Source organism: Rana temporaria, chromosome 1, assembly GCF_905171775.1.
Source record: "Rana temporaria chromosome 1, aRanTem1.1, whole genome shotgun sequence".
NCBI lineage: Eukaryota > Metazoa > Chordata > Amphibia > Anura > Ranidae > Rana > Rana temporaria.
Window position 1 is genome coordinate 94,460,459 of NC_053489.1, and position 144,179 is coordinate 94,604,637.

At 43.5% G+C, this 144,179-nt stretch overlaps 1 protein-coding gene across 2 annotated transcripts; it reads right to left on the bottom strand.

Moving 5' to 3' along the window:
* Positions 1-2,659: 2,659 nt before the first annotated feature.
* Positions 2,660-107,013, bottom strand: JMY (junction mediating and regulatory protein, p53 cofactor). 2 transcript variants are annotated; one of them, XM_040340658.1, is made up of 11 exons: positions 106,095-107,013; positions 75,339-75,512; positions 40,970-41,120; positions 39,963-40,132; positions 23,951-24,116; positions 14,653-14,840; positions 12,430-12,513; positions 10,912-11,007; positions 10,202-10,754; positions 7,664-7,977; positions 2,660-4,502 (listed from the first exon to the last, which is right to left on the bottom strand). In XM_040340658.1, the coding sequence occupies exons 1-10, from the start codon at positions 106,683-106,685 to the stop codon at positions 7,670-7,672; spliced, it is 2,481 nt and encodes an 826-aa protein (XP_040196592.1). In that variant the 5' UTR covers positions 106,686-107,013; the 3' UTR covers positions 2,660-4,502; positions 7,664-7,669. The 2 variants fall into 2 exon arrangements, with proteins under 2 accessions (XP_040196592.1, XP_040196581.1); XM_040340647.1 differs by having other exon boundaries at positions 2,660-4,530.
* Between the last annotated feature and the right edge of the window lie 37,166 nt (positions 107,014-144,179).

Here is a 144,179-nt window from a genome sequence, read left to right on the forward strand (position 1 = left end):
AAGGGTTCCTCTTGGGTAAAAAGGTTGAGGAAGGCTGTCCTAGAGACACAAACACTCAAGGCAGCAATTACTAGATACCGATATGAAGTGCATGTATATTTATGCATTTTGTTGTTTTGCGTTTTTTCACTGTAATTCATTTAAAATCAGTTTGCAGAGATCTGTTCTTTTTAAAATCTAAGAGTCTATATCTATTAAATAAGTGTGATAAAGTTAAATAAATTCCACTGTGATTCAATGCTCTATTGGAATAAAACATGAGGACTTTCAAGGTGGAATGGATTTCAGTGCTGGATGTAGATGTTAAAATGATAATGGTCTAGCTCCTTGCTGGCACATCAAGCACAGGTGTAGGCAGAGCAGTTAAGTACATAATGCCTAAAAAAACCTAGTTGGCATACGATGCAGTAATGACTCATAGCATGCGTTGTTTCAGGGTACTGTAAAATAAATACGAATCCTGCATGCATTTTAAAAAAAAGGCACAAATATTCCAACTTCCCCCCCCCCTAAGATTAAGGTGCAAAATAAGCTAAAGAAGAAAAGTAATCTCTCAAAAGTAGAAGTACTTTATTATATATCACTTTTATTCTAACGCGATGAGAACTAAGGTACCCATAATATCTAAAATTTTTACTTTAAAAATTATTATTCCATTAAAAGTAATCCAAAAAGGTATTTTTTATTTTCCACAGTGAAAAATTAGAAAGCTTAAATTGCTTCCAAATGCAGACCAGTTTGTTGTGCTAACTTTAAGAAGTGCAAGTGCTTTGCTGACTCTTTGGCGGAGGAGAAAACTGATCCAGTGCTGTTCTGGTTTTCTGATCTGCCAAAGAAAACTTAAACTGATCATACATATACAATTTTCTTCTTTCATTTCCTTTAGATTTACTTTCAACTATGTAGTGCAAGGGCCTTCCTAACTGCATACAAATTGAAAGTGTTTAGGTTTGACCTCCTATTATAAGGTTTTGATAAATCCAAAAGGAAAAATGTGCAAGAAGATTGTATAAGGAATGGGTGGCTTTAGAAGAATCCAGCCATTTGGGCCACACAACAGCCAACAGAATTGCAACACAATCAAAAGAAGGCCAAGGATCCCTCTAAAAACGTGTGCACCTCAAAGAGTGCATGCATTATCGGAGCAGGTTGACATCGCAAGTGTTCAATCCTTTAATGTTCGTGGCTGCCTTGAAGTGTGTGGCTTTCCAAGCACCACTAAACATATTCACAATTATTGAGCTAGGCAAAAAAATTGTACAGGATGGCTTTATTCTAGTGAAAGATGTTATGATATCCATCGGCTTTATAACAAATGATGTCCTTCCTAAAGCGCGAGTCTAAGAGTGCTTCCTATGAGCCCTTCACAAGGGCCATGCAAAAAAAAAAAAAAAAAAAAAAAAACTTAGACTGGCTAACACAATAGCCCATAAGAATTAATAAGGGTCTACATTTCCATGCTCCAAACATAGGTTTACAGACCACCACAAGTGCTTCACTTCCCACAGCATACACGGTGCCGAGCTACCATTTTGACTCTATAAAATCGTTTCTTGCATAGGTTATGATTTGGAAATATCATGTCAAAAGTTATCTAAGTGAAGAACTAAACTATACAGGTATGACCCCATTATAGACACGCAAAGGAATAAAAAGGCCATTTAGCTACAATGCTTGCATCTACCCAAGGCAAGTATTCTACTACACAATTCTTAAATTCTCAGGTAAACCACCAGAACCTAAATCTAAAAACTGAGGTTGATAAATAACAGTAAAAATTCATAAGGCTTCACTTTTGGGTCATACAAGTGAAAGTGGAACCAAAGCCAACGGCCCACCTGTCCAAATAAAGATTTATATCTTTAACACAAGAAGTTTAAACAAGACGCCGACCACATAAGCAAAAAATATGTTGAAGCAAAGTCACATATGACTACAACACATACTTCATGGTTTGTACATGTATAAAAACTGGAGGAATGAAAAAGGAGAACTGGTTGCTACGTGTAATACAAACCCTGTTCTTTTCTTACAATTTTATTTATGCAAAAAGCTTGGCTGTGTTAGGTGTGGAACCTTCAAATCACATCCAATACTAAATATGGACGCACCCACCCTTGATGTATACAATAGGCAAAACAATATACAATTCGGCAGCTATTTACTCCAGGGCAGGAGCCAGCGGGCAGTATGAAGGGAACCAAGTATGGACTAATATTATATAAACAAGATGATCTTCTGATGAAAGTAACAATTAATCCTGTCACTTGAAGTTGCAAAAGTAGTTCTATTACTGATCAAAGAGGAAATATTGGTAGTAGGGACTTCCTGACCTACCTGAAAATCAAGACAATTGTTTATTGTCTATAAACAGGCAGCTTGTCTATGTTAGTAAATCTGATAATTATGGTTGAACTTAAAGTTTTACTAAACCCACAACAGTAAAATCAGTCTGTATAGACAGTAAGGCATGCTGGTTATACTCACTGTGGAACCTAAGGGGTTAATCCTCCACATTGTATGAAAAGGCTGTTTGATACTGTCTTCTCTGACCCTCCCCTTCTTTCACTGTCCCCAATCCATCTGCTGATAGTTCAGAGCCTTGGAGGCACTTTGCACATGCTCAGTTTAGTGTGTATTGCTAGAGGGTTTTTTTGAGGGTGCATGTGATCAGCGCACAACCAATCAGCACTATGATTGGGGTCAGGGGTCATGCAGACTCATAGGACAGTCAGAGGAGAATGAAAACTCTACAAGCTTTAACCAGACACTGACAGAAGTCATAAGACTGCTATATACTGCTGGTGAGAAAGGGTATTTCATTATGTAATTGCATTTCAATGTTCTGTTTACTGTGGGAGACCAAATATAGTGAGTCCTGGGTTTAGTAACACTTTAAGATCAAAAACAAAAATCAGCCACACAAATGAATCCCAACATGTACAATGTTAATCAGTCACTTAAAGACCATTATGGTATAAAAGCTGAAGACTGAAAGTTCCAATAGTGTATGACCACCGAACAGAGGCAGGGGAACATTCTTCCATCAATACCAAAACATGCAATTGAAAATGGTAGACACTGCTTGCAATTTTGATTACCTGGCTCTTGGGATTGTCCAACCAAGGACAATACAAATATTGCATTATAATAAAGATTTTGGTGTTTTAATAGGACCAATTACCCTGAAACGTAGTGATAAACACAACGGAACATATTGGGTTTTGTACAGTGCAGAGGGAGACCTATAAAAGGTAAACGGTTGGTCCTCATATCACCAATCCAAAACTATACATGCAATGTTCTAAAACAAGACACCTATGCTGAAACTTTTAAAGTATCTCATGCCAGCAAACCAGAATTTCAGCCAATATAAGCAAAACCAGCCTCTTCTATCAAAAATAAGCAGAACGTCGTCTTTTCAGATATATATTTAGGTCAGAATCTACATTTCTAACTTAATGGCCAGACAGACAGTGTAAATAAAAATTAGGAGACTTGCTGGTCCTCTTGTTTGAATAACTTCTCCAAACTAAAAATAACATGCAAAGTTTAAAAGCAACCATAAGAAAAACTATCCACACAGAAAATAATACTACGTTTTCTGATCAATATATAAATATGTTTTGCATTTTCCTTTAGATCGCTGAAAGGAAGTCAAAATGATATTGCATAAAACAATTAAGACAATGAATAAAAGCAATCAAATCATAAAAATGGAATATATATATATATATATAGGAATTTGTAAAATGATGCACTGTCCCCTAATATACATCATGTAGTAAAAAGATTATTATTATAGCAAATGTGAGCAGCTATTGGTTAAAAAGATTGGTAAATCAGACTGATGAGAGGCTGGCAGTCTTGTAGACAATGAACACATGCTATCTGCAGTGGCCAGCTAATTGGAGGTTAAGTGTAAATATCCCATTGAGACACACGGAATGATTTTCCAACTTCTTGAGTTATACTTGACTCTTAACATTGGTTGTCTCTTCAAAGTAATCTTGGATCACTTTAACCTCATAGCTTTCCCTTGAATCCTACATGGCTAGTAAACAGAGGACAGTCTACAGTTGGGCAATACAGTGTCTGATACTGCTGCTGCAAAGAGGTCAGTTCTATTCAATCTCCTTCAAGCCAATCAGATTCAGTGCATCCAGTGATTAGAGTTTCATAGATGTCCTTCGTAAACTCCAACTTCACTAATAAATCAATAGTGTTTGCCACAATAGTAATAATAAAAAAGAAAAAAAAAAATCAAAATTATAACTGGCCACCAAGCTAAATGGAAAAAGTGCCTCTGGAAGCAGCGGAGGGCTCATGAAATCCATCTGGCTTCTAAGCTGTAAAGTGTAACTGGTGGGTTGCTTCAGCGGTAACTATCATTTTCTAAACTGTAGAGATTCCTCAAGTTATATACCAGAAGGATTTGCTTCTTCCTCCTCGTAGGCTTTTCTTCATCTTGTGGCAGCAAAAAAATGATGACCTCCGCTCTGCTGCAATACAGTAATGTCAGCCAAGGACCTATTCAATGCAAACAAAAGATATCACACAATATGTTCAATAAGTTAGGTGTAAGCAGCTTCTATTACCGATGAACACACACTGGCTTAACTATGTTAAAATGCATATTTTTGGGATGGTGATTTCCTTCTCCCCGGTCTTGAAGTCCCACCACTGGTTAGCCGTAAAGGATCGGGTGACATTCTGCCTCACCCACAAATGCATGCAAGGAAATGCGCCTCAATACTTATGCGAGAAAATAAAACACTACACCCCATATCGGGCCCTACGACCAACTAATCAGAACCTCCTCAACATCCCCAAATCCAGCTACAAATCTAAAGGAGAACGAAGATTCGCAGTCCAAGGACCAAGGCTATGGAACGCTCTACCTACAGACATTCCTATGGAAGTGAACCATCGAGCCTTCAGAAAAAAACTTAAAGCGGAGTTCCGACCACAATTTCACTTTTTAAATATAAATACCCCTGTAATACACAAGCTTAATGTATTCTAGTAAAGTTAGTCTGTAAACTAAGGTCCGTTTTGTTAGGTTGTTACAGCATTTAGACACTTTATAAAATAGAAATTGAGCATCATGAAGCCAAACTGTATGACTTCCTGGATTTCAGCCTTGCAGATCGCGCACATGCTCAGTGCTGCACAAGCAGTGTCAGATCAGGTTTCAGCACCTGTGCTGTCCAAGTCACATGATTCTTTGAGACTGGGGAGTGCACAGACTCCTGGAAAGTTACACCCACTACATTCCCAGGAGTCTGTGCGGTGTAGGTTAGGAAGCATTAAGCACCTAGGTGCAGGAAGAGGGAAGATTAACTATTCTGCCTAGCAACAACACTTTGAAGGCATCTAAAAAAAAAAAAAAAATTTCGTAAAGGACTAATGAATTTTTTTTAAAAACTACTGATGTAATGTTATATTTATGGGTGGAACTCCACTTTAAGACACATCTATTCTGAAGCGTGGCTAGACGATGACATTGGATACAGCGCCTTGAGGCGATTTAGTTCGCATTTGTAGCACTATACAAGTTACTCACTCACCTAAAGTGGAACTTTAGTCATAAAATGAGGTTCTGCTAGGTCACTTCTAACTGGCCCTTTTGCAGGTATAGCTATATTAAACCTTAAAAATAAGCGTGTATACCGTTTAACCCATTCCCGACCAGCTGCCACAGTTGTACAGCGGCAGGTTGTCTCCCCTGGGCGAACCGTTGAAGCTGTACATTGGTTCGCCTTTTGACCACTAGGGGGCGAGCCTGGGTCTTACAAGCCGGATCCCAAGTCGCGGCAGTGTGAACCGAACCTATAGCGGAATTAAACCCATTGGTATAACGGTTTCCCAAAACAGTTACTATCAAGGCATGCTGCGAAGGATAACTGTCACAGTTGCTTGTGCCAACAGATGCTAAGATGGCAGCTTCCTTGGCTGTAAAGGATACTGTACTGGTGACCCTAGCATAGGGTAAAAATATTTCCGCAATAGGGAATATAGTCAGTCCCACCCCCCCTTCAGTTAAAACACAGTGAGGGAACATAATTAACCCCTTGATCACCCCCTAGTGTTAACCCCTTCCCTGCCAGTGACATTTTTACAGTAATCAATGCATTTTTATAGCACCGATCGCTATAAAAATGCCAATGGTCCCAAAAATGTGTCCGATGTGTTTGCCATAAGGTCGCAGTACCGATAAAAATCGCAGATCGCCGGCATTACTAGTAAAAAAAAAAATTATTAATAAAAATGCTATAAAACTATCCCCTATTTTGTAGACGCTATAACTTTTGCGCAAACCAATCAATAAATGCTTATTGCGATTTTTTTCCCCCGTAAAATATGTAGAAGAATACGTATTGGCCTAAACTGAGGGAATTTTTTATTTTTTTTTTATATATTTTTGGGGGATATTTATTATAGCAAAAAGTTAAAAATATTCATTTTTTTCAAAGTTGTCGCTCTATTTTTGTTTATAGCGCAAAAAAATAAAAAAATAAAAACTGCAGAGGTGATCAAATACCACCAAAAGAAAGCTCTATTTGTGGGAAAAAAAGGACATCAATTTTGTTTGGGAGCCACGTAGCATGACCTCGCAATTGTCAGTTAAATCGACGCAGTGCCGAATCGCAAAAAATGGCCCGGTCATTGACCAGCAAAATGGTACGGGGCTGAAGTGGTTAAACTGCGTAGAGGGTTCTTTACTGTAAGAGCAGTAAGGATGTTGAATTCTCTTCCACAAGCAGTGGTTTCAGCAGGAAGCATTGATTATTTTAAAAAAAAATAAACTATTAGATGAACACCTTAATGACCACAACATTCAGGGTTCTACAATGTACTATTAACATATAAACACACACACAGGTTGGACTGGATGAACGTGCGTTATTTTCCAACCTCACCAAATACGAAACTATGTGTTCTGCTTTAAGTCGACCTCAGGCAAAAGAAGTACCGTATTTTCCGGCGTATAAGACGACCTTTTACACCGGAATTACACAGCCAAAAACCGGGGGTCGTCTTATACGCCGGGTTAAGCAGCTGCTCGCTCGATATCAACCCGCCAGGCGCTCTGTAACGCTGTATGTGATCTGTATTCTGCGCCGCTCAGCCAATCCCGATGCGCTGTGTTGATGACAGAGCATGCTAAGCCTGCTCGGATTGGCAGAGGTCATTACTCCAATCCGAGCAGGCTTAGCATGCTCTGTCATCAACAGAGTGCATTGGGATTGGTTGAGTGGCGCATATACAGACTACATACAACCTTACAGAGCACCCAGCGGCATTTTCATTTTTTAAAAAGGCATTACATACAGCCTTACAAAGCACCCGGCGGTGGCCTCCTCCTCTTCGTTTTAAAAGGCATTACTACCGCAGAAGGGGGTCGTCTAATACGGTGAGTAGACCACAAAACCACCGTTTTCAGCAGTATATTAGGGGGTCGTCTTATACGCCGGCAAATACGGTAAAGCTAAACTGACATTTTTAATGTTCTATTTACTGTAAATATTCCACAGTCAGAAAACCATTCTTAGATGTAAAATTTTTGTCTAAATTATCTCTTGAAATCTAAAGCCACCAGTGTCATGAATCATTAAAATGTATTAGTGATACCCAAATAAATATTAGAAGAACACATTACCACCAGCTAATTTTCCCAGTCTGTGCAAGGCAAACTCTCGTCTTCATCCTCCGATTCAGGTGAAGCCTCTTTAATTCGTCTAAGTGCCTCATGAATGCTGCGTGTCAGCGGGTCTGCATCATTTAAAAGTGAGAAAGATTCTCTTAAATCATCTTTCTGCACCTTCTTCAGTTTCACCCCCTTCCTGATTTGTGCCAATATATTATTGCTGTCGTCCTCATCGGGGAAAGGTGCCAGCGTCCTTTGGTCCACTTTTTTCAGATGAAAACTTCCACGTTTTAGGGAAGCCAAAACTTCATCCATTGGTGAGCTCACTAGAAAAGACACGTAAATCAATACCAATAGTAATGTCGCTGTACACTGTCATTTTCAAGGCTTTATCTTGAAACATTTTTGGTTTGAATGAACTGAAATCAGTAGTGCAAAAGAAAATAACCCCACTTTAATGCAGGCCATACGTGAGTCGAATTCCGAACAAATTTTCTTAATGCATTTAGTGATTTGATGATGCCACGCACGGTTTCTAAATTCGACCAACCAAGCCTTCAATTTCACCTTCTGTTGCTACAAAAAACATTTTTAGTGCCCGGAAATCTTCTTTTCAGTTTACAGTTCATGAGCATTTTTTTTCCCACGCATGATTCCCCCATTTTTGATTAGAAATTTGTTTTTCAAAAAATTTATACCGCACCCGATCAATCAAATTTGATGGCTGCACAACAATCGGCCATTGCTGCTGCCCCACTTATGGTGTGCAATTCGAACTAATATTCTTAGTTACGATTTTTGAAAAAAAAAATCTTTCAGAATTCGATCCATGTATGGCCAGCTTACATCATTTCATGTGCTATAGTTTCTAGCTAAGCTATTATACCTGGATGTAGATTATAATAAGGGTTGGGTACCTCTGCCTTACTGTATGATACAAAGGATGAATGACTTCAGGCCTTAAAGGGGTTGTAAAGGTTAGTTTTTATTTTCTAAATAGGTTCCTTTAAAGGGTTTGTAAAGGTAAAAGTTTTTTTACCTTAATGCATCCTATGCATTAAGGTAAAAAAACATCTGACAGCATAGCCCCCCACCCCCCCGTTTTACTTACCTCACCCCTCGAAAGCCCTGGGCGCGTTCTCGTCATTCTGTTCGGTTCCCAGCCTGGCCGTTGATTGGCTAGGCTGGGCGAATTGATAGCAGCGCAGCCATTGGCTGGCGCGGCTGTCAATCACAGCAAATGACGCGGCGGGGGCGGGGCGGAGTGATACAGTCGGCGGCTATGGCCGCCGCTGTATCAAGGGAGCGCGCTCGCAAAAGCTTTACACCATGCGAGGGAGCTCGCATGAAGGTGGAAAGCTTTTGCGAGGAGGAGCAGCAGAGACAGCCGCCGAGGGACCCCAGAAGACACGGATCGGGGCCACTCTGTGCAAAACGAACTGCACAGCGGAGGTAAGTATAACATGTTTGTTATTTTTAAACAAAAAAAATCTTGCCTTTAGTGTTCCTTTAAGCTAGTGCATTGTTGGTTCACTTTAAAGCACATACACCCCACTGACTTGAGAGCACTGACTCCGACTCATTAACGCCTCTCAAACACCTGCTCTTAATGCCAGTGTGAACTCAGCCCAAGTTGGAAGATAAAAGGGCACATAAGAGCAGTATGCCCCCTCAACTCCCAATTTTACTTACCTCAATCGGACGCTGTGCCCGTCTGTAGTGGCTCTCCCCGCTTTGCTGAGGTGGTGGGAGCCACTTGCTCCTGCTGCTGTCAGGCACATCCTGTTAAAAGAAGAAGGAATGCTGGCGGGGGACCCGAAAAGAGGAGCCTTGGGGCTGCTCTGTGCAATCCAATTGTACGGACATGGTAAATCTAAACCGGTTTGTGATTTACAAAAAAAAAATTTTGTAAACAATCACTTAAAGTCATAACATTATGACAGCCAGGGAAGCAAAATTCCCAAAGGAAAGGTCAGCAAAGGATCCCATGCCCCATCCTCTGCATGCTTCTCTGATTCAGGGTTAGTTTTTGATTTATCATGTGTTTGTCCGATTACTCTTTATGTTATGTATTTATCTGATCGGTTCCTATAAAAAGTGTACCACTAAATCCGGACGTTGGTGTGAATCCTGAGGGAATAATGTGATTGCAAAACGCGTTGATAATCAAGTCACCATATGTTTACAATAAAGTATATATTTTTTTGTTTACAGTGGGCGATGGTTTTAGCACATTTATGCCTTTGGCTTTTTAACTTTTGCAATAAAAATCATTCTATTTTATTTCACAAGCGATTGCTAGCTCAAGTTTGTACAATTAGTGTACTATTTTCCCCCCTCCTTCTCTTGGGATTATCTAGGGGTTTCTAGCAGATATATTTGAGCAGGGATGGTAACAACTGAGAAAGTTGTATATGGAATGAACCCGCTCTGCATATTTTTGAGTAATGGCAGCCTTCATGACAGAGTCACATTTAACTAGCTCTTGATTTCAGTTAGCGATAAAGACAACACAACAACCAAATCAGTATTCTGGAAATAAAACACTACCTCTTCTTTGCTGCAGGCCTTCAAGAGCTCCAGTTTTCTTCAACTTTTTCCTGGCACTGACAAGTTGAGTGCTGTCAAATATTTGGGATAAGGGGGTGCCTGCGGGTGTTGGAGGTGCAGAGTCCTCGGGCTCCTTCTTGACGTGTATAACTCTGACATCTAAAGGTTCTGTCTCCTCTTTTAAAGAAGGTGGCGGTGGAGGTGGTGGCGGTGGAGGGGGAGGTGGAGCAGAGAACACAGGCAGAGACTGGGGTTGTACAGTATCAAGTTTTTCACCACTGAAAGTGGGAAGCGAAGCTGTTTCAGGAAGTTGAGAGCTAGCTGCGTCAGGAGGTAAGGAATTCTCATCAAGCTGTGGTTGTTTATAGATTGTATGAACATCCAATGGCTGTAACACTTCTAGCGTTTCCACATCTGGTATTCCTTGCGTCTGAATACTGACAGAGAGGGATTGCGGTTCATCAAGGCTTGGGGTCGTTCTTGCTGTGGGTTTCCTTCTGCCTGGAGTCAAACGAAATCTTGTTGACTTCAATATTACTTGCCCAGGATGACGCTATGTATAAAAAATAAAAAAAGTGATCAGTGAGGTCAATGGTAAGAAAACCCTTCCATAAATTGCATCAAACTGATTTTACGCCAAACTTGCACAAACGTACCAGTGCTGCAGGTAATATAACGCTACCACAGCACTGTCCTGATTTGCCACCAACCTGTTTAAATGTGCGGAGTCTATCCAAGGTCTTTTGTCGCTCCTGAGTAACCCAAGTGTTCTTTTGTTCTTCCTCATCTTGCTGTTTGTCACGTTTCTGAAACACACAATGCAAACATAATTATCAAAACTGACCGTATGAATAGTCATTAAAATCCAGGCATGACAACATTTAGGAGAAAGAAGACTACATGCAAAGCTCCATGGCAAATCTAATCTTATTTTACCAAGCAATTTGATGCAGTATTAAACCTGAAAACAATATTTTATTATATTGCCAATTCATAGACATGGTGACTGCATTTCTTTCCTTTTTAGGCTTTTTTCCCCCCATTATTTTCACCTAGTGATCTGGCCAGGAGGTCTGTTAATTTTTAACTTCTATTGCCAGACCAAGCTGTCCAGCAAAAGTGGAAGTTAGAAGTTGACACAAACTAAAGCTATTGCAGTTCCATTCGGCAGGGAGTGGTATGATGTTCATTTTATTGCATCGCACAGCTTTTTTTATGTGAAATGTACCAAGTGACACTTCATTCAAGTTATTGTACAGCAGCACAGTGAGCTGCGTTTGCTGTGCGGTGACATGCACGGTCAACAACTGAATTGTGGTATTATGCCAACATGTTGGTATATGAATATTTATTATGATTCAGGATTTATAAAGTGCCAACAGTTTACTTAGCGCTTTAAAACATGGGGGCAGACAGCAGAGTTACAATACAAATATATACAGGAGGAATCGGAGGGCCCTGTTAATTAGAGCTTACAATCTAGAAGGGATAGCTCCGGAACACAGAGAAAAACTATTGTTTTCTGTGTGTCATTGCAGATTTCCCTCGCCACAGGCTGACAACGATGCTATCCAAAAGGTGTCTCCACGATTCAGAATAGAGATGCCCTAAGACAAGAAGTGTGTTACTGCTAGATCAAAAAAAAAAAAAAGGAACCAAGGAAACAAATGTAGCCAACAGGTACCTGAAAACCGTGCTCAAGTCGTTAAAGTCGTTTTAGTTGCGCTTCTCAGCTGCTAGCAGGGTGCTCTTAACCCCCGCTAGCGGCCGAATGGCAGGGGCAATTTAAGAGCCGTGTATTCACCGCTCCTGCACCAGCCCAAAGATGCTCCAGTGTGAAAGCGATTTCACACTGGGGTGGCAGGGGAGGCGTTTTTTCAGGCGATTTACAGGCGCTATTTTTAGCCCTTTAGTGCCTGAAAAACGCCTCAGTGTGAAAGTAGTCACACGCAATTTATGTTTTCATATCCGTTTTCTCTTTAGGTCATCAACTGAGCCTCTAATGTTTGCTTTTGTAGTTCTCACCTACACAGCAACATTTCTGCAAGTGGTTGATACAGTAATACCAAATCAACACTTGCAAATATAAAATGGTAAATGGTCATCTAAAAAGTTTGTTTCATTGTTTTGTGGTGGCGATATCCAGTATATATTTCTTTGTATGCAAAAATAACCAAGTCTGTAGAAACCAAATGCCTGGATGTGAAATAAATAGAGTTTAAACATACTAGCTGTGCAGCATGTTCTCCATATTCATCGTCACTATGAAATTGCTGCTGTCTCTTCTCTGTATGCTTGGCAATACAGATCTCCTGAAAAAATAAAGACAGGAAATAAAAAATATGCTAATAAAGGCCAAACGGGTAGTTATTTTGGGCACACCAACAGTTTCTTTAACTCTGACACCAGTCAGAAAACGATATCGGGCTCTATAGGTCACACAAGGAGTAAACAATTTGTAATAAAATCTTACAATTTATTAATAACAAAGATTAAAATAATTCATACAATGTGAATATTATTTGTCAAAAAAAATACTAGTGCTGATAGAATTAATTGTGTATATATAAATACACCAAGAGACAATGCTGATAAATTAGGTCCTCATATGCCCATGCGTTTCGTCAGACTTTTCTTCATCCGGCGCCTATGAAGACAATACAGCACTCTTCCTCCATGCTCCTGCGCCCGCCCGGGCAGTGATGGTGCTGGTGTCTCCATGTGCCCGAGGTGGGTGCCATGTAGTGATTACATGAACGTATTGAATATTGATATATACCAATACTTAATAATAGGTTATTGCCTCTTTGTACATGAGTGCTGTATTGTCTTCATAGGCCCTAATGAAGCAGAGTCTGGTGCATCGCATTGGCATATGAGGACTTATCCAGCATTGTCTCTTGTTGTATGAATATACACAATGAATTCTATCAGCACTAGTATTGTTTTTGACAAATATTAAATTTTATGAATTATTTTAATCTTTATTAACCACTAGCCGACCAGCTGCCGCAGTTATACGGCGGCAGGTTGGCTCGGCTGCGCGAAATCACGTAGGTATACGTAATTTCGCATTTCAGCCATCAGGTGCGCGTGCGCACCCCTGGAGGCGCACACGCGCGCCCCCTGGTGCCGACGTGGGCACCCGCGATCGCTCGTTATAGAGCGAGAACCGGGAGCTGTGTGTGTAAACACACAGCTCCCGGTCCTGTCAGGGAGAGAAATGACTGTTCGTCTGTTCATACAAATTTATGAACAGCGATCTGTCATTTGCCCTAGTCAGTCCCACCCCCTCTTCAGTTAGAACACACCCAGGGAACATGATTAACCCGTTCCTCGCCCCCTAGTGTTAACCCCTTCCCTACCAGTGGCATTTTTACAGTAAATCAATGCATTTTTTTTAGCACTGATCGCTATAAAAACGCCAATGGTCCCAAAAATGTGTCAAAAGTGTCCGAAGTGTCCGCCATAAGGTCGCAGTACCGATAAAAATCGCTAATCGCCGCCGTTATTAGTAAAAAAATATATATTAATAAAAATGCCATAAAACTATCCCTTATTTTGTAGACGCTATAACTTTTGCGCAAACCAATCAAACGCCTATTGCGATTTTTTTTACGAAAAATATGTAGAAGAATAAGTATCGGCCTAAACTAAGGAAAACATATTTTTTTTTTTTTTAATATATTTTTGGGGTATATTTATTACAGCAAAACGTAAAAAATATATTTTTTTTTTCAAAATTGTCGCTCTATTTTTTGTTTATAGCGCAAAAAATAAAAACCGCAGAGGTGATCAAATACCACCAAAAGAAAGCTCTATTTGTGGGGGGGGGGAAAGGACGCCAACTTTGTTTGGGAGCCACCTCGCACGACCGCGCAATTGTCAGTTAAAGCGACGCAGTGCTGAATCGCAAAAAGTGGCCCGGTCATTGACAAGCAAAATGGTCCGGGGGTTAAGTGGTTAATACATTTCATAATTTTATTACAAATGGTTTACTCCTTGTGTTGCTTGTACGGTCTGATATCGTTCTCTGCCTGGTTTCCCAACTTTACACTACCAATGATGGCCATGAGTGGCACTTAGACAGTTCTTTAATTCTGCTCTCCAATATATTCCCAGCATATACTTACCTTTCCTGTGTTCTCCATGCCCATATATTAAACTTCCTGGGCCAAGCGGCACGGTCACATGAAGGTAGCCTTGTGTAATCTATGATTCTAATAACTCACACGGGACATGTGTTCGGTCCCAGAAACTGAAATAAGCAGCAGGGAGTATGACGGGAAAGGCTACATTAAAGTGAACCTGTTGCCATGAACCACAGGCTCGCGTGTTAGTAAAAAGGTCTTCATTTTTTTTTTGGTAATATTCTGCTGCTGATAATGTCATTTACAGAAAGATTACACGAGAAAGGCAAGAAGGAGAATGGCATATTTTAGTAGCAGCACCTTTTTGTTTCTGAGGTAGGCTTTCTTGGCTGAAATTCGGCCACGTTTTGCTTCAAGCTGCCGAACTTTCTGCTGAAGTTTAAGAAGTTCTTCTCTTTGTAAATGGATAGAAGCCACCATGTCTTCAGTTGCAAGCATTGCCTCCATGCTTTCATATGTATCATAATAGACAACTTCATCTCTTTTCTCTGCGGAAACAAAGACAATGAAAATGGAGGGGGTTTATTTTTGCAAACCGCGCTTTTCTTTTCGTTTTCATAGTAGCTAAAAGTTATTGACAACTAAATTATTGATAACTATCATCCTTTATAAATGTATACTAGGGCTGCAATGATATTGCTTTTTTCTTTACCGACGAGTACTGATACTTTCGGTCAAGTACTCACCAATACCGAGTACTGATACCTTTGTGGTGTGATTTAAGCTCATACAAAATGAATGGGCTCAAATTATACTGCAAAGAATCGCAAGCAATTTGAACAGGAATTCAGTACAATTCCTAAGTCGCATTCGATTTTTCTCACTGCTCCTGTGTAAACCCAGTATAGAAAGCAACATCTAGTGCAGCAATGGGCAGTTTATTAAAAATGTTATAACTCACATTAAAGTACATATCTCTTTAAATCCAAATCTGTATAGTGTCCCTGTCACGCCGATAATAGAAAACTACGGCCACTAGAGGTGCGCACAGGGATAGAGAAGAAGTACCTGGGCCCCAGTGGGTATAGGGTGGAAGTGATGTCAGATTGGGGGCGGACCGCCTATACATCTCTAAATCTGCAAGCACCTCTAGTGGCCGTGGTTTTCTATTATGGGCGGGACGGACACTATGCAACTTTGTATTTGACGAGCTATGCACTTTATAACCCATTTAATAAACTGCCGTTGCTGCACTAGATGGCGCTTCCCTTTCTACACTGGAGCGGTGGGGAAAACTGCATGCGATTTGGACAGGAATCGCACCACATTTTGGGGATTCTTTGCAGTGTGATTTTAGCCCATGTATGGGCTCAAATTGAACCGCAACAGGTATTGCTTTCGAGAAACGGGAGCATTTGCACAAGTACTGGCTGGAAAAGGTACAACCCAACAACCCTCCCTCCAGTAAAGCTCAGGCAGGAGACTTCTGCCACAACCAACGAGGAATTATAGAAAGGACAAAAAAAAGAAGGATGAAACCTTTCCTGATTTGTGTACTTTAGGAAAAGACCTTGTTTCAGTGCTGTAGCAAACTGGACAAACAAGGAAAAATAATCAGTGTACATTCCCTTGAAACACAATGTTGCAAATTTTTTTTTTCCAACTGTATTACTTCGTAAATGTGGTGCAAGTATTAAATTGAGCAGATTTATATAAATATAAGCAACACCAAGGCTAAGCATAGATGTTTAATTTTCTTTTGGTCTGCATGTAAACACTTGGATGGAGAAATTTCCCCTGCAAGCTGTCCACACAGCCACTACATCTGTGCATATCTGAATACCCAAACAGCCACAGGATCTGATAGGATGCATTACTATTCAGCTGAATATTTCCCACCAGGCTTTTTTAATTTTTCATTGCGAACTTGTTGGTGCACTACAGTTCAGATTTAGGCAGATTAAGGATTAGGACAAAATTCGAGCAGAGCATGCAAAGCTTTACAGTTTTAAGGCCAAATTTTCTGGAACAGCAAGTATGACACCCGGAACTGCAGAGATAAAAATGTACTGCCTTTATTAACTGCTTATGGACCTCCCCACAAAGATATACTGTGGTAGGGTGGCCCTCCTGTGTGAAATCACAGTGACCCCCACACCCGCTGTGTTTGGACACAGCGGGACCCACCGATCATTCTCTGGAGAGGCAGAACGGTGGTCTGCCTATGTAAACAAGGCAGACCGCCGTTCTGTGAGAGAGGAAGATGGAGGACATCAGTTTTATTTAGGTAAAGCATTGCACGACCACACAGTTGTCAAAGTAACGCCTGGTCATGAAGGGGGTAAACCTTCTGGGCTGAAGTGGTTAAATACTTAATTTGATACCATGTGTGTCCTTTTGTTCCTCGGGGAAGGGTTATCATCCAACCCAAATTTGATTTGGTATTTACAGCAACCCTGTAGTCTAATTTTTTCCAGGCTAAGATGAGGATACCAGCTGTATAGGCGCTACAACCTTCCCACATAAAAGCTCCACCCGATGCTCAGACCTTGAGGCTGTTGACACCTCCAACATATCAGAGTAAGGAAAGGGATGGTCGGCACTCAGGATGACCTCCAAAAAAATTGGATTTTTGTACTCAGCGTAGAAACCTTTTCTCTGAAGTCCATGAACAGACACAGCTTCCTTATACTCTTGACTGCAGGGTTATGCTCCGTCTATTAGGAGAGGACTAGTCCTCTCCTAATAGACGGAACATAACCCTACAGTCAAGAGTATAAGGAAGCCGTGTCCGTCCATGGAAATAAGAGAAATAGTATTTCTTTATTAAACATGTACAATGCTCTAAAATAGCCTACGTGTTTTGGACGTTAGTCCTTAGTCATGGCTATGGACTAACGTCAGAAAAGCGTATGTCAATTTACAGCATTGTACAGGTTTACTTAAGAAAAATACTTTTTTGAAGGTCATCCTGAGTGCCGACCATCCCTTTCCTTACTAAGATAAGGATAATACTGAGAATGAATGGACTATTATAAGCTGAAAAGACAGGCAACAGATTTATACGTAATATTAACATTTGACAACCATGTTTCTTTAGATACTATATGAATATATGATACATCTCTAATAGCTCTATCTACACATAAAACAAGAAGCACTCTTCATTTACATTGCAATCCAGAAAACAAAGTCAAAGAGCTGGCTCACACAAAATGTACGGTTTTATCTGACCTTTATGATAACAATAAAAACTTGCACAACATATCTGTTAAAACACTGGAATGCTGTAGCTGTATGCGTTCATTTAACCACTTGGCAATTGCCAAAGTACGTCCTGTTTTTAAAGATGGATATCTCGGTAACGGCAGCAGCTGCTGCCACAACCGAGGTATCCATCTTTAGTGCCAACGGTCCTGTAAACGATAACGGCGGTCTCCGTGGCGGATTCGCCACGAGATCGCCGTTATCGGTGGTGGGAGAGGGCCCCCCCCTCCAGCCGCTCTCCCGCGCCCTCCGCCGCTTACCGGAGCCGTCGGTAGCGGCGGAGGAGATCGGGTCCGTTCGGCACCTGTGTGGGGATGCGACTGAGGGAAAAATCGCCCCCACCCGTCCCCATATCTCTGCTGGGCGGAAGTGACGTCAAAACGTCAGTCCCGCCCAGCGTCTTAAAGCAACATTTTTTTTTTCTGTCATTTGAAAAAATGACAGTTTAATTTTTTTTTCTTTTTTTGCATTTAAGCCTAAATATGAGATCTGAGGTCTTTTTGACCCCAGATCTCATATTTAAGAGGACCTGTCATGCTTTTTTCTACTACAAGGGATGTTTACATTCCTTGTAATAGGAATAAAAGTGATATTTTTTTTTTTTTATTTCAGTGTAAAAAATTATAAAAATAAATAAAAATAAATAAGAAAACAAAAAAATATGTTTTTAAAAACGCCCCGTCCCGACGAGCTCGCGCACAGAAGCGAACGCATACGCGAGTAGCGCCCGCATATGAAAACGGTGTTCAAACCACACAAGTGAGGTATCGCCGCGATCGTTAGAGCGAGAGCAATAATTCTAGCCCTAGACCTACTCTGTAGCTCAAAAGATGCAACCTGTAGAATTTTTTAAACGTCGCCTATCGAGATTTTTAAGGGTAAAAGTTTGACGCCATGCCACGAGCGGGCGCAATTTTTAAGCGTGTCATGTTGGGTATCATTTTACTCGGCGCAACATTATCTTTCACAATATATAAAAAAATTGGGCAAAAATTATTGTTGTCTTATTTTTTAATTCAAAAAAATTATTTTTTCCCAAAAAAAGTGCGCTTGTAAGACCGCTGCGCAAATACGGTGTGACAAAAAGTATTGCAATGACTGCCATTTTATTCCCTAGGATGTCTGCTAAAAAAAAATATATATATAATGTTTGGGGGTTCTGATTAATTTTCTAGCAAAAAAATTGTGATTTTTACATGAAGGAGAGAAGTGCCAAAATAGGCCCGGTTGTCAAGTGGTTAAATAGAAGCCATGACTCATTCTTACTGTAAGGCTAGGCTGTCATTAACAAGGATTCTGAAATGCAGGGTGATATAATTAGACACAAGGGAGTCACGCTAATCAAATAACTGACACCCCGTTTTATCTTCCTTGTTTGATATTTTATAGACTGATAACAGAGGATGATCATCAGCAACAATAGCTGTATTCTGCCAGTAAAGTTCAATGTATATAGCAACGTTTCATTTTTTTCCTCATTCAAAAAGATGCTTCTAGCAAAAGGTCAACCATCATTTAACTGAAAAAATAAATAAAAAACCCTCCTTTCATATAAAGCACAGGTGTCAAACACAAGGCCCGCGGGCTGAATCCGGCCCTCCAGGCCATTTCATGTGGCCCTGCAGGAGAGCTCCAGATCCTTACTTTCTGCTTTCAAGCAATGTATCCAGCTTCATCCTAGCAGCAGCATAAGGAAAGGGGGGTGCACTGTGATGTAAAGAAGATTGGGGGACTCACCTGCTGATGGTGGGGTGGCTCTTGACATCTAATATATGGGGAAGGGATGTGCTGGACATCTAATCTTACAGATACAACTGGCCCTTTTGGGGAATCATAATGCTGATGCGGCCAACCATGAATTGGAGTTTGACACCCCTGATATAAAGCCAAGGAAGTGGCCATCTTAGCCTCTGCTTGATCTGTAGTTGCCATGATGCTGCACATGTGATCAAATACAACACCAAGCATTTATTGGCTTAAACAGTTGAGAGCGACTGTAGTGGGCATGCCTTGAATGTAACCATACTTTTCTTCTGGATCACATGTAGCAGAGAGGAGGGGGGAATTTTAATTTGAGGGTGGAGATTCGCAAACTAATTTTATATTATATAAAATTAGTTTGCGAATCTCCACCCTCAAATACACATATATATATATATATATATATATGTGTGTATATATATATATACACACACACATATATATATATATATATATACACACATCTATACACACACACACATAATTTTTTATATACACTAGTTTTCTTCATTTTTTTATTTAATAAATTTGCATGGATTTCAAATAAACTTCTTTCATGTTCTAATTATGGGGTATTGTTTGTAAAATGTTTAGAAAGATAATGAATTTAAATCTATTTTGGAATAAAGGCTGTAACATAACAAAATAGGGAAAAAGAGAAACCTTGTGTAAACTTTCCGGACGCACTGTATTTCACCTGTGAGGCCAGTCACTTCACTGGGTATTTGTAAGGGTTTACAACCACTTTAAGGTTAGGAGCAATAAAAGAGAAAGAAAGCTATATAAAACACGACAAAATATATAACCCACTTCACTGTATCCAAAACTAAAATAAGAATAATAAAAAAGTCTTGCCTAGAGAACCAACACGGCTAATTGTACGAAAAATACTGCTTTCAAGCAATCATACAATAATCGAATCGTTAGTACAGAGGTTTCGAGACCCGATCACGACAGTTCATCCAATATTATTCGATCGGAAAAAAATTCTCGTACGATTTTCGGTTAATCTGTACAATTGTTGTCCGTAAATAGAATACAAATACACTACAACACAGGACATGACTTCCAAATTTTTATTCTGTCGTACGAGAATTTATGTATGTTTAGTAAACTCATGTTCGATATGCGACTAGCATGCAAAAAATGCAGGCGATCTGTCGTTTGCTTTTCGGATAGTGTGTACGAGGCTTAAGGTAGACCAACAGCAGCCATGGCTGTTCACAATTCATTGTAAAGTCTTTTAAAATCGTTAAGAAAGGCTTCCAGATATTAATGGAAGCATCTACCATTTGTTGCTATTACACGCACTACAGAATGCCCGCTATCCTATAATTAGGAGATGTAAGCAGGTGTTTTGTCGCTAAAATAGAAGGTTTAATCCTCCCAAGTCTTGAAACATTACCTGACCTTTGAACTAACATTTAACATTTGCCTCAAAGTTGTACATGGAAATTGTTGTATAATGCCGCCTTTGAACACATTACAGCTAAAAACCTATGCTTTTCAATTCAAAAAGGTGGAGCCTGACCTGCTGTGCTTACAATGCAAACACATCTCAAAAGAACATGCCATGTTCAAAGGAATGAAACGTAAAGAAAGTCAAAAACTGTCATCCAGATGGTCACCATTGAAGTAAATGTGCATTTCAAACACAGAACAATTGATCTGCTTAAACAAATCCTTAGGATTCATTTACACCAGCAAGTTGCGGTAACAGATATTTAAAGAGCATGATGGGACAAGTTCTTGTTATGTTTCCCAAATCAACTCTCCTTGTGACTGAGCGCTCGGTTCACACTGCCATAACCTGAAAGTCGTGCGACTTATGGTGCAACTTTGCTGGCGACTTGAGTACTACTAGATGCAGCTTTGAAGCAACTTTCAGGTAATGTCTTGGTAATCTTGTAATATCGGATCCAAATCACATCAATATAAGGATGCGACTTGGAGACTTCTATTAAAGTCTATAGGCACAAGTAGGTTAGAAGTCGCCTTGAAGCAGTACAGGAACCTTTTCAAACATGAGCGACTTCAGTAGTGCCAATTAAGACAGTTCTCATCAATTAACATGGGATTTCAAATGTCATACTACTTGAAGTCGGATCCCAAGTCAAGGCAGTATGAACCGAGCCTAATGGACCGTACACACGATCCGAAAATCGGACGACAGATCGTCCGACTTTTTTCGCTTAATAGTCGCAAGTAGAAATTAAATTTGAATAGGTTACTAAAGGCATGAAAATTCTCGTATGACTGAAAAAATAAAAATAAAATCGGAAGTGATGTCATGTGTTGTAATGTATTTGTATTGTATTTTCGGATGACAACTATACTGACTAAATGAAATTTGTACGATCTGATATTTTGGAAAATTTTTGTGCTTGTCCAAACGAATAATAAATCGGATGAATTGTGTCGTTATCGGCTCTCGAGAGCTCTGTACCAACGATCCGATTATCGTACGATTCTTCCTCGGACGACGGTTTTCATACAACATTTTTATCGTGTGTACAGGCCATTAGGCCCCTTTCACACAGGCCATCTGATCAGGTCCACTTGCCAGTATTTTGGGTGGCTCCTATCAGATGGTCCATGCATTCCTATGAACAGAGGCCTTATGAGATTGATGATGATGGGGGGGGGGGGGGTTTGAGGCTGGACTGAAGGGACAGTGAAATTGACCAGAGCCAGAGAACACTGATCGGCAGCTGAGATTTCTCCGATGACCCATGTGCCATGAACGGATAGGTTAGTGTCTATTCTCGGAATCTTTCAGACCACTGGGAAAAAGGTCTTCTCTAATTTTAGCACCCAATTGAAAATTCCCTGTTTCAGGACTGCATTGAAGGAGACCCACTATCTAGCCAACAACCTCATGCAGAAGAAAACTAAAGGGGCGAGTCATGAAATACACATCCTGTGCCTTCGACTGAAGGGTCATAAACTTTTTCTACAGACAAATATTGCATCTTAGGGCTATGTCCAAGTTTATGACCAGATATTCCAAGTGGCGCATCAGATCCACAGCTGAAGTTTGGACCTTCAGGATCTAGCCAAAGCTCTGCGGAGTTTGCATCATCGTCTGGACATTGACTGACAGACTGTCAATTGCCAAAGCAGGTCATCCGGATATCCAAAAAAGGAGATCCCCTTAACGTAAAAAAAGGCCAGTATCTTGATTAAAAAAAGAAAAAAAACTGTGGTGCTGTAGCTAAGCCAAAGGGCAGAGCCACAAACTGAAACTGGTATTCTAACACAATATGCAGTTTTTGAAAAAATAAATAAAATGCAGATAGCACTGGTTTGGTTGGAAAATAGGAATGTGTAAGTAGGCATCCTTGATGTTCACCAAGGCCAAGAAGCCCATGATGAAGGGACGCAATCATTAACAGGCAGATTCAATATGGAACTTTTGTAAACATAGAAATTTACTTAGGTGTTTGTGGCCCAGGATGGGGGGCTATTTTCCACTCAGTTTGAGAACAGAGAACAGGTTGTAATTATACAGTAGTCATGGCTGCCTTTTTGTAGAAAGCAGAAGGTATACTGGGCAGCATAAAGAAATGGAGGAGACAAGGCACAAAGTCCTACTGACCCAGCTCAATTCTTCACCTCCAGTCCTGGTCAGACTAACCCCTGCAGGGGTCTTCAGGGTCTGGGCTCCCCTGCAGTGGACCATGGTCCTGGACCTGTATAGCACTCTACAAGCTCTCTCCAGCTGCTGCAGTAATGTGCTTCCTGTGGGGTCCAGTGCTAGCTAGAAGCATTACAGGTCTTCTCTGCTATCCTGTAGGGTCTAGGTACAGTCCCCCAAAGCACTGTGAGCCGGACAGTAATGGGTCCAAATAAATACTGCTGTGAAAAGAGCCTTCAGTTTAAGCAGCAGGACACCAGAAAGAATTGGTAAAAGATCAATTTCAGTGGTAAAGGAAAAAAAAAAAAAATTCAGAGCAGAGAAAGATCCATCCATCTACCAAAGACACTAGCAAAAAAAATGAAGGCATGCTGGAAGGAGGAGGGGTCGTGTAGGGCTGAGTTTTAGGTTTTCTATTTGCCAGTGTCCAATCACCTGCAAGTGAAGAAATGCCCAAACAGTTAGTGCAGAGAGGGAGAGAGGTCTGTGCCTAGGATGCGTATTATAACCTGAAACATGATTTCTGATTTTTACAAAATATGATTACTTTAAAGCAGGGATATGCAATTAGCGGACCTCCAGCTGTTGCAGAACTACAAGTCCCATGAGGCATAGCAAGACTGACAGCCACAAGCATGACACCCAGAGGAAAAGGCATGATGGGACTTGTAGTTTTGCAACAGCTGGAGGTCCGCTAATTGCATATCTCTGATGTATATGATAAGCCAAGCTAAGGTCCACTTGCTCTTTCCAATCATGTCCATCTTTGTCTGGTTGTCCTCTGGATACCGAAATTTGGACATCTTCACCAACAGGCTCAGGATGATGTAAATTCCACACATGCCCACGGGATGTAATTCACCCAACACCCTAAGCAATATTTGATTCACACACTATAGTTCCACTTTAACTGTGAATCAATTTACATTTTCAAATATAAATAAACAGGGTTTCAAAGATTTCAGTGAAGTATGCAATGTAAAGGAAATTTACCTGACATCTGACGTTTGATGCTCTCTAGCTGAGCTGTAAGTAGTAGCTCCTCACATTTGAGAATCTCAAACTGGACTTCATATAGCTGAAGCTGATGAGTATAATAATCTGCTTCCAACTCATCTAATACAGCTATCGCTTCTTCTCCGCCATGTAAACTCTGCATCTAAAATGGTAAAAAAAAAGGGCAAGATTAGCTCATAGGACTGCATTAAACAGAACCTAGCCTAATAAGGGTAACTTTGTTATATTATTTTTTGTCTTATGTGCTTCACTGGAAACTGAATTAAAATAAACATACAACAGACTGGAATAAGAAAGCCTAAAAGAAAAACAGGTTACTGGCATGGAAAAAGATGCCAATGCTCCAAGAACAGCATTTAAAGTATTTGTGCACACATTGCTCCAAAAAGCCATTATAATACAGTCTACATAATGCATATCTCCATTCACCTTTATTTCCGCAAGATAAATAAATGTGTTCAACCTTTTTTATGAGGCTGGCATGTAATGGAATAGCCCTATCAGTCCTTCTCAACTACGGCAGAGGGTGTGTGTCTTGAAGGGACAGGGTTAATTACAGACACAGTGGAGAAGTTCCCCCGTCTTACAACGCCACACACACACACACACACACACACACACACAGCTATCAGAGGTAGAGCACAAAAGCGCTTAGTAGGGAAACTAACCCATTCAATTATCACTGGGCTGTTGAGAGACCAAAATCTTAAAGTAGCAGAGACCAACCTCCTAAAGTAAATATAGTTTTAAGGTGCAATTGGAGAGACAAAAATAGATAACCCATTAGATACCCAACACTGTAGAAACAAATTCAATTTTTATAGCCTAAAGCTGGCCATAGATTAATTGAAATTCATCCAGTATGGCAGGAATCAGCGGAATTTTGATCCATCAATGGCTGTTCCTGCTCAACAGAAGTCCAACTAGCGATTGACTTAATAAAACAGAATGTTGGAAATGTTTCATTCAATCGGCTGCAATGCCAATCAGTGTATTCTGACACTGAAGAAGTCAGAATACAACACAGCAGGGAGGATTCCGCAATCTACCTCATTTGTGTGGAGGGATAAGCCATTCTATTTTTATTTATTTTTTGCCTGAATGACTAAATGAAAAAAAAAAATAAAAAAAAAAAAAATCTATCTATCTATGGCCAGCAAGTATACAAAAATACAGATCTTGGTGTTTTGAATGCTTTTAAGGGCGGAGGAGGGATTAGGGGTTTTATAGATTCCAGATTCCTCCATAAAGAGTACCTGTCACATGCCAATTGCGGTCACAAAGGATGTCTACATTCCTTGTGACCGCAATAAAAGTGTACATTTTTTTTTGATTAAAGCAACAATGTAAAAAATAAAAAATACAATAAATGTAATAATTAAAAAAAAATACCCTGTCCCCCTGTGCTAGAGCGCAAAGGCGAACGCAAGCATTGGTCCTGCACGCACACAAACAAAGATCGTCCCACAGATGTGTGGTATCGCCACGAACGTCAGATCATAGGCAGTAATTCTAGCACTAGTATAAAAACGGGGGGGAACTAATGCGCAAAACCAACCTAAACAAGGGCACAACAAAGCTAAAATATGAAAATCAAACTAATAATGCAGCTGCCACGACTAATAGTGTTCACACACTTAAAGCAATGAATGACAAGGGGGGGTGTAATGGCGCTTGCAACAGGATCTAATTAAAACTAAATACCAATAACGATTTCCATAATGTGAATAAGTTGTCACTAGACCTTCTCTGTAAATCTAAAGTGGTAACCTGTAAAGGCTTTCAAAGCGTTGCCTATGGATAGTAACACTTATGTAGTTTGTCGCTGTTGCACGGACATGCGCAATTTTAAAGCATGACACTTTATATCCATTAACTTGGCAGAACATGTTTTATATGTACAAAAAATTTACTTATGTATTGTGCTTTTTTTGCATTAAGAAATTAACAAAAGTGTATCCCACCCCCCCAAAAATAGCATTTAAAAACCTCAGCGCAAATACCGTGTGACATAAAAAAAAATTGCAACACCCACAGATTTATTCTCTAGGGTTTCTGCTTTAAAAAATATATAATATTTGCGTTTTCTAACTATACTTCTACCAAGAAAAAAAAAAAGAAAAAAACATGTAAATAAGAAATTGTCAAAAAAGGCCTGGAGCTGAAGTGGTTAAATTACGGTAGATTTTCAAGGAGTTTTCACAGTCATAATCAAAGAATGGGATTTTTATTTTATTTTTTAAACAGAGGAATGTAATATATTGCAAATGAGATGAGACATAAATGTCATGGGTGGGAATGCAAGTAGTTTTTTTTTTTTTTTTTATGGAGGCGTGAGAAACAAGTTAAAGCTGACGTTTAGTATAATTTTTTTTTTTTTTTTTTTGATAAAGCACCATACACGATATTGTATTTGTGGAGCCGTGGGTGGTAGAGTTTGAATGACAGGACTGAACCACCCATTTGCAGAACATGATGCACATGGGATTGTAGTAAGATAAATTCTATCAATATAGGAGAGAGCAGATGTGTATGTAAAAAAAAATAAAAAAATAGGATTTTTGTACTCACCGTAAAATCCTTTTCTCTAAAGTCCATGGACGGACACAGCTTCCTTGTACTCTTGACTGTATGGTTATGTTCCGTCTATTATGAGAGGACTAGGTAGACATGTTAATGGTTAAAACATGTAAACTTTAGCAAAGCTGAAACAGCCCCACCCAGGGGGCAGTCCCTCTGGTCATAACCCCTCACACTGCCCTGAGCAGCTCAGTTCGTCAAAAAGTAGTACAAATTTAAAAAAAGGAGGAGTTGGTGCTGTGTCCGTCTATGGACTTCAGAGAAAAGGATTTTAACAGCCACGCCGTTAAAGCCAGCGACTGTAAAGCAGGATGAAGAATGGGACCTTGCGAGAGAAGGTCCTCCCGCATTGGCAGCCGCCAAGGAACATCCACCGCCAGGCATATTAGGTCGGCGTACCAAGGACGCCAAGGCCAATCTGGGGCAATTAGGATCATTGGGATCCCTTCGGATTCCGCTCTGTGGAGCAGACGAGGAAGCAGTTTCAGTGGGGGAAATGCATATATCAGCCGATACTGTACCCATGGGGCCCCCAACGCATCTGTCTCGTCTGCCCAAGGATCTTTAGACCTGGTCACGAACCTCAACACCTTTCGATTGAGTCGAGAAGCCAGGAGATCCACGTCTGGCTCGCCCCATTTTAGGCAAAGGAGGCGGAACACATTCCGGGTGCAGTGACCATTCTCCTTGGTCCAGCGTCTGGCGACTTAGGTAGTCCGCTTGCCAGTTTTCTACACCCGGAATGTACACGGCCGATAGAGCCGGCACGCTTCGTTCTGCCCACCTTAGGATGTGAGCGACCTCCAATGCTGCAGCCGAGCTTCTTGTTCCTCCCTGATGGTTGACAAATGCCACCGCCGTGGCGTTGTCCGACTGGATGCCCCTGCAGGCTCAGGCACAGCCTGATCGCTCAGGGTTCCAGAATATTGATCGGCAGGCAAGATTCTTCCTGTGTCAAGCGACCCTGTGTCAATTGAACACCCCAGACTCCCCCCCCCCCCCCCCGGTCAGGCTGGCGTCCGTCGTGATCACCGTCCAAACAGGGCGTCCCGATGAGCCGGAAGGAGAGGAAGGTTTGAGGGAAAAATCGGTTTGGTGTATGAGAAAGAAACTATCTTGTACCCTGATGAAACCACTTCGCAGATCCACTGGTCGGAAATCAGGGAGGTCCACCGAGCCGCAAACTCGTAGAGACGTCCCCCCCACCCGAGAGTTGGGCGGGGGCAAACCTTCATGCTGTCGCAGATTCGTTCGCAGGCTTGTTTGGCTTGCGAACCCAGGGATGTTTATGTCTCCCAGCAAGCCCTTTGTCGGTCTGAGGATGCTTACACCTGTGGGACCTAACTGACGAAAATACCGCATTTGCGCAGAAAAAGAGGGTCCCGGCATGCGGCGTGGCTCTTTTCCTTTTCTGGACTGGGGGAGGAGCATGCTCTTACCCCCCATGGCATCCTTTATAATGTCGTCCAGGAAGGCACAAAATAGCCTCCCGCGACGGAAATGCAAATCTGCCAGAGCCTTCTTGGAAGTCTGGACTGCAGACCAGACCTTAAGCCAAATCAGGCGTCGCAGAACCACCACAGATACCGAGGCTCTGGAGATCAAGGGAGCTGCATCCAGGGCTGCATCGCAGGACATACTTGAGGCCATGCATGAACTGGTCAGCCAGTTCCACACAACCTGGACGAGCATGATGCTCTTCCAACTCCCGGTGCAATAGTCATTGCCCATTCAGTAAGTGTCTGTGACACCAGTGCCGTAGCCAAAATAGGCTACAAAGCTGAACCCAGCATAGAGAAAATGGACCGACCTACTGCTTCTGACCTCCTGTCAGCAGGGTTCTCTCAACCAAAATCACTGCTGCCTTGTTCAACCTGTATACTGGGGGGTCCACAACCGGGGGAGATGCCCACTTTTTTAAAAGGCTCTCCTCAAAGGGGCAACGGACCGCCATATGCTTAGGAAATGCAAATGTCCTCTGCGGTCGTTCCCATTCCTTGTCTATGAACTTATCAAAAAAGGTCACATAAGGAAACACTTTAGCAGTGCGGGCCTGCTTGTGGGACACAAAAGGGACCGACCCCTCATCAGATGTCTGGGCAGTATCCTCTAGCTTAAGAGTGTCCCGCACTGCGGTGATAAGAGCTCCAACAAGTGCCTTGTCTTGCGCTGACCTGGACCTGGAGTCCTCCTCACTGTCCGAAAGGTCCTGGTCCGCATCCTCTGATACCTCAGAACCAGGGCCCTGGGCCGCAGCCGGGCCCAAGTCAGAGTCAGAGCTATCCCCAGGAGATGGTGGGGGGAGGGGGCATTTTTACCACCCTTTCAATCACTCCGCTTCCACACTAGCAACAAATGATTTCAGGACTGCCGACCAAGTGTCCACAGGGACCGCAGGTGCAGGGGCACCGGTTGTCACCACTGGAATGTCTGGGGAAGAAGCACCAGCTTCTGACGCTATGCCGACCTGCTCACCTAACAGCCCTCAGGGACTAATGTCAAGGTACAAGTGCAAAAAAAAAAAGAGCCCCACCCTCCTTACTGTACTGACCAAAAGGGGTATCCCAGGGGACTCACCACCCTGACATGAAAGCTGCACAGCGCTGCGGTCCGCTCGCCATTACACTATGTGTGTCTGAGTGTCTCTGAGGTAAAACTGCTCTGTTTGCGCCGTTCAGAAAGTCCCCCCAGCACTAAAGGGCAAAACCTGTATAAAACCACAGCCAAGATGGCCACCTCAGAAAAAAAAGAGCGCAAGCTTCTAGAAAATGGCCGCCCGCTGTAACTGCCTGCACCACAGAGCGGCTACAAGAAAATGGCCGCCAGCCGCAATTCTATAGCAGCAGCACGGCCACAAGAAAATGACGCAGATTTAAAGAAAGACGGCGCCGAGGACACCTAGGTGGATGAGAAGGCCGGAAAAACAAAGTGGTCCCCGAGCGAAGGACACCCCATGGCAGACCACCCACACAGAGAGTGGGTCCAGAACACCCCGCAACCCCCAGCCAGGATAGAAAAAAACAACTTCTCAGGTACTTCCCAGGTCAGTCACAGCATAAAGGAGGAGGAAAGGGAGGAGAGAAAAGGGAGGACACGAGACCCCCTAATCGACCCCCCCTCTAGGAAAGCCTAGCTGTTCCATCCTGCCAAGACAGTAGGAAAAGTACTTACCCGTCCCTGCGAGGACTGCTGGCACGTTCCTGACAGACCCACTTCTGAGCAGTACGGAGTAGCTGCCGGCCACGGCCCACTGTGACACAGACAGCTAGCAGCCTGGTCATATGTGAGCCCCAGAGCAAAAAGCTCACCGGCCACCCCTGGAGCAATGGGGTATGTCGTGGCAGACCCATCTCGTAGCCAAGGCCTGCTCACGCTCGATGACTGGACTGGGGGGACTACTATTATCCAGCCTGTCACACAGCCGGCAGTTGATAGAAGATCTCAGGCTCAAGAAAACATAAAATAAAAAATAAAATAAATTTAAATCTTTAAAAAGAAAAGGTTCTTCAGGACCAAGGGCCCATAAGGGAGCCAGGTCCTTCTCTACTAGGCAGAAAAAAACTGAGCTGCTCAGGGCAGTGTGAGGGGTTATGAACAGAGTTTTAACCATTAACATGCCTGCCTAGTCCTCTCCTAATAGACTGAACATAACCCTACAGTCAAGAGTATAAGGAAATTGTGTCCGTCCATGGACAAAAGAGAAAAATAATTATACTAAACGTCAGCTTTGAGAAGACGCCTGAACACATTTGGCCCTGGCAGCGTAGTAGGGGTGGAGGAGGTCCGCTTTTAGAGATCTGATGAACCTCTGACTCAAGAAAAACTTTGTAAAAAGACAAAGAAGCGATTCAGTTCGCATGCGCCGCGCTTTATACGTTTTTCATTCATTCACAACATTTGAAATGACTTTGAAGGTGACCCAATTTGAAAGTTGACAATGATACGAGATGTGATCCACACCAAGGTGTATGTTTAGAAATGTGAGAAGCTGCAATAGTGACTACCATGGCTTATCTCCACTGAGCAGCAGTCTATGAAGCTGGGATGGGGAGTGGAAATTATGTTCTCCACGTCTTATCGCAGCTCATTGAGAAGCTGTCAGTTACAGCAATACAAAGGGCCAGTTTATTATGATGTGATGAAAGCACCTCACCTGACCTTTTCTCCCTCCCCACTTCTCCAATTGAGTTGGCAATAGCGAAAAGAGAAGAGGGAAATTACCACAATGTGAGGAACCAGGGGGATTATGTCCCCTGCTTCCTCTGTCACTGCTCGGCAGCCCCTATAAGATTTGAATCTCAGCTGGTTTAGCAGGAACTGGCTGAGATTCAAACAGTTAATGGGCACACTGAATGTACCAAGTTGATCAACTTGGGTTTAACCAGTCCGCCAGGCTCTCTTATGATTTTTGCTAGCAGCTGTTCTATAGCCGCTAGCAATAAATCACAGACTGCTCCCAGCGGGGGCTCCACCCCACTAGCCCCCGACGGGAGCAGACAATAGCTTGGAAGGAGGGATTCCCCTGTCAGCACCATCTGTGTTGATGGGGGAATCGTGCAAATTTCTTTCCTGCAATCCATGGTTATACACAGGGCTTTTTTTTCCCCTCAGAGAATGGGTGCAGGAACTCCACCCTTCCGAGTCACCCCTTGATTCTGCCCCCTAACCACCTCCAAGCAACCATCCCTTTGTCCATCCCTTACCCTTTTAAAGGATACAAAACCAAGTATAAATGTTGTGGTCCCAAGTATTCTGTATGGAATTTGTTAACAAGAAAGACCGTAAATAAATCTAGCAACAATGAAAACCCCAGCGACAATAGATCCACCCTAGCAACAGTGGGCTCCCAAAAGCCAGCATCAATAGACCCACCCAACAGCCATGAACATTAGACCCTAACCTCAACAGTAGATCCCTCCCAGCACCGATTGACCCCTGCAACATAAGACCCACTCCAGCAACAATAGATCCTTCACCAGCAACAATAGACCCCACGGCAAAAATAGATCACCTCCAGCAACGATAGACTCCAGCAGCCAGCATCAATAGACCCTCAAGCAGTCAGCAAACAAAGACCCCTCCCTCAACAGTAGATCCCTCCCCGCAAAGGGAAAAGTGAAAGGCCAAAGAGAAGCGAGAGCGAGGCGAAAGAAAAGCGAAAGAAAAGAGACATGCCAAAGAGAAGCGAAAGAGAAAACAAAAGAAAACAAAAAAAAGACAGAAGCGAGCGAAAGGAAAAACAAAAAAAGAGAAGCGAAAGGAAAAAAAAAAAGAGAAGCGAAAGGAAAAACAAAAAAAAGAGAAGCAAAAGGAAAAACAAAAGAGAAAGAGAGCGGTTCATATATTGGCTCTTCTCTGAACTTTTTACACAGTCAAAGGCCACGTTGTGTATGGGGTTTCATAAATGTACACCTTATGCCTCGTACACACGATCGGAATTTCCGATGAAAAAAGTCCGACTGACTTTTTCCATCGGAAATTCAGACCGTGTGTGAGCCCATCGGAATTTTTCCATCAGATATTCCGAGTAATTCCATCTCGGAGTTTACATAGAGAACATGTTCGCTTTTCCTCCGATGGAATTCCTATGCGAGTTTCGTCGAGCAAAAGCCTGATCGTGTGTACGAGGTATAAGAGTTTTGGTCACTGCCGTATTTAAAAAAAGTGACTCTCAGCATCAGATCAGAGTAAGAGGATAACCGTGATCATAAGAAAATCACAACATTGGTAATGCAGCTCTCAGACCACCAATATCTGAGCAGAAAAGTGCAGGAATTAAATGATAGTCTATGTGAAGGTAGATCAAGTTCTAAAAAAAACAAACACCTTTCTTGGTGGATAGTCTGACCATGCAGATTTAGTTCCTGCCACTAAGGGCTTTTGTTTGCTTAATGCAGGTTGTGCATTCCTACACAAATGGGAATGAAAAACCCACTTGGTCAAATACAGGTCAGGAAGAGGTTAAATGCATGTCAATGAATTCTGAATGCATGTCAAACTGATGCCACCGACACAAGCCCAAAGGCAGACCCCAACCTTCCTGGACACAAGTCTGCATGCAAAATTCTGAACTTGGTAGTCTACAATGCTTGAGAAAATTCAAGCTGAAAGAATTGAAGGCGCGCCATGTATCATACAGCAGCAATTAACTAAAAGAAGCAACATGCAATTCAACATCAATACCCAGCTTATATGAAACTCATGTGCCTCAATCTCACAAAGGGAACAAAACACGCCAGCCACATATTTGACCAGGCACCACATCAAAACTTAAAAACAACACTGAAAAGTGAAGTATAAGGACATCATGTTCTGAGGCAGACCAGACCAGTAATAATAGTACAGTATGATCGAAAACAGAACACGCTAACTGAACAGGAAGACTCCTAAACCCTCAAGTCAAGATCTAAAAGTTCGTATTTCAAGTTCTAAAAAGCTTGTGGATAAACAGTGAACTAAACTCCAAACACCAGGAACTCAATTAAAGACCGAACACCAAAGACAAACATTTACAAATAAAAACTTTATACATAAACTAAAGAAGGCAAAAGAGCAGACAGGTGATTAAAAGGAAATTGTGCTACTAAAATCACCAGCACTTAATCGTTTGTAGTAGCAATAGATTGCCATTCATTTCAAACAAATGACCTCTATAAGAGGCACACAAACAGCCTGTAGTAGTGATCGCTAATCATTCACGCAATGTTCCAAATGTGTGTTATTGCTATTGAATGTTACCGCTAGTGATTAATTGCCAAAATTTTAGTAGCGATATCATACTACTAAGCATCGCCTTTGTGTGAGCCTTACTATGTAGCCTAATGGTGCTCAAAAAGAGAAGATGCCCAGGAAGTACACACAACTATGTATGTATTCTTTTTGTCTTTTTCTATACACTTCACAATCAGGTATTCACTTAGGATAACACACAATTTGTTCTGATATATACCTACAGTTGTCAAAGAAGCAAAACACCCATCAACTCCAAAGAGTACCAAGTTCTAAAGATTTTTAGCTATTTTGACCTTCTTTAAAAATTGCTTAAATTTCCCCATTGCCGTTGACACCGATTGTAACCATTCGCCCTCTGGAAGATTTACCACCCTTCATGACCAGGCCACTTTTTGCGATACCACACTGCGTTACTTTAAATGCGCAATTGCGTGGTCATGCAACGCTGTACCCAAATATCCCCCCCCCCCCCAATTTTTTTTTAGCTTTTGTGGTATTTGATCACCACTGTGTTATATATATATATATATATATATATATATATATATATATATATATATATATATAAAAAACTGTTATATATTTATGGGATTTTTATTTTAGATTTTTAATGGCCGCGATCTGCAAGATTGCAGGTTAAAATCGGAGACTGACACTTGACACTTTGCGGGAAACTGACACCAATACAGTAAACAATGCTAAAAAATATGCACTGCCACTGCACTAATGGCACTGGCTGGGAAGGGGTTAAACATCTAGGGCGAGACCAGTTTCAGTGGACATGTTCGGTCGTGTGTACAAGGCCTCAGAGTCTAAGGCCTCAGAGTCTAAGGCCTCAGAGTCTAAGGCCTCAGAGTCTAAGGCCTCAGAGTCTAAGGCCTCAGAGTCTAAGGCCTCAGAGTCTAAGGCCTCAGAGTCTAAGGCCTAATTCACAAAGCTTTAAAAATGTCTAAGGTCTCGGTAAGACAGGATCTTGGTGCCAACTGCAAGTTCCTGTAGCTGGATTCATGGGTACCTGCTGATAGTTGCAGCCTCTCAGCCTGTACAAAGCAAAAGGAGAGCTTATGGCACCCATGTAATTGCGCATGCAGTGATTACCCGAGGATTAGGTACAGATGATCTCTATTGGATGCAAGCTGTGGAAAGCTGCGGTCGGCGTTAGCCTGTCACTGCTTTGCACATGCTGAGTGGCTTCAACATTCTGTATCCACCTGTAAAATCACCCACAGGAATTCACTGGATTCTGCCCGCAGCTGGCACTACAATTCTGTGCGAATGAGGCCTAATGCACTCATTGTCAGACATGGAACTGTAATTTTTTTAAATGTTTTCTCAAAAGATTGTATTAAGATTTGTTCAAATAAAGAATGTACAAATAATGAAATTCATTAAGTATTACAGCAAGGGTACAATATCCAATTGAATCACAAGAATTTTGCAATGAATTATCGGATTATTTCATTAACAAAATGGAAAAAATCTGTGAAATTATTCAGCAAAATAGAATCTCTACCGACTCCCCCTTAAATCAAAGACAAGATTCTCACAAATATGCCACAATCAATGAAATTTACGCTAAAATCTATCTCCATCGACACCACCAAAAATATCACCGGTACCCTGCGAGACAGCACAGCGCCTAATGATATCATCCCCACTAAACTGTTGAAAGAATGTGCCGATATTCTGGCACCGTCTATCACGCACCTCATGAATCAATCATTCAAGGAAGGCATGGTGCCGATCCCCCTGAAACAAGGCATAATTAAACCCATTCTAAAAAAAAACACCCTTGACCCCAAAGACCCAGACCCAAAACATCGCCGACCGATAACAGGCCTAAACAGCTGCTCCAAGGTGATGGAGAAAGTGGTAGTGCAACAGCTACAACTCCATTTAGACACCCACAAACTACTGGATCCACTTCAATCAGGTTTTCGTCCTGGTCATGGGACAGAAACAGCACTTCTCAAAATATGGGATGACACTCTCGAAGCAGCAGATGAAGGAGAATCTTGTCTTCTGATACTCTTGGACCTGAGTGCAGCGTTTGATACAGTAGACCACAAATTGTTGCTGACCCGCCTAGGGGAAGTAGCAAGAGTGGCAGACTCGGATCTACCCTGGTTCTCCTCCTTTCTGGAAAACCGATCACAGATAGTGAAACTAGGTCCTTTCACTTCTGAAAAACGCACACAGTGTCATGCGGAGTCCCTCAGGTGTCTCCCTTGTCGCCCATACTATTCAATATCTATCTCCGCCCTCTCCTCAAAATCATCAGTAATCAGAATTTACTCTACCATTCCTATGCGGATGACACCCAACTTTACTTTCGTATCAGCAATAAAAAAAGGATCATTATCTCGGACTAGAGAAATGCCTCACTCTGAAAGAAAATTGGATGACGGAGAGTTATCTTAAACCCAATGGATCGAAAACAGAACTTCTTCTGTTTCACACCAACCGCAAGAGGCTGGCTACGACAACATGGACACCCCCGGGCCATTTTGGGACAAACCATCACACCCAGCACCAAAGTCAAATGTCTCGGAGTCACCTTTGACTCCGACATGACAATGGATGCACAAATAAGTTCAGTAGTCAGCGGATCCCACCATCTGCTGCGCCTACTACGTAGACTCGTTCCCTTCCTCCCAAAAGAAGACATAGCAGTCGTGATGGGACCAATAATTAACTCCAGACCTGACTATGCAAACGCCCTTTACCTCGGACTCCCAAAATACCAAATTGCTCGTCTACAAGTTGTCCAGAATATGGCGGCACGACTTGTAACAGGAGAAAAAACCCTGGGAATCAATCTCTCTGTCCCTCAGGGCCCTCCACTGGTTGCCCGTAAAAGACAGAATTGCGTTTAAGGCACTATGCGTGACACACAAATGTGTTCAAGGAAATGCCCCCCCCAATATCTATGTTGTTTAAAATTAAAATGTCACAACCCCAATCGCGTTCTCAGATCCACCGACCAAAATCTACTCCAGATACCCAAAGCAAGTCCAAAGGAGAACGAAGATTTGCAGTCCAAGGACCTAGACTATGGAACGCCCTACCAACCAGTATCCGAACGGAAGTGAATCACCTGGCCTTCAGAAAAAAACCCTCAAAACCCATCTATTCTGAAGGCAAAATACAGTAGGAAATGGATACCAAGCGCCCTGAGGCAATTCAGTTTGCATGTGTAGCGCTATACAAGTTTCTCACTCACTCAATAGTTTGTATATTAAAAAAAAAAATAATAATAATAAGGAAGGAAGGTTAAATTTAATTTTTGAAGCAATTTCAACTTGGAAACAGTTCTGGAACCGTCAATTTGATATTTAGTCAATGGATTTCTCAAATACAGTAATTGAACCTCATCATTTGATATGACTGAAAGATGTTCATTAATCAAAATCCAAGACTAGATTAATCTAGCCTTTAGGATGTCAAAGGGTAGGATTATTGTTTTCCAAGATCTGGCTATAGTAATTTTTGCCGCTATAAATATATAATTTATCAATCTTCTGAAGTGTTTAGGGATCTTCTCCATTTGGCTGCAAAGTAGTGCTTGTTTCAGGGTTTTGTTAAATCAATATTAGTGAGAAGAAATAGGAGCATAAACAGTATTCCAAAAAAAAAAGGTTTTACTTTTGAGGCATAGCCACCATATTGCTGCGTACAGACTATCGGACATTCCGACAACAAAACCGTGGATTTTTTTCCAACGGATGTTGGCTCAAATTTGTCTTGCATACACACGGTCGCACAAATGTTGTCGGAAAATCCGATCGCAAAGAATGCGATCTAGTACAACGGCACTATAAAAAGGGAAGTTCAATAACAAGTGCACCACTCTTTGGACTCCTTCTGCTAATCTCGTGTTAGTAGAAGTTCGGCGAGAGACGATTTGCGCTTATATGTCATCTGCTGCTGTTCCCGATCTCTCGGAGTCGCTGAGAAATCAGTTTGTCAGAACTGTGTGTGAATATCAGCAGCATAACAACTTCATCATTCTAGCATTATAAAGAAGAGAATGCGCTGCATTAAAAGATTAAAACATTTGCAGCATGACCAATGTGCTATCTCCATTACGAACGCTAGTTTTACCAGACCGAGCGCTTCCATCTCGTACTTGATTCATGCATGCATGGAATTCTGTGCGTCAGAATTGTGTACACACGCTTGAAATTTACGGGAACAGATTTTGTGGTCGGAAAATTTGAGAACCAGTTCTCAAATTTTTGTTGTCGGAAATTCTGACAGCAAATGTCTGATGAAGTCTACACACGGTCGGAATTTGCAAATTCCGATTGTGTGTACGCGGCATAAGTGAAACATTGTCCCTGCATGTCCACAATCTCTAAAACGCAATGGAGAAGCTCCTGTGACATAAGAAGCTATCATTTTCGGGACCAGATACCACCTTAGCAAAAAACTTTGTAGTTAGCTTCTATGGTAGAAGTATTAATCAGGGATTTTGAGGCATTATGCTCCAACATATACCAATCTTTCAGTTCTAGAGTTTCATTCAAACCCCCCTCCCATCTTTCCATATAACCTAGTTTCGAAAGGAATAGATGTTAAGATGGAATATATTATTGAAATGTGTCCTTTAAGCTTGTCAACATTTTTTAAATAAAGATTACATAGATATTATATCTAGATTACATGTTAAAGTAGTAATACAATGTACTATCTGATAGTATCGAGAGAATTCCGACTTTAGTAACAGGTATTTTTCAATGAGGAATTTTGTTAATATTCCATCATGACCAAAAAAAGTCAGCCATTTGAAAAAGTTCCTTATTGATCCACCAATTAAAGGTTTGAGGAGCAAATCCCAGAGTTTTCAGCTCTCTTATCTCTGTTAAGCAGACCATTTCCATTTTAGCTGCAAATTTGGAGACCTGGGAGAGGGGAAGGGGAGGGGGGAAGTGTATTGAGGTGAATGAGAGAAATCCTGAAGAGAAATGAACACATCTGCGAATCAGATGCGTGCCCATAGGAGATAATGGGCCTGAATTCGCACCTGAGCCACACCGCAAAGCGTAGAAAAGGCACACGTTTTTCCGGCAATGCGCAGTGCGAATGCATCGCACATATGTGAACCAGCCTCATTGAAATTAACCACTTCCTTACTGGGCACTTAAACCCCCTTCCTGCCCAGAGGACTTTTTGCGATTCGGCACTGCGTTGCTTTAACTGACAATTGCGCGGTCGTGCGACGTGGCTCCCAAACAAAATTGACGTCCTTTTTTCCCCACAAATAGAGCTTTCTTTTGGTGGTATTTGATCACCTCTGCGGTTTTTATTTTTTGCGCTATAAACAAAAATAGAGCGACAATTTAGAAAAAAAAACATTTTTTTTTACTTGTTGCTATAATAAATAGCTCATTTTTTTTTTTTTTATCCTCAGTCTAGGCTGATACGTATTCTACATATTTTTAGTAAAAAAAAAAAAAAAGAGACTGGTTTGCGCAAAAGTTATAGCGCCTACAAAATAAGGGACAGAATTATTATTATTATTATTATTTTTTTACTAGTAATGGCGGCGATCTGCGACATTATGGCAGACACATCGGACACTTTTGACACCATTCACATTTATACTGCAATCAGTGCTATAAATATGCACTAATTACTGTATAAATGTGACTGGCAGGGAAGGGTTAACACTAGGGGGTGAGGAAGGGGTTAAATGTTTTCCCTATATAGTGTTCTAACTGTGTGGGGGGAGTGACCGATCTGTGTCTCTATGTACAAGAGACACAGATCGGTCTCCTCTCTCCCTGACAGCACCGCTGTCTGTGAGAGCCGGCAATGAGAAATGATCTCATATGTAAACATATGAGATCATCTCTCATTGGCCGCACAGATCGCCTGGCAAACGGCCACTCCGATTGGCCGTTCACGGCGATCTGTGATTGGCTGTGTCCAAGGGACACGGCGAGCACAGAAGTTCCCTGCTCGGGAGAGCGTGTGCAGGGAACGCGGAAAGGGGCGGAGGGCAATTGACGGCGCCCCAGAGAAGAAGAACCACCCTGCGGCCGTCAATAGTCGTACGGCCGTCGGGAAGTGGTTAAAGTATTTTATAATGTTATGTGAATTGGATGCGGTTTAAGCCGCAACCAATTCGCATAGGTGTGAACCCAGACTTAAATGGTAGCCACATCAGTTGAGAGATCGATTTAGATGGGCAGGAACATGTTTCAGTCTGCATCCATAGAGATGGAGACAATTTTGTGTGAAATCTAATCAGTTGAACAATTTGGGCAGCATAAAAATATTTCATCAGATCTGGGATTTCCAATCCTCAGTTTCAGGGACAAATAGTATACTTTTATTCACCCTAGGTAATTTTTCAAATCTCATTGGCCTAACTAGCAAAAAATAAATAAAAATAACTTTGACAAATAAGTATCCTTATCCTGGTGTGTTAACCTGTGAATTGAGACTAAAATCTTTTATTAAAGTTTCCTATTTTTAATTTTCTACAAGTGGAAGCTTTGTTTTAAGTCCATTACCAACAAGGAAAACAGTCGACTTTGTGCAGAAAATTAACACCCCTAAAAATATATCTTAAATATTAAAATATCATTCATCAAGAAAATTACAAATCTTAAAAAAAAATAAAGATACTGGCACGGTTATAAAAATATACCAACACCAGAAACATTACCTCTTCTTTCAGTGCATGTTTCTTTTGTTCTAGACAGATTTCTTTTGCTCGCATCAGTTGTAAAGTCTCCTTGGAAACCCCATACTGAAGCTTTTCCATGCGCTCCACAGCAGCTGCCCAGGCTGTCTTCCCAAACTTCTTTTGGTCAGCTCTCATGCGATCATACACAGCTTTAATCACAAAGAATTATTTTATACATTCATTATCTACCGAAACAAAATTTATAGAGCACAGAAATAAAAAAATAAAAAAAGTTCTTAAATCAGGAAAATCAGTCAGTCTGAAATTATCTCCAACTATTCCAGTATTGAAAGATAATATTAAGAATGTCACCACCATCATCAAGGGTATAAACTAATGTGGCAGTTGCAGTTTTGTTAGGCTCCTTTCACACTAGCGGAGTCTGCCAGAGGATGACAGGTCCGTGACCACTCCGCTGATGCAGAGAGCACACAGCCCACTGTCTTTAAGCTGTCAGATGGAAACAAACCGTCGATCCGTTTACCTTCGGCGGTCTTCCGATCCGACAGGTAGATGGGGTCAGATCCCCATCCTTCTGTTTTTAGTGGACCGGATGGGATGTCGGCACATGTCAACAGACACATGTCCCTTGGCATCCATCGCTCCATAGAGAGCAATAGATGGTCCGATCAGTTCCGTCTGAAAAAACAGACAGGCGGAGCCGATCGATCCATCAGTGTGAAAAGGGCCTCAAGTCACACTTGTTACCCTAGTTCTGAGGTTTAGTGCTAATAAAAGATTTCTTGGCTTCAGGTTTATCAAGAACCAAAATGGCAGCATGTAGAGTGACTACAACCAGAAACACGACAGATTCCCTTTATAATTTTGAGGGGCAATGGAAACAAAAATGTGACAAGTTGGAGCCCCAAGCATGCTAGTCATTAGAACCTGGCAAATGTGGATACACAACTTCTATATGCAGATATGCAAGTACAACAAACAGAGCATACACACGAAACAACAGAAAGGAAATGGTAGATGGTTACCCTTTTGGGCCTTTGCTGTGATTTCAAAATATTTAACCGTTAGGTCCTGAATAGAAAGCACGGCCATGTGAGCCTTCTTTTGCCAGTCCGCATCTTCTTTCTTCAGGCTCTCAATTCTTCTAGGGCCCAAATAATCATTCTCTAGGGAAATCTATAAAACAAAGCACATATTGGAATTAAACAACTGAAAATTGCAAGGATGTCAAGAGTAAGAAGTCCGCTTACTCTGCACACAATCTAGATTCTTTGCTCATTTACAGCATCTTGACCAATGATTATGGCACATTGTGCACTGTTAACCATACGCTTACATTTTTACAGTTAAATGCAAAGTTCAAATATTTAGTGCTCAGTGCAACAATCTGTAATTTACCAATTGAGAAACAGTTCAACTAGTATATTGTGTGGATATAGAGGAAATTCATTTTGACTAAAACAGTCTATTCAATGCAGAAAAAAAACAAAATCAAATGAATTGCATGGAATTCTATCCTAGAACAGCTCTCTTCTCTCCATGTTATTTACCACCCCACAATCATTTGGCCTTGCCTCCCCCTGGCTCCTCCAATGTGTTATCAATATACACTGCTCAAAAAAACAAAAAAAAAGGTACATTTTGAAAACACATCAGATCTCAAAAATATCATGCTGAATATCTATACTGATATGGACTGGGTAAAGTGTTCAGAACGAAAAGGATGAAACTAGGGCCGAAACAACCAATTGATTAATCGACAACTAATCGATTATGAAATTAATCGATTACAATTTTCATAATCCATTAATCGGCCAGTAACATAATGGGGTTAAAAAAACTAAAATTAGTACAAAAGAGCAAATCGCTACTGTAAATATCACTTTCACTGTCCCGCAGTAAAAAAAATGAACCCCTTACAGTAGCGATTATTTGCTCTTTTTGTACTTATTAAGTTTTTGTAACCCCATTATGTTACTAAACATCTTAGGCCTGGGTTCACACCTCTGTTTTTTGGTGCTTTTTGCAGAAACACATTACAGTTCATTTACATGGTTTCCTATGGGACACGTTCACATCCATGATTTTTTTTCAGCTGCTGCGTATTTGGAAAGGGCAAAAACGTTTTAACGCAAAATGGTGCCATTTTGTTTTTTTGGTTCAATATGGAGAAGCTGCAGAAAAGCATGTAATGTGTTTTTTGCGGCAATTTGTGTTTTGTAATCTGCCCAACAACAAATTGGCCCAAAAAAAAAAAAATTTAAATGCTATTGTGGAATCGAAACAATAACCGGCCAACTAATCGATTATGAAAATAATCGTTAGTTGCAGCCCTAGATGCAACATCGTTTGATGCGAATGAAAATTATCAACCTACAGAGGGCCGATTTGAAAGACACCCCAAAAAAAAAAAAAAAAGATACAGCAGGCTAGTCCATTTTGCTGAAATTTCTTTGTAGCAACTCAAAAAGGTCCTTAGTAGTTTGTATGGCCCTCACATGCTTGTATGCATGCCTGACATCAGGGCATTCTCCCAATGAGACAACGGATGGTGTCCTGGGGTATTTCCTTCCAGATCTGCACCAGAGCATCACTGAGCTTCTGAACAGACTGAGGTACAACCTTCTGGCGCCGGATGGACTGAAAAAATGTCCCCGAGGTGTTCTATTGGTTTTGGGTCAGGTGAGCGTGGGCAGTATATAATTGAATGCAGCATAGCTACTAATCGCCGGCAGTAACTGCATGCAAAAAATCAGACAGACTGGTTGTACCGATGGGCTTCAGCTACTAATCAACCACTTTCTTCTATCCTTGGCTCATTTTTTAGTCTCCAATATGCCCAGTGCTTCTCTACATCTATTACACAGTATGCAAAATGTTATCTATATTCTCCTGTGCTGCACCTACTCTAATCTATAAAAAACAATAGACTACACAGATAGTCCACCTAATGAAGCAAATTACAAATGAAATAATACATGCAGCACTTTTTAACATACCCCAAAAATATAAATCATGTGCTCAATATGTATGCATATACTCCTTAAGTGTCCACATTTCAAAATAAAATTGTGCAAGTCCAGTATCCCAAACACAATCTTTTGTGTACCACTCCACCCAAAACTAAAAATTCACCGCTGTGCGCCACCGTAGTAAAGCTGCACTCTCCAAAAAACACCAATTGTGCTCTCACCTTGTAATTTGGACTTAAAGTATACAAAAAAAAAGGCAAAACTTTTTTTTTTATTATTATTGTTCAACAGAGTGGAGATAGCCCCCGTTAGGAAGATTCACCCTCTATATTTGCCCTGTTTACCATTATCATTGAAAGTAAAAGAAAATATAAACTTTTGGGTTGTCCCCAGAAAAGAAATAGAGGGGATATCTTCCACTGGGAATACTAGTTCTGGTGAGCCGAAGAAGTTCCCTTTATTTGCAGGGATTTTCTCTCACTTCCTGTTAGACAAATGGGACAGGAAGTGAAGGGAAATCTCTGCATTGGGACAAAGAAAGGAAAAAAAAACACGCGACAGGGGTTATAACCCTTTTTTGCTCTATCCAAAATGAAAAAAAAGGTTTTGCCTAGATTCCTACTTTAATGGTTTTGTAGGTCCAAATATCCCTTTTACTCACCAGGAGTTCATCACGACAGTTTGCCCAGGTCAAGATAATCCATCATTCCAAGAGAATGCATATATTATCTCCAAAACTGAACCATGCACTCAAAAGAAACAAATGGTAGAAATAGCTTATAGTGCTTACTGTACTAAAATACCTTTATTTAACCATCAATTATAACACTCTCATGATTAAAATCCATATTGCGCTTTGCAACATTCTTTGTTACTCTATGACTGAGATCCCTCACCCATTCTGCACTGCTGGTTAAAAAATCTCTCTGCACTGGATCTAGTGCAGGCAAAAATACACCGTTTGCGATCTGTACTTGGGGTGTCCTTAGGATTATGGACACCTGCAGCAGATCACACACCCAATTCATTTTGAATGTGGTGCAGGAAACACTTACGGAACAAGGGTTTCCCACACTGCATTCTGCTGTGAACGGGCCCTAATCCTTTTTACTCTTCCCTTCCTGAACACCATTACATTTACCTTACTTTTGTATTGACTATAACATTAAAAAAGGGAAACTTCAGTCTCTTTAGCACGGACTATGTTTAATCCTTATGCTGCCAGCATTAATAGATTGAAAAGAATATTAGATTTACTGTTTTTTTTACACTTCAGTTCCTTTCTGGTTGCCAGTCCTATGCAAAAAATTTCATAGATTCCAGGAGTCTTCAGGAGGGGAGGAGGGGTTTCTCAGATAACCACACCCTTCTGTCTGCATGCCTCAGCTAGGGGGAAATAGATTCCAGGAAGTAAATTCAACAGAATCATCTGCCCTTACTCAAGATGGCCACAACCAGAAATGCTAGGAGGTGTTTTTCAAAGTGATTTCTAAGCAAAATAAAACATGGAAATATGGATGGCCGGGGGAGTTTGCTTAGAATAATATATATATATATATATTTTTTTATTAAATAGCGTTTTTGGTTTGTGGTGCTCGGATACAGTGTGGTTCCGCTTTAATGATCTGATCTACAAATTACCCAATACAAACAAAATAACCAACTACCAAATAAAATACTAAAATGTTAATATTCATTAAACACATTGAATAGCAAACCAATACTTAAGATTTCAAACATTATTAATAATAACTATTATATAAAAAGTAGTATATGTCCAACTTCACATTAAGACCTTTTGGTTGCATGGTGTCCAATTGATAGATCCACTTTGTTTAATTTTTTGATATGAAGAGCATTGTAATGCTTGAAACTGTACATTTGCTTGAGTTATTTAGATTTTGTATGAAGATGGACTTGTGAAGTAAAAATAATTGCATTATACAGAGATCTTTAATTTTTCTCAGGAGCCCACTGTTGATGTGATCTCGGAGCGGTAATAAACTTACAGCATGGCAGGAATGACTTACTCTTGTGTAAAATACATACATACATACATACTAAAACCTTGGATTGCAAGCATAATTCGTTTAGGGAAGAGGCTTGTAATCCAAAGCACTTGTATAGCTAAACAAATATACCCATAAGAAACAATGGAAAAATCTGACGATTCGTTCCACAACCATTTATCCATAAGTCCTTCAGTCTACAGTCCATATAAAAAGATAGGTTGTGTAACCATGAAATTTCCCATCCACAAATGGCAGTCTCCACAAGGGGAATAGAAGCAAAATCCAGCGGAAGCTACAGAGTATAAAAGAGAAGAGAGGAGCCTCTACGTGTAGCAATATGGTTACATTTATCCACTTCCATACCAGGCCTATTCTGGCACTCCTCTCCTATATGTAAAAATCATCTTTCTTTGCTAAAAAAAAATAACTCAGAACCCCCAAACATTATGTTTTTTTTAGCAGACAAAATGACAGTTGTTGCAACTTTTTATGTCACATGGTATTTGCGCAACAATTTTTCAAACATTTTATGAATTAAAAAAAACAGTAAAGTTAGCCCGTTTTTTTTGTATAAATGTGAAAGATGTTCCGCCGAGTAGACAGTCAACATGCCACGCTTTAAAATTGCGCACACTCGGGGAATGGCGCCAAACTTCGGTACTTAAAAATCTCCATAGGAGACGCCTTACATTTTTTTTTTTTACAGGTTACATGTTTAGAATTATAGAGGAAGTCTAGCTAGAATTGTTGCTCTCCCTCTAAATGCACGTGTCAATACTTCACGTGTGGTTTAAAGGAGTTTACATATGCATACTTACGTGTGCATTCGCTTCTGTGCGCGAGAGCACGGGGACTCTTGAATTTTTTTCTATTTTTACACGTTAAAAAAAAAAAACACAACATGATCAAAGGTCCTCTTTAGGCTATTGTGCACAGGCGCCATCCACAGCCGATCGTAAACTCAGCCATTCGGCGACTCCGTTCTGTGCATGTGCTGCGTAGTTCCGTTCGGGCATTTCTCGACAGGACACCGGCTCTCATCGCTGTAAGTCTGCAATCGTGACCGGGAAGACTACCCTGCAGTGGAGAGATCTTAAAGCGAGGCTTGATGCGCTCATGGAGCGCAGCGTGGAAGGGATGCGGTTGATGGCGGTGTGGAGGATGATCTAGGTGGACAGCTTTATCCTGGATGCCTGCATAAATTATATATACACATACACATACACACTGAAGAAATTACACTACTACAATGAAAATTGGTCAGTGTACAGCTTGTATAACAGTGTACATTTGCTGCCCCCTTAAAATAACACACAGCCATTAATGTCTAAACCACTGGCAACAAAAGGAAGTACATCCCTAAGTAAAAATGTTCAAATTGGGCCCAATTATCCATTTTCCCTCCCCAGTGTCACATGACTCGTTAGTGTTACAAGATCTCAAGATGTGAAATGGGAAACAGGTGTGTTAAATTTGGTGTTTTTGCTCTCACTCGCTCATACTGGTCACTGGAAGTTCAACATGGCACCTCATGGCAAAGAACTGAGGATCTGAAAAAAAGTTGTTCCTCTACATAAAAATGGCCTAGGCTATAAGAAGATTGCCAAGACCCTGAAACTGAACTGTAGCACAGTGGCCAAGATCACAGGCCTCGCCATGGTCGACCAAAGAAGTGGAGTGTACGTGCTCAGCATCATAACCAGAGGTTCACTTTGGGAAGTAGACGTGTGAGCCTGTCAGTGCTCAGACCATACGAAGCACACTGCATCAAATTGGTCTGCATGGCTGTCATCCCAGAAGGAAGCCTCTTCTAAAGATGATAGCACAAGAAAGCCACTAAACAGTTTGCTGAAGACAAGCAGACCAAGGACATGGATTACTAGAACCATGCCTGTGGTCTGGTGAGACCAAGATAAACTTATTTGGTTCAGATGGTGTCAAGCGTGTGTGGTGACAACCAGGTGAGGAGTACAAAGACAAGTGTTTCTTGTCTACAGTCAAGCATGCTGGTGGGAGTGTCATGGTCTGGGGCTGCAAGAGTGCGGTCAGCACTGGGGAGCTACAGTTCATTGAGGGAACCATGAATGCCAACATGTACGGTGACATACTGAAGCCGAGCATGATCCCCCTCCTTTATACAAGCTGTACACTCACTACTTTACATTGTAGCAAAGTGTCATTTCTTCAGTGTTCACATGAAAAGATATAAAATATTTACAATAATGTGAGGGGTGTACTCACTTGTGAGATACTGTACACACACACACACACAAATAAATAAAAATGTATATATTATATATATATATATACATATATATATATATATATATATATATATATATATACACACACACACACACACACACACACACACACACACACACACACACACACACATAATAATGTGCAAAAGGTTTAGGCAGGTGTAAAAATATGCTGCAGTAGTTTGTTTTCATCAATTAAAATGAAAAGTAAATGAACAGAAGAGAAATCAAAATCAAAATTTGGTGTGACCTCCCTTTGCCTTCAAAACACCACCAATGCTTCCAGATACACTTGCACACAGTTTTCAAAGAAACTCAGTGATAGGGAGTAGTTCCAAACATCTCCAAGAACTAACCACATGTTCTCTGTGGATGTAGGCTGCCTCAAATGCTTCTGTAATCCCAGACAGACTTGATGATGTTGAGACCAGGGCTCTGTGGGGGCAAAACCATCACTTTCGAGACTCCTTGTTTTTCTTTACACTGAAGATAGTTCCTAATGACATTGGCTGTATGTTTGGGTCATTGTCCTGCTGCAGAATAAATATAGGGCCAGTCACACACCTCCCTGATGGTAGGGCATGATGAATAAGTATCTGCCTGTATTTCTCAGCAATGAGGACACATTGATCATGATCAAAACTCCAACTGCAGAAATGCAGCCCCAAACTTGCTGGGAACATTTACCATACTTCACGGATGCCTGCAGACGCTCATTATCGTACTGTTCTCTTGTCCTTCAGTGAACAAACTACCCCCTGCTACAGCCAAATACCGTATAACACAAACCCAAATTTCTAAAGCTACACTCCGGAGGAGGAGGAGTGGAAGGAGGAAAGCAGCCAGAAAAAACTGAGCTATTGAGGCATTTAAAAGCGGTTTTACAATGACAATGACACAGGAGAAGCAGTGTAGGGACAAGGGGCTGGCAAGGGATTTTTTTCTCAACTTTAGACTATGCAGATAGCGATGTCCCAGAGCCAGGAGAGGCAGGGCGGCCATGATGTGTGCCTCCTGGGGCAGACCCCCCCCCTGGTAAAAACACAATATCGGCGTATAATACGCAGGCACCGTTTACCCTCTATTTTCAGTGGAAAATGTGTGTGTTATACGCCGATAAATACAGCATTTCAAATTTTGACCATCGGTCCAGGGCACCTGCTGCCATTTTTCTGCTCCAGAGTTCCTATGTTTTTGAGCATAATTGAGTCACTTAGCCTTGTTGCCACATCCGATGTTTTGGGCTGCAAATATTCCATGAAGACCACTTCTGGCCAGACTTTTCCAGGCAGTAGCTGGGTGTACCTGGGTCCCACAGGTTTTCTCAAGTTCTGTGCTGATGGTTCTCTTCGACATCGGAAGATGTCCAGCCAACTATGGTATGTTTTTTATCTGCTGCATTAGGTTTCCTTGTCTACGGTCCCCAACGTTGCCCGTTTCTTTGTGCTTCTTCAAAAGAGCTTGACCAGGATATCTTGAAACCCCAGTCGGCCTTGAAAGCTTTGCCTGGGAGAGACCTTGCTGATGTCTTGTAGCTGTATGACCTATGACATGAAACTGCCTTCCAAAACCTCACCTTAGTAGCAGACTGACTGTTCCTCACCCAATTTTTTTGCCTCCTACACAGCAGTTTCAGTTAATGACCGTTTCAACCTACATATGAAATTGATGATCATTAGCACCTGCTTGGTATAATCATACACCTGACTCTAATCCGACAAAATCCCTGACTTGGTGCAAGAGAGTAAGAATTATTGCTGATCAGGAGCCAAAGAGTAGTCACATCAAAAATTGATTGGATTTCGATTTTTCTTCTGCATTTTGTTAATTGCCAAAACAAACAATTGAAATACTGTATTTATTGGCATACAACACTCACTTTTTAACCCAGCAAATCGGTTGCAAATAGTGTGTGCATGTTATACACCGAGACTGCAATTTGGGCTGCCTCGGGGAGAACTGGGAGGGGGGTGTGACGAGCACCATCAGATTACATAAAGCGGGAGAATGTCCTGTTTACTCAGCGGCCTTTGTAATAGGAAGTCCGGTCTCCAGGGCTGGCATTGGACCAGTGTTCTGTCTACCATAGAAGCTGGTCCAGGAGGTGGGACTTTGTATTAAAGAGGCCGCTGGGTAAACAGGAGATTCTCGCTGTATGTAATGTGATGGCACTTATGCCACCCCCTCCCTGAGATGGGCATTGATCAGGCTGCATTCATCAATGAGGAGGCTGCAGATGGGCATTATGCTGCATTGATGGGCAATTGTGAGGCTGCAGATGGGCAATGATCCTTATTTTGCTTCAAAGTTCTTTAAAAAAAAAAAAAATCCCTGAAACTAAGTTTCGAAACGCGTCGGACATACATGGATGCAAGATGTTCATACAGATGACTATGTTTTTTATATCGTTTTACTCCTAGATTCTCATTATACCATCAAGCCCCTCCAGTGGTTCATGTTGTGCACGATATGCCAAGTACCATGGCGTCAATATGTATATGTAATTTGTAGCATGTTTATGCGATTTTGCGGATGCAATTTTTTTGTCATTCAGTATTCTGTACATGATCTCACAAGGCATGATAAAATGCTCTTTGCCAAGACTGCTTTTTGGTATACATCTCCCATTCAAAGTCCCCAACTAATTCCCCCTTTTCGTGTTGGAACCCAATTAAGCAATACTGTATATCCCACATGCTTACGCTACATAGTGATTGGCCTCATTTAAAGTCCCCCCGACCAAACTCTCTCCTTTTTCATGTTATACACCTGTGCGTGTTAAATACGATCTATATTTTTCTTCACAACTGCCTAAAACTGTGTATGTGTATATGTATGTATGTATGTATGTATGTGTGTGTGTGTGTATGTGTGTGTGTGTGTATATGTGTGTGTGTGTAAGTAAATTTGTTTTTATGCATTTGTCAGTGATCACAGCCAAGAGACATAATGCAACATATCCAGATTACCAACTGCTTCAATGCACGTTAGCAGCTGTGTTTACATGTGCAAATCGAAGCTATATATAACCTTACCAATTTGCATAAATATAAAATATGCTTGGCTTTGGAATACAAAAGCAAAAACGGCCTTAGATAACTATTCCAGAACGTTACATGTGAAGATCAGAGAAATGCTGTAATTGTTAAGGGAACAGAATTGTGAAGCTTCATGAAAAGCCACCAAATGCACAGGGAATGACATCATGGAGATTGTCCAGCAACATGAACTGACAAGATCAGTGAGCGGGAAGAAGCAGCACACAAAATGACAGCATTATTAATTACACTTTTTGGGTGGCAGAGAAAACACACAGCTGAGCTCTTTGTCAGCCCAGCATGATGAAGACAAGACAATGATTTAAATAGGGTTAAACCTATTCACTCATCATCTATGTCAAAGGCTGCTTACCTGAAACTGCTCCTTCCTAAAGAGTTTTCAGAATTTTTTTTTTCCTATGGTGCCCTGACCTCAAGGTGGTAGCAATCAGGCCATTTGGGATCCGGTGGAGCTTCTGCATAGGATGATTTATCAAGTTGTTTTGGGCCTGACCCCTAAACAGCCATCATGAATATCTGCTTTTTATTTGTTGAACGTTTCACATAAATACATGCCTTTGTAGCCACAAAATGTTTATATATACACATATATATATATATATACACACACACACACACACACACATACACACATACACACACACACACACACACACACACACACACACACACACACACACACACCTACAATATATTTTTTTCAAATTATTTAGAAAAAATAAAAAAGTGTAAGCGGAAGACTAAAGGCTAAACCCACAACGTTTCATGTTAGAACCATATTTAAGGCTGAACACGGCACAACCACCACTACAGATGGACTTGTAGTTATCAATTAAAACACAAGTGCGCCGATTTCTGCACGCGTCGTCCTTGGACATTTCCTCCAGCTCTTAAACTTAAAACCTGTAACTACTTGTGTACCAGCCCTAAACTTCAGTACCACTCGGTATACCCCCCAGCAGCTTTCAGCCTTGCAGATATTTGCAGGCTGCTTGCAGTCTCATGCACAGGGAGCCAACGTCTAGTGTGCATGAAGACTTAGTCAGCCCATGGTGCAAATTTATTTCCTGCAATCAAAGATCTTCGCACTGGTGAGCAGTCAAGTTAGAACAGGAGGCGGCCATCCCCAAACTCTTACCCACAAAGTTGGGAGCATTAAATTGTCCAATTGTCTTGGTATGCCAACGCCTTCAGAGTTCGCTCCACTGGAACTAAGGGGCCAAGCCCAACCTCATAAACACAACCCCCCACCATAATCCCCCCTCCACCAAATGATTTGGACCAGTGCACAAAGAAAGGTCCATAAAGACATGGATGAGAAAGTTTGGGGTGGAGGAACTTGACTGGCCTGCACAGAGTCCTGACCTCAACCCGATAGAACGCCTTAAGAATGAATTAGAGCAGAGACTGCGAACCAGGCCTTCTTGTCCAACATCAGTGCCTGACCTCATAAATGCACTTCTGGAAGAATGGTCAAACATCCCCATAGACACCCTCCTAAACCTTGTGGGCAGCATTCCCAGAAGAGCTGAAGCTGGTAAAGCTGCAAAGGGTGGGCCAACTCAATATTGAACCCTACAGACTAAGACTGGGAAGCCATTAAAGTTCAAGTGCGTGTAAAGTCAAGTGTCCCAATACTATTGGAAATATAGTGTATGTGGGAAATTAACCTTCAAAGTGATATGAAAGTTTTTTTATTTTAAATACCAAACATGTTATACTTACCTGCTCTGTGTAGTGGTTTTGCACAGCGCAGTAGAGATCCTCCTCTTCTTGGGTCCCTCCCTTTTGCTGAGAGTCCCCACAGCAAGCAGCTTGCTATGGAGGCACCTGAGCCACTGCTCTGTGAGTCCATTCAGACAGCCGTGGGTTTGAGTTTAGTTGACAGCAGCAGGCGCCATTGGCTCAGCCAATCAGGAGTGATAGTCATAAACAGCTGAGGCTCATGTGCAACATCGCTAGATCAAGATGGGGCTTGGGTAAGTATTAGGAGGGGGCTGCTGCATGCCGAAGGTTTTTTATCTTAATGCATAAAATGTATTGAGATGAAAAACCATCTGACTTTAGAACTACTTTAATTGCCATTTGAAGGTGTGTCTCTACCAAAGCCAAACATTCCAGGGCATGTAAACTTTTGATCAGGGCCATTTGGGTGATTTCAGTTACGATATAAAAAGAAGCCAAAACTATGTGATAATAAATGGCTTCATATGATCACTAGCCTTAAAGGGGTTGTAAAGGTACAATTTTTTTCCCTAAATAGCTTCCTTTACCTTAGTGCAGTGCTCCTTCACTTACCTCATCCTTCCATTTTGTTTTTAAATGTCCTTATTTCTTCTGAGAAATCCTCACTTCCTGTTCTTCTGTCTGTAACTACACACTGTAATGCGAGGCTTTCTCCCTGGTGTGGAGTGTCATGCTCGCCCCCTCCCCTGGAATACAGGAGAGTCAGGATGCTCTCTACGTTGCAGATAGAGATAGAAGCTGGGTGTTTGGACTACATGAGAGTCAGGACGCCCACTAACACCCAGCTTCTATCACTATCTGCAACGTAGAGAGCATCCTGACTCTCCTGTATTCCAGGGGAGGGGGCGAGCAGGACACTCCACACCACGGAGAAAGCCTTGCATTACTGTGTGGAGTTACATACAGAAGAACAGGAAGTGAGGATTTCTCAGACGAACTAGGGACATTTAACCGCTTATGCACATATACGTCGACAGAATGGCACGGCTGGGCACAAGCACGTCCTCTTTAAGTGCCCAGCCGTGGGTCGCGGGAGCGCGCCCATGGCGCACGCTCTTGACCCGGTCCGAAGCTCCGTGACCCAATCGCCGCTGGAGTCCTGCGATCAGTCTCCGGAGCAGAAGAACGGGGAGAGCTGTGTGTAAACACAGCTTCCCCGTTTTTCACTGTGGCGCCGTCATCGATCGTGTGTTCCCTTTTATAGGGTAACACAATCAATGACGTCACACCTACAGCCACACCCCCCTACAGTTAGAAACACAAATGAGGTTACACTTAACCCCCTGCAGCGCCCCCTAGTGGTTAACTCCCAAACTGCAATTTTTAATGCATTTTTTGCTGTGAAAAGGACAATGGTCCCAAAAATGTGTCAAAATTGTCCAAAGTGTCCGCCATAATGTCGCAGTCACGAAATAAAAAATAAAATAAAAACAAAAATCGCTGATCGCTGCCATTAGTAGTAAAAAAAATAATTATTAAAATGCAATAAAACTATCCCCTATTTTGTAAACGCAAACCAATCAATAAACGCCTATTGCGATTTTTTTTACCAAAAATAGGTAGAATAATACGTATCGGCCTAAACTGAGGAAAACATTTTTTTTTTATATGTTTTTGGGGGATATTTATTATAGCAAAAAGTAAAAAATATTGATTTTTTTTCAAAATTGTCGCTCTATTTTTGTTTATAGCGCAAAAAATAAAAACCGCAGAGGTGATCAAATACCACCAAAAGAAAGCTCTATTTGTGGAGAAAAAAGGACGCCAATTTTGTTTGGGAGCCACGTCGCACGACCGCGGAATTGTCAGTAAAAGCAACGCAGTGCCGAATCGCAAAAACTGGCCAGGTCCTTTAGCTGCCTAAAGGTCAGGGTTAAAAGCAAAATGGAAGGATGAGGTAAGTGAAGGAGGACTGCACTAAGGTAAAGGAAGCCATTTAGGAAAAAAAAAAAATTCTACCTTTTTGGCACGATCAGTCATATTTTCAATATCAAAATTTCACGATTTCTGCCAACTTTTGAGCAGCACACCAACACTTATTTTTGCATACATTTCGAGTCTGAATGAAGAAAGGTAAAAATTGTTAGGAGATTTCTAAATGATATCCAACATTAACAGAACTCCAGTAAATCCTCGGAATGTCCCGATTTCAGCTATTAGCCAACACAACTCTAATGCCGCGTACACACCATCACTTTATGTGATGAAAAAAAATTACGTTTTTAAAAACGTCACTTTAAATGACCGTGTGTGGGGGATAACGTTGTTTATGTCTTCTGAAAAACGACCAAAAAAAATTGAAGCATGCTTCAATTTTATGTGTTGTTTTTCACTTCACAGAAATTGACCGTGTGTAGCAAAAAAACGTTGTTTAAAACAACGTTTTTACACCCGCGCATGCCCAGAAGCTAGCTATGAAGCGAGTTTCAATGGAAAAACGTGGTGAACGTAACCTCGCTTTGCTAGAACATTGTGAGAAAAACAATGGTGTGTAGGCAACTTCGTCTTTGAAAATTGAAGTTTCAAAAACGTTGTTTTTTACTTCACAGAAAATGTCGTTTTTTTTCATCACATAAAGTGATGGTGTGTATGCGGCATAAGGCCGTCTACCAATCACAGTAAGAAGAAATGAGCTTGTCACATCCAAGACTTATAGAGTTAATTAAATGTGCGCATCGACATTGAAAGCCTCCATTACATGTTAGAACTTCCTTCCAACGCTGAACACCTATAATGATACGCTTATTTTTTAGGCTTTCTTCTTCTAAGATGTAAAAGAATTTTAATTCAATATGCCATTCTGAAAAATCTTGCTTGTGTTGTCAACCTGAATCCAAAAGAGATGAGGAAATGAGACATCAAAGGCAATAACTACTTGACACAACTAGGACAATCCTAGTAAGGCCCATATTTCTTACATAATGAGATTACAATATGTATCTTAGGGGAGACAAAATCAAACGCTGCTAGATATTGTGCGAAAATAAACAAAATCAGTCTTTGATGAAAATGCCATGAAAAAAAAATGATGTCAGCCGACAGATAGAAGAAACAGACGTGTGATATCAATATAGAAAGCCCCACTCAACATTCTGATGATAAGAATCTCTCTTACTTCTTTTAACTGTGACATACAAAAACAATCCCACTTTAACCACTTCAGCCCCGGAAGAATTTACCCCCTTCCTGACCAGAGCACTTTTTGCGATACAACAGTGCGTATTTTTAACTGACAATTGCGCGGACGTGTGACATGGCACCCAAACAATATTTACGTCCCTTTTTTTGGTGGAATTTGATCATCTCTGCTATTTTCATGTTTTGCGCTATAAACAAAAGAAGAGCCACAATTAAAAAAAAAAAAGCAATATTTTTTACTTTTTGCTATAATATACCCCAAAAATATATATAAAAAAAAATTCTAAGTTTAGGCCGATATGTATTCTACATTTTTATTTACTATATATATATTATATATATATATATATATATATATATATATATATATATATATATATATATATATATATATATATATATATATATATTGATTGGTTTGCACAAAAGTTATCGCATCTACAAAATAGGGGATAGATTTATGGCATTTTTTTTTTTTAATAGTAATGGCAGCGATCTGTGATTTTTATCGTGACTGCGACATTATGGAAAACACGTCAGACAATTGACACTATTTTGGGACCACTGTCATTTATACAGCGATCAGTGCTTTAAAAATGCACGGATTACTGTGTAAATGACACTGGCAGGGAAGGGGTTAAAAGCCAGGAGGGCGATCAATGGGTTAAGTGTGTCCTAGGGAGTGATTCTAACTGTGGGGGGCGGGTGGGCTACCACTGACATGACAGCGATCACTGCACCCGATGACAGGGAGCAGTAGATCCCTGTCATGTCACTAGGCAGAACAGGGAAATGCCTTGTTTACATAGGCATTTTCCCCATTCTGCAGCTCTGTGTCACGATCGCGGGACACCGGCGGACATAGGGTCCGCGGGACCCGTGGGCACGGTTACGGAGTGCGTGGTGGGCTCGCCCCCCGCCGGCGACACGTGCCCACTAAGCCACGTTTTTTTTTTCTTTTATGTGACCATATACAGACATTTAGAGAAGAAAAAACAAATATTAAATAAGCTGCTCCCTATTTTATCACATCCCACTCCCCCCCCCCCCCCCATCCCTTCCCCTGCTACCTCCACGTTGCTACACTTGCACCCTTTCAATATTGTTCCTTCTTACCCTGGCCCCTATTCAAGTCTTAATCCTTAGGTTTTCCGCATAGCTCCAGGTTTTCTTGAATTCCTTCCATTTTTGCCATTTCTCTTTATATCCTGTTTTTCCCTCCTCTATGCTGTTCTTTAGTCCTTCCATACTATACGTTTCTTCTACCGAGTCGATCCACTCCCCAATAAATGGACACTCCACCTCCTGCCATTTCTTTGGAATCAGCCTTTTGGCCGCATTTAATGATGTGGTATCAGGGATTCTTTGTAGGGTTTCACCGCTTCCTTACCTCCATGGAATAATACTATCCAAGCCGCGATTTAAAGGGGACGTACCTGTGTGCCCATTTGCGCAGCCGTGCTATTGTTCCAACATACATCGTCGTAGGCTGGTCAGCAAGCGGTTAAAAGTGGTTGTAAACGCTTACATACATCCAGCGAAGTGACTGGCCTCAGGTGGTACACAGAGATTAAACAGATCCTCCGTTGTACCTGTTTATCTGCAGTATTCTCTACACCCAGTCAAAGTGAAGAATTTATAAAGCTTGTCTGAGCTGTCAGAAAACAGGGGGCGTAGAGCTAAAAATACACTCTGCAGAGCTCAGTAAGAAGAGGTCTCAGAGCTGATTGGAAGGACAGGACAGTCCCTCATTATAGAGCACACGGGAACAGAGCTGTTTTGATGTCAATCAGCTCTTAACTGAGACACCTACACACTATAGAGGGATATGTTCTGTTCACATTTCATGTCTGAAGTTTACAACCACTTTTAGCAAGTCTGCCACTGCAATATAGTTTGTGCACTGTACCTGCAAGTACCTTGCTTTGTATTAAAATTTATAAGGGTTAATGCACACTGCAGCTCAAAAGAAACTCAACAAAGCTGCCCCTACAGGCTTTTGAGCTCTTAGGCTGCATTCACACCCAAGCGTTTCAAAGTCACGTGTTTTTACAGCGATTTTGTACAGGTCACCAATGTAAAAAGCTAAAAAAAAAAAAAAAAAAAAAAAAAAAAAATCTGTAATCTGGCCAAAAGAAGCTCATGTTCTTTTTGAGCTTAAGGCGTTTTTCAGGCATTTTGCTTCAGGTGACAAAATGCTCAGGATGTGAACAGGTGCCATTGAAATGAATGGGATTTTGCTTGTGCGTTTTTCAGGCAATTTGAGCGTTTTAGGAGCTGAAAACGCTCAGGTGTGAATGCAGCCTAATTTTTTCTACCTGGAAACTCCCCTCCATGTTAGCCAATGTGTCCATGCACACTAGGACTTTTTCAGGAGTTTACAGGCATATGCTCTTAGGCTGCATTCACACCTTTGCATAGGCGATTTGCTGCGTTTTGTACCAAGATTTGCTGCGACAAATTGGGGCGTTTTGTACCGCGATTTGCCCCGACAAAACGCGACGCTTTTAACCGCGGTTTTGTATAGGTCATTGTCGGCTATGGAAAACGCCGAAGCCGCCCGATACGCGCAACAAAAAAAGGGTCCGGGACTTGCTTCAGGCATTCGGCGTGGAGATGTGAACCATCTCCATAGACAATGTTATTTTTCCCCTCCAGCGTATTGTAGCGTCGCGCTTCAGGCGACAAAACGCCTAGGTGTGAATGCAGCCTTAAACCCCATGTACACTGCTGCTGCTAAACGGACGTTCAGAGGCTCAGCAGCTGCTATGACAGTGGAAGTGAACACACATGGTTGCATGTCAGGAGGAGAGTATAGTTGAGTGGGATACCTTAAAAATAACCAGGGCCGTCTTTAATATTGATTGGACCCTGGGCAAAAATTTTCTTGGGGCCTCCCAATTTCACTCTCCACCTGCACATGAGACATACAATAAACAGCATCTAGACTCAAATCAGTTTACTGTATCAGATCAGGCAGCAATTGGATGCCAGAGGTTACACCATATCATTACCGTTTACTGACTACTGGTTTCTAGAGATTACAGCACACATTACGGCTCACTAATTAGTTGCTAGAGGTTACAGCAGATCATCTCTTCACTCCCTTTACACCATGGCCTGGGGAGGTGAGCGGACACATCAATAGACAGAAAACTCCTAGGGATCCAGCAGCATTCAGTGTAGGTGATGGTGGGTATGACCTTTAGGGGGCATGTTATACAGATCAATGCCACCGGATGCCGCTATTTACATATGAATTCCGGTTATTTACATGTAAACACAGGGTCTGCAGGCGAGTCATCCGTACACAAAAATAGGGCAGAGTCGGGCAGCATTAGTAACGGAACTTCACACTGAGATATCGGGACACAGCAAAGAACTAAAACTTTAAGGGACAAGGGAATTCAAACCAGGATAGTTGGAAAGTATGAGGCAGCTTCTTTGGGCCCAACAATGACAGGGCCCAGGGCAGCTTCCCCTTTTGCCCTGCCTTAACTGCTTGCCGACCAGCCGCCAAAGTTCTACGGCGGCAGGTAGGCTCTGCTGGGCGAGAGCATGTAGCTATACGTCACCTCGCCCAGCAGCCAATAGGGGCGCCCGCCCCCGACTCCCGTGCCTGACGGGCGCGATCGCTGCCGGGTACACGCGATCGCTCGTTACAGAGCGAGGACCGGGAACTGTGTGTGTTAACACACAGCTCCCGGTCCGGGAGAGAAATGCTGATCTTCTGTTCATACAATGTATGAACAGAAGATCCGACATTTCCCCATGTCAGTCCACCCCCCCTACAGTTAGAACACACCCAGGGAACATACTTAACCCCTTCCCCGCCCCCTAGTGTTAACCCCTTCACTGCCAGTGGCATTTTTATAGTAATCCAATGCATTTTTATAGCACTGATCGCTATAAAAATGCCAATGGTCCCAAAAATGTGTCAAAAGTTTCCGCCATAATGTCGCAGTACCAAAAAAAAAAAAAAAAAGCTGATCGCCGCCATTACTAGTAAAAAAAAAAAAAATATTAATAAAAATGCCATAAAAGTACCCCTATTTTGTAAACGCTATAACTTTTGCGCAAACCAATCAATAAACGTTTATTGCGTTTTTTTTTTAAACGAAAAATATGTAGAAGACTACGTATCGGCCTAAACTGAGGAACATTTTTTTTTATATGTTTTTGGGGGATATTTATTATAGCAAAAAGTAAAAAATATAATTTTTTTCCAAAATTGTCGCTCTATTTTTGTTTATAGTGCAAAAACTAAAAACCGCAGAGGTGATCAAATACCACCAAAAGAAAGCTCTATTTGTGGTGAAAAAGGACGCCAATTTTGTTTGGGAGCCACGTCGCACGACCGCGCAATTGTCAGTAAAATCGACGCAGTGCCGAATCGCAAAAAGTGCTCTGGTCTTTGACCAGCAATATGGTCCGGGGGTTAAGTGGTTAAAGACGGCCCTGAAAATAACTATGTATATAGTTACATACACTATATTACCAAAATTTTGGGGCACCTGCCTGTACACACGCACATGAAATTTAATGGCATCCCAGTCTTAGTTAGTAGGGTTCAATATTAAGTTGGCCCACCCTTGGCAGCTATAACAGCTTCAACTCTTCTGGGAAGGCTGTCCACAAGGTTTAGGAGTGTGTCTACGGGAATGTTTGACTATTCTTCTAGAAGCACATTGGTGAGGTTAGGCACGGATGTTGAACAAGAAGGCCTGGCTCACAGTCTCCGCTCTAAATCATCCCAAAGGTGTTCTATCGGGTTGAAGTCAGGACTCTGTGCAGTCAAAGTCTTCCACTCCAAACTCGGTCATCCATGTCTTTATGAAACTTTTCTGCACTCTGCCTCCTAGCTTGAAGTAAGACATCAGCTACATGTAAAACATGCATTGTTACCATTGGGTCAGTAGTTTTTTTTTTATATATTATTATATATATATCATTGGGTTATCATGGTTATCATTGGGTCAGCAGATCCAAAGACTTGCATTGAAAAAAGAACATGTACAGCCCTGCAAGGACTAGAAATGCAAGGACAGAAGTATGCAGTAACAATGGCTAAACTTATTTACATATAAAAATGAACATAGGGACCAATTTCTTGAAAACATGAAGGGCTTGTTTACACTTGTGGTCGGGGCGGTAAAAATAGGCAGTTGAGCTGTGGTTTTACTGCTGCCCAACCACCCACCTCAAAATAACACAGTGGGCAGATAAAACTGTACACATGTGAAAATTATACCTCCTGCCACATACAGCAGCCAGTACTCCCACCAACTGCGATCCATTCAAGGGAAATACTAGGTCCATGGTTGCACCGCTGTATCCCAATTAACCACAAATACAGCTTGTTTTGGTGGCATATCCTAAAAAAAAAAAAAAAAAAAAAAATCTTACTTGATTTATGGGAGTTTCTCCTCCCATCCATTGTTTTTCTACTAGTGTATACTCAGGATCTGGATATGAGGTGTGTACCTAGAACTGGTTAATCACAATCTAGTTATCAATACAATGATCAGTGCTAAAAAAATATGCACTGTCACTGTACTGACACTAGCTGGGAAGGTGTTAAACAGCTAGGACGATCAAAAGGGTTAAAAGGTGTGCCTAGCCAGTGTTTGTGTACTGTGTGTGGTGCTTTTACTAAAGGGAAGTGATTGATTTTATTCCCTGCTTTCCAGGGACACAAAATCCAGCACTTCCCCTGTCTTTTTTACATAGGGCAGAGCTCCATTCTGTGTTTTCTCCCGACGATCGGTGGGCGCTGGTGGATATCCATTGGTCGCCACCCACTGATCGGCTTCTGCTGCAACAAGTCACAGCAGAAGCCGTGTACGCCCCCTAGGCGGAAGTGCAGAATCACATACACGCGCACATGTCCACGATTCTGCACAGAACGTTCGCCTTGAAGCATTAAATCTGATATGGGGTGGTCGGCAAGTGGTTAAGAAAAACCTGGCTAACAAAAAAAAAAAAAAATAGTAATTCAGAGGGTGTCACCACTCCTGTACAGCCATCAGAAAAGCAATCTACCGCAGATCCCTTCGTAGAACTCATGCAAATGTAAACGAGCCCCAACACACAGTGATAAGATTACTTCTAAACTTCACAAGTATTCAAAAAAAATAGCACTCTATACAGAACAGAAGTGGAAAAGAAGCGCTGCTCAGAACAAATGTATCAAATTCCTGTTAGATTTTCCAGCTTTAACAATTTCAGACACCATAATAAATGAAGTAGCAGTGAAGCACTGACCCAGAAGCATGTCACATTTGCGACCTGGGGTATCCTGTGTCTCCGTGCGCACCCCCCCCCCCCCCCCCCCCCGCCACGATCGCGTTGGGCCATGCCGGCCGGTAATTGAGGCCGTGGCTTTGTGGCTTTCTGCAGTCCTATGCTTCCTTCTGGAACCTGGCGCCCTCTTGTGGTGGCCGTTGGTATGACAAGACAACCAGCAATGCTAATGGAGCCCATCTCCTTTTTCCCTTTACTTAGAATAAAAAATATATATAATTGTTTAGGGGTTCTAACACCCTAGATCAGGGATATGCAATTAGTGGACCTCCAGCTGTTACAAAACTACAACTCCCATCATGCCTCTGCCTTTGGGTGTCATTCTTGTGGCTGTCAGAGTCTTGCTATGCCTCATGGGACTTGTAGTTCTGCAACAGCTGGAGGTCCGCTAATTGCATATCCCCGCCCTAGATAATAAAATGGCGGTCGGTGCAATACTTTCTATCACACCGTATTTGAGCAACGGTCTTACAAGCGCACTTTTTTGGAAAATACACTTTTTTTTTATAAAAAAATAAGACAACAGTAAAGGTAGCCCCATTTTTTTACCCAACATGTCACGCTTCAAAATTGCGTACGCTCGTGGAATGGTGACAAATTTTTACCCTTTAAAATCTCAATAGGCAATGTTTACAATTTTTTTTTTTACGGGTTGCATGTTTTGAGTTACAGAGGAGGTCTAGGGCTAGAATTATTGTTCTCGCTCTACCAATCGCGGCGATACCTCACATGTGTGGTTTGAACACCGCTTTCATATGCGGGCGCTACTCACGTATGCGTTTGCTTCTGCGAGCGAGATCGGCGGGACGGTGCGCGTTCCTGGCTCCTAACTTTTTTAGCTGGCTCCTAGATTTTGAGCAAATTTGTCAAGCCCTGACTTATGGCATCAGTAACTCAAGATCACTAAAGCCACAGACAGGAAACAAACCAGCATTTTCAGAAAGAGAGACGACCTAACAAAAGCAACCCTTCCAAAAAAATTTACACAAATTTTACACGGAAATGGAAACGTATTGAAAATGTTGTAAATAGAAAAAGAAATGGTCCCCATCGTATTATCAAATAAATAAAGATATGTTCTTTATTAAAAAAATAAATAAAATACTATAATATCACAAAAAATAATAGAAAAAAACAATACAATAGAAAAACAAATAATGAATCACCACCATGGACTTGCTGTATAAAAACTGAGCAATGTTGTTCCAGACAACCACACATATACACCATAGCACTGACTGCTTAAAGAGGAGTTCCACCCAAAAATGGAACTTCCGCTTTTCGGAACCCCCGCCATGGTGTCACATTTGGCACCTATCAGGGGGAAGCAGATACCTGTCTGACACAGGCATTTGCTCCCACTTCCGGACATAGATCGCCGCTGTAACCGTGGTGATCTACGTCAGGTCCCAGAAGACAGCAAAGACCAGTGAGATAGCGCAACGCAACTAGTGCATGCGCAGTAGGGAACCAGGAAGTAAAGCCACAAGGCTTCACTTTCTGATTCCCTTACCGAAATTAGCAGCGCCTCCACCTGAGAGCCAGATCGGCTTCGGGTGCTGACATTGCGGGCGCCCTGGACAGGCAAGTGTCCAAATATTAAAAGTCAGCAGATGCAGAATTTGTAGCTGCTAACATTTCATATTTTTTTTTTTGGTGGAACTCCGCTTTAATATACTAGATCCATATATATGCGAGGAAGTCTCAGCGCTGAACACCGGCAATATAATAATATTCTTCAGTGTCCACACTATTTGTATCTTTTTTCACAGAATGTATGAAAGTTCTCGTTTTATATTAGTCCCTTTACATGGGTAGAACAATGTATAAATTGTGATCCAGACAGAACAGAATTTTACTATTAAATGGGGTGTTCATCTTAATCAGATACACAGGCTGAGATCACTAAAGCAGATCTCGCAGCATTGCCCATATTGGGTATACTAATGAAGAGGCAAAAGTCTTCTAAAGTACTACTCCTCAGGCTCAGTTCACGTGTCTGGCCGCAGTTTAACTGCAATTTCATTCACTGGTTCAGGTGGGAATTTTTACTTGAAATCTACTGGCGGCTTGTAGTTCTGAATGGACTGCGAGGGACGCTGATGAGCACTCTTTATAGTTCATTCACAAACCCTGCAACTTTCAAACAGTCAGCATGTATGAAAGTAGAGGCAGAAATCTGCAGGGCTTGTCTGCAGAAGCCTGACATTGCCCCCCTCCTCCACTGATCACAAGTGCAATGCTTGCCAGGCTGCTGCAGGAAAAAATGCTCTGCAAAAATATGTGTTTATTTTTTTCTGAAAAAGTGAACTAGTCCTTTAAATACAGAGGGATTCTTATCGGAGTTTCACGTCTTGATGAAACCAGTCAGTGGTTTGCCTGTACATCTGTAACACATGCCATTTGTAGTTAACCGCTAATACTAAATGTACTGAAATTGCCTGAAAGGTTATTGTACAGCTATTGGAGTCTAGCACTGATTGATTACATTCCTTGGAAAGCGAGTCTGTTTTCTGGGGATGGCCATGTGGAGAGGAGATGATAAACTAGAGGAATGAACTACACTGCTCAGAAATCCACAGGCTGCACAACTAGTGCATGGAAACACACAGACATGGAGCATGCATACTTCTAGAAGTCTGTGGTAGGTTAATATGATTTGTTTTCAATTTGATCAGTTTTTCTATAATGGTTTGATATCGCATAATAAAAAAGTGTTATTTAATAAAAATGTTTCTATTTTTAATAACACAGTGGGAACCTTCTCTCTTCCTAGTTCTAATATTTTCATAAAGAGACCAGCAATGAGAGCCTACAGAATACTTAGAGGAGTTCCACCCAAATTTGGAACTTCCTCTTAACCCACTCCTCTCCCCCTTACATGCCACATTTGGCATGTAATTTTTTTGGGGGGGAGTGGGGGCTTCAGCAAGAGTGGGACTTCCTGTCCCACTTCCTCCTTCCTGTAGGCGACTAAGCTTAATCGCCTTCAGGAAGGGGCTGCTGTAGGCGATCGCCTAGGACACGTCACAGGTCCTAGGCGATCTCCTGGCCAATTACACGGCGCGGCGCCAGGCCGTGCCGCTCGCGCATGCGCAGTGGGTGCCCGGCCCTGAAGCCGAAAGCTGTCACGGCCGGGTGCCCACACTGAGAATGAAGACGCCGGCCGGGGAGGGGGGGGGAGAGGAGCGGAGCCCCGTCCGGCACGTCGCTGGAGCAGGTAAGTGTCTGTTTATTAAAAGCCAGCAGCTACACTTTTTGTTGCTGCTGACTTTTAATAAACATACAAATGGCTGGAACTCCCCTTTAAAATAAAGACACGCTAAGCCCAGGTTCACACTATTGCAAGCACAGACATCGCACTGCTGTGCCGATCACTTGCGATGTCTGTGCAATGCGAGTTCAGCCACACAGTTGTATGGCTGAACTTGCATTAGATTCACATAAAACAAAACGTGCAGGGCCTTTTTTTCCCCCCGCACTGCAATCGGATTGCATGGGTGTTCCTGTCTGAATCGACAGCCTGGGGGTATCATTAACATTGTATTGACACCCGCATCGGTTCGCAGAGGGCAGTGTAAACTGCCTGCGGGAGGCGGGAACCGGCGCTGGCATTGCACTGGTTGTCACATCACTATAGTGTGAAGCCAGGTTAAAAGCGATGACCCGCTGGGGAAAAAAACAAGAACAAAAAACCTTCAAGATAAATACTAGCACACTATGAAATACCTTAGAACGAAGCCCCCCGCAGCGGTGCCTGGTCACTGCTGAAGGGGCTGCCATGTTCCCCTGGCATCTGATGCGCATGTGCACGGGAGACCTTGGTTCCGGCATGATACGCTGAACCTTCAGAGCACATGTGCTGCTGACGTCATGCATGCAGGTTGAATGACCCCTAAATGGTGCACGTTTAGGAGATATTCATTTTATCTACAGGTAAGCCTTATTATAGACTTACCTCTAGGTAAAAATCACAAATCGGGGTATACAACCACTTTAAACAGTGCCCTGTTGCATACAGCTATACCTCAAATAAAAATGCCTTATACAGGTACGCCATAAATCTCTTTCTACAAAAAAAAAAAAAAAAATATATCTTAATTGTTACAACTTAAATTGACTTGTCTATCTTCATTTAGCATACTATATTATTTAGGCTGCATTCACACCTGAACGTGGCGTATGTTACCGCGATTTGCCGCGACAAATTGCGGCCTTTTGTCCCGCGATTTGCCGCGTCAAAACGTGTCGTTTTTTAAGCCCAACATACGCCGGAGGGGTGATCAACATTGTCGGCTATGCCGAAAGCCGCCTGAAAAAAAGGTCCGGGACTTGTTTTGAGCTTCAGGCGTACGGCGTTTCGGCGTGGAGATGTGAACCGTCTCCATAGCCGACAATGTTAAATCACCCCATAGCGTCGCGCTACAGGCGACAATACGCCTAGGTGTGAATGGAGCCTTAGAGTATACCAGTTTTACAAAAAAAATTAATAAAAAAAACACAGACACGCGGTACAATAAAAAGGTGCCAGGCACTCACCTTAGGCCCTTCCAGAGAACACCACATGACTGAAAGCGTGTATCCAATTTCCAAAAGCTGTTCATCCAGCTCGGATACCTTTTTTCCATTGGATTTTGAACACCTTCCCTTTTCCCTCACACCCATACTAATGCCCAGGCCCAGAGAAAGGCACCTTACAGCACTGTGGGATGCAATCAGAGGCTTACCTATGCTTCCATTACCACAAAGTTAATAAAATTCAGAGGTACTCTGGAGAAATTAAAGAGAAGCTATAGCACTTGGTGGTGCCTGTATACCTTCTGTGTATGGGGCAATATGTCCCTGTTAGCATTTGGCATGTACAAGAGTACCACTCGGATGCGGGTACAGTCAAATCATATTTCTGCCTGTTGCTGATTTGGACAGGCTGCTGGCAGTGGACTGTACACACCATCTGTACAACATCAGGTCTAAAATGTGTTTGTTTTCAACTATAGCTTCAATTTAGTATAAAGATGTCAAATGTGTTAAAACACCCAGCAAGTCTATAGTTGCAGAACAAAAAATAAATATAAAAGCGTTTTCTCTTCCACATTCCCATCCCTCATTGTTACTTGTAATGCGGCTGCTAAGTCTGCCAGCATTCCTCGAGCAGAGGGCACACCCCAGCCTGGCTGCAACCAAGCAGCTCATGATACCAAACAATGTAAACTGTGGCATTCAAGTATCTTCATTGGAATTAGACTATAAAACAGCAGCTAACTACAACCTACATAACTAATAATAATATACATCACACAGGATGTCACATTCCCATATGTAATTGTATTCTAATAAAAGAACATAAAATATATTTCTAGGGTATGTGTTACCATATACATCAGGCTTCATCCACGCAGCTGCACAGCAAACAGAGCCTGCATCCTGACAGTACCGGGCACCAAAGCCGCTAAGTACAGCCACCCATTGAAATGCATTAGAAGATACTATGTAAAAAAAAAAGCGTCCTATCAAATCAAAATGATATGCACTTCATAAAATTTCAATCATTTTTGGCTCATGTCCAAAATGGGGGTGGGAGTAACACAGCCCCAAATCCACAATGGCTCAAAAGGGATATGGTCCAGAAATATTTAGACAGAATAAAGGTGGATAAAGCACCTGGACCAGATGGCATCCACCCACGGATCCTAAATAAATTGAGCTCTGTAATTTCAAAGCCACTGTATCTAATATTTAGGGACTCATTAATGACAGGAATAGTACCACTGGATTGGCGTAGAGCCAATGTGGTGCCTATATTTAAAAAGGGAACAAAGTCTTTGCCAAGTAACTATAGACCGGTTAGTCTAACTTCTATAGTTGGGAAGATACTGGAACGTTTAATAAAAGACCACATGGATGAGTTCTTGCAGGAAAAAAACGATTTAAGCAGCAGACAACATGGATTCATGAAAGACAGAAGTTGTCAGACAAACCTGATTTCCTTTTATGAAGAGGTAAGTAAAACATTGGACAGAGGAGTGGCTGTGGACGTGATATACTTGGATTTTGCAAAAGCGCTCGATACAGTTCCGCACACACGGCTCATGTGTAAGGTAAGGTCTACAGGATTGGATATATCAGTTTGTAAATGGATAGAAAACTGGCTGAAAGACAGAATTCAGAGAGTCGTGGTCAATGATTCTTACTCTGAATGGTCCAATGTTATCAGTGGTGTACCCCAAGGTTCAGTGCTGGGACCCTTACTTTTTAATATATTTATAAATGATATTGGGTCTGAGATCAAAAGTAACATTTCTGTCTTTGCAGATGACACCAAGCTATGCAGTGGAAGAACGTCTTTACAGGATGTCGCCAATTTACAAGCCAACCTCAATGCTCTGTCTAATTGGGCGACTAAGTGGCAGATGAGGTTTAATGTAGATAAATGTAAAGTTATGCACTTGGGGGCTAAGAATATGCATGCATCATACATACTAGGGGGAGTACAACTGGGGGGATCTGTAGTGGAGAAGGATCTGGGGGTCTTGGTAGATCATAAGCTCAATAATAACATGCAATGCCAAGCTGCGATTTCCAAAGCGAGCAAAGTCCTTTCTTGTATTAAGAGAGGTATGGACTCCAGAGAGAGATATAATTTTGCCCCTGTACAAATCATTAGTAGGACCTCATCTGGAATATGCAGTTCAGTTTTGGGCCCCAGTTCTCAAAAAGGATATCTGGGAACTGGAGAAAGTGCAGAGAAGGGCAACCAAACTGATAAGAGGCATGGAGGAGCTCAGCTATGAGGAAAGATTAGAGGAACTGAATTTATTCGCTCTTGAGAAGAGGAGAATAAGGGGGGATATGATCAACATGTACAAATATATAAGGGGTCCATATAGTGAACTTGGTCTTGAGTTATTCAATTTACGGTCAACCCTAAGGACAAGGGGGCACTCTCTAAGTCTAGAGGAAAAGAGACTTCACCTCCAAATACAGAAAGGTTTCTTCACAGCAAGAGCTGTGAAAATGTGGAACAGACTCCCTCCAGAGGTGGTTCTGGCCAGCTCAGTAGATTGCTTTAAGAAAGGCCTGGATACTTTCCTAAATGTACAGAATATAACTGAGTACTAACATTTTATCGGTAAAGTTGATCCAGGGTAAATCAGATTGCCTCTCAGGGGGATCAGGAAGGAATTTTTTCCCCTGCTGCAGCAAATTGGATCATGCTCTGCTGGGGTTTTTTGCCTTCCTCTGGATCAACTGTGGGTATGGAGTTGGGTGTATGGGATTGCATTGTGTTTATTTTGTTTGTTTGTTTTTTTTTGTGTGGTTGAACTGGATGGACTTGTGTCTTTTTTCAACCTGACTAACTATGTAACTATGTAAACCGACATGATTCAGTTCTCATAATTCATACAAACTAAATAAAACATGATCCATACAAAAAAAAAGTTAAAAACTCAAGTGTCCAGTTTAAATTATATGGAACATAATTATAATATGTAGTCAATCTCAGATCATATGTGAATAAATTGCTCCATGCGCATAAACATCAGTAGAAAAAGTGCTCCAGTAAAAAAAGTGCTCCAGTGCTAAAAGTGCTTCTTAACCACTTCCCGACCCTGATATATATGCCATTCTGCACTTCCGCAGGCCGCTTCTGCCGCGATTACTCACAGCAGAAGACGTTCTGCGAATGCTGGGTAATGGCTGTCAGCCGTCACCCGCCACTCGTCATGCAGAGACACAAGAGAGGGAAAGTGATGGATTTCGTGTCCATGCAAGGCAAGCAATAAATGCCATCACTTTCCTTAGTAAAAGCAGACTTTGATCGCCCGAGATGTTTAACTCTTTTCCAGTCAGTGTCATTAGTACAGTGACAGTGCATATTTTTTAGCACGGATCACTCGCTCCAAAGTGTCAGTGTCCAATTGTCTGCCGCAATATCGCAGTGCCACTACAAGTTGCTGATCACCACCATTACTAGTATTAAGGCAAAAAAAAATCCAGTATATACATACATAGTTTGTAAAAGCTAACTTTTGCGCAAACCAATATACGCTCATTGGAATCTTTTTTTTTTTTACAAAAAAAATTGTAGCAGAATATATAGTGGCCTAAATTTATGAAGAATTTTTTTTTTTTTAAATTGGATATGATTTTATGTAAAACAATAGTTTTTTTTTTGGACAAATCAAAATTTGGCAGTCTTTTTTGTTTATAGTGCAAAAAAATAAATAAAAAAAAATGCGGTGGTAATCAAATACCACCAAAAGAAAGCTTTGTGAAAAAATAAATAAATAAATAAATATTTGGGTTCTGTGTTGCATGACCGTGCAATTGTCAGTTAATGCAGTGCTGTATCACAAAAAAATGGCCCGGTCATGAAGGGGGGGGGGGGGTAAACCTTACGCAAGCCCCGCAACCACTCCCGACATCTGGCCTCAACCAATGAGGTATTTCAGCGCAGACTCCTGGGGGGGTCGTGGCACTGAAGGGGGAATGGTTGTGGGTGGTTATGGCACTGAAGGGGACACAATTGTGGTGGTTTGATGACACAGTCGTGAGGGGGGATGTGATGGCACTGAGGATAACACAAATGTGCAGCGGGGGTCTCCCATGGGAACACAAATGTGCGGGGCTCTATAGGAGACACCAATTTACAGAGATGGGGGACACAAATGTGTGGGGGTTACAATGAGGATACCAATTAGCAGGGAAACGCTGATGAGTGATAGGGACATAAATATGCAGGGAGACTGATGGGGACAGTCTTTAATGCACACTGAAATTTTAACCAGCTGCAAGAGGCTACAGCATTTAGCTGCAAGAGGAGGATACAGGTGCACCATCTAGCCCCGCGTCCAGCAGCCTGGCAAATTCTATTCTATTCTGCTGCGGATTTATTTATAAAGAATTTGTTTTGGCCTGCGAGTATGTGTAAAAATATACGATGTGGCCCTCGAAATGAAAAGTTTGAAGAACCCTGCTTTAGAGCATAAACAGGGAGAAGAAGCCTCATGGTACAGTACGTTAAAATCAACTTTTTATTTTTTTTTAAATGTATTGCACTTACATTGAGATGAAACACACCCCCCCCTCCAAAAAACACAACTTGTTCGTATGGCTGCATAAACCAGCTAACACACCAGTACACAATGACATCACGCGCTAACTCCATCCGATGCATTTCTCCACAAGTTGTGTCTTCTGGGATTGGAGAGTCTGACAGTGAGAGTGCCGACCTTTTCTTTGGGACACAAAAGTGCATTTGACATGTGTAACTAAATATCACGTCAGTTTGTTAAAGAGGAAGTAAACCCTCTGGGGGAAGTTACACCTACAGGTAAGCCTAGATTAAGGCGTACCTGTAGGTGTTTGCAATATCTCCTTAACCTACACGGTTTAGGAGATATTTCCCAAAAAGAATGCACCGATGTCTACAGCGCATGCATGCCGTAGACAATGGCGCAGGCGCACTGAGAATGCCAGGTTTTGTGAATGGCTAATGCCGGCTTTGATGGCTCCCGCGGAGTGACGTCTTCGCCGTTCCGACCAATCACAGCGCCGGGGCGGCGATACCCGGAAGTAACCTTCCGGAGAGATGTCTGCGGCCGAAGGGGGGAGACGAGGACGGCTTCGATCTGAGGTAAGTAATTCATAACGACTAGTATACTAGCTTATTATGTCTTTGTCTTGCAGGTTTTTATTTTAGTTTACAACCGCTTTAAGAGGCCCTACGGATGTTTATGAGCACGGCGCACTTTATTCACATATGGTCCGTTATGGACTATAAGAAATTTACATAGAATTAAACTGGACACTTGGGTTTTTAACTGTGGTTTTTGTATGGATCATAATAATAAAGGAGAGTCCGCGCTTAGGATGTAAATTGATGCTGCTGCCTCCCTCAGGAACCTCAGTAATGAGATCAATAAAGATGTAGAAAAGTTGGGATGGTGGCGCTGCAAATTGGATCACCCTTAGGTGTTCACAGTTCCTGTATAATCACAGGTGTTGGGTAATCTGTTAACAGGAAAAATCCAATCCAGTGGACCTTCCTATAGGAAACACAATCCTTCAGATACCCTATTTAATGGTGCCAATGATATAGCTGTCTCAGAGAGGGTTAATATGGGAGTGTCCTGTGCAGGATCTATTAGTCTAGTGCCTGTAACTATAGAGTGTCAGGTAACGACCTGATTACTATGTATTAACAGTATAGATGCAATATATTTCTGATTACCCAAAAAACAAATATAAAAAGACAGAAAAATATGTGATCTTCAAAACGGTGTGAGCAATGATTTCTGTAGGCAGTTGATAATCTCAAGTGATTAGCTGGGAGTGCTTAAACATACAAAAATGATAAACTAAAAAAGATAAATCTAAATAATTAGTAGCCCCTGTGTAGTGACGGGGTATCTGAGGGGCACTAGGCACCCTGATTAGTGCGTATAATAGAAGTGATATTCTTAGTTTAAGTGTCTATTATCATGAAAAGTAATAGAATGCAACTTGTAGAAAAAAATTAAAAATTAAAAGTATCACTATATTGTAAATAGTAAGTACAAAATTGGTGTGAATAGTGCAACAATGTTGCGATGTGTTTAGGGTTGATAGGGAGCCTCCCAAAATGAACACAGTGAAATGTATATACTTTGTGACATCTAAGTAAAAATAATAAAAAAGTTCATATATGCACACATGTTCTTGCGACTCAGGAAAATAGAAAAAGTGAAAAAATTGGATTAATATGAGGGCTGGTATGCCACACACTTGAACCAAAACAAGATAGTCCTATGTTAACGTTCTTTCATGCGAGTTAACCCTCAATTAACCGGTGACTGGAAGTGCCATTAACGTGCATTGAAGTATCGGTGACAGCTGTGCTCCCCCACATGGGTCCCCACTCACCAGATGTCGTCACAACCCAGGGGGCAAAAAGTGGGTGGTGGTGGTACCTCGGTGTCTGCAAGGTGATGGTCTCCTACGATCAGTCCTCGGGTGTCTCCTTTATCCAGGGATCAGGGGATGCTTGAAATGATTTTACAGGTGTCCGCGTTGGGTCATTCGTTAGACAAAAAATAAAAAGAAAGAACGCATAGCATAATACGTCTTTATATTGTTAGGGTATACCCAACAAATTGATTTATTAAAAAGGGGAAAATTGATTGGTTGGAGTAAATACTCCACGTGAGTCCCTGCGCAGAGGGAGTTCCAACGACCAATGTATTTAAAAACAGTAACAAAATTAAAAATAAACCTTAAAAAGAAAAAAGCACCAAGCTGCACTAGCCCACTGTCTGCTGCTGCTAGTTGTTGCTTCACTGCTGGGATAGCCAACTTGAAATCCTCCCTTGGCGTCCGCGTGCACTAGCGCAGTGATCAGCTGAGACAGGTAGCGTGCTGGCTGGTAGCGTGTGAACAAGCGTATGAGCGTCTGTCTGGGTCACCTGACGCGTTTCGTCATGTGACGTTCTCAAAGGCGATGACAGGCTTCATACGTTCAAGGTTAATATAGCTGCTTCAGATGTGTCCTGCCCCCTGATTGTGGGAGGATTAATTTGGATGGGTGTTTCCAAACAACTCTCCTTGTTTGGAAACACCCACCCACTCACGTGGAGTATTTACTCCAATCAATTTTCCCCTTTTTAATAAATCAATTTGTTGGGTATACCCTAACAATATAAAGACGTATTATGCTATGCGCTCTTTCTTTTTATTTTTTGTCTAACGAATGACCCAACGCGGACACCTGTAAAATCATTTCAAGCATCCCCTGATCCCTGGATAAAGGAGACACCCGAGGACTGATCGTAGGAGACCATCACCTTGCAGACACCGAGGTACCACCACCACCCGCTTTTTGCCCCCTGGGTTGTGACGACATCTGGTGAGTGGGGACCCATGTGGGGGAGCACAGCTGTCACCGATACTTCAATGCACGTTAATGGCACTTCCAGTCACCGGTTAATTGAGGGTTAACTCGCATGAAAGAACGTTAACATAGGACTATCTTGTTTTGGTTCAACAAGTGTGTGGCATACCAGCCCTCATATTAATCCAATTTTTTCACTTTTTCTATTTTCCTGAGTCGCAAGAACATGTGTGCATATATGAACTTTTTTATTATTTTTACTTAGATGTCACAAAGTATATACATTTCACTGTGTTCATTTTGGGAGGCTCCCTATCAACCCTAAACACATCGCAACATTGTTGCACTATTCACACCAATTTTGTACTTACTATTTACAATATAGTGATACTTTTAATTTTTTATTTTTTTCTACAAGTTGCATTCTATTACTTTTCATGATAATAGACACTTAAACTAAGAATATCACTTCTATTATACGCACTAATCAGGGTGCCTAGTGCCCCTCAGATACCCTGTCACTACACAGGGGCTACTAATTATTTAGATTTATCTTTTTTAGTTTATCATTTTTGTATGTTTAAGCACTCCCAGCTAATCACTTGAGATTATCAACTGCCTACAGAAATCATTGCTCACACCGTTTTAAAGATCACATATTTTTCTGTCTTTTTATATTTGTTTTTTGGGTAATCAGAAATATATTGCATCTATACTGTTAATACATAGTAATCAGGTCGTTACCTGACACTCTATAGTTACAGGCACTAGACTAATAGATCCTGCACAGGACACTCCCATATTAACCCTCTCTGAGACAGCTATATCATTGGCACCATTAAATAGGGTATCTGAAGGATTGTGTTTCCTATAGGAAGGTCCACTGGATTGGATTTTTCCTGTTAACAGATTACCCAACACCTGTGATTATACAGGAACTGTGAACACCTAAAGGGTGATCCAATTTGCAGCGCCACCATCCCAACTTTTCTACATTTGTATGGATCATGTTCTATTTAGTTTGAATAAATTATGAGCACTGAATCACGTCTGATTGAATTTTTATGATTTGTAAATCATTTTAATAAAAAAAAAAAAAAAAAATGGGACCGAAGACTTGAATTGGATGCAGCAGTTGCAGCAGTCTTGAGATTATCATCTACTAAGGGCAAGGGTCTGTTTTATTGTTTCATTAGAAGAGTTGGCTGTATATGATCGTGATTTGGGGTTTGTGCAAACAACCATATGAACACTGATTCGTGCACAGATAATGTGTGTTTGGAGAATATGTCAGTGCACACCGACACACAGCCATATACAGTACAGTGGCTTCTTCCAATATATCTCAATGGGGGGCTGTACATGGTGGCAGGTCTCCGGAAGGTCAGTATGCAGGCTCTGCACACTTTACAGCCATGTGCATGAAGCCTTAGACAGTAGGGATGAGTGTCAGACTCTCAAATAAGGCAAAATTGGCAAACTGCATATTTTTGATTTTTATTTATACGTTTTTGCACACTATGTCGTCTGTTGGCAAAGTATGGTGGCATCTACATTGGCTCCTCTGCTATTGTATCAGCTGTTTCAGTTTGTTGCAATTATATCCATCAACTAATCCAATTAGTAGGTGGAGTCTTTGTGATCTTAGCCACTATATATTTCAAAGTTTTGAATGTGTTATAGTTATGATTAAAGCGGTGTATGCTGAAAGGCGTCACCTGCATTTGCATAGTGTACACTGTGGTTTCCTGAATAAAAGCAAGATATTAGAGCATAAAACAGTTGTGCGGATCATCTTTGTGGAATATTTTTGGTTTTGCCTGGACAAATCATGGCAGACGATATACTGTATCTATTGCATCAGAAAGATCTGCTTTTAAAAATTCAGGTAAAATCAAATCTACATTTCAGTGTAACATGGGCACAAATAAAAAAACATCAGATTGCCTCCCTTGACCATGTATAAAACACCATCTCCCCAAGTGGTACTGAAATCACAAGTCCGAATTGTACAGGGATTACTCCGATTACCTTAATTTGTTGCCTTCGTAACATTGCCAGCTCTCTCATATCTCGGAATGGCTGTAAAAGATATTGATAAAATTCTGTAGTGGCTTCTACGACAGCATTGTACGCCTCATCTTCCATCTGATACAAATGCAGTAGGTCAACCATGCTTTCTGTCACTTTGTGCTTTTCCAGCAGCTGTAAAAATAAAAAACAAGATTTGCATGACTATACAATTTTGAGCTAAAAAAAAAAAAAAAAAAAAAAAAAAAAGGTACAACACTCAAGTGTTCATTTGCATTATATCAGTCATTAGAGGTAAGCTCAGGCATTCTCCAAACTCATCTTTAGCTGAGCTCTTAACCCCCCCCCAATATTTACTCCAATGGGCTGCAGAGCGAGATATTCTTGTCCGTTTACTTGAAGTAGGCTGTGGCCTTTGTAATGAGGGTCCACTAAGGAGGGTAAGCGGCTATGTGATTGGGTGCCGATGATGGTTTCCTCCAGCATTTACCCTCTGCTAACCATTTTGCGAACCGTGTTGAATATCGTCCCTTGGATTTATTTTCTATGGACTTTTTATACAAGCGCTGCATCTCATTTATACAGGCGTTTCTATACCCTGGCAGAATTTATGATGTATTGCCCATTTTTTTTTAAGATAATATGAATGATACCACAAAAACTTTTTTCACTCATGGTTAGTGTTCGGCTGAAGCCATTTATTGTCAATCGACTGTGTTTACTCTTTTTAAATCATAATGGCAACAAAAACCACCTAAATGACCCTGATCAAAAGATTACATACCCCAGATCTTAATACTGTGTATTGCCCCCTTTTAACATCAACGACAACTTGAAGTCTTTTGTGGTATTTGTGGATGAGGTTCTTTATCTGCTTGCAGACCAGCGCACAACTATATACGTCAACAGCATGGCACAGACTGACAGAAGGACGTATATATACGCCCCCTTTAAGATTGCAGCATTGTGGACGAGCGCGCCCTCCGCAAACTCCGTGACTCCGACCGCGGGTCCCGCGGACTCTATGTCCATTGGCATACCCACGATGGTGTCACGGTGAGGAAGAAGGGGGAAATTCTAATTTAAACAAACATTTCCCTAGTCTTCCTAGTGACAGGACAGTGTACCCAGCTTCCTATAATCGGAAGCTGTGATCACTGTCTTGTCACACATAGCCCATCCCCCTACGATTAGAACACATCCCTAGGCACACTTAACCCCTTCAGCGCCATCTAGTGGTTATCCCCTTCACTGCCAGTGTAATTTTACAGTAATAAGTGCATTTTTATAGCACTGAGTCAAAAGTGTTCGATGTGTCCGCCATAATGTCGCAGCCATGATACAAAAAAAAAAAAAAAAAAAAAACCACACACCGCAGATTGCCGCCATTACTAGTAAAAAAGAAAATCATAATAAAAATGGCATAATTCTATCCCCTATTTTGTAGACGCTACAACTTTTGCGCAAACCAATCAATATACGCTTACTGCGTTTTTTTTTTTTTTTTTTAAACAAAAATATGTAGAAAAATATGCATCAGCCTAAACTGAGAAAGAAAAAAAATGTTTTTTTTTTATATATATTTTTGGGGGATATTTTTTTATAGCAAAAAGTAAAAAAAAAATTGCAATTTTTTTCAAAAGTGTCACTATTTTTGTTTATAGAGCAAAAAAAAAAAAAAACGCAGAGATGATCAAACACCACCAAAAGAAAGCTCTATTTGTGGGGAAAAAAGGACGTCAATTTTATTTGGGAGCCACGTCGCACGACCGTGCAATTGTCAGTTAAAACTGCGCAGTGCCGAATCACAAAAAGCGGCTTGGTCTTTGACCAGCAAAATGGTCCGGGGCTTAAGTGGTTAAAGAACGGTTTAAAAATAAAAAAGCAAATGCATATGTGAGCAGCGCCCGCATATGAAAGCGGTGTTCAGACCACACATCATTAGAGTGAGAGCAATAATTCTAGCCTTAGACCTCCTTCTGTAACTCAAAACATGCAACCTGTCGAATTTTTTAAAATGTTGCCTATGGAGATCAAGGGTAAAAGTTTGTTGCCATTCCATGAGCGGGCTCAATTTTGAAGAGTGACATGTTGGGTATAAATTTAATCGGCGTAACATTATCTTTCAATATATATATATATATATATATATATATATATATATATATATATATATATATATATATATATATATATATATATATATATATATATATATATATATTTTTTTTTTTTATTAAAAAAAAAAAAAAAAAGGGGGGCCAACTTTACTGTTCTTATTTTTTTAAAATTCCAAAAAGTGATTTTTTTCCACAAAAAAAAAAAGTGCGCTTGTAAGACCGCTGCGCAAATATGGTGTGACAAAAAATTATATACAGCAAAAAAAAATAATAATGATTTTAACACGTAAACAAGTTTGAAAAATAGGCCCAGTCCTTAAAGTGGAGTTTCCATCCCCAAATTTTGTTTTCATTATGGTGCTCATTAGACCTAAAAAAGATAAAAAATTCATTTTTTTACTCATCTGGAAATGCCTGTTGCTATGCAGTCCCACGAAATCTGCCTTTGAAACCACCTAGGATTCTGACATCATCTCCCTCTAATGCTCCTGGGAAATGTGTGTCATCATTTCCCAGGATGCAGTGCGCTGTCCAATTATCACTCCCCATCCAAGACTTCCAGGCAGTAAGTGCTTGTGGGCTTCACAATGCCCACAAGCAAAATGACAACGGCGTGGACATAGTTTTATAAACTATCTTTTTTGAATAACTATGCGGAGCGGCGGCGGATTGTAAAATAGTAAGTGACCGGATTTATATTATAAAAACGCAGGATGAAAGGACATACATTTAAAAAATGCTAATTGTGGTTGGAACCCCGCTTTAAGTGGTTAATTGGATAAAAACCTCAAAGAAAGTTTGAAATATAATTAAGTTAAATATGTAAAGTTTAAAAAAAAAATTATTCTTAAATATCTATATCCAGTGGCAAATATAAATAACCAGCTATATGGTTAAGGAACAAACCATCTAATCCACTCTGAGAATAACAGGAAGAAGAAATATATACTATTAGAAGATGAATCCGTTATCTATCAGACTCAGAGAGATCAAAATTTCTATTTAAAAGAAAAAACAATTCAAAATGATCTAAAATGCCGTTTTGCAGATTTTCAAATATGATTGGAGTACTATGCATGAAAGACTCTTATCATAGGCAATGAGCCTGGGACAAGCTTGCTGTCACTTATGCTGGCCATACACTAACCAAAGTTTTAATTTTAAGAACGTTCATTTTAATTTATAATCATTAGTGGGGTCAAATCAATAGTTCTCCACCACCAACGGGAACACTTGAAAGCGCAGAGTAGAAAACCTCTCTTAATCCAACACATTTTTGGACAGTGTACAGTTGTGAAAAAAAATATTTGATCCCCTGCAGATTTTGTATGTTTTCCCACTTACAAAGAAAGGAAGGATCTATATCCGTGTATTTTAAAATGATAGACAGGATATCAAACCAAAAATCCAGAAAAAGCACATGATACAAAATGTTATAAAATGGAGCTGCGGTTCAGTGAGTAAAATAAGCTTTGATCCCCAAGCAAAAACATGACTTGGTACAGCTGTACAATTAATCGTTAAAAATAAATAAAATAAAAATCATGATCTCGATTTAACGATCTCTATGCAGAATTTCCCTGATTCATTCATGTAACAAGCATAGAGTTCTCTGCTCACGAAGCTGTCGAAAAGAACAAACATGCTGTTAGATAACTATAAAAACATTGTAACTTTTTGTTCTTAGATCAGAAGGAATGAACTTCTGTCTGTAAAAACATACATACATACACACACACAAATATATATATATATTACACATATATATATATACACACACACAAACATATATATATATTACACATATATATATATATATATACACACACACAAACTTTTTTCCAGCAGGAACTAGGGGGAACTCAGTTCCACCACCTCTGGCTCAGGTCTTCTACTCCCTGCTCACCACTAAGAGGGGGGGGGGGGGGCAACACAAAAGTCCAGCTTCTGCATTTACAAGTGATAGCTTATTTCTCAGTAGCTCCCACAGGTCAGATCTTCTGAGGACAGGGACAAAGGAGATACAGAACAGGTGCCCAGCGTTCAGTGCAGTGAATGAATGAAAAACTTATAAAGCGCGGCGCATGCGAACTGAATCGCTTCTGGGCGCTAGTTGTTCGTGTCTCATGACATCAGAAGAGCAGAGTTTTGATCTGTCTTCTGAAAGTCAGGTGGTTTTCCTCCAACCGAATGCTGGTTGGTAAAGCGGACCTTGAAAAGCAAACCTTCTTTCTCCTTTGGACTTGTATTTGGTCCCCTACCGCCCAGTCATGGGCGGTAGGGGACGCATGGTAGGCTTCACCCTCTGTTGTCTCCATTTTTTCCCTGGTGACCAGTTGTTGATGCTCCTACTGCATGATCTCCCTTGTAAGTGTCTGTAGTATAGTCTATTAAGTAGAGGTCGACCGATATGGGTATTTCTCTGGCCAATGCCGATATTTTAGGCCGATTTTTGCGGCCGATATCCTTTTTTTTCTTCTTCATTTTAGCAAATCTAGGGTTTAGAGGTGGGGAGGTTGTTATTGTTTAGGGTGGAGCGGTGGTGTGCAGCCTATTAGTGCCCACCAGTTCAGCCTGTCAGTGCCCACCAGTGCAGCCCATCAGTGCCACCTCATTAATGCCCACGTGCAAACCATCATTGCCCACCAGTGCATCTCACCAGTGTGAAGCTGTGTCAGGGGTCCAATGACTTGTATCTAATTTGTATTATATATAATCTTTTATGTTCCTGTTACCCCATGGGAAGAATTCTCTGCACTTCCTGTCTATTAAACACAAGAAGAAGAAATGAGGAATTCTCTGCAGAATCAGATTAGGTTACACAGAATCGCTGCTCCTCTGAAAACTCGACTTATTTTCTCCATCAGCCCATCCCACGCTGTCGTTAGTTTTTATATCACTTCCCCCCCCCCCCCCCCCTCTTAGATTGACTTTTATAATTAAACTGATTGTAAAGTCAGAAGGTTTTTTTTTATCTTAAAGTGTAAGTTCACCTTTACAGAAAAATCCATGCACCTTTTTCATAGCCAATAGATTGGGCTTTGCGGCTGCTGATTGGTGTGATGTCGCTGACCAATTAAAATGCTCAGAAACGTCCCTCCTGACAAGGTACATTTAGCTGAGGGGGATTTCTTAGCCCCGGCTTTCTGACGTGGATATACCGGGGCTCAGAATGGGAGATTGCCGCGGTCCAGGTCAGCAAAGATGGGATTGTGTGTAATTTCACCTTACAGATTTTTCTGTAATGAGGAACTTACCCTTTTAAAGCGTAGTTCTACCCAAAAGTGGAACTTCCACTTTGAGGATTTCTTACCCCCCGACATGTGATTGGACACGGCTGATTACATGGTAAAGAGCCTCTTTACCAAGATCGGTGTGTCAGACTGACACGCCACACACACCGATCACCGCACTACGCCAGTTATCCTGCTGGACATCATATGACCCCCAGTCAGGATAACTGAACCACTGCCCGGCCGTCGTTCTGCTATAGGCTGAACGGGAAGTGTGTTTTTTTTTACAAATACAGGGGCGGGCTTCACAGTGACTGATCACTGGGGTAGCCAATTAGAGGCTACCACAGCAATTAGGTTACCGGGAATCATGTAATACAGGGCCTGGATCTCTCGAGGAGACCCCGTTCTCTGTGCTGGGAGGGCGCCACACAAGGGAGAACCACATATGTGCAGCCCCACATAAAAAAGCAAGTGCAGTGAGGCCGCATATATGTGTTGCGTCACCATGAAGGGGTTAAGGTAAAAAATTATTCATTGTATCACTCCCCTCACCCCGCTTACACTTACTTGAGCCTGATCTTGATATAGCTCTGTGCCTGTCTGCAGCGGCTCTCTTCCTTCTTCTCGCTCTCATAGGCTTGGCAGAGAGCTGTGGGAGTGAAGCACTGCTGCAAGTCAAATCCTGTGGCGAGGGGGCGGTACCGAACCTCTCTTTCTGTGCCTATAGCAGGCAGTGTGGCTCGGGAGCGAGCCCACAGGTTTGCCATAATAGGAAATGGCTTCCAATGGTGGTGCACCAAGAAGAGGAGTTGCCAGGAATGCTGGCAAGGGGAGAATCTGGACCATTCCCAATACAATTGAACAGAGCAGTTAAGTGTACCTTTGAAAACATTTAGTACAGTCCAGACCCCTTCAGCTGCCATGGCCATTTGTAGGAGAATGGTACAATGGCAGAAAACAACCTTTTAGCCACCCTGGCTCTCTGTGCTTCACTAACTAAATTAAACGTTTCTTAAAGCTTACCTCTCTGGGGAGCAGCAAGCCTGAACCCTGCTGCCTCCAAATGCTGCAGAATCTTCACATCAAGTTACCGGCCCGCGCTACATTCTGGGGTTTGTAGGCAGAGGCAGGGCGCGCAGCACGTCAGGGGATGTTTTTTTTCAGAGTGGAGGATGTCGGCAGCGGCCGATTGTCTGTTACAGGCCCGCTGACTGCCGCGCTGGGTGTACTAAGATGGCTGCGGCTCCGGAGCTAGGCCGAAGCTGCGGCCTTTCCTGATGCTGTGACCGCAATCCGCGGATTGCCGCCACGGTCACAGCATCAGGAAAGGCCTAGCGCCGGTGCCGTGGCACCGCTAGCGGCCATGTTAAATATCCGCCTAATTTGGGGGGAAAAAAATCGGCCGATGCCGATTTCTCCAAAACGGACAAATATCGGCTGATATATCGGTCAACCTCTACTATTAAGCTGGGAGGTACTACAGCCGGATGGGTGCTTCAGCTTAATATTGCAACAAAGTTAAGACACGTGGCAAATGGTAAAGCTTTTAAGAAGGGGGTTGAAGATAAGGGCAGTGGAGGGAAGAGCTACTATTTGATGCCATTTGGCGTGTGTGTGTGTGTGTGTGTGGTGGGCATGGTTGAGTTCCTGCACCTATTCTCTGAGAAAAAAAAAGCTGTGTGTGTGTGTGTGTGTGTGTGTGTGTGTGTGTGTGTGTGTGTGTGTGTGTGTGTGTGTGTGTGTATGTATGTATGTATGTATGTATGTATTATATATATATATATATATATATATATATATATATATATATATATATATATATACACACACACACACACACACACACACATACACACATACACACATACACACGGGTCAAGTCCTGGGGAAAAAAGTGTGGGAACTCCCACCCAAGAAAAAAAAATATGATACGCTCATATGCATAATTACTAAACCGCATGTTTTTTTTTTTTTTTTTGATCCACTGTACCTTAGTAATCCTTTATTTTACTGGCCAAGTTCTTTCTAAATCCCGCGATAACTCGCGGCAGACCTCCGCAATGTCTCCTGGGAACAATGATAAAAGCTCCCAGGAGACATTGCGGCATCGAGGAAGTGACGGAATACCCGCACACTACCCAATGAATCAATATACAGGAAGCGGCCAGTAACAAAGGATTACTAAGGTTTGCCTGCCCCTGACTCGAGCTGGGCATCGCCGCTTAGTGAAGGATTGGCTCGGGCGGCTCTAGTCCTGCAAAGAGAACTGCGTTCCTGCTGTGAAAAAAGGAAGAGGGGGGGGGGGAGCATCATGGGAAATGTAGTTCCAAAACATCTGGGGTGCCAAGGTTCGCCATCACTGCCCTAGGGAATAAAATGGCGATTGCTGCAATATTTTATGTCACACTGTATTTGCGCAGCGGTCTTTCAAAACGCAATTTAAAAAAAAAAAATACACTTCAATGAATAAAAAAACGAAACGGTAAAAGTTAGCCCAACTTTTTGGCATAATGTGAAAGATGTTACGTCGCGAGAATCATGATCTTTATTCTAAGCAAACAAATTGTGATTTTTATTTTAGCTAGAATCGTGCAGCACTAGTACTTGGTGGAGAAAACTTTGTTAGCCAGTACAGTACAGAGGTAAGAGGTTTCTTATAGTTGGTTACCAGGTCTGCACCCATCTCAGGAGGGATTTTGGTCCACTCTTTACAGATCTTCTCAAAATCCTAGGGGTTTGTTAGCGGTCACTTGACAACTCGAAGTTTCAGCTCCCTCCATACATTTTTTATAGGGTTAAGGTCTGAAGACTGGCTAGGCTACTCCGTGACCTTAATGTGCTTCTTCTTGAGCCCCTCTTTTGTTGCCTTGGTGATAGGTTTTGGGCCATTGTCATGCTAGAGGACCTATCCATGACCCATCTTGAATCTTCTGGCTGAGGGAAGAAGATTCTCATCCAAGATTTTACAATACAAGGTCCCATCCATTGGTCCCTCAGTGTGGCAAAGTCAGTCTGTCCCTTTAGCAGAGAAACAGCCCCCAAAGCATAACATTTCCATCTTCATGCTTGACTGTAGGAATGGTGTTCTCAGGGTCATAGTCAGCATTTTTCTTCCTCCAAACACAGCGAGTTAATGTCAAAGAGCTAAATTTTGGCCTAATTTGACCACAGCACTTTCTCCCAATCCTTCTCTGAATCATTTAGATGTTCATTGGCAAATGTCAGACTGGCCTGTAAATGTGCCATCTTGAGATGGGGGACCTTGCGGGTCCCCTTCTGTAGGATTTCAGTCCATGGCTGTGTATTGTGTTACCAATGGTTTGTTTGGTGTCTGTGGTCCCAACTGGTGCAAGATCATTCACAAGCTCCTCCTGTGTAGTTCTGGGCTAATCCCTCACTTTTCTCATGATCAACCTTACCTCATGAGGCAAAATCTCACATGGAGCTCCAGACTGAGGGCGATTGATTGTTATTTTGTATTTCTTCCATTTGAGAGATTATATATATATATATATATATATATATATATATATAAAATTTTCTATAAGGGTTGTCCCGATACCGAGCATTTGTGCGAGTACTTGTACTCGAGCAAATGCTCCCGATGCCTGACCCGATACTTTTTTTTCCCCCAGAGCTGGTGGAGAGGGGCGGAGCAGAGTCGCCCTCGTATGGAGGAGAGGAGAGCTGCTGCTGCTGCTGCCGCCGCCGCCTAGTCCCCTACGACAAAGCCAAGTCCCCCCCCGCCGCCATCTAGTTAATTTGCGCTGGGGGAACAAAACAGCTTTCATTTGAATAGCTGTGTGATCCCCGCCGCGCCTCGTCATGTATAGACACTTTCCCTTGCCCAGAAACTTTGATAGACATATCACCCGTCCCAGGATTGGACGGGTGATATGTCTATCAAAGTGCCCGGGCAAGGGGGAGTGTCTATACATGACGAGGCGCGGCGGAGAACACATAGCTATTCAAATGAAGGCCGTTTTGTTCCCCCAGCGCAAATTAACTAGATGGCGGCGGGGGGGGACTTGGCTTTCTCTTAGGGGGGACACATGGCTGCATTAGGGACTTGGCTTTCTCTTAGGGGGACACATGGCTGCATTAGGGACATGGCTGAATTAGGGACATGGCTGAATTTGGGGACACATGGCGGCATTTAAAAAAAAGTATCAGTAATCGGTATCGGCGAGTACATGAAAAAAAAAAAAGTATCGGTACTTGTACTCGGTCCTAAAAAAAGTGGTTACACACACACACACAGTACAGACCAAAAGTTTGGACACACCTTCTCATTCAAAGAGTTTTCTTTATTTTCATGACTATGAAAATTGTAGATTCACACTGAAGGCATCAAAACTATGAATTAACACATGTGGAATTATACATAACAAAAAAGTGTGAAACAACTGAAAATATATTTCATATTCTAGGTTCTTCAAAGTAGCCACCTTTTGCAGCAGACACATCTCTAGAACTGTTTAGAGGAGACTGTGTGAATCCGGCCTTCATGGTAGAATATCTGCTAGGAAACCACTGCTAAAGAAAGGCAACAAGCAGAAGAGACTTGTTTGGGCTAAAGAACACAAGGAATGGACATTAGACCAGTGGAAATCTGTGCTTTAGTCTGATGAGTCCAAACTTGAGATCTTTGGGCCAGATTCACAGTGAGAGTACGCCGGCGTATCTACTGATACACCGGCGTACTTTCAAATTTGCCGCGTCGTATCTTTAGTTTGAATCCTCAAACCAAGATACGACGGCTTCTGGCTTCGATCCGACAGGCGTACGGCTTCGGATCGTAGGTGCAATACTTCGGCGTCCGCTGGGTGGAGTTCGCGTTTTCCGCGTCGGGTATGCCAATTAGCCTTTTCCGTCGATCCACGAAGATACGCGCGGCCGTCACATTCTCTTACGTCGTCGCTAGTCGGCTTTACCCGGCGTATAGTTAAAGCTGCTATTTCGTGGCGTATAGATAGACTTTCCATGTTAAAGTATGGCCGTCGTTCCCGCGTCAAATTTTTTTTTTTTTTTTTGCGCAAGTCATCCGTGAATAGGAAAGGACGTAACTCACGTCTACGTTCAAAAAAAAGACATCGGTGCGACGTCATTTTCGCGCAAAGCTCGGCGGGAAATTTCAAAACGGAGCATGCGCATTTCAATCGGCGCGGAGACGCGATTCATTTAAATTAATCACGCCCCCTACCCGCCCAATTTAAAATACGCGCCAAGAAATACACTACACCGCCGTAACTTACGACGCAAAATCTTCCTGGATTCGAAATTCCGCCAGGTAAGAAACGGTGGCGTAGCGTATCTCTGATACGCTGCGCCAGGGCAATTCTTTGTGAATCTGGCCCTTTGGTTCCAACCCCCGTGTCTTTGTGCGACGCAGAAAAGGTGAACGGATGGACTCTACATGCCTGGTTCCCACTGTGAAGCATGGAGGAGGAGGTGTGATGGTGTGGGGGTGCTTTGCTGGTGACACTGTTAGGGATTTAATCAAAATTGAAGGCATACTGAACCAGCATGGCTCATGTAGGCTCATGGCTCATGCTCACAGCATCTTGCAGCGGCATGCTATTCCATCCAGTTTGCGTTTAGTTGGACCATCATTTATTTTTCAACAGGACAATGACCCCAAACACACCTCCAGGCTGTGTAAGGGCTATTTGACCAAGAAGGAGAGTGATGGGGTGCTGCGCCAGGTGACTACCTCTTGAAGCTCATCAAGAGAATGCCAAGAGTGTGCCAAGCAGTAATCAAAGCAAAAGGTGGCTACTTTGAAGAACCTAGAATATGAAATATATTTTATTTATTTTTATAATTTAGTTTTAATGCCTTCAGTTTGAATCTACAATTTTCATAGTCATGAAAATAAAGAAAACTCTTTGAATGAGAAGGTGTGTCCAAACTTTTGGTCTGTAATATATATATATATATATACATACACATATACACACATACATACACACACACACACACACACACACACACACACTTTGAATATTTTTTGTTTAAAAGCGCAAAAAATAAAAACTGCAGAGGTTTTTACCACCAAAAGAAAGCTTTTTTTGTGGAAAAAAAAAAAGAGGACGCCAATTTTGTTTGGGGAAAGTGTTGCATGACCGCGCAATAGTCAGTTAATGTGACGCAGTGGCGTATCGCAAAAAATGGCCTGGTCGTTAAGGGAGTTAAATCTTACGGGAGTTAAGTGGTTAAAGAAAAAAAGTAAAGCCAGCTTCTCCTTCCTTGTTCCCTGTGCCAGCCCACTGATGACATCTGTGCCTGATCTCACCCATGTGCAATACATAAACTGATCTACAAGTTAACAAAATCTCTTGGGAATTTCAATAATGAAAGCATAGCTCTGAATCTGCCTCCTTTCCCCATGTGACACTAGACATCATCCAAAATGCCTTTGCCAGGAGATAATCACGCAATATCACAAGATCTCGATCCCGATTTTTACTGTGGGGGGATAAAAGGGGATAAAAGGTTAAAAAAAAAAATAACACAAAAAAACAAAGGATCAAGCCAAGTGAAAATCCACTATGAACATACATGACAAAGTGATGTATTAATCTCTGTTGAATAAATTACACACGACAAAAAAACTGAAAGAGCAGCAATTACGTCTATGAGGTCACTTCATTAATGCAGGGAAATATGACCATAATAAATGTGCCATTGATATGAACTTAGAGACTTGTCAACAGTGGATGCAAATCCAGAACAATTCCAGTGTGTTCAGTGCAGCAAGCTGAAATCGATGACAGTCGGCTCTCTGTTCATATCTTCGCACCAACTATAGGAAAAAACAAATGCCAGTGGAAATCATGCCGCAACAAAAAATTGGCACTGAGAAGAGGAGCTTCAACACTAATTATACAACCAACTCCAGTCTCTATATTTTTCCAGACATGCTTGTAAACAGCCAGTCTACCCAATGAACTTTGGAACTTACCAGCAAACAAACAGCTATAAATTTTGTAATTTATTAAACTGACCGGAAAGTTAAAAAAAACAGTGATGGCTTTTCTATGAAATTCCTGTTAGATAACATCAGAATAGAGTGTGCGAGGAGGAAGTGTGGGTAGAAAGTCAGGCCATCATAAACATCCACACTGCATGGAAATCAATAGAGCACGTTATCATCAAAGCATACTGATCGGCCATTATTATCATCGATGACCAACCCATGCGCAACACCACACTGGCTCCTAGGATGATATAGAAGCTACCAAGCCACGCAAAGGCCGAAGCAGTGAGAAGTGTTAGGATAATACTTCCCCTGTGATCAGTCAAACTTCAAGTGTTACCAGAAGTAAAGTAATTTATTTCAAATGTACCGGTACAGATGGAGGAGACCTTCATGCTGAGAAGAAAGCAGAAGTCACATACAGACACAAGATGTGTGACCTTTTTATAGAGTCAACAGGAGGAATTCTATTGGCTAAAAGTTCACTGGTGGCTCATGACGCAAAACAGCTTTATTGCCAATCACAGGTGTCTTTTTACAATTCGTAGCAAAGCTTGATTTTAAAGGAAGTAACTTCAAACAATAGAAAAATACAAGTTAGAAGCAACGTGTCTTTAGAAGCCATTTCAGAAATCGGAATCCATTTTAAATTCCTATAAATAGTCACACAAAAAAACTTTTCCAACAGAAGACACCAAGTGTCAGATCAGATGTCTACAGTATTAAAGTGGTTGTAAACCCTCACATATTTCCACTTAAAGGAGTTCTCTGAGCTAAAACTTTTAACCCCCGCTGTGCCCGGGCTGTAAAACTATACAAAATAAACCTTCACTTAGCTGCCTACGATCATCCCCCGTTGTTCCGATATCGCCGTCCCGTTCTCCGGTCCCTTCCACTTCCTGGGGGTCGGTGACTCACAGTGCGCTCAGCCTATCAGCGGCCGCGACAGGACATTGCTGCGGCCGCTGATAGGCTGAGCGCACTGTGAGTCACCGACCCCCAGGAAGTGGAAGAGACCGGGACGGCGATATCGGAACAATGGGGGATCGTAGGCAGGTAAGTGAAGGTTTATTTTGTATAGTTTTACAGCCCGGGCACAGCGGGGGTTAAAAGTTTTAGCTCAGAGAACTCCTTTAAGTGAACAGCCTCAGATGATACACAGATAAACAAGTAAAACCCATGTAGGAGGATTTGTTTTATCTGCAGTCTCTTCTTTACACCCCTTCAAAATGTGCAGATCATGTTAAAAATCCTTTCTTCATCTGTCAGGAGCACAGAGGAGGGGGCGGAGATACTGCAGTTACAGGGTGTAAGAGCCGATTGGAGGAAAGGCACACACATCCCCCTCCACAAAAGCAGAAAACCTGTGTTGTGAATAGTTTTAAGCTCTCCCACACAAAATTTATCTCACATGTCAAGAAAACTTATCAGCTCGAGTCACTTCTGAGAACAGAGGAACAAAGCACCAGAGAGAAACCACACTTAGAGCTTTGGAGAGAGATACGTTAACACACTACAGATATATGTGCTTTGCTCAGGATTTTCAAAAACGTAATTTAAAAATGATCGTGTGTGGGCTTCACATCATTTTTCAGGTTCTGAAAAATGACAAAAAAAAAAATTTGAACATGCTGCATTTTTTAACGATGTTGTTTTTCGGGCTATAAAAAATGATCGTGTGGGCTAAAAACGAAAAAAAAAAAAAAACACGCATGCTCAGAAGCAAGTTATGAGACGGGAGTGCTCGTTCTGGTAAAACTACCGTTTATAATGGAGTAAGCACATTTATCACGCTGTAACAGACAGAAAATCGTGAATCGTCTTTTACCGTCACGGAATCAGCTAAAGCAGCCCAAAGGTGAATGGAACTTCCCCTTTAAAGTGCCGTCGTACGTCACCGCAGTTTGCTAGATCATTTTTTAAAAATGATGGTGTGTAGGCAACATCGTTTTAATGATGAAGTTGGGAAAACGTCATTTTTTAGACATGCTGAAAAATGATTGTGTGTACGCGCCATGAGGTTTACAACCACTTTAATGCGAGAAGCAGCAATTTCATTACAATTGCATGGCAGGCTCTTTATGCAGTAGATTGTATAAGCCATGGGGTATCCAACCTGTGGTCCAAGACGTCCATGAATGCACCCCAACACAAAATTGTAAAACTTACCATGATTTTTATTTTTTGTGGGGTGGGAGATTTTTGTAAAAATGCATTTACACTTAGCGAACACGTGGCCTAAGTAAAGTTTGACAGCGTCTCTTTACTGGACTTTAACAAGTGTTATTTTCCCAAAGAAAACTCACTCTTCACAATCACGCTAGGTAATCCGTTTTGGGTAGCACCTACAGTGTCTTGCAAAAGTATTCACCCCCTTGGCTTTTTACCCATTGTGTTACATTACAGCCTTACAGCCTTTAGTTCAATATTTTTTTTTAATCTGAATTCTATGTGATGGATCAGAACACAATAGGAAAACAAATAGTGGTGTGCTCAGTGAAAGGCTCAAACATTCAAGATTACGAGGAGCAGCAATAGGATCTTTTACGATATCCGATCATGCGCCAACCAATTGCAGTATAGAATGGGGAGAAAGGGGGCCACGAGAATGGAATTGGAGAGTTAATGAGACACTCTTAAAAGATCCGGATTATGAGAAGCAGATAGCTAGGGAATTAGACAATTTCTTCTCTATTAACAACTCAGATGAAACACTGCCTATGAATATCTGGGAAACACATAAATGCTACCTAAGAGGGGTACTAATCTCATTAGGGGCACATAGAAAACGTAATCTGAGTGCTAAACTGGATAGTCTGCTGGGGGAAATCCAACTTCTGGAAACAGCACATAAGAAATTACAGACACATCAGATAGGGGAAAAGTTGGCGGGCTTGCGGGAAAAATTAAATCTTATGCTAACGGACAAAGCAAAAGCCAAATTGAGCAGGTGTAAAAGAACTTTTTACGAATTCGGGAATAAACCCAGCAGGTTACTGGCGAACGCACTCAGAGATACGAGATCCCGCAACCAGATCGAAAAAATTAGAACGCAGGGGAATGTACTGGTGAGCTCAACACAGCAAATAGCTGAAGCATTTAGAGTCTATTATTTAAACTTATATAATTTGGAGAGGCAGGGTGGAAGAATTAATACTGCAGAAAGGGAGGAAAGGGCCAAGGAATATCTATTGTCTTCAAAGATGCCAAAGATACCTACAGAAGAAGCAGAAATGATAGATGGCCCGATTACAGTTGAAGAATTTCTGGGAGCCTTAGGAGCATTAAAAGCGGGAAAGGCGCCGGGTCCTGATGGTTATACCTTGCGGTATTACAAAATTTTTGCGGAAAAACTGGCACCTAGGTTCGTTGCGGCTTTTAATTCGATCCGCGAAGGACAGAGGATGCCAGCGGAAACCTTAATGGCCGAGATTGTGGTGATTCCCAAGGATGGGAAAGATCCCGCCGAGTGTTCAAGTTATCGGCCAATATCCTTGCTAGATGTCGATTTAAAAATCCTGGCGAAGATACTGGCAGATAGACTGTTGCCGTATATCCCCGCTCTGATACACCCAGATCAAGTGGGTTTCACCCCGGGCAGAGAAGGGAGAGAGAATACCCAAAGGATAATAAGTACAATATATTTAGCACAACAACGCCACCAGTCCGTAGTTTTGATATCCGCTGATGCGGAAAAAGCCTTTGACAGGGTGGAATGGGGATATCTAAAAGTCATGCTATCACATATTGGTTTGGGGAAGGGCTTACTGAACTGGATCACAAGCCTATACTCCTGCCCATCGGCAAGAGTGAGGATTAATGAGAAAAAATCAGATCCCTTCCCTATCCATAATGGAACCCGACAGGGATGCCCCCTATCCCCAATTATATTTATTCTTTCCCTGGAGCCCTTTTTAAGAACTATTAGAGCAAACAGCGATATAAGGGGTATACGGGTTGGGGAAGACGACTATAAGGTGGCAGCGTATGCTGATGATCTACTGTTCACATTAACGTCCCCGATAACATCGCTCCCCTGCTTATTAGCAGAGATAAAAAGATATGGAAAAATTTCCAATTTTAAAGTCAACTACAACAAATCGGAAGCAATGGGAATTGAGGTGAACAGTGGATTACGGCATCAGTTGGCCGGTAGTTTCTCTTTCAGATGGACAGATTCCCATGTGGAATATTTAGGGACGAAGATACCGAGGAAATTGGGCAGGATCTTTGAATTAAACTTTATACCCCTGATAAAACAAATAAAGCTAGATTTACAAAAATGGGATAAAGAAACATTCTCATGGTTTGGCCGAATAAATATAATAAAAATGAACACGATGCCAAGGCTAATCTATCTTCTGCAGACCCTTCCCATAACATTGCCGATGGGATTCCTGAGAGACATACGAGCAAAGTTTATGAAGTTCATTTGGGCTGGAAAACCGGCCAGAGTCCGGAGAAATATACTGACTCTACCCAAAGATAAAGGAGGAGTGGGCCTCCCAGATCCAATGGGGTACTATGAAGCCTCTCATCTAGCACGAGTAGTGGATTGGTGCACACAACAGGCTGACAAACCCTGGGTCAATCTGGAACAAGAAGCCAGTAGTATCCCTATAGAAGGTCTGGCGTGGTTGGGGGAGAATAAGATACCTCAGAGCGCAAAGAAACACCCGATGATAAAGGCTACACTTAGAGTTACCAGGCGGGCGTGTAAGAATACGAATCTGGTGAAATGTATCGGCCCTATGACACCTATCCTAGGAAACCCGAGCTTTGGGCCAGGGTTAAAAGACCGTTATTTCAATAACTTGAGACGGAAGGGAGCCTGCAGGCTGATACATTTCATGAGAGAGAACCACGTAATGCAGAACGAAGATTTAGAACTGGTATATGGGGAAGACTTAGATATATGGAGACGTAATCAGTTGAGAACGTTTTTAGGATCTCTGAAGACCCACGAGGCAGAAATAGGGACTCCGTCCAAATTTGAGGAAATCTGTTTAAAAAAAGAACCATCGAGACATATGCTATCATATATGTATACCTTATTGATCGAATCAAAGGCGCCACGAGAGCTTGTCTTCATACAGGCATGGGAAAGGGAGCTGGGCGTTAAGTTTTCAGATACTCAGAAAAATAAGATCTTTGCATTTATACATAAAGCCTCAATCGCATCTAGGTACCAGGAGGGGGGATATAAAGTTATGACAAGGTGGTACAGGACACCAACAATACTAAATCGTTTTTTTCCCACTACGTCAAAAATTTGCTGGAGATGTCAGAAAGAGGAGGGCACCATGGTACACATATTCTGGGAATGTCTGGTGATAAGAGAATTCTGGAGGATGGTCTCGGAGACAATCCGGGAAATTACCGGGATAAACTTAGGAGACAGACCTGCGGCGTTCTTGTTACTCGACATTCCCATATCAATGGAAAACTATAAACAATCTCTAATCCGTCACTTGATAACAGCCGCAAAGGCGTGTATACCTATCCTATGGAAGAGTACCGCCTCCCCAACAAAACTGCAATGGCTTAGCAGAATAAATGAGATACAGATGATGGAAAACCTCACAATGGGAATACAGGAACGAGAGGAGACCTATTGGAGGACCTGGACTCCATTCATTGAATATAGGGAGCGGAGCTTATAGGGGGGGGGGAGGGGGGAGAGACGGGGGAGAGACCGGGGACAGATGCATTTCTTCTTTTTTTTTTTTTTTTTTTTTGGGGGGGGAGGGGGGGAGGATTTTTGGGTGGACGATTAACATTTCCTCGGGCTTAGAACACCCCCTTGGAGGATAGCAGACGAAAATAGCGGGTTCACCAAGGATAGGGGACCTGGGCCAGTACAGATGAGATTAGAAATGTAATAGGAGGCGGAAATATAGAGTATATGAGATGCTAAGGTGAAGATTACAAGGAATGTTATAAGGCTGTAAAATAGAGTTTATGAGATGTTAAGGTGAAGATCTCAATGAATGTTATAATGATGTAGAGACTGTAAAAGCTGTACCTATTGTGTCATGTCTGTGGAAGGAACAGAGGAAAAGAGAAAAAAAGATATACAAAATAAAGAATTATAAAAAAAAAAAAAAGGCTCAAACATATATGAATGATCTCAAAGAAAATAAATGTGAGAAATGGCAAATGCTCCAATTAACATAAATGCATTCTAGTGATTAAACCTTACTAGGGCCGAAACAACTAATCGATTAATCGACAACTAATCGATTATGAAATGAATCGATTACAATTTTCATAATCGATCGGCCAGTAACATAATGGGGTTAAAACAACTAAAATTAGCCCTTTATTGTACAAAAAAGCAAATCGCTACTGTAAATATTACTTTCACTGTCCCACAGTAAAAAAAAAAAAATGAACCCCTTACAGTAGCAATTATTTGCTCTTTTTGTACTTTTGTTTTTTTTAACCCCTTTGTTACTTAACATCTCAGGCCTGGGTTCACACCTTTTTTGGTGCCTTTTGCAGAAACACACTACAGTTCAATCACATGTTTTCCTATGGAACACATTCACATCCATGATTTTTTTTCAGCTGCTGCGTATTTGGAAAGGGCAAGGACTTTAACGCAAAACGGTGCTATTTTTATTTATTTTTTTCAATATACTTCAATGGAGAAGCTGCAGAAAAGCATGCGATGTGTTTTTTGCAGTAAATTGTGTTTTGTAATCTGCCCAACAACAAATTGGCACAAAATTTTTTTTTTTTTAAGGCTATTATTCGATTAATCGAAACAATAATCAGCCAACTAATCGATTATGAAAATAATCGTTAGTTGCAGCCCTAAACCTTATAGAGAATAATAATCTGTGTGTACAACAATTAAATGTCCATTTTAGGCCAATATGTGAGAAAAATAATAAACTGAAAGTTCAAAACTTCATGCTGACATCCAAACAGTGAACACAAATAAAATGACTAAAGTGAAGGAAACCACCACTGACAGGATGAAGCCTTACCGGAAGGTTTGAACCTAAAAGAACACGTGTTCTATAGGTCAAACAAACCTGTTTTAAACAGAATGGAATCTTGAAATCTCCAAATGACTGGACCAGGGTCACCTGACTATCCGCGGGATGGCAATTTCTTGCATGATGATTTCACAGGCGGACGATGGTCAAGATTTAATGGATGTAGTGAGAATGTTGGAGAAGGGAGAACAAAAAAAAATAAAGGCCACATAGCAAAATTCCGTATGCAGTGGGAAAAAAAAAAAGTTTATTGAAGCTATAACACTTACATTTGGTAAATCAAACAAGTGCTATAAATTATCATGTATGTAGCGGCAGTGGAGTCTGGCGGTCTTTCAAATGAAAATTTTTTGAGGACAAAATACACTTCAATGAATAATACAAAAAATTAAACAGTAAAGTTAGCCCAATTTTTTGGGGGTTTTAATGTGAAAGATGTTACGCCACGAGAATCACGAGAGATCGTGATCTATCTTCTAAGCAAAAAAATTGTGATTCTCATTTTAGCCAGAATCGTGCAGCTCTACTGCATACGGAATTACGCTATGTGGCTATTTTTTTTTGTTCTCCCTTGTCCAACATCCTCACTACATCCATGAAATCTTGACCATCGTCCCCCTATGAAATGATAGTCGGGTGACCCCGGTCCAATCATTTGGAGATTTCAAGTTGTCATTCGGTTGTTTAAACAAGTTTGTTTGACCTATAGAACACACGTTCTTTTAGGTTCAAACCTTCATCCTTTTGGTGGTGGTTCCCTTCACTTCAATCATTTGTGTTCACCGTTTAAATGTCAGCATGAAGATTTGAACTTTCAGTTTATTCTTTTTCTCACATATTGGCCTAAAATGGACATTTAATTGTTGTACACACAGATTATTAATCTCTATAAGGTTTAATCACTAGAATGCATTTAGAGCATTTGCCATCACATTTATTTCCTTTAAGATCATTCATATATGTTTGAACCTTTCACTGAGCACTACACTATTTGTTTTCGCCATTATCTACTTGCAGTGTTATCGGCTACATTTAAGAGCAGCACGGAATTACTTTTTACATTATTTTGATCTGAACACAATAGTGTAAGTTGGTGAAGTAAATTTGAAAAATACATAAAACCATTTTTCAGAAATAAAAAAATGATAATTGGCATGTGCGCATGTATTCACCCCTTTGTTATGAAGCCCATAGAAAGCTCTGGTGCAACCAATTACCTTCAGAAGTCACATAATTAGTGAAATGATGTCCACCTGTGTCACATGATCTGTCATTACATATACACACCTTTTTGCAAGGCCCCAGAGGCTGCAACACCTAAGCAAGAGGCACCGCTAACCAAACACTGCCATGAAGACCAAGGAACCAAAACAAGTAAGGGACAATGTTGTTGAGAAGTACAAGTCAGGGTTAGGTTATAAAAAAAAATATCAAAATCTTTGATGATCCCTAGGAGCTCCATCAAATCTATTATAACCAAATGGAAAGATGGCACAACAACAAACCTGCCAAGAGACAGCCGCACACCAAAACTCACGGGCCGGGCAAGGAGGGCATTAATCAGAGAGGCAGCACAGAGACCTAAGGTAACCCTGGAGGAGCTGCAGAATTCCACAGCAGAGACTGGAGTATCTGTACATAGGACAACAATAAGCAGAACGCTCCATAGAGTTGGGCTTTATGGCAGAGTGGCCAGAAGAAAGCCATTACTTTCAGCAAAAAACAAAATAGCATGGGAGACTCCCAAAATGTATGGAGGAAGGTGCTCTGGTCTGATGAGACTAAAATTAAACTTTTTGGCCATCAAAGAAAATGCTATGTCTGGTGCAAACCCAACACATCATCCAATGAACACTATCCCCACAGGGAAACATGGTGGCAGCATCATGATGTGGAGATGTTTTTCAGCAGTCGGGACTGGGAAACTAGTCAGGGTTGAGGGATGGATGGTGCTAAATACAGAGATATTCTTGAGCAAAACCTGTACCACTCTGTGTGTGATCTGAGGCAAGGATGGAGGTTCACCTTCCAGCAGGACAATGACCCCAAACACACTGCTAACACTTGTGTGGTTTAAGGGGAAACATGTAAATGTGTTGGAATGACCTAGTCAAAGCCCAGACCTCAATCCAATAGAAAATCTGCACTCAGACTTAAAGATTTCTGTTCACAAGTGCAAACCCTCCAACTCGAAGGAGCTGGAGCAGTTTTGCAAGGAGGAATGGGCAAAAATCTCAGTGGTAAGATGTGGCAAGCTCATAGAGACTTATCCAAAGCGACTTGGAGCTGCGATAGCTGCAAAAGGTGGCTCTACAAACAAAGTATTGACCTTTTCTGTTATTTTGTCCCATTTGTTGTTTCACAATAAAAAATAAATAATAATAAAAAAAAATCTTCAAAAGATTCTGTAAATTAAATGATGCAAATCCTAAAACATGGGTCTTCAAACTACGGCCCTCCAGTTGTTCAGGAACTACAATTCCCATCATGCCTAGTATTGTCTTTGAATGTCAGTGTGTTACAATGCCTTATGGGATATGTAGTTCTACAACAGCTGTAGGGCCGTAGTTTGAGGATCCCAGGCAATAAAACAGGAAAAATGCCAAGGGGGGGTAAATACTTTTGTAAGGTACTGTATATTTGTGAGCAACTATTTTCAAGGATGAAGCTCACAATGAGCAAAAACGGAACCAAAATATCTGGGGAGCACCTTGAAAATTGCTACTATATCCATCAAACCAGATATGCATTAGTTTATCAAAAACCGTGTCAAATTTTGCACTAGTTTTATGTTCCCTCTTTAAAGAGGAACTGCAGTTTGCTCACATCATTTGTAATAATAACATATTTGCCATTCTAAAGCTTCACTCCAACCACTCTGTATATTATTTTATATATACTGCGATTCTGTACTTGCCAAATATGCTGCAGAAATCAGGTATTTGCACTCACTTCCGGCCACAGTCGGCGGGCAAATACGCAGCGTAACTCGCGCATGCGTTGTAGGGAACCGGGCAGTGAAGCCGGAGCGCTTCACTTCCTGGTTCCCTCACCGAGGATGGCGCGGGGGGGGGGGGGGGGGGGGGGCAGCAGAGTGACGAGCGATCGCTCGTGCTGTGGATGGCACTGGACTCCAGGACAGGCAAGTGTGCCGTTATTAAAAGTCAGCAGCTGCAGTATTTGTAGCTGCTGACTTTTAATATTTTTTTTTTCAGCGGACATCCGCTTTAATAGATGGAAAGATGAAAAAATTACTGAAGATCCACTTTAACTTGTGTAATAAATATTACAGAATAAAAAAAAGTTTTATCACTCACATATGTACATTATCTATGTCTGCCTGAATTGTTCTGCTATTCAGCTATCCTTATTGTTAATGCAGGGCTCATCAAACCCAAGGTGACAGTTTTGACCTGGTGCCTGGGCTGCCGACAAAATGCTCCGCGCAGCCGGGTTCAGCTTGCCCATCTGCAGGCCCAGGACCGGTGGGAGGGGGGGTAGAGAAAAGAGCGGACACACGTCTGCTCTTCTCCCCTTCTAGTTGTTGACCCGGAAATTATGTGCAATGTCATTTCCGGGTCTCTGTTGATAGTTTCCCCAGGAAAGAATGTAACGGAGTGCGATGTGCATTGCATTCAATGCAGCACAGTGGAGACATGCAGAGTCCACATATATATACAAACGTAAACGCATGTGGCTACGCCTGAAAACTTTAAGTTGCAATACACATCACATCAGGGCTCGACAAAGTCCGGGCACCAGGTCGCAATTGCGACTAGAATTACGACCTAGCGCCTGGGGAAGGAAGCATAGGCCTGCAGAAGGCCACAAAGCTGCGGCCTCAATTACGGGGGTGGAGGTTGGGAAGCACAGAGACGCCATCCTGTGTCTCCGTGCACCCCCACCTCCCCCAGCGCGCGATCGCCTCGGGCTGCGCCGGCCGGTAATTGAGGGCGCGGCTTTTGCTTCCTTCTGTGATCTGGCGCCATCTTGTGGTGGCCGTTGGCATGACAAGGTTAATGGAGCTTTCCCTGTGTTTTTACTGCCGTCTCCTTCCCTCTAATTAGAAACCCCAAACGTACGTGTGTGTGTGTGTGTGTGTGTGTGTGTGTGTGTGTGTGTGTGTGTGTGTGTGTGTGTGTGTGTGTGTGTGTGTGTATATATATATATATATATATATACACACACACACACCCTAGAGAATAAAATGGCGGCCGTTGCAATACTTTGTCACACCGTATTTGCGCAGCGGTCTTACAAGCGCACTTTTTTGGGAAAAAATACACTTTTGTTTAATTAAAAAATAAGACAACAGTAAAGTTAGCACAATTTTTTTTTAATATCGTGAAAGATAATGTTACGCCAAGTAAATTGATACCCAACATGTCACGCTTCAAAATTGCGTCCGCTCGTGGAATGGCGACAAACTTTTACCCTTTAAAATCTCCATAGGTGACGTTTACAAAATTATACAGGTTGCATGTTTTGAGTTACATAGGGCTAGAATTATTTCTCTAGCTCTACCAATCGCGGCGATACCTCATCTGTGGTTTGAACACAGCTTTCATATTCCGGCGCTACTCACGTATGCGTTCGCTTCTGCGTGCGAGCTAGACGGGGCGCGTATCTGGCTCCTAACTTTTTTAGCTGGCTCCTAGATTCCAGGCAAATTTGTTAAACACTGCATTACATATCACCAGCACGCCAGAATGAGAGCAATAATTCTAGCACCAGACCTCCTTTGTAATGCTAAACTTGATGACTTATAAGGGGCTTTTAAAGCTTTGTCTATGTAAAATATAGGGTACCGACATGTTTGGTATCTATTTACTCGGTGCAACCTTGGGGGCTTTTACATTTTACCAAAATAATTTAGTAATATATTGGCTTCGGCCGATTATTATCAAAATTAGGCCGATATTTTACACTGACCGCCTTTCCTCCTCCCTTCTCCACACTCAGCGGGTTTGGCTAAAGCGTCGCGCTGAATGTGTGAAACTGACAACAGAGAGAGAGTAGCTGTCAGCCCGATGTCAGGGGTGGGCGGGACCAAGCAGCTATATTGCACAAGCCAATGGGATGGTATCTGGGCGGACCGCTATGTGTATGTGTCCCCGCCCCCTTTCTAAAGCAGCCCAATCTTGGGCTGGTGTAATTTAGCTGCTGGGTCCCGCCCACATCGAGCTCAATTCTGACAGCTCTCTCTCTCCTCTCTGTTGTCAGTTTCACACAGTTACAGTCAACAGTGTGAAACCTGCCAGTGCCACCAGCTAGTGCCATCTGTCAGTGCCACCGCCAACCACCACCGCCAGTGCCAACCACTGCCAGCCAGTGTCATCTGCCACTACCAGCCAGTGTCACCCGCCACTGACACCTGCCAGTGCCAACCAGTTCCAATTGCCAGTGCCACCTGTCCCAAACTAGTGCCACCTGTCAGTTCCAAACCAGTGTCACCTGCTAGTGCCAGCTGCCAGTGCCAACTGTCAGTTCCAAACCAGTGCCATCTGTACTGAGGACATCAAATGTGTGTTAGAGTGACAGGAGTAAGCAGGAAGGAGTGGATGAGTTTTTTTTTTTTTTTTTTTAAATCGGCCTAAAATATCAGCCACAAAAATCGGCAATCATATATCGGAAATCGGCCGCCCCAATTTCTAAATATCGGCATCGGGCAGAGAAAAACCCATATCGGTCGACCTCTAATTTATTGTGTTTTTGTGCCCCCCAAAATGTACTTTTAATGTGTTTTGCATTTCCTTTGCGGTAATATCATGTGACATAAAAAAAAAAAAAAAATTAGAACTACCACTATTTTATTCTTTAGGGTGTCCGCTTTCAGAATATATATACTGTGTAATCTTCAGGCCTTTTTTTTTTTTTTTTTTTTTAACGTGTGCAAAGACACAAATTCCTTGTTACTGCGATCAGGTGCCAGCTTGCGTTTGGTGCTCTTGCAATCAGAAAGTGGAACGTCAATTTGTTAGGAACACTTATTTAAAGGGTGAGAACTGGCGTTTGTCCTTCCTTTACTACCTGGTAAGTCCCTGACCTGGAACAAGGGAGAGCAGATCAGGTGTTGGGACACGTCATACATACACATACTTGTCTCAGGTCATGGGCTGTCCAAACTGTACAGAATAGGGATGCAGGTCACTTTAAAAAAAGAAAATTAACCTGTCAAATCCTGGACAATGTAAAAGGAGCATATGAGGAAATAAACCGAGGCAAAGGAATCGGCAGATTCCGAGGAATCAGACTTTGTATGCAAATTAGGGTTGTCCCGATACCGAGCATTTGTGTGAGTACTTGTACTGGCGCAAATGCTCCCAATGCCTTTACCGATACCTGGGATGGGTGGAGTCAGGGGGCGGAGAGTGGAGAGCAGAGCGAGTCCTCGGCGTGTAAATAAACTTTAGTAAAGCAAACGTCTTTCTCATCATCCAGAAAACAGCAGCATGTGTTCTGCAGCACTGAGAACGGCCCAGGGGAGAGGAGAGCTGGGAGTGGGGGAACCTGCCTTTCTCAGGTGAATATTAAAGGAACTAAAAAGGTCAAAGGTCAGAAGGCGGGTCCCCAGAGGTCAAAGGTCACACGGCGTGGCTGATCCACCTCACCAAAGTGTACCGCCTACCCCAACTAAGTCGGGGAATGAACAAGTACTAAAAAGGAAAAAAAAATTTGCGTAAAAATAACAAAAATTTTATACTTACCTCCACTGTGCAGCTCGTTTTGCACAGGGTGTCCCCGAACCCGATCTTCTGGGGTCCCTCGGCGGCTGTCTCTGCTCCTCCTCGCAAGAGCTTTCCACCTTTATGAGAGCTCTCTCGCATGGTGGAAAGCTCTTGCGAGCGCGCTCCCGTGATACAGTGGTGGCCATAGCCGCTCACTGTATCACTCCGCCCCCCGGCGCGTTGGGTCATTGGATGTGATTGACCAGCCAATGGCTGCGCTGCTATCAATCCATCCAACCTAGCCAATCAACGGCCACAGACTGAGAACCGAGGAGGATGACGGGGGCGAGCATGGGACTTTCGAGGCTCAGGTAAGTAAAGCGGGGGGTGGGGGGCATAGGATGCATTAAGGTGAAATAACATTTACCTTTACAACCCCTTTAAGAACTGTAGGAGGGCAGGATGTGAGCTTAGAGCAGGGGTGCCCAACCTTTTGAAGCACGAGGGAAACTTAAGCGACTTGGTAACCGGTCGTGGGCCACAATAAACAGGTGGCGGATGGCAGGTCCATGTCTGCTCTGTATATGCAGAGCGGACACAGCCCACTATACTCTTTTTTTTAGCGGATTGGATTGGAGGTAGGACACAAGTCGGTTTACATCTGCCACTCCTCGGTCGGACTGACCGTGTAAAAGGGGCCCACTGATGTGCTGTGATTTACCAACGCAGTGTACCTTTGGCTTTCCTGAACTTTGCAATAGACTATTATATTCTGCATGTTTGGTGCATTTTCAGAATGTGCATGGCTCAGTGCATGTAACCCACAGGTGCGCTGCTCTGCATCTTTGGGTCTGTTTGAAAGCAGTCCAGTAACCACTGCAGAACAGATATGCCAGGGCTCAACAAATCCCGGGCGCCAGGTCGCCATGACGACTAGAAATGGTGTCCTGGCGACTTGGCTTGGAAGGTGGGCAAAAAAAAATATATATATTTTTTTTTGTGAGCTGGCGCCATCTGGTGGTGAGCCGTTAGTATTACAAGTTATTACCACCAGATGTGTGAGCTGGCGCCATCTGGTGGTGGCCGTTGGTATTACAAGTTAAGCATTACAAGTTAAACAGCAATTCTAATGTCATTTTTCACTGCCATCTTCTTCCCTCTAATTAGAACCCCCAAACATTATATATATTTTTTATCCTAACACCCTAGAGAATAAAATGGCGATCGTTGCAATACTTTCTGTCACGCCGTATTTGCGCAACGGTCTTACAAGCGCACTTTTTTGGGAAAAAATTACACTTTTTTTTGTTAAAAAATAAGACAACAGTAAAGTTATCCCCATTTTTTTAATATTATGAAAGATAATGTCACGGCGAGTAAATTCATACCCAACATGTCACGCTTCAAAATTGCGTCCGCTCATGGAATGCCGACAAACTTTTACCCTTTAAAATCTTCATAGGCGAGGTTTAAAAAATCTACAGGTTGCATGTTTTGAGTTACAGAGGAGGTCTAGGGCTAGAATTATTGCTCTCGCTCTACCAATCGCGGCGATACCTCACATGTGTGGTTTGAACACCGTTTACATATGCGGGCGCTGCTCACGTATGTGTTCGCTTCTGCGCGCAAGCTCGTCGGGACGGGGTGCGTTTTCTGGCTCCTAACTTTTTTAGCTGGCTCCTAGATTCCAAGCAAATTTGTCAAACCCTGAGATATGCCCATATATACGCTGGCCCGGATTCAGGTAGATTTGCCCCTTATTTGCGGAGGCGCAGGGCAGCGTTTTTGCCCTGCGCCCCCGCAAATTTACTGCGCTACCCGCGATTCACGGAGCAGTAGCTCCGTAAATTGTGTGTGCGCTGTGTAAACTTGCCCTGCGTAAGGGCGCCTAATGTAAATGATCCCGTAGGGGGCGGGAATCATTTAAATTAGGCGCGCTCCCGCACCGAGCGCATGCTCCGTCGGGAAACTTTCCCGACGTGCATTGCAGGAAATGACGTCGCAAGGACGTCATTTGCTTCAAAGTGAACGTGAATGGCGTCCAGCGCCATTCACGAATCACTTACGCAAATTACGTAAAATTCGAACGTCGCGACGCGGGAACGACGGGTATACTTTAGCATTGGCTGCCTCTGCTATTAGAAGGGGCAGCCTTACGCTAAACACGCCGTACGGAAACAACGTAAATTGCGTACGCAGGGCTCGCGCAACATTGTGAATCGGTGTTAGTATGCAATTTGCATACTATACACTGAGCACAATGGGAGCGCCCCCTAGCGGTCATCGCTAGAATGCAGCCTAAGATATGCGTGGCATAAGAGCCTTATGCCACGCAGATTTTAGGCTGCAGTCGGCGTTACGATGTTCCTGAATCAGGAGCATTCGTAACGCCGGGGCAAGTAAGCAATTGCGCTGTGTAACCTATGGTTACACAGGCGCAATTGCTACTTGAATCCGGGCCACTGTGATTGTAGTAACAAACTGACCTTTAATAACAGTATTCTATTCCATCCCAGAGCAGGAGTTCGCGGGCTACATCAAAGTGCCTTGTGGGCCACATGTGGCCCCGGGGCCACTGGTTGGGTACCCCTGGCTTAGAGAGAGTGCAATATCGCCTTATCGCCTGAACTGCAGTGCCACCCGGTGACAGCTCTTCTGTATTGCAAGTAGTGTACTACAGTGCTTATGCTTAATAATCAGTAATCCAGTCTTTTTAACCAAGTTAATGTGAAAAATGAGAGGTTGTCGGGGGTTTCTTCAGCAGTGATCAATGTTTCCATTTTCAACTCACAGATAATAAAATAGTGCCCCCAATTAATGTATTCGCCATCTGTAAGGCAGGCATTCTTCCCACTGACCACCAACGTAAGGGGCATTCTTCCCACTGACCACCAACGTAAGGGGCATTCTTCCCACCAACGTAAGGGGCATTCTTCCCACTGACCACCAACGTAAGGGGCATTCTTCCCCCTGGCCACCAACGTAAGGGGCATTCTTCCCACTGACCACCAACGTAAGGGGCATTCTTCCCACCAATGTAAGGGGCATTCTTCCCACTGACCACCAACGTAAGGGGCATTCTTCCCACTGGCCACCAACGTAAGGGGCATTCTTCCCCCTGGCCACCAACGTAAGGGGCATTCTTCCCCCTGGCCACCAACGTAAGGGGCATTCTTCCCCCTGGCCACCAACGTAAGGGGCATTCTTCCCACTGGCCACCAATGTATTTAAAAAAAAAAGTATCGTTATCGGCGAGTACCTGAAAGAAAGTATCGGTACTTGTACTCGGTCTTAAAAAAGTGCCATCGGGACAACCCTAATGCAAATCCTATATTTGTATAACAGCTGAAATTGCTCTGCCCCCTCATATGTGGAGCCTTACTTTATTAACCAGTTCCCACCCAAGACAATTCTGACATTTCTCTCCTACATTGGGATCTTTTCTCCACAGTGGAGATGGCCGGGACCCCTCTGGTCCCCCAGTCAGACAATGAAGGCATATCAATCCCTCTGGGGAAACCTCAGGCATTTTATAAAGGCAGAGTGATCCCTGTGGCCCTCCAGTCTGTCATCCCTCTGAAGTCCCCCTGGCAGTCACTTCATAAAGGCCAAGCAATCCCTGTGGGGCCTCTGTGGCCCTCCAGCCAGTCATCCCCTAAAGGCCCAGTAATCCCTCTGGGGTCCCCCTATTAGTCGTCCTTCAAAGGTCCAGTGATGCCCCCTGTACCCACAGTCAGTCATTAAAGTGATCCATGTGGTGCCCCTGTAGCCTACCAGATATTCTTCTGGGTCCCCCTGGAAGTCATTGTGTAAGAGCGATCCCTGTGATCCCTAAATGCCCAGTGATCCCTGCAGGGCCCCTTTAAAGGCCCATAGATCCCCCTGGTCAGTTTCGCTATTATGGCCCATGGATCACCTCCTGGCCCTCTCCAAGCTGTTACCCTATAAAGGAAGGCCCAGTGATCCCCAGCAGGCTGTGGCCCCCTATACAGGCCCAGTGATCCCCAGCAGGCTGTGGCCCCCTATACAGGCCCAGTGATCCCCAGCAGGCTGTGGCCCCCTATACAGGCCCAGTGATCCCCAGCAGGCTGTGGCCCCCTATACAGGCCCAGTGATCCCCAGCAGGCTGTGGCCCCCTATACAGGCCCAGTGATCCCCAGCAGGCTGTGGCCCCCTATACAGGCCCAGTGATCCCCAGCAGGCTGTGGCCCCCTATACAGGCCCAGTGATCCCCAGCAGGCTGTGGCCCCCTATACAGGCCCAGTGATCCCCAGCAGGCTGTGGCCCCCTATACAGGCCCAGTGATCCCCAGCAGGCTGTGGCCCCCTATACAGGCCCAGTGATCCCCAGCAGGCTGTGGCCCCCTATACAGGCCCAGTGATCCCCAGCAGGCTGTGGCCCCCTATACAGGCCCAGTGATCCCCAGCAGGCTGTGGCCCCCTATACAGGCCCAGTGATCCCCAGCAAGCTGTGGCCCCCTATACAGGCCCAGTGATCCCCAGCAGGCTGTGGCCCCTATACAGGCCCAGTGATCCCCAGCATTCTGGGGCCCCCTATACAGGCCCAGTGATCCCCAGCATGCTGTGGCCCCCTATGCAGGCCCAGTGATCCCCAGCAAGCTGTGGCCCCCTATGCAGGCCCAGTGATCCCCAGCAGGCTGTGGCCCCCTATACAGGCCCAGTGATCCCCAGCAAGCTGTGGCCCCCTATACAGGCCCAGTGATCCCCAGCATGCTGTGGCCCTCACCTGGTGTAACCCCCGGCGCGCCCGGCTCAGCACCTCCTCGTATCCGCTATGGCGGAGCTGGCTGAGGCTCTCGTAGTACTCCTCGGGGTCGTCGCTCTCGGTGAAGAGGATCTGGGAGAGGATCCTCCATCCACACGTGTCCAGGGAATGACCCAGGTAGAGCTGCAGGCGGCGGCACAGATCCTCCACATCATCCTCGCTGAGCTCCGGGGCCCCGAAGAGCACGGACCAGACAGCGGACGGCTCCTCGGGAAAGGCGGGCAGACACGGCTCCAGCTCCCCACTGACGGAGCACAGCTGCTGGTGGACGGCCCGGAGGTCCTGGAAGGAGAAGAGTCCGGCCCAGCTACACCCATCCTCGTCCGGCTCCTCCCGGGGCTCCTGCTTCTTCGGGCTCCCCCGGGGACTGCGGCTCGGCTCGGTGTTCCTCTGGCGCTGGGCCGTCCGGTTGTGACAGGTGATGGCGAACTTGCCCTCCACCTCGTTCCAGGCCACGATAAAGACGAACTTGTGCCGCTCCTTCTCCTCGAACACATTGGGCCTCACGGCCACCCAGTCCGCCTCCAGCGTGTCCTCCAGGGTGAACGACATGTCGCTCGGTGCGGTGCTCTACTCTCCTCGGTGGACCGATCTCTCCCCGCTTGGCCCCTCTCTATTGTTACTGTCATCAGCGGCCTCGCGCGGCAGTCACGTGACGCGCTTTGTTGACAGTCACCGGGCAGCCGAGCCGCTTCACCCCCCACGTGACCCCTCCGCCGGCCCGCACCATCACCCGCCGCTTCTCCGTCTCTGTGCGGGTCCACGGACAATGCTCTCCGGTCAGTGGCCTATCCACAGCTTCGGACTTTCCGTGGGAGACAACAAAGCTGTCAGGCCAGCGCTGACGTCACGGCCCGAGAATGAAACGTAAACATGCGCACGTGTCAAGGGAGCGCGCCTATGCGCGGGGCCGAGCTTGGAGGCGCGCGACCTGGCTGCAGCATTGAGCTCTCTGTTATGATCGTCTGTTGTGTCCACAATGGCAGAGTTCTTACCACTTCTAGCCTATTTCTGACACTTGTTTACAAGTCAAAATCTTTATTTTATGCTAGAACCTCCAAATAGTATATATATGTTTTAGCAAAGACTCTGGAGAATAAAATGGTGGTCATTGCAATATTTTATGTGTATACATATATATCTATTTGAACCAAATCCAGAAATAAACAAATAATACTTCTGTCAAATAAAATGAACGTGACAATATTTAAAGTGGAGTTCCACCCATTTAAAATTCGGCAGTTACCTTCTGTTAAAAAAAAATCAGCAACTACAAAAAGTGTAGCTGCCGACATTTAATAATAAGACACTCACCTGTCCCACGGTCCAGCGATGTAGGCGCAGGAAGCCCTGCTCCTCTCCGCGGCGCCGGCATTCTAACTGTGGGCGCACAGCCGAGCATCCACTGCAAATGCGTGAGTCGCACTGCGTATGCGCGAGTCACGCTGTGTGCTGTGATTGGCCAGGCAATTTTCTGGGACCTGTGACGTGTCCCAGAAGATTGCAGGGAGGGAGGGGGAGAGGTGATCTTCCTTACGGTGCCGTGGGAGCTGGGTGCCTGTAAAAACAGGGGGCCAGATTCAGATCCATTTACGTTACACCGCCGCAGGTTTACAGTGTAAGTGCCTGATTCACAAAGCTCTTACCTGTAAACTTGCGGCGGTGTAACGTAAATTCGCTCGGCGCAAGCCCGCCTAATTCAAATGAGGCGGGCACCATTTAAATTAGGCGCGTTCCCGCACCGAACCTACTGCGCATGCTCCGTCGGGAAAATTACCCGATGTGCATTGCGCTAAATGATGTCGCACGGACGTCATTTGTTTAGACGTTAACGTAAATGGCGTCCAGCGCCATTCACGGACGACTTACGCAAACGACGTGATTTTTTAAATTTCGACGCGGGAACGACGGCCATACTTAACATTGGTTAGTCGACCTAGAGGGCAGCCCTAATTTTACGACGTGTATCTCGACGGAAACAACGTAAAGTTAGAGCGACGGGTAATGCGGACGTTCGTGGATCGCCGTAACTAGTCATTTGCATATTCTACGCCGACCGCAATGGCCTCGCCACCTAGCGGCCGGCATAGAATTGCATCCTAAGATCCGACAGGGTAAGTCAATTACACCTGTCGGATCTTAGGGCTATCTATGCGTAACTGATTCTATTGGGCCAGATTCACAAAGAGATACGACGGTGTATCTCCTGATACACCATCGTATCTCTGACTTACACTGGTCCTATCTATGCGCCTGATTCATAGAATCAGATACACATAGATAGGGCTAGATTCGACAGTGTTACACTGTGTTACACTGTCGGATCTTTTTTTCCATTTAAAAATGGCGCCGGGGGCGTTCCCGCTGATTTACGATAAATAATATGTAAATCAGCGAGATACGCAAATTCACGAACGTACGCGGACCCGTCGCAGTGTTCTTACGTCGTTTCCGTAGCGGTTTTCCGTCGTATACTTACCCATTCTTTTATCATGCGCAGCCAGTGTTAAGTATAGCCGGCGTTCCCGCGTCAAATTTTCCAACGTCGTTTGCGTACGCCGATTCACGAACACGCGCGTCGCAAGTCCGGCTCACGTCGCAACCACTGACGTCCTAGTAAAGTCAGTGGGAGCAATGCACGCCGGGAAATTCCCCGGACGGCGCATGCGCATTTAAATCGGCGCGGGAACGCGCCTGATTTAAATAGTACACTCCCCTAGCCGCGGAATTTGAATTCCGCCGGGGGATTTAGGATCCGCCTTCGCAAGTTTGGAGGTAAGTGGTTTGTGAATTAGCCACTTGCCTCCTAAACTTGCGGGAACGGATCTTAATTCACGTAGATCGAGCGGATCTATAGATCCGCTGAGCTACGTGAATCTGGCCCTATGAATCAGCCGCATAGTTAGGACGGGCGGATCACAGAGATACGACGGCGTATCAGGAGATACGCCGTTGTATCTCTTTTGTGAATCTGGCCCATGGTACCCGCTCCTCCCCCAGAAAAATGACATGCCAAATGTCACCAGCACTTAAAGCGGAAGTTCCATTTTTGGGTGTAACTCCGCTTTAAAGTGAATATAATGTGCTGAATAGCCACCACGTCTCCCACACAAGCAGGGACGATTTTTCATATGGTGACGCCAGTTCTGTCATATAAAATATAAACAACAAATATTCAACGCAGAAAAAAAAGGATATTTAGAAAAATAGAATAGAAAATAAAGGAATAGGATAAAACAGAATATAAAAGAAAATAAAGGAATATAATAGAATAGAAAAAATAAATAGAATAAAACATAATGCATTAGAAAATAATAGAATAGAAAATAAAGGAATAGAATAAAACTGAATAGAAAAGAACATACTGTAAATCAAGTTGCAGTTCAGTGAGTAAAATAAGTGTTTGATTCCCAAGCAAAACATGACTTAGTACTTGGTGGAGAAACCCTTGTTGGCATGCACAGAGGTAAGACGTTTATGGTAGTTGGTTACCAGGTTTGCACACATCTCAGGAGGGATTTTGGTCCACTCTTTTTTACAGACCTTCTCTTAATCCTTAAAGGGGTTGTAAAGGTTCGTTTTTTATTTTCTAAATAGGTTCCTTTAAAGGAGTTCTCTGACCTAAAACTTTTAACCCCCGCTGTGCCCGGGCTGTAAAAATATACAAAATAAACTGTCACTTACCTGCCTACGATCCCCCGTTGTTCCGATATCGCCGTCCCGTTCTCCGGTCCCGGGCCCCTTCCGCTTCCTGGGGGTCGGTGACTCATAGTGCGCTCAGCCTATCAGCGGCCGCAGCAATGTCCCGTCGCGGCCGCTGATAGGCTGAGCGCACTATGAGTCACCGACACACAGGAAGCGGAAGAGACCGGGACCGGAGAACGGGACGGCGATATCGGAACAACGGGGGATCGTAGGCAGGTAAGTGACAGTTTATTTTGTATATTTTTACAGCCCGGGCACAGCGGGGGTTAAAAGTTTTAGGTCATAGAACTCCTTTAAGCTAGTGCATTTTTGGTTCACTTACCTTTTCCTTCAATTTCCCTTCTAAATGTTTTTTTTTCTTTGTCTGAATTTCTCACTTCCTGTTTCTCCTCAGTAAGCTTGCCCCCATCATCTGAGCCGTTCTGGCTGGGGGTTAGTCAGCCAGAACAGCTTACTGAGGAGGAACAGGAAGTGAGAAATTCAGACAAAGAAAAAAAACATTTAGAAGGGACATGGAAGGAAAAGGTAAGTGAACCAACAATGCACTAGCTTAAAGGAACCTATTTAGAAAATAAAAAACAAACCTTTACAACCCCTTTAAGGCTTCTTGGCTGTCGCTTGGCAACTCAAAGTTTCAGCTCCCTCCATAAATTGTCTATGGCCCAGATTCTCGTATCTGGGCGTAAAACTGTGCGGGCGTAACGTATCTGGTTTACGTTACGCCGCCGCAAGTTTTACAGGCAAGTGCTTTATTCACAAAGAACTTGCCTGTAAAGTTGCGGCGGCGTAGCGTAAATCACCCGGCGCAAGCCCGCCTAATTTAAATTAGGCGGGTAGGGGGCGTATTGCATTTAAATTAGGCGCGTTCCCGCGCCGAACGTAATGCGCATTCGCCATCCATAAAATTTCCCGACGTGCATTGTGTTAAATGACGTCGCAAGGACGTCATTGGTTTAGACGTGAACGTAAATGGCGTCCAGCCCCATTCACGGACGACTTACGCAAACAACGTAAATTTTTAAATTTCAGCGCGGGAACGACGGCCATACTTAACATTGGTTGCCCCTCATATAGCAGGGGAAACTTTACGCGTCGCAAATCTAATGTAAACGTCGTAACTTCACTGCGTCGACCGCGCGTACCTTCGGGAATTTGCGTATTTTGCTAATTTGCATACTCGACGGGGAAAACGACGGAGGCGACACCTAGCGGCAAAAAAAAAAAATTGCATTTAAGATCCGACGGCGTAAGAGACTTACGCCTGTCGGATCTAATGGTTATCTATGCGTAACTGATTCTAAGAATCAGTCGCATAGATACGACGGCCCAGATTAGGATTTACGACGGCGTACATTGCGTTAAGGTCTGGAGACTGGCTATGCCACTCCATGACCTTAATGTGCTTCTTCTTTAGCCATTACTTTGTTTCCTTGTCGGTATGTTTTGGGTCATTGTCATGCTGGAAGACCTCTCCATGACCCTCTTCTGTGTTCTGGCAATGTATTGTAAAATCTTGGATGAGAACCTTCTTCCCTCAGCCAGAACAATGAAGATGGGTCGTGGATAGGTCTTCCAGTATGGTCATGGATGGGTCCCCCCCAACAAGCAAGCAGCTTGTTATGGGGACACCTGAGCCGAGCTGCAGCTCCGTGTATCCATTCAGGCATGGTCCCATCCCCTTTCTCTCCTCATTGGCTGACTATGATTGTAAGCCAATGGCGCTTCACTGCTGACTGACTGACCACCAATGAGCAGGGGAGTCCCGGGCAGCCGAGACAATCCTACAACATCTGTGGATAGAGATGGGCTTAGGTAAGTATTAGGAGAGGGCTGCTGCACACAGATGGCTTTTTATCTTAATGCATTAAAATAAAATAAAACTTCTGCCTTTACAATCACTTTAATCCCATAGAAAATTTATGGAGGGAGCCGAAACCTGCGAGTTGCCAAGCAACAGTCAAGAAACCTTAAAGGCTAAGTTCACCTTTCTTTTTTTTCTTTTCTAACTTCCAGCTCCCCGATATACCAATATTAATATACTTTTTTTGCAAAAATAAAACAGCTTTCCATTAATTATACAAAGGATTATCTCACTCTCTTCATAGCTGTTTAAACACACTGCTGGATTATTCTGCCTTACTTCCTGAACTGACTTTAGGTCATGAGTGACACAGGAAGGAGTTAACCAGTTGAGGGATGATGCAGGGTGTGTGCTAATGAGGTCAGCTGGTCAACTCCTTCCTGTTTCATGACCTAAAGTCTGTTCAGGAAGTAAGGCAGAAGTAATCGAGCAGTGTGTTAAACCACTTAACAACCGCATGCTGTAAATTAACGGCATGGGCTTTGTGCTGTGATATCTGAATGATGACTGCAGCTACAGGCATCATTCAGATATTGCCGGTTTCTGCCGGTGATTCTGCACACCATAGGAACAATCATAGCGGCTGTTCCGCCGCTTGATCGTTCTTACGGGCCGCCCTCCGGTGCTTCTACCGACTCACCTATTCGATCGGTGAGTCGGTGACAGGATCCGCCGGCCCCCGGTTCTTGAACATAGAGATTTCCGGCGGACCAGATGGTCGCCGGAGTCTCTATGATCGTTGGAGGCCGGGCGTGATGTTATGACATCACGCCCAGCCTCTGCATTACAAAAAAACGGTGCTGCTTCGGCTAGGAAGCGGTGGTCGTTTTTTTTTATTTTTTTTTTTATTTTAGGCTTCCCAGCCTAGAGGTGAGATGTGGGGTCTTATTGATAGGAATAAAAGTGATCAAATTTTTTTTTTTTTTTTTTAAAGTGTCAAAATAAAAAAATGTAAGTAAAATTAACAATAAATGTATTTTTATTTTTTAAAGTGCCCCTCTCCCCGTGTGCTCGCACGCAGAAGCGAATGCATACGTAAGTCCCCCCCACATATGAAAACGGCATTCAAACGACACAGATGAGGTGTCACTGTGAACGTTAGAGCGAGAGCAATATATCTAGCCCTAGACCTCCTCTGTAAGTCAAAACCTGTTAAAGCGTCACCTATGGGGATTTTTAAGTATTATTATTATTATTATTATACAGGAATTATATAGCGCCAACAATTTGCGCAGCGCTTTAGTACTGAAGTTTGGCGCCATTCCACGAGCCTTGCAATTTTGAAGCGTGACATGTTAGGTATCTACTTACTCAACGTAACTTCATCTTTCACGTAATGGAAAAAAATTGGGCTAACTTTACTGTTTTGTTTTTCTTTATAGCATGAAACTGTTTTTTTTCCAAAACAACGCGTTTAAAAAATTGCTGCGCAAATACCGTGCAAGTTGCAATGACCACCATTGTATTCTATAGGGTCTCTGCTAAAGAAAACATATATATAATTTGCCACTTGCGCATTATTTGCGGAGGCACAGGGCAACGATTTTGCCCTACGCCCCTGCAAATAATTTGCGCTGCCCTCGATTCACAGAGCAGTAGCTCCGTAAATTGCGAGGGCTCGCCGGCAAAATTGCCCTGCGTAAGCGCGCGCAATGTAAATGATCCCGCCGGGGGCGGGAATCATTTAAATTAGGCACGCGCCGCGCCGAGCGTACAACGCATGCTCCGTCGGGAAACTTTCCCGATGTGCATTGCGGCAAATGACGTCGCAAGGACGTCATTTGCTTCAAAGTGAACGTGAATGGCGCTGGACACAAACTTACGCAAACGACGTAAAATTCGAACGTCGCAACACGGGAACGCCGGGTATCCTTTAGCATTGGCTGCCCCTGCTTTTAGCATGGGCAGCCTTACGCTAAAGATGCCGTACGCAACCGACGTAACTTGCGTACGCAGGGGGCACGCAACATTGTGAATCGGCGTAAGTATGCAATTTGCATACTATACGCTGACCACAATGGGAGCGCCCCCTAGCGGTCAACACAAGAATTCAGCCTAAAATCTGCGTGGCATAAGAGCCTTATGCCACGCAGATTTTAGGCTGCAGTCGGCGTAACGAGTTCTCTGAATCAGGAGAACTCGTTACGCCGGCGCAAGTCAGCAATTGCGCTGCGTAACTATGGTTACACAGGCGCAATTGTTACCTGAATCTGGGCCAATGTTTAGGGGTTCTGTGTAATTTTCTAGCAAAAAACTAACTTTTCCATTGTGCACATCTCTAATGGGCAACAAACAAATAGGGAGGGTGTTAAAGGGTTTGTAAAGGATTTTTTTTATCTTAACTAGTAGCCGACCAGCCACCGTCATTATACGGCGGCAGGTCGGCTCTCCTGGGCGAGAGCCCGTAGCTATACGTCCTATCGTATAGCCGCCACTAGGGGGCGCGCGCCCCCGACTCCCGTGCGTGTGCCCGGCGGGCGCGATCGCCGCCGGGCACACGCGATCGCTCGGTACAGAGCGGGGAACGGGAGCTGTGTGTGTAAACACACAGCTCTCGTTCCTGTCAGCAGGGGAAATGCTGATTTTCTGTTCATACACTGTATGAACAGAAAATCAGTGTTTCCCCTAGTGAGGCCACCCCCCCCCCCACAGTAAGAACACACCCAGGCATACTTAACCCCTTCCCCGCCCCCTAGTGTTAACCCCTTCACTGCCAGTGGCATTTTTATAGTAATCTAATGCATTTTTATAGCACTGATCGCTATAAAAATGCCAATGGTCCCAAAAATGTGTCAAACATGTCCGAAGTGTCCGCCATAATGTCGCAATACCGAAAAAAAAAATCGCTGATCGCCGCCATTACTAGTAAAAAAAATATTAATAAAAATGCCATAAAAATACCCCCTATTTTGTAAACGCTATAACTTTTGCGCAAACCAATCAATAAACGCTTATTGCGATTTTTTTTACGAAAAATATGTAGAAGAATACGTATCGGCCTAAACTGAGGAAAAAAAATGTTTTTTTATATATTTTTGGGGGATATTTATTACAGCAAAAAGTAAAAAATATTCATTTTTTTCAAAATTGTCGCTCTATTTTTGTTTATAGCGCAAAAAATAAAAAACGCAGAGGTGATCAAATACCACCAAAAGAAAGCTCTATTTGTGGGAAAAAAAGGACGCCAATTTTGTTTGGGAGCCACGTCGCACGACCGCGCAATTGTCTGTTAAAGCGACGCAGTCCCGAATCGCAAAAAGTACTCTGGTCTTTAGGCAGCAATATGTTCCGGGGGGTAAGTGGTTAATAGCTTCCTTTACACAGTGCTGTGTTCAATGTCTCATTGTTTGTTTTTGCTCTCAAGTTGCTGTAATTCTTCTCTGATCTCCACACTTCCTGGTTGTCTGTTTCCTGATAACCACAGTACTGGCTTTCTCTCTGTGGTCACTAACTTCAAGGAGGTGTGATTACTGTGTGTCTAAAACCCCTCAGCACCAATCAGTTTCGTTTTCCAAACCATCACTGCCCTGTATTGGCTCTGTGGCTCTGTACAGCAGAGAGGCAGGAAACAACATGCAAAAACAAAACTAGAAACTACGGGTACATTATATGATTGATTTTTATCTATTTTTAATCGTTTTTAAAAGGAATCAGTTAACTATTATGTCTCTATACCCTGTAAACCAGTGGTCTCAAAGTACCGGCCCGCGGGCCATTTGCGGCCCGCGGACCAGTTATAAATGGCCCGCAGGCAGGGTGGAAGTGAGGGGAGCAAAAAAAAATACATTTTTATTTTATTTTTTTTGAGCTGGAGCCATCTGGTGGTGAGCCGTTGGTATTACAAGTTATTACCACCAGATGTGAGCTGGCGCCATCTGGTGGTGGCCGTTGGTATTACAAGTTAAGCATTACAAGTTAAACAGCAATTCTAATGTCATTTTACACTATTTTCACTGCCATATTCTTCCCTCTAATTAGAACCCCCAAACATTATATATATTTTTTATCCTAACACCCTAGAGAATAAAATAGCGATCGTTGCAATACTTTCTGTTACGCCGTATTTGCGCAGCGGTCTTACAAGCGCACTTTTTTGGGAAAAAATTACACTTTTTTTAATTAAAAAATAAGACAACAGTAAAGTTATCCCCATTTTTTTTTAATATTATGAAAGATAATGTTACGCCGAGTAAATTCATACCCAACATGTCACGCTTCAAAATTGTGTCCGCTTGTGGAATGCCGACAAACTTTTTTACCCTTTAAAATCTTCATAGGCGACGTTTAAAAAAATCTACAGGTTGCATGTTTTAAGTTACAGAGGAGCTAGAATTATTGCTCTCACTCTACCAATCGCGGCGATACCTCACATGGACATGTCCGCTGGGAGATTTCGGTCTGATGGTTGCACACACCATCAAACCGAAATCCGCGCGGACAGACAGCGCGGTGACGTGCCCGCGCCGTCGCCGCGACGATGACGCGGCGACGTGCGTGACGCTGTAAGGTCAATGCTTCCACGCATGCGTCGAAGTGATTCGACGCATGCGAGGGATGGCGGCCGCTCGGACATGTACGGTGAGTCTGTACAGACGACCGAACATGTCCGACGGACAGGTTTCCAGCGGACATGTTTCTTAGCATGCTAAGAAACATTTGTCCGCTGCAAAATGGTCGGCTGGACAAATGCCCGCTGGAAACCTGTCCGGTCGGCATACACACGACCGAACATGTCTGCTGAAACTGGTCCGCGGACCATTTTCAGCAGACATGTTCGGTCGTGTGTACGGGGCCTAAAATGTCCCCTTGTTGGCGACTCTAAACTGCGCAAATGCAGTTCCGGAGACAGCCGATTGGAGAACTGCGGGGCTCGACCTTGGATTGGGCAACGGGTATGGCTTATATTTACACATCCTGCCGAGTTGATGCTAGGCTCAGCAGTTCACCAATTAGCTGACGCCAAAACTATGCATGGGGAGTAGTCAAAGATTTTATTTGTAAAGAGGTTTCCTTCCAACTGCTCACGAATGCCAGCCCACCACCTCCAGCAAGGTATGTTTAGTGGGTTCTTTGGAGGCACTCTGTAGCATGTAAGGGGGCACTCTGGAGGAGCGTGTAAGGGGGCACTCTGGAGGAGCGTGTAAGGGGGCACTCTGGAGGAGCGTGTAAGGGGGCACTCTGGAGGAGCATGTAAGGGGGCACTCTGGAGGAGCATGCAAGGGGGCACTCTGGAGGAGCATGTAAGGGGGCACTCTGGAGGAGCGTGCAAGGGGGCACTCTGGAGGAGCGTGCAAGGGGGCACTCTGGAGGAGCGTGCAAGGGGGCACTCTGGAGGAGCGTGTAAGGGGCACTCTGGAGGAGCGTGTAAGGGGCACTCTGAAGGGGCATGTAAGGGGCACTCTGAAGGGGCATGTAAGGGGGCACTCTGAAGGACATAAGGGACAATCTGGAGATACTAAAGTAGGAGTAAGAGAGGCAATCGGATTTTCCCTGGATCAACTTTACCTATAAATGTTAGTATCCTGTTATATTTTTTACATTTAGAAAATAATCCAGGTTAAAGAATAGTCCATTGTAAATCAGAGCGAATCTTACCTGTAGTGGCAAGTAGTACCCACTACCATCAAAATCCACATTAAAAGAAAAGAGAATAAGAAAGCAACATCTCCTGGTGTGAGTATGCCTACCAGCCCATGGGACACATCCAAAATCTACATAGGCCAAAAGGATAGATATAATATGAGAAGGAGTGGTAGAAGGTTATGTTGCAAATGTTCCAGACATACTGAACAGCAGAATATTACTGCCCTAATATAGGCAGAGTTGGTGTATCCAAAGGCCACCCCATGCTGAGGACAGAAACCTGTAGGCAGGGCCAGATTAAGAACATCATGGGCCTGGTGCTGAGGATTTTGGTGGGGCCTTTTAGGCTGCATTCACACCTCCACGACAAGTAACGCCGCGTACGCGGCCTATTTTGCCACGAATAGTGTAACTTTTTTTTTACAAATCCTTCCTATTGCTTTGTATGGCCGAACGCCAATGCCGCCTGAAAAAAAGGGTCCGGGACTTTTTTTCATGCCGCAGGTGTACGGCGTCTATGAGATGTGAACCATCTCATAGACAGCAATGGGAATTCTCCCCTCCAGCGGCACGAGCGGCCGGCGTCGGGCGTTTTGTCGCGGAGGTGTGAATGGGGTGTAATAAATAATAAATAAATGCGTGGGAATGACATGAACGCAGCCCAGCCAAGGCAAGTGACCAAAGGCACAGAACCCAGAAGGAAGACCGGGTGAAGATGGAAGTGTCCAGGCCCCGCCTGATTCATCGCAGCACTGGAGGGCTCAGTCTGGAAATGTAAGTGTACACTAATGTGCTAATATGCTGTGCATACTTGTACATTGTGGCATAACCTACCCCAGGGCCTCTAAAAAGTAGTAATGTCAGGAAAGTTTACTACCGCTTTATTATCACAGGATCCCAGGAGCCTCTCATGGGGCCCCCTACTGACCCGGTGGACGGTGGCCCTTGGGCAGTGCCTAAGTGCACAGTTGCCAACATTTAAAAAATATTTTCAGGGCCACTTTTTTATATAAGTGCTATATTTAGAGTAGCTGAGATCCCCGATGTTCCTCTTTACATCATAGTAGTAATCACAAAATTAAATGAGTACTAATAATGGGGCAGAACAAATATGAGAACTGAGATTTCCTTTAGTTGAACTAACAAAAGTGTGTCCATTCTAGAGCTGGTAATATTGAGGATATTCAGTATAATTTTAAAGAACTGTTTTTGTGGGTAAGCGACATAGGGGAGGAGTATGGACGGTATATAAGTGGGAAGTATGTGCAGGTGAGGGAGAGGAATGTGGAGGGTCTAACAGTGGGCACTATGTACAGGAGAGGAGTACAAAGGGTACGGAAAAAAGCACTATGTACAGGAGAGGAGTGTGAAGGGTATGACAATGGGCAGTATGTACAGGAAGAGTGAGGGGGTATGACAGAGGGTAGTACGTACCAGAGAGAAGTGTGGAGGGTATGATGGGGCAGTATGTACAGGAGAGGAGTGTGGAGGGTATGACAGTGGGCAGTATGTACAGGAGAGGAATGTAGACGGTATGATAGTGGGCTCTATGTATAGGAGAGGAGTGTGGGGGGTATGACAGTGGGCAGTATGTACAGGAGAGGAATGTAGACGGTATGATAGTGGGCTCTATGTATAGGAGAGGAGTGTGGGGGGTATGACAGTGGGCAGTATGTACAGGAGAGGAATGTAGACGGTATGATAGTGGGCTCTATGTATAGGAGAGGAGTGTGGAGGGTATGACAGTGAACACTATGTATAGGAGAGGAATGTAGACGGTATGATAGTGGGCACTATGTATAGGAGAGGAGTGTGGAGGGTATGACAGTGAACACTATGTATAGGAGAGGAGTGTGGAGGGTATGACAGTGGGCACTATGTATAGGAGAGGAGTGTGGAGGGTATGACAGTGAGCAGTATGTACAGGAGAGGAGTGTGGAGGGTGCGACAGTGGGCACTAAGTACAGGAGAGAAGTGTATGACAGCAGGCACTATGTACAGGAGAGGAGTGTGAAGGGTATGACAGTGGGCGCTATGTATAGGAGAGGAGTGTGGAGGGTATGACAGTGGGCACTATGTACAGGAGAGGAGTGTGTAGGGTATGACAGTGGGTACTATGTATAGGAGAGAAGTGTGGAGAGTATGACAGTGGGCACTATGTACAGGAGAGGAGTATGGAGAGTATGACAGTGAGCACTATGTACAGGAGTGGAAGGATATTTAGGGACTGAGTAGTGGTTAAGCGGGTCATACATGGATTGAAATTACGCCAATTATGCAGAGACCAGCCATAGTCAATCTATGTATGGGCTAGCTGGTTTTACACAAGTCAATCTATTAATCAACTTGAGTACAACCAGCCTGTTTGGTTTTTCCAAAAACAATCAGTGCTGCCAGCTATAGTTAGCAACACTGATCATTGTACTCACTGTCAGAACACAATAACACTGCAGGAGTGATTCCCCCATCCACAGGTCAGCAGGTGAGAGGGTGTGTGGGGACAGGCTGGGGAGAGATACTAGTCAGTGGCTGGGTAGGCACTGGTAGTATCAGAGCCAGATACACACAGGTTACATACGCCACGATCATTAGAGTGAGAACAATAATTCTAGTACTAGACCTCCTCTGTAACTCTAAACATGTAACCTAAAAAAATGTAAAGCATCGCTTAGGATACCAAAAAAAATTGTGCTAACTTAACTAACTAACTGTTTTTTTAATGAATGAAACATTTTTTTCCAAAAAAACATGTTTGAAATATTGCTGCGCAAATACCGTGCTAGAGCTGCACAATTAATCGTTAAAAAAATCGTGATCTCGATTCAACCCCCCTGACAATCTCCAATGCAGAGTTTGCTGATTCTTTCATATAACAAGTGGAGAGACTTTCAGCTGTCAAAAGAAAATATCTGGGCAGTCTGCCATGTTTTTTTTTTTTTTTAAATCGTTTATTTATATACCACATGAGGCCGGTCCACATGGACCACAATACAAACATCACATCTACTGATGCTAACAGTCGCAGATAACAGTAACAGCAGAACGTGGATATGCGTCTTAACAGTATTCATGCGGCACATTTTAACACTTTATATCACGGGCCCGTGGCTCAGCCTCCCACTTTTTCTCGTTTCCTAAGGCCGGGTACACACGGACAAACATGTATGGTGAAAGCGGTCCGTCGGACCGTTTTCACCATACATGTCTGCCAGAGGGCTTCTGTACGATGGTTGTACACACCATCGTACAGAAGTCCGCGCGTAAACAATACGCGGGGCGTGTCCGCGGTGTCGCCGCGTCGATGACGCGGTGTCGCCGCGACAATGACGCGGCGACGTGCGCGGCCCGCCTTTAAAATGCTTCCACGCATGCGTCGAAGTCATTCGACGCATGCGAGGGACGGCGGGCGCCTGGACATGTACGGTAGGTCTGTACTGACGACCGTACATGTCCGAGCGGGCTGAATTCCAGCGGACTGTTTTAAAACAAGTCCAGGAATATTTGTCTGCTGGGAAAAGGCCCGGCGGGCAAATGTTTGCTGGAATTCGGCCCGCTCGCGCCTACACACGAGCAAACATGTCTGCTGAAACTGGCCTGCGGGCCAGTTTCAGCAGACATGTTTGCTCGTGAGTATGGGGCCTAAGAGCGAAATGAATGAAGAAGAGAGAGAAGAGGTTGCTGGGCCTGCTCGTTGAGCAGTCCAGCAAGTGTCTGCCATGTTTTTAACAGGAAACATTGTAACTGACACTTCCTTCTTAGATCAAAGGGATACACTTCTGTGTGTAAAGAACAAATCTGGGCAGTCTGCGAAGTTTGTAAACAAAATTAAACATTGTAACTAACTAACATTGTAACTAAATGTAACCACTTAAAGTCCAACACTTGTTTTTTTAAGTTAAAAAACAATATTATTTGCTAGAAAATTACTTGGAACTGCCAAACAGTATATATATTTTAGCAGAGACTCTAGGGAATACAAAGGCTATTGCTGCAATATTTTATGTCACACTGCATTTTCCCACTTTTATTATGAATAATAAAAACCATAAAAACAAAACAGTGAAGTTAGCCCATTTTTTTTGTTGTTGTTGTTTTAATGTGAAAGATGATGTTACGCCGCAAGAATCGTGAGAGAATCGTGAACTATCTTCTAAGCAAAAGAATTGCAATTCTCATTTTAGCCAGAATCGTGCAGCTCTGTACCCTGCAACATAAAAAGTGCAAAGACCACCATAGAGTAATTTTCTAGCAAAAAACAAATGATGATTTTTACATGTAGTAGAGAAGTGTCAGAATTGGCCTGGGTGGCAAGGGGTTAATTACCATGAGTAATATACAAATAATTATTATAAGCCCTGTGATCCTATCAGTTTGCTGCAGTGTGTCAGCTTGTATTTATATTGGCCGCTCTGAATGTAGCTTCTGACAGGCTGTGCAAGCAGGCCCGTATCTCCAGAACCATAAATGATAGCCGTCCCATATTTTAACCAGTTGTGGGGTAGCTCTTCCCATGCCTACCCCCAAATGTGGGGTTTCTGTGACCTCTGGTCATCGAGCTACAACCCCCCAAATTCAATCTTAAAAAAAAAAAATTCTTAAAAAAATAAAAAATTTTTTTTTTTTTTTTTTTTTTGGTGCAAATGGGCCTATCTTGAGAAAGGGGCCTGGAGCTGCAGCTCCATCAGCCCCATTGTTAATCCGGCCCTGCCTGTAGGGGGGTGTAAAGGTGCTCCCAGTCTGGGGCGGGCCTCTCCCCCAAATGCCAACTAGAGCCACGCCAGCTGGAATGCGGGCGGTCTATTGGACTGTGATACCCCGGGTAGGATGGCGGCCCAGGACGGAGGAAGATTTCAAATAAAAGAAAGGGCATTAGTACAAGGGACGCATCTGCTGACAGTAAATTATGCCTTTTCTGCCGATTTTTATGTTTTTTCTTGGGGGGGGCGGTTGGCTGCAGGCTTCAACATATTTTGAAATAGGCTACCCATGCCTAGCCTGGCACGCATGTCTTAAACCCTGTACACACGATCTGTCCATCCGATGAGAACGGTCTGATGGATCGTTTTCATTGGTTAACCGATGAAGCTGACTGATGGTCAGTCGTGCCTACACACCATCGGTTAAAAAACTGATCGTGTCAGAACGCGGTGACGTAAAACACCACGACGTGCTGAAAAAAAAGAAGTTCAATGCTTCCAAGCATGCGTCGACTTGATTCTGAGCATGCGTGGATTTTTAACCAATGGTTTTGCCTACTAACGATCGTTTTTTAACTATCGGTTAGGAATCCATCGGTTAAATTTAAAACAAGTTGGCTTTTTTTTAACCGATGGATAAATAACCGATGGCGCCCACACACGATCGGTTTGGATCGATGAAAACGATCCATCAGACCGTTCTCATCGGTTTAACCGATTGTGTGTACGCGGCCTAAGGCCTCATTCACACGGGGTGTATCAACACATACGCCTGTGCAAGGGGCGTGCTTACCCACATGGTGATGCACAGGTGTTTTCCGTAAATCCCTATCCAGGCAGTACCACTGATGTCATTGGGATGCAGCAGCTGCACGGACACAGCCGCTGCTTCTAATTTAACATATGCATGGCCAAGAATGCACACTGTATAAGTTCAGGCACACGCACTCACAGATATCATATTAGGAGCAGTGGCTGTGTCCATGCAGCTGCTGCATCCCAATTGACATGGATGGGACTCTCTGCATGGGGATGCACTGGACACCTATGCAGCCCTGTGCAGGCAAACACATGCATGCGTTTTAGTACGCCCTGTAAGAACGAGGTGTTAGGTTGCTGATCCCTGATTAATTAGTCATTTGCCTGGAGCTCTGCTTTAATCTGATTTTTTATTTCTGTCCTTATATTTAATTGCCTGTACATGACTGAACATACTGGTTAATAAAGAACATTGTAATTAAAATATTAGTGAGATAGTAGGTTCTTTATCTTCCTTCTAAGCTGACATATGTACTTTCATAAAGCAATCAATTAAGGTCGCTTCACCAATTACCATTATGACGATCAATATAAAAGGTATTCCTGATCCCATTAGTATCAGATATGCCGCTGACTGGGAAGATTTCTAGCTAGATTCAGGTAGAGTTAGGCCGGCGTATCAGTAGATACGCCGACCTAACTCAGAATCTGCGCCGACCTATGTTTAAGTGTATTCTCAAACAGAGATACGCTTAAACATAGCTAAGATACGACGGCTTGCGCCGTCCTATCTTAGGTTGCAATATTTCGGATGGCCGCTAGGTGGCGCTTCCATTGAGGTCGGCGTAGAATATGTAAATCACTAGATACGCCGATTCACGAACGTACGCCTGGCCGACGCAGTACATTTACGCCGTTTACGTAAGAGATAGGCCGCCTAAAGTTATTACATCAAATAGATGGAATAGTAATGTTAAGTATGGCCGCCGTTCCTGCGTCGAAATTAGAAAATTTTACGTTTTTTGCGTAAGTCGTCCGTGAATAGGGATTAACGTCTTTTACGTCCACGTCTAAATCAATAGGCCCGTGCGGCAGACGTAGACGCAATGCATACTGGAAAAAATGTAGGCGCACGGCGCATGCGCAGTCAAAAAAAACGTCAAAAACGTCAGGTCAAGCCCCATTAACATAAAACACGCCCCCTTAGACAAATTTGAATTAGGCGCCCTTACGCCCGCCCGCTTTAGGCTACGCCGCCGTAACTTAGCAGGCAAGTACTTTGAGAATCAAGCACTTGCCTCGCTAACTTACGGCGGCGTAACCTAAACACGCTAAGCTACGCCGCCGCAATGTTGCGGCTATCTCTCTGAATCTACCTATTCGAGTCTAAAAGGCTTCTGGCTCTTTGTTAAGATGCACACTGTTTATATTTATTTTGGGAAGAAAATTGATTTGCTCTAGCAGCATTATTAGTATACATATAGAATAGACTAAAATATAAAGACCGCTATAGATTTATAACTGAGACAGATATAGATGTTTATATTGTAATATTTCCAAAAATAGATTTCACTTTTAATAACCACTTGCCTACTAGGCACTTTTACCCCCTTCCTGCCCAGACCAATTTTCATCTTTTAGTGCTGTCGCACTTTGAATGACAATTGCACGGTCATGCAACACTGTGCCCATATGAAATTTTTATCATTTTTTTTAACACAAATATAGTTTTCTTTTTGGTGGTATTTAATCACCACTGGGTTTTTTATTTTTGCTAAACAAACTAAAAAAAACAAACATTTTTCATAGTTTATTATAAAATTTAGCAAACAGTATTTTTTCTTTCACTGATGTGCACTGATGAGGCGGCACTGATAGGCTGCACTGATGAGGTAGTACTTTCGGGCACTGATAAGTGGCACTCATGAGGCAGCACTGGTGGGCACTGATGAGGAGGCACTAATAGGTGGCACTGATGGACACTGATAGGTTGCACTGAAGGGTACTGGTAGGTGGCACTGATGGGCAGCACTTATAGGTGGCACTGATGGGCACTTATAGGCGGCACTGAAGGGTACTTTTAGGTGGCACTGATGGGCAGCACTGATAGGTGACACTGATAGGTGACACTGATGAGGAGGCACTGATGGGCACACATATGCAGCACTGGTGGGCAATGTTGGGGCTGCACTGATAATCAGGACACTGATCAGTGCTCTAAATATAAGTACCGATGTCCTTTTAACACAAGCCGGTTATTATCTCTCTTCTTCTCTCCTCATGCTGTCAACACGAGGAAGGAAAAGCCAATAACCGACTTGTGTTTATATCTGTGATCAGCTGACATTGGACACAGCTGATCACGTGGTAAAGGGCTGCTGTGATTGGCCCTTTACCTCAATCTGTGATCAGCTAAGTCTAAAGGACTCCACGATCACAGAGTGTTCTGTTGGCGCTCCGCAGGTGGCGCACGGGCAGTTTGATCATGGGTGGATGTCTGTGTACGCCCTCTCTGCAAAGTACGCCTGCGCTATAGTTTTCACACTAGGTTACTTGGTTTATTTACTGGTTCCCAACATCTCTCACACTCACACCAGGAGTGCTCTGTGTGCCCAGATCCAACACAGGTCGTTGCCCATGATGGTTTCCACTGCTGAACATGCCTCCTCAGCTCCCGATACTGATGCCCTCGGGTGGCCCACGGTCCTTGACATCGCACCATCAAGTGCACATATACTTGAAAGTGCTCTTTAGGGGGATGTTTCTGATCTATCCTCCTCTTTATTAATACAAGTTAGCTTACCTAGATAACATATTTCCCATTTCAGATACAACACATGCTTGCTCCTGAGGAGCGACTTAACCACTTAAGACCCAGACCATTATGCAGGTAAAGGGCCTAGCTCCTTTGCGATTCGGCACTGCGTCGATTTATAAAGTACAGTCTCTGCCACAGACCTTCCTTTATAAGGAGACACTTTTGGTCCAGAATCCCCTGCCACAGGATTCAGAACCCGGAACTCTCCAGATTAACTTCAGCAGAACTTTAGACTCGACAGGCCACACTGTCAAGCCTCTCAGTGTATGGTGCATCCTTCGATGAAGTTTCCAGGCCTTCTCTCAAGATTTCAACCTCTTGCATGGTCCTCTCCAGGATAGGTCCTCCCCTGGCTTCCTTCATCAAGCGACCTCCTCCCGCAGGACGGACGGTACAGGATCACCTCTGAAAAAGAGGCAGGCCCCAGTCTTACTACTGGGCCTACCAGGCAAAGCTGCGACCCCGGACCAACGTGGTCCCAGAGTCAGTATACAAGACACGCATCTCAGGCCAGGTGGGCCACGAGGCGCAAGGGACTACAGCCCCCCGCCAATGGCGCCTGTCCCTTAAGTACCCCTCCCCAGCATGCACAGCGAGGCGACCACTCCCACTGATTCGCTGCTGAGGGGGACACCCAATACACCCTGATTTTGTTGCTGCCACCCTTGGCCTGGGGTGGTAATGACACCCCCAGGCAAGCAATGGTGGATACTCCCAGCACAGCTATGGCTGGAACGGAGGCTAAATTGCCCATAATCAAACTAGTCTGAGACAAATAACAGCTCAGACCCCCACTAAATTTACAACAGCACCTGTTCAACAGGAGCAGGGCGCTATATAAAGATCCCCACATCAACACAATGGGTGATTCCGGGACCTCATCCTCTTTGCTATTGTATTCTGATAAAGGAACTCCCCCCTTCCCCCTGAGAATTGGTCAACAATCACAGCCATTGGCTGCAAGCACTGATCACATGCTGTTTTTTTAAAACTGGTTTCTGATGAACAGACCACAGTGCATATGTACCAAAAGGAAGTTTTTCAGCCAAATGAGCTGGGTAGCCCCCTTAAAGATAAAATCATGCTAAAATTACAGAGAACTTGAAGTCTTGGGTAAATGTTTAGGAGCTCTCATTTGTTTTTCAGAGCTCTCCGGTATATTGATCTGTGCGTCTCGTCTAAAGGCTTCTCCTGGCTGGGATCATATCCAGAGCTATGCCATTGTTGTTCTAGGCCTGCATCCAACATTCAAATCCTGGATCTGCATGTGCTGCTGGAAAGACAGGTACTGGTTATTCTCAAATCTGATTCCTTCTACTGTCCTGGCCTGTTGTGTTCAACAAGACTGGCCTGGGGCATCTTACCTAGAATCAAACTGTGAAAATGAATGTTCTACTCAGCACTTGGTATAATTGGTGCCTCAAAGGTGTTTCTGCTGGAGACTAAGATGAAGATTCCAGCAGCTGTCTACATTGTAGATTTTGAAGTTACTGTATGTCGTCAGGAAATATGTCAGAGGACTTTTAAAATGTTGCAATTCAACAAATTCGATAGAATTCTTTTGTCTGTTTAGAATCTTTTTTCAATGAAAAAAATAATATTAAGCAAAAAACATACACTATACGATTGGCCTTGTTCACATGGGCGTTCTACAGCTTATAACAAAATGACAACAACAGGGCACAAAGGCCTAGTGCATTACCCTAAGAAATTGTATGAAAATTACCAAACATGCCAAAAACATACTCACAAAAAGCCAAATGGCTTAGGCCCCTTTCACACAGGCGGATCCGCTCAGCGGACTCCGCTAGCTCAGCAGAAGATCGCCCTGTTGATCCCCACTGAGCAGACGGATGACAGGTCCATCTCGGCTCACTATGCAGGGACGGACCTGTCAGAGCCCCTCTGTTCTCTATGGGAAGATCAAATGAAAAAGGACAGCATGTCTGTTTTCAACTGATCTTATTGGATGGCAGGCGGGTGTCAGGCCCCGTACACACGACAGAGGAACTCGACGTGCTTGGCACGTCGAGTTCCTCGTCGAGTTTTGGGATGAAGCCGCCGAGGAGCTCGGCGGGCCGGCTTCTCCCATAGAAGAACGAGGACAACGAGAAAATAGAGAACATGTTCTCTATTTTCTCGTCGAGTTCCTCGGCGGCTCCATCGAGCCAAAACTGTACAGACGACAGAGATTCTCGGCAGAATCCGGGTTTTGACCGAGTTTCTCGGCGAATTCTGCCGAGAATCTCTGTCGTGTGTACGAGGCCCCAGAGGACACGTCTCCGCTGACATCCGCCTGCCCATATAAATTAATAGGTGAACATTGACAGGCGGATCTTTGCAGGACGATCGTGTGAAAGGGGCCTAAGGCATTGAATATAAGAAAACTCCAAGCAACTATTAGATCAAGGTGTGGAGACCCAGGCATCACTCAGATGCGCATGCTTGCACAATTCTAGGGACAAGACGTCTTCCTCAGAGCATCGGTGTGCGCATCTGAGTTTTGTTATATTTAAAGTGGTTGTAAACCCACTTTTTTTACTTTTTCCTACAGGTAAGCCTATAATAAGGCTTACCTGTAGGTTTAAAGGGCCAGATTCTCAAAGGCGTTACGCCGGGGCACCTTGATATGCGCGGCGTAAGTGTACAAATGCGCCGTCGTATCGGTGCGCCATACCCACAGAACCAGGTACGCCAGAAATTAGTCTTGTTTCGATCGGCGCAACGTTTGTACGCCGGCGTAGCGTAGGCGCACATTTACGCCGAGAACGCCCAGCGCTCCCATTGATTTCCTAATCAAATATGCAAATGAGGGATATACGGAGATTCCCGAACGTACGACCGCCCGACGCAGGCTACGAGCGGTGCGCGTAAGCTGTTCGTCCGGTGTAAACTTGCCCCTCATAAAAGCAGGGGCAACTTTGCACCAGACGTGTGCAGGTCAGCTGGAGAGCAGCTTTAGCAGCACCCTTACGGACGAGCTGAGCAACCACACTTGCAGGACAAGACTTCTGTATGCCAACATGCCAGGGGCAGGCATGGTCATAGCACAACTAGTGTGCGCCCAGGCGCTTAGAAGGAGAAGGAGAAGGAAGAGGGCACGGCAGCGTTTTTACCGAACGCCATTAGACGTCTTGGCCATCGGGAAGCAGAGGTGTATCGCCTCTTCAGATTTAACACTCAAGCCATCCAGGAAATAACCACAATCCTGCAGGATGACCTCACCAGCCCAACACACCGCTCACATGCAGTGCAGCCTCTGTTCAAGGTCATGGCAACACTCCATTTCCTGGCCACTGGATCTTTTTAGCGCACAAGTGGAGGTGTGGCTGGGATGTCACAAACCAGCATGAGCAGGTGTGTGCACCAGGTTGTCCCCGCAATCCTGAGACGCATGTCCAACCAAATCATCAGACCCACCCAGGAGCATCAGCGGAATAAGGCAAGGGCAGATTTTGTCAGAATTGCAGGATTCCCACGCACCATTGGGGCCATTGATTGCACCCATGTGGCACTACGGCCCCCCCGTGACCTAGAGCACATATTCCGCAATCGGAAGCACTGGCATTCCATCAATGTCCAGGTGATAGTCGATGCCCATGGCCTCATATGGCACGTCCGTGCCAAACACCCCGGATCCTGTCATGACAGCTATATATACCGCCAAAGCGAGATTCCAATGGAGTTTGAACAGAACGTGTATGGGGACAGCTGGCTGGTTGGTGAGTGACATGGGTGTCAGGTATGACTGTCCCCCCCCCATGATGCAGACATCACGAGGGGCACATGCACGACTAACATCCTCCTGTCTTTTCCCTTACAGGTGACTCTGCATATGCACTGGGACCCCATCTAATGACCCCATTCCGGAACCCCCAAACCCCAGGAGAGGAAAACTACAATTCAGCGCAAATACGCACCCGTGCAGTGGTGGAACAAACCTTTGGCCTCCTGAAGTCCCGTTTCCGATGCCTGGATAAGTCTGGGGGTACCCTGTTGTATTCCCCAGACTTTGTGTGCCAGATCATCGGGGCATGTTGCATTCTGCACAACTTCGCCATGAGAAGGGGCCTGCAGATTAAGCTACGTGATGACCTGACCCCCCAACCCGACAATCCACCCCTGCCTGAGGGTACCCCATCTGCTGAGGGATCAGCAATCAGGAGATGCCTCGTTGAACGTCTCTTTGAACGATAAACACACACATTAAACATGGCACAATGTGAATGCACGCGTGCACACCACTGTGGTCCCTAGCACACACCCCCCACATGCACATTGAATTGGATTAGACCCAATTAAACCACATGGTTTTAGGGAGCAGTAACGCCACGCCAAGGCTCCAATTATGTCACTGTACATTCATACACCTTTCACACGGCAGAGGGTGACACCCCTTTGCTGGCAGGAGTGTCACCCCCCCCCCCCCATTCACACACCAGTCACACTATTCTGCACGCCTCACCGTGTGCATTTGTCATCAATAAATAAAAAACTCTTTACCAGAGCAATACTTAGAAAAATAAATAAAAAACTCTTTACCAGAGCAATAATAATAATGAAAAAAAAACTAATTGGCCTGCCTTCGGCCACGGCCCCGGCTCCTCAACTGCCTGGTTAAGGGGGGGGGGGTTTGCATCAGGCAGAGGAGCATCCACCGGGGCTGGAGGCCTGCCCTCTAATGCCACCGCTATCCTCCTCAGGAGGTTATTGGTCTCGGTTTGAACAACAAAAATGGCAGCTGTGTGGCCCTGGACGGAATCATTTAGGGCCTGCACCTCTTTCACCAGGTATGCTGTGGTGTTTTCTAGATCCCGCAAACAGGTGATAATTGCAGTGGTGTTGCCTGTAATGTCCTGAATCACATCGGTGACATGTCCCCTCTCCCCAAGGCTGTCAGCCACTCGAGTGATGTCCTGGGCCATCGCACCCATAAGGCGGGTCTGGTTTTCCTGCGCAGTGGTCAGGGTCACAGGCAGGAAATCGGGTACCCCCCTGGTTCTCCGCGTTGCCCTCCTTGGTCCACGAGAGGCTTCAGGCCTGGCATAGGGGAAGTGATTAGATGGAGGGGGTGGGTTGGGGATGGAGACAGAGGGAGTGGCTGGGTTGGAGATGGAGTCCGAGGATATGGAGGATCGTGGGCTTGAGGTCCGGGATGGACCAGCCAAGCTCCCCAAATCCTCCATGAAAAGGGACAGTGACACCTCCTCCCCCAAATGCTCCGCATCCTGCAGAACCTCCTCAATGGAGGTGTGGCCACCACTCTCCTCCACCAATGCCGCTTGCCTTCCCTGGGGGTCAGGGGCATCTTCATCAGAAGAAGAGGGTGTGGGACGGGCAGGGACATCAGCATCAGGGGATGGTGTGGGACGGGCAGGGACATCATCATCAGGGGATGGTGTGGGACGGGCAGGGACATCATCATCAGGGGATGGTGTGGGACGGGCAGGGGCATCATCATCAGGGGATGGTGTGGGACGGGCAGGGGCACGAGACGGGCCAGCTACATCCTGGACACCTGTGGATGACACAAAACATTCACATGTTGGTGGACCCACAAACTTGTCACATATTCCCTTCCTCCCTCACATGCTACACACCAGATAGTAGAAATAAACACACTTACCTGTCCTCAAGGGCGGATGAACAGAATCATAGCCCGGCATACCCTCAACTTGCACCCTGGTAAGGCACCGGGCAACTACCTCCTCATCTGGTGTCAGACGGACCCTTGAGGCAGGTCCCCCACCAGTGCTCCTGGCATGCCTCGCCATGAGGGCCATCTTGTCCTTGACCCTCCGCCTTAGATCATTAATCTTTTTGGCTATGTCTTTGGGCCTCCTTGCCTCATTGCCCACAGCATTCACTTGATCCGTTATCCTCTGCAGGATCTCATCCCTTCTCCCCTTGCTTGTCGTTTTACTCCTGGACCCATGGAGGCGGTCATAGTGCCTCTCCATGCCTGCGAGAATTATGGCCCTCTCATCATGAGCGAAATTCTTTTTCCTGCTCCTTGTACGCTCAGCAGACATGTCAAAGCACTGCAAAAGTAAGCTCACCACCAAGACTAAACTAACAGGTGTACTTTTGCACACGATGGGCGCATGTCTGGGCGTATTTATGCACTTGGTCGGAGCAACTCACAATCGCGTTGTGCGCATGCGCATAGGGGCGGGGGACACCCGGTCACGTGACGGCGCATGCGCCGTCCGTTCAGACCATCATTTGCGTAAGGTCACAGTTCATTTAAATGTATCACGCCCACTTCCTTCCTACTTTCACTTACGCCCACTTACGCCCACGAATTTGCACTACGCCGGCTCAAATTTGAACGCCTGTGCTTCGGGAATACGGCGCTTACCTCTCTAAGTTGGGACGGCGTAGCGCATCTTGGATGCGCTACGCCCGCATAAGGATGCGCCGATGTACGAGAATCTGGCCCAAAGAATATCTCCTAAACCTGTACGGTTTAGGAGATATTCCCCTCGCAATGCGCCGCTGATTGCAGCGGCGCATGCACAGGGGGGATCCTCGGCTGAAGGGCCGGCCCCGCCGACCCATGCCGGATTGAAATCTCCCGCACGCATGCGTGGGAGTGACATCATCGCCGCTCCAGCCAATCACAGTGCTGGAGAGGCGATACCCGGAAGACACGCTCGGCTCGGCGTGGACCAGGTAAGTTCCCTACCTCGTTCTGAGGTAAGTATTTCATAATGAGCTAATATGCGGTACTAGCTCATTATGGCTTTTGCCTTGCAGGGTTAAAAAAAAAAAATGTATATGCGGGTTTACAACCGCTTTAAGGCCATAGGCATTTGGCATTTTGTGAGTGTGTTTTTGGCTTGTTTTGTCTTTTAATAAAATTTCATTGGGTAATGCACTAGGCCTTTGCTCCCTCTTGTTGTCGTTCGGCAGAAAATTTCCCCAATCGAAAGAGGGCTGCATTGGTCAAGCATGTCTGTTATTGAAGTGAACAATTGTGAGGATGCTTTTACATGGAGGTATGCCTTGGTCTCAGAAACTTCCTTAGCTCTATGGTGTCAATACATTGGATTCACCTGTTTGCTTGAAGTACTACAGCCTATAACAATGGGAGGGCTTTACCCGGATGGGGATGCACCCGTGCAGGCAGTCCCATTCACATCTACTGGGATGCAGCAGCTGCACGGACACAGCTGCTGCTCTCAGTTTGACATCTGTGCAGCTGCTGCATTCCAGCTGACAAGATGGCAAAACACATTAAAAAAATGGAAAACCGCGTGTGCAAAAAGCACTGCAGAAACAGATCAAAAGAAAACTGCATAGGTATGAACCAGCCCTCATGGTAGGATCACTGAATATTATCACTGAAAGCCGAGTTATATCCTAAAATTGAACTTTTTGCACCCCCCCCCCCCCCCCCCGGTGTCACATTTGGCACCTTTCAGGGGGGAGCAGATACCTGTATAATACAGGTATTTGCTTCCACTTCCGGGCATAGATAGCTGCAGTATCCGCGGATATCTATGCCCCTCCTCCCCCCGCTGTCTTCTGGGAGACACACATGTCCCAGAAGACAGCAGGGACCATTCAGATCGTGCAGCGCGACTCGCGCATGCGCAGTAGGGAACCAGGAGGTGAAGCACTTCCTGATTCCCTTACGAAAGATGGTGGCGGCAGCACCCAAGAGCTGAGGGACATCGCGGGCACCCTGGACAGGTAAGTGCAGTATTTGTAGCTGCTGATTTAAAAAAATAAAATCTAGGCGGAACTCCCCTTTAATATTATTTTAATGAAAGCTTCAGATTTTCAATGATTGAAAACAACATTTGAAAACACATGTTAAACCTTATATACGATTTGAGGAATTGGGGTTAAATCTACTTCAATTATGTTTTCAGCTGTAATATTTATTTCCTGGTGCCTACATCTCAGCATACCTGTGATAGGCCTTCACCTCTAACCCCTCCTTTTGGACTAGTGATAGAATAAAAAAAAATTGGTCATGGCCCCCTGCATTCTAGATTTGTTTTCCTCATCTAAATTAAAGCAAAGAAGAACAAGGGGAAGGAAGCCACCTCCAGAACCTTGGTGGTATAGATTGCTAAACTCCTCCAGAGGCCATACAGGGGCAGTAGGCTTAAAGCCACAGTCAGTAGAGAAGGCTCATTCCATCAGGGAATTCATAGAGGAAATCTGCTTCATAGCTTCTTGAGACATTACAAAATGAACTGAGCAGGGCATCCTGCAATTTGGAAGCCAAGTTATCCCAGCTTTTGTCGCAGCCATCCAATAAAATTCTTGCATGCATTCTTATGCATCTACCTACCCTGACAGCTAGTTATTTATCAAAGTTATGCTGCCATGTAGGCGCCAAAAAAATAGAAAATGTTATCAAATGCTTACTGTAATTTTCTTTTCCTGGTGCCTATCCATGGCAGCATACAGACCCACACTCAATATGTAGCTTATTGGAGAAAATGCCTGGGGCCCTTGACCTTACTCTGTTGTGCTAATCGTTGGTCCCGAAATAGAGGTTAGAGCAGTGGTGTAACTAGAGCCTTCAGGGCCCCGGTGCAAGAAACTATTAAGGACCCCCCGCCAAGGCCCTTCCCTCTGAGCCCAGTGGCAAAATGCCAGGGCCCAGTTTCAAGTGCAATCTTTGTGACCCTGGTAGTTCTGCCACTGGTGTCAGTTATTTTTTTTATTATTTTTTTCATCATCTGTTTAATTTTTAATAATTTTTTTTAAAAAAATTAGGAGCTCTGTTGGGGAGGTATAAACAGACCTCTGATGTTCCACCTTTGAGACAGAGAATGGAGATTGAGGACCAGGGGCGGACTGACAACTCATGGGGTTCCCGGGCAATAGGAGATTATGGGGCCCCCAGGCAATAGGAGATTATGGGGCCACAAGTATACACACACACACATACAGAATGTAAACACAGTATTAACACACAATATACATACACACAGAATATACATACACACACTGAAAAGGTACTGGAGAGGCAGGGCAGCTATAATCTTGTGATTTTTAGACTAAAGGGATGTCGGTAAAGGACATTTCAGGGACAGATGTAAAAAAAAAAACACAGATTTTTACATACTGTCCCTGGTTTTACTTAGGCTGGCAATCCTGATGGCGCCCCCTAGTGGCATGGGTCCCTCGGGAAGTGCCCGAATGGTCAGTCTGCCCCTGTTGAGGACACAGCCCCCAATCTCCTTCTCTGCAACCCCAGCTGCACTGAATGAATGGACAGGAAGAGCTGACCCTATTCATTCAGACAAGGAAGGAGCTAGTAAATGACACATTTTCTGGCCCCTTTCCCCCTCTCCATCCAAACAGATCCCCCCAGCAGTCAGCGTGAGAGGGGGGGGAACTCTGCAGCGCTGTGGGGGACAAGGGGGGGAGCACAGGGGGGCTGGAGAGCACACATGGCAGTAAAAAGAAGCTGGAAAGGAGGAGCAGCGGGGGCAGCTACATATAGAGGAATTAATCTCTCAATTTTCCTCCTACAGCCACTAAATACCTGTGGGAGGGACAGGAGGAGAAGCAGGCATTCAGCTGCAGGAGGAAAATGGAGAGATCGGTTCCTCTCTATGCAACCGCCCTACAGCATGGGGCTGAGTCACAATTGTGACCCCTGCGACCCCCGTAGGTACGCCTCTGGGTTAGAGGTGGAGCTCTTTCACAGGTATGCCATGAATAGGAACCAGGCAAAGAAAATTACAGTCATTTTCCATTTTCTTCACTTCATGTTCTAGAGACACAACAGTAAAAATGTCTCTTCTATATTTTTCTTTCCCAGTCACAATGATCATCAGGATATAAAGGGCGAATCTTCCCTCTCTAGTCTCCAGGATGGTAATCTTGGCTTATTGTTGGATCTCATGCATAGAATGAAGCGTGGGAACATAGAAACCACGTTTTGCAAAAAAATACAGAACTGTTGAATCAAAGTTAAAGTGTATGTATAGCCAAAATTATTTTAATTATGTAGTAGGAAAGTTGATTTTTTTGCTTTCTGTGTCCCTTTGAGAAAATTCACCTTCTCTTCCTGTCCCAAGATGTAACAAGAGGTGATAGGAAATCTCTACAGATTGAGGGGAATTCCCCACGTAGAAGATTACCCCTCATCTCTTGTTCTGGTGACAACTGCAAAATTTGTCAAATCCACATTTTGGATTCCCATTATTTTCTGTCCCACTGACAATGATCACCTGGGGACCTAGATAGAGTGAACGCATTCAAATGGGGCACAGACAGCAATAAAAACTTTACAAGACTTCTGACCTTTCTCTACTCTTTCCAAAACTAAAAGAAGAAGATATTCAAATCCTTCTCACTGCTGCGTCAAACATTGTACATGCATATCACTTCCACTGGATGGATCCACTGGAAAACCTGGCCTGCCAATTATAGACTGGGGCCCGGATTCACAAAGGAGTTACGACGGCGTATCTCCAGATACGCCATCGTAACTCCGAATGCGGCACGTCGCAACTCGGCGCCTGATTCATAGAATCAGATACGCCTCACAGTTGTCTAGATACGAGCGGCGTAAGTCTCCTACGCTGTCGCATCTTAGGGTGCTTATTTACGCTGGCCGCTAGGTGGGCGCTTCTGTAGATTTCGGCGTAGAATATGCAAATTAGCTAGATACGCCGATTCACGAACGTAAGTGCACCCGGCGTATCAAGATACGTTGTTTACGTAAGAAATATGCCGGCGTAAAGTTACCCCTCATAAAGCAGGGGTAAGTCATGTTAGGTATGAATAATAAAATGATGATAGCGCTATTATCAACTAATGTGAGTACAGCTAACAACCTGTGCTGATAACAGTGATAAACACTAGCACAGGTTGTTAGCTGTACTCACATTAGTTGATAATAGCGCTATCATAATTTTATTATTCACATTTGGTTTGGTTCACCGTCAGATACGCAGCTTTTATCATTTATTGATTTTTGTTGGAGTACTTTCACTTGTAATTTTTTACATAATAGCGCTGTAGTACCAACATTTTACATGTTAGGTATGGACGTCGGAAACGTACGAACAGCGTCGTATTTTACGTTGTTTGCGTAAGTCGTCCGTGAATGGGGCTGGGCGTAGGTTACGTTCACGTCGAATAGGCATTGAGCGGGCGCAATTTACTTTGAAAATTCGACGTGATACTGAGCATGCGCCGTTCGTAAAAAGCGTCATTTACGTGGGGTCATGATTAGTTTACATAAAACACGCCCACCTCTTCCTCATTTGATTTAGGCGCGCTTACGCTGGCACATTTACGCTACACCGCCGTAACTTAGGACGCAAGTGCTTTGTGAATACTGCACTTGCCTTTCTAAGTTGCGGCGGCGTAGCGTAACTACGATACGCTATGCCCGCTTAAAGTTACGCCGCCCTACGTGAATCTGGGCCAGGGAGTTTATCAGTACACTGATCACTGTGAATAGATTTTTATATATATACTGTATATATGTATATATATATGTAGGTTATTTCCTGATGCCAATGCTGTATTTTCCATAACCCCCTCTGATATCCAGGTGTGAGGGGTCATGCAGTATATAAGGTGGCTTTGTGTGGTCTATGGCTTTAGATTCAGCTTTTACTAATCTGTAAGCTGCACACAGGACCAGCTGTCAGTTGGGTCATTTTCCTGTTATCAATCCCCTGCTCCTCTCCATGCAGAAGAGTGAAGCTTAGTACATGCCATCTGGATTTTATACACAGACACTGCTTGCTCACCGTTTATTGGGAGGATTAGAGGAATCCAGTAATTAGCCCTTGCTGATCTGAAGTAAAAGTAATCAGCTTGTCTTTGCAACATTTTCCTTTTAAGCATACAAATGCAAAAGCATAACTAAAGCTGAACTGGAGCCAATGAATCAAATATGCCAATGAAATAGATACATGGGAAATGCTTCACCTGCCAAAGGATAAGTAAATCTGTTCAGCTGGCTTTGTGATCCAATCATTCTGCCACACAGCACAGCCATGTTCTGGGCCTCCTCTGCAGTAGCACGTTTTGGTCAAAAATACAAACCCAGCCTGCTGATCGGACAGCATAAAGCGGAGTTCCACCCAGATTTTTTGTATTTATTTTTTTCAACCGTTCTGCTGCACTGCATTAAATACTTTAATGCATGTGATTATTAAAATCGCTGTTCAATTTCTGTTGTTTAATTCACTCACGTTTGTTTTCTGCATTGCTGAGCACTTCCATCTTCACTGTGGACATGTGAAGCCCACTAGGAGTCTGTTCCAGGATAAGGTGCTGCTGGCTACCCAGCATGCACCTACCGATCTCGCATGTGCGCAATTTACACAGGGCGTAGGGCAGGAGAATTATCTTGTTGCCATAACAACAGGCGGCAATGGAGGAAGTTCCCTCCCCCTGTTGTTATGGCAATGCAATGCTTCGGGTTAGGCCCACTGACTCCTGGGAACGATGACAAACATCTCCCAGGAGCCAAGGCACCACAGGATATGATGTACAGTGCCACAGCCGAGAAGAGGCAGATTACAAGGGACACCCTAGTAACAAGGCACACATCGTAAGTAAAAAAAAAAAAATCATGCCAAATGTTGTTATACTTGCAGCAAGGCATCAAGATTAAAATATGGGTGGAACTCCGCTTTAAGAATAATACACTGAAGACAACCTCAAAGCTCATACAGTATATAGTAGTGCTGGCACTTGCACTACAGGACACCAAAACCACGACTTGTGGTACACTGCATTTCAGAAAATGGCAAAGGCATGTTTTTTTCAGTTGCACAAAATAAATAGGTGTAGAACCCTCCTTGCTTTGTTTTTGGCTCCTTCAAGGAAACAGTGATTGCTTGCTTTGGCCTTTTCAGGGTTTCACAGGCTGAGAGTTTGATTGCTTCCCCCTGCTTCTGGAAGATGTTTCCAGAATATGGGGCTGGGAGAGTCAAATGATCAAGCTGAATATTTAATATGCCCTAGCCAATCCCTGAAAGGGAGAGTCCAAGATGTGGCTCGGGAGGCAATAAATAGTCTGCAACCCTGGAAGAGATTGTTCTTTTCTCAGCGGGAAGGGTTCCAAAGCCTCAAGGGCTGCTGCCCCCTGTGGCAGCCCGTGGACTTTAAAGCTGTACTATAACAGAGCTGAGGACCTGAAATGATCTTTCTGAAGAGCGGGCTGTAGGATGTATGTGCTATGTACTGAGACAGTGCTCATAGAATACTGGTTGTTCCCCTGCCTTCAGCAGAGTTCTGGAGTAGTAGGAGCCTGGAGAAGCGTGTTCCCCTATTATTGTACAGTGTTTTGGAGTATTCCATGCCCTGACCCCTCTCCTGTCTAAAGTTCTTCAAGAAAAAGTATAACATATACAGTATATTTCTCTATGTCATGATAGTTCAATCACCAGCTATGTTTGTACAAATGTATGGGATTCTACAGTATATGCTATTTGTACACCTTACATATGTACATCAATACGGTACATTGTGCATTGTTTCTGTTCTATTTTCTTTGAGCATTAATAAAATTACTATTATAAAAAAAGCTCTTCAAGAAATAAATTCCAAAAAGACACCCTGTTATTGGAACATGGATTGGGCTTGTGGTGGTGGATGGCCTCTGTACTGTTTGAGAAGAACCAGCTATTACCAGTTGGGATTTTGTATGGACATAAATCCAATATTGAAGGCGTAAAGCTAAATTAAAGCGGTGTTCCACCCGCAAATCTTTTTTGTTTTTGTTTTTTAAAGTCAGCAGCTACAAACACTGAAGCTGCTGACTTTTAATAAGGACATTTAACTGTCCAGGGAGCCCGCGATGTTGGCCCCCAGAGGCCGATTTGTCCATCGGATCAGATGCAGGCGCCGCCATTCTAATTAAGGGAAACCGGCAGTGGAGCCTTGCGGCTTCACTGCCCGTTTCCTACTGCGCATGCGCGAGTCATGCGGCGCTGTGTGAATCGCCGGCTGTCTTCTGAAGAAGAGGATATGACGTCCTGCGCCACGGACCGGATGGATCGGAAGTACAGGCTGTACTTCATAAAATGGTATGTTAGAAGAAAAAACTTTTTTTACTATCCGAAAATGAGGGGTGGAGAGGTGGACTTTTGTTTAAGACCACCCTTTTAAAAGTGCATAGGAGACGGGGGGCAAGAGGACTATATCGGTACTGGATAGAAGAGAATAAATTGCAGAGTAGTAGAAATAAAATATATATATCAATTTATTAACATGGTATCAAAAAAGACAAACATAATCATAAAATACATCACAGCAGTAATATAAAACAGTAAGCATATTGCGAGACCAACCATATAGGTCACCGACCTGTAGTAACTGTGTGATATTTAAGAAGGTAAAAATAAGAGGGCCCTAGGACCCAAGAGCAACGTGACAGATGAGCAGCAGATGAGTTGCAAAAGCCACACAATTAAATTGTGTATCAAGGTTCAATTGTAAAGTCTAGTGTAGACTCAACTGATGGAGATGCAACCTGTTGCTGGGTAGAGCAACAGCATGTCCTAGGGCCAGGTGTCAATTTAATTGTGCGGCTTTTGCAACTCATCTGCCGCTCATCTGTCACGTTGCTCTTGGGTCCTAGGGCCCTCTTATTTTTACCTTCTTAAATATCACACAGTTACTACAGGTCCACCTCCGCAGCTGTACCCCTTGGCCGCCATGGGAGATTGTTCTCCACGGTCGGCTGCGACTTCAGAGCGAGTGGATGCTCTCTATAGAATTCTCCTGACGAAGCAACTCTGTTGTGGAACTAGTTGAGATCCTGCCTTGTGTGACCCCCTCTCTTCACCGCGATCCTTGTTTTGGGTCTATTCTAGCCCGGTGACCTGTATGGTTGGTCTCGCAATATGCTTACTGTTTTATATTATTGCTGTGATGTTTTTTATGATTATGTTTGTCTTTTTTGATACCATGTTAATAAATTGATATATATCTTTTATTTCTACTACTCTGCAATTTATTCTCTTCTATCCAGTACCAATATAGTCCTCTTGCCCCCCTCCTCCTATGGTCTTTTGGGCCTTTGGGGTCCCTCTAGCCCTAGTTCTATTCTAACTGACTTTTTAGGATGATGGTACTATTATTATTTCATTGTTTGTATTAAGAGGCTCTCATTTAAACCTCTTAAAAGTGGATGGAACTCCACTTTAAGTAAATAAATTATTATTATACAGTATTTATATAGTGCCAACAGTTGGCGCAGCGCTTTATTTACAACACAAGGGCAGACAGTACTGTACAGTTAAAAAAACAATTCATTACAGGAGGAATCAGAGGGCTCTGCTCATTAAAACTTTAAACCTAAGAGGGAGGGTCAGGTGATACAAAAGCTAACAGCTGTGGAGGATGAGTTGATGAAGAAATAAAAGTTTAAAACAGTTGTTAGGTGGGGTCAGAATTGGCTTCTCTGCAGAGAAGGGTTTTTAGGGATCGTCTATAAGCACACAGAGTAGGAGATAATCAGATTGGAATAAGGAGTTCCATAGGATGGGAGCGGCTTGGGAAAAGTCCTGGAGGCAAGCAATGGGAGGAGATGATGAGGGAGCTAGAGAGCAGGAGGTCTTGGAAGGAACAGAGAGAAAGATTAGGTTTGTATGTTGAGACTAGGTTAGTGATGTAACTGGGGGCAGGGCCAAGTTGTGGATGGCTTTGTAAGTTATTGTTAGTATTTTGAATTTAATTTGTTGGGTGAATGGCAGGCAGCCAATGGAGGGATTGACAGAGAGGGGTAGCAGACACAGAGTGGTTGGTAAGATGGATGAATCTGGCAGCAGCATTCATGATGGATTGAAGGTAAAGCCAATAAGGAGGGTGTTGCAGTAGTCAAGGCGAGAGATGACCAGTGAGTGAATTAAGAGCTTTGTGGTGTCATTGCGGAAGTTGAGGCGGCAAGATTTGGACATTGATTGGATGTGGGGCTGAAAAGACAGTTCAGAGTCCAAGATTACACCTAGAACCTTGGCACGCTGGGATTGGCTGATAGTTGACTGATAGGAAAAATTATGAGCTCGGGTTTCGATAGATTGAGTTTGAGTGGTGTGACATTCAGGCTGATATGTAATTAAATATTTGTTTATGTGTAGACAGATACAATTTGATTTGTAGAAAGCTTATGGGTCCATTCACACTCAATAATTTTGTTGTGGTGCATTAATGCACATGTTAAAGTAACTCTAAAGATTTTTTTTTTTAAATTATAAACATGTTATACATACCTGCTCTGTGTAATGGTTTTGCACAGAGCAGCCCCAATCCTCCTCTTCTGGGGTGCCCCGCTGCCACTCCTGTCCCCCCTCTGAGCGTCCCATAACAAGTCACTTGTTATAGGGGCACTTGTGCGGGATCACTCTGGAGCCGCACTGTATGTGTCTCTTGACAATCACAGCACAGCCCCACCCCCACTCTCTCCTCACTGGCTGTTATTGACTCCTGCTGCTGCTTCGATCTCCAGTAAAGAGAGTGGAGAGAGACGCTGCCCTGCAATGCGCTGGATTGACATTTAGCTCAGGTAAGTATTAGGAGGGCTGGGGGGATAGCGGCACACACCTTTAGAACCAATTTATGACACATGTTAATATGCATTGCATTAATACAGCCCACTCTTTATTAATGGGCTGCCAATGCACCACAGCAGATAAAAAAGAATATGACACATTAATGCAGCATAGCATAACACACAGTATATGTATTGTGGTGCGCTAGGTGTGTTGTGCATTAGGCTCTATTGTACTATGTATTGGGGTACCATTGACAATAAATGGTATCCAAACACAGCTCACTTAGAGCAGGTGCATTGCCATGCATTCATCAATCACATGCAGTATGTGAAATTTTCTAAAATACTTTGGGCTAGATTCAGGTAGCCCTGCGTAATTTAGTGCGGGCGTAACGTATCTCCGATACGTTACACCACCGTAAATTAGGGCGCAAGTTCCATATTCATAAAGAACTTGCGCCCTAAGGGCCAGATTCACGTAGAAGTGCGGCGGCGTAACGTATCGTAGATACGTTACCCCGCCGCAAGTTTTCATCGCAAGTGCCTGATTCACAAAGCACTTGCAATGAAAACCTACGCTGGCGGCCTCCGGCGTAAGCCCGCGTAATTCAAAGGGGCGTGTGCCATTTAAATTAGGCGCGCTCCCACGCTGGACCTACTGCGCATGCTCCGTTCTGAAATTCCCGCCGTGCTTTGCGCGAACTGACGTCATTTTTTCGAACGGCGACGTGCGTAGCGTACTTCCGTATTCCCGGACGTCTTACGCAAACGACGTGAATTTTTAAATTTCGACGCTGGAACGACGGCCATACTTTATACAGCACATACGTGTGCTGTGTAAAGTTAGGGCACCCAAAACGACGACTAAATTTGCGACGGGAAACTAGACTAGCAGCGACGTAGCGAACGCGAAAAACCGTCGTGGATCGCCCTAACTCCTAATTTGCATACCCGACGCTGGTTTACAACGCAAACTCCCCCCAGCGGCGGCCGCGGTACTGCATCCTAAGATCCGACAGTGTAAAACAATTACACCTGTCGGATCTTAGGGCTATCTATGCGTAACTGATTCTATGAATCAGTCGCATAGATACTCTGAGAGATACGACGGAGTATCTGAGATACTCCGTCTTATCTCCTTTGTGAATCTGGCCCCAGGTTTTTTACCTTCATGCCAGTGCTTTAACTGGGCCGGAACGCGGCGGTACTCAGTACCGCCACTTCGAAAAATGGCCCTGGAGGATACCAGCACCTCTCCGTGCGCCCAGTACGTGGGTTTTTTCCGTACCGGAACGCACTGGCGTATCGCACCGGGCGCAACATTGGGGGGGGGCACAAAATACCGGCGTCCGTGTCACTTTTTTTAAATCAGTAAAGTGTTAATACTGTGTCACTGTTCCGAGCACGGCCACCATTTTGCGGCAGCTGGCACCCTGTGATTGGGCGTATGTGGTCATGTGCTGGTGGGGCTGGCCAATCCATGAACGTGGGCGGGCGCATGCCCAAAGGCTGTCCCTGGAGGAGTCCCGCCCGCGTTTCTGTATCCGCTGCCATCTTCTCCTCCACCCTAACAGCTGGAGGTCCGCTAATTGCATATCCCTGATCTATACCCTCAGGGCTTTCAGCATGTAAGGGGTTAAATGATTAATCCAGTGTAATGCATCCTTCAGGGCTTTCAGCATGTAAGGGGTTAAATGATTGCAAAATTAATCATTTAATCCCTTACAGTAAGGGGTTAAATGATTAATCCTGCAATAATTTAACCCCTTACATGCTGAAAGCCCTGAAGGATGCATTACACTGGATTAATCATTTAACCCCCTACATGCTGAAAGCCCTGAGAGGGATACATTACATAGGATTAAGGATGAGCTCCAGAGTGTTCTCACAGTGCACGTGCAGAGCCCATTTTGTTCAATACCCTTTTGCACATTTTATTTATGTTCAGTAGCTCTTTCTACAGTAGCTCTTTTTCAGGGTACTTTCTAAGGGTATTTTCATGTTCAGTATTGGGGGGGGGAGCACCGGCGCCTAATAGAGTACCGGCACCTCTTTTGGCCCACTTAAAGCACTGCTTCATGCATTCTATGCGTGAAGATAAAAAAAAAAACCTTCAGTGTGCAGC

What these genes read in the sequence shown, in the direction of transcription:
- JMY (XM_040340658.1), bottom strand. Translation starts at nt 106,685, where the DNA reads ATGTCGTTCACCCTGGAGGACACGCTGGAGGCGGACTGGGTGGCCGTG. An exon ending in CACAGCAAAGGCCCAAAAGG is followed by an intron (nt 40,133 to 40,969) that starts GTAACCATCTAC and finishes TTGTGATTAAAG; the next exon opens with CTGTGTATGATCGCATGAGA. An exon ending in GACTCCGCACATTTAAACAG is followed by an intron (nt 10,755 to 10,911) that starts GTTGGTGGCAAA and finishes TTTTATACATAG; the next exon opens with CGTCATCCTGGGCAAGTAAT.